At 43.4% G+C, this 143,105-nt stretch overlaps 4 protein-coding genes across 8 annotated transcripts in view; 2 read left to right on the top strand and 2 right to left on the bottom strand.

Moving 5' to 3' along the window:
- The window catches only part of ABCG1 (ATP binding cassette subfamily G member 1), a 54,992-nt gene extending 9,412 nt beyond the window's left edge, over nucleotides 1–45,580 (top strand). The window contains exons 3-16 of one of the 5 annotated variants that reach the window (XM_059817452.1): nucleotides 4,971–5,012; nucleotides 28,202–28,319; nucleotides 29,082–29,214; nucleotides 30,638–30,688; nucleotides 34,480–34,625; nucleotides 35,322–35,445; nucleotides 37,059–37,173; nucleotides 37,851–37,999; nucleotides 38,183–38,284; nucleotides 40,740–40,908; nucleotides 41,666–41,766; nucleotides 42,241–42,399; nucleotides 43,804–43,922; nucleotides 45,326–45,580. In XM_059817452.1, the coding sequence (XP_059673435.1) occupies nucleotides 4,971–5,012; nucleotides 28,202–28,319; nucleotides 29,082–29,214; nucleotides 30,638–30,688; nucleotides 34,480–34,625; nucleotides 35,322–35,445; nucleotides 37,059–37,173; nucleotides 37,851–37,999; nucleotides 38,183–38,284; nucleotides 40,740–40,908; nucleotides 41,666–41,766; nucleotides 42,241–42,399; nucleotides 43,804–43,922; nucleotides 45,326–45,554 (1,757 nt within the window). In that variant the 3' untranslated portion in view covers nucleotides 45,555–45,580. Of the gene's footprint in view, nucleotides 1–4,970; nucleotides 5,013–28,201; nucleotides 28,320–29,081; nucleotides 29,215–30,637; nucleotides 30,689–34,479; nucleotides 34,626–35,321; nucleotides 35,446–37,058; nucleotides 37,174–37,850; nucleotides 38,030–38,157; nucleotides 38,285–40,739; nucleotides 40,909–41,665; nucleotides 41,767–42,240; nucleotides 42,400–43,803; nucleotides 43,923–45,325 lie in introns of all 5 variants that reach the window. The other 4 variants (XM_059817460.1, XM_059817443.1, XM_059817477.1 and 1 more) reach the window with 4 other exon arrangements.
- A 13,935-nt stretch (nucleotides 45,581–59,515) lies between these two features.
- On the bottom strand, nucleotides 59,516–84,645 carry LOC104264575 (putative gastrointestinal growth factor xP4). Its single transcript, XM_059818080.1, is given in 8 exon segments — nucleotides 59,516–59,625; nucleotides 63,618–63,767; nucleotides 65,450–65,592; nucleotides 66,578–66,796; nucleotides 68,821–68,903; nucleotides 81,765–81,851; nucleotides 81,854–81,897; nucleotides 84,552–84,645. Coding segments are annotated over 8 exon segments (930 nt in total).
- Nucleotides 84,646–92,160: 7,515 nt separating this feature from the next.
- TMPRSS3 (transmembrane serine protease 3) lies at nucleotides 92,161–107,976 on the bottom strand. Its single transcript, XM_009821707.2, has 11 exons — nucleotides 107,886–107,976; nucleotides 106,877–106,993; nucleotides 104,906–105,029; nucleotides 103,744–103,869; nucleotides 102,968–103,011; nucleotides 102,035–102,200; nucleotides 100,329–100,498; nucleotides 98,584–98,679; nucleotides 97,314–97,456; nucleotides 95,170–95,322; nucleotides 92,161–92,181 (listed from the first exon to the last, which is right to left on the bottom strand). The coding sequence occupies exons 1-11, from the start codon at nucleotides 107,974–107,976 to the stop codon at nucleotides 92,161–92,163; spliced, it is 1,251 nt and encodes a 416-aa protein (XP_009820009.2).
- A 5,647-nt stretch (nucleotides 107,977–113,623) lies between these two features.
- On the top strand, nucleotides 113,624–135,385 carry UBASH3A (ubiquitin associated and SH3 domain containing A). Its single transcript, XM_059822436.1, has 14 exons — nucleotides 113,624–113,736; nucleotides 116,504–116,557; nucleotides 118,189–118,375; nucleotides 120,671–120,869; nucleotides 121,576–121,745; nucleotides 122,642–122,850; nucleotides 123,713–123,839; nucleotides 125,846–125,945; nucleotides 127,361–127,483; nucleotides 128,246–128,338; nucleotides 129,435–129,579; nucleotides 133,618–133,730; nucleotides 134,242–134,348; nucleotides 135,251–135,385. The coding sequence occupies exons 1-14, from the start codon at nucleotides 113,624–113,626 to the stop codon at nucleotides 135,383–135,385; spliced, it is 1,875 nt and encodes a 624-aa protein (XP_059678419.1).
- Nucleotides 135,386–143,105: the final 7,720 nt, after the last annotated feature.

Genomic DNA, 143,105 nt, shown 5'->3' with positions numbered 1-143,105 from the left:
GTACGTGCACTTGAACAGACCTGTTTCTTTTTATTTAGTTAGGCTTTTTTTTGCTGCATCCTTTTTGTGACTTTGTTTTAAAGATTTCACCCACCCCTGAGATGTCTGAAGACCCAAATGAAGAAGGGGAGGGGGGGCGAGGAGGGGAGGATTTGCCCTAAATTATTTGCTAATCCTCGCTGGAGGAGTCGGAAAAAGCCTGTCCTCATCCCCAGCAGGTGCACTGCGGTAGAGGTGCCGCATGCACGGTCTGGGTCTCGCCCGCCGCGGTTACTGGCGGGCAATGCACTGCAGTAACCCGGCGGCAATGCTCTCGCTGCCGCCTGGGCCCTGGTTGGCTGCTCCAGGCGCTGTTGCTAAGATGGGAGGAAAAGATGCAGAACGATAAAGAGCAAAACCCACTTTCCGAGAGAGGGTTTGGGTTTGGGGTTTTTTTTCGCCTTTCTCTGACAGATGGGTTGTATTGTTTTCGTCCATTTTTGCCTGTGTTGTCTGAGAGCGTGTCTTCATCTCAGAGAGCAGGATGTATGCAAATTAAGATCCATATGTTAGAAAGAATAACCAAGTTAAGCTGGTTGAGATAAACTGCGATTCTTTTTCAGTAACTTGAAATGTTAGCGAAATTAATGAAAATTAAACGTGATTTTTAGCAGAGGATTTCTAAATGTGTGTTTCAACCTTGATAAAATCCATTCAGTTTTTCTTTTAACACTTAAGCTGTCTCAAGATGGTAAAAATACACTGAGTAGTCACTGTTACCAGGATAGTTCACAGCGTTTTATTAAGTGATATATAACTCTTCCTAGCATCCTCTTGCGTGGGTTATATAAAATAGAGGTTATTGGTGACAAGTCTTGGTCAGCCCCTTTGTCTGATCCTTCTACTGTTTCCCTGCTGAGTATGACCTTACTTCAGCATTACTTATTTTCCTCCATGCGGAACCCATTGTTATTGTTGTGGATTTTTTTTTTGTACCTGGAGCTTTTTTTGGAAATGCGTCTGAGTTTGACTCAGTGAGTTTTGGTCACTGAGTCTTTGTGTGAATAGAAAGTATTTTTCTTCTTTCTCTTTGCCATATTGTTTATTAAAACTAAACATTACAATGGCCTGACTGTTTTTCATTCTGGCTAATGTTTTAATACAATAAATTTTATTAGTTGATGTTGTGAAAACTTGTGGCCGAGGAAGGAAGTTTGAGAGATACCAATTAAAACATTTCAGAATTTATATGCCAGGGAAGTGGTGATGGCAATGGTGATGATGAGTTGTTGGGAGTTTAAGCAATCGTCTCCGCTGTTTCCATCTCACAGTAAGCTTGTGTTGGGGCCTGGCTGTAACTCACCCTGACAGTCCTCCACTACAGCTTTCTGTACACTGAGTGGGATTTGATGAAATGCTTTGCTGTCCTCTGCCCATACACAGTCATGTCTTGCTCAAGGTGTTGAGGAGGTAGAGACAGCATGCACCATCATATAGGTGTACTTTTTTCACATTTCAAAGTAGAATTCAGTCCATAGTCTGAAGATACATCTGAAGGAAGATGAAGCAAGAGTCATTTTGCAATTGCAGGCTTCAGCCATCAGATGGTTGATCAGGGTTCTACATAACCTCAGGAAAAGGAAAGAGAAATCACAAAAGCAACCAAGAATAGAAGCTAGCTTAAGAGTAAAAATGCGGTTAGAGTCCTTTTTTACTTGTGTATTTACATGCCATTTTGGAATGGCTGGAAGCGCATGGGGTCTAAACTTAACCTGCTTACTAAGGCAGATCTCTTGTTCTCAGGGGATTTAATATCTCAGAGTCCAGCTCTGTATTCTCTAAGAAATTAATTGCTTCACACTTCCCTGTGGCATTATTCTTGAAGGTAAACTGGCTGGCTTTGGGAAGACAGAGTTCAGGGAACATGATACTACGCAAAATGTGGCAGACCCTGCAATATAATTCACAACTGTACCTGTTAAACTGATGGCTACCTTTGTCCTCTATTAGAAAACAGTGTTTGGTCTTACTATTAAAATTAACATCTCAAGACTTACTCCAAGCAACACGCAAGGAGAATCCCAGCAAAATTTACATGATAGTTTAGCACACGGGAATTAACTGATTTGGATTTAAAATTAAAGCACTGCAAACTGAAGGGTGGGTATTCAGTCTCAAGATGAGTGTCCCTGAGGCAAAACCTAAATGCATTAGGCAAAAAGGCCATGACTTATCCCCAGAACTGCTGTGACTTGCGTACTCTTGAGGTGCATAAGGATATATGTCTAACATAAGAAAGAGTTTTTGGCAAAAATAAGCTGGAAGTTTAGGTCAGCTTGCCATTATACAAAGTCAGAGAAGGTCGATCCGGCCCAGTGTCCCTTCTCTGACAGCAGGTAGAGCTGGATGCTTGGGGAAGAGTTCAAGTGCAGGCAAGTGTGTAGCAGTGTTTCCTTGGGTTCTCGCAGCTTGCAGCTCAGAGATTTCCTGAACCAGGTTTAGTATCTTTGTGTTTACTAGCTCTCAATGGATTTTTCTTTTGTAAAATCATTCACTTGCTCTCTGAAACTAAGCGGGCTTTTGGTGTTCATGCTGTCACCTTACTATTCGCCTCCTTTTTCAAACCATTCATGAGTAAGGTGAACAACAGCACATAGCCCGATAAAGATTCCCTGAGGCTCAGGGGTAAGACTTCTTCATTGATTGACCACTAACTCCTACTCTTTTGTTTCCTGTTGCTTTATCTGCTTTCTTACTTATTTGAGAACAGGCCATCTACCTTCTTGTCAGATTTAAGAACTTTAATGAAAGACCTTGTTGAAACATGACATCCATGTAAGATGATAAAATGGCCCTCTTTTTTTAGGTATTACTTCCAAAAGACATCATATGCAATTTACATTACCAAATTTTGTATCAGAGACTTCTGCACAAGATCTGTCTTTTTTCTCTATGAAAAGCATTGGGACAGTAACAAGCTGAGATGTTAGTGGTTCAGATTGCCTGCCCACTGTGCCGGCTTTGAACCTAGAAGCTAGCAATTTTTGTGTAACACCATTGGTACAGAGGACAGCAAAACCACCAGCCCTTACTTAGACTGTACCATGCGGAAAATTTAGTTCTCTAGTATGAAGGTCATTTACAAGCACAGCTTTAGCGCCTAGGACTGGCGGAGTCCTCTTCATCAAGCCCAGGACCAAGCTGTACCAAGCATCATCATCTTGATATGAAAGCCTATGTTAATTAGGAAATGGAAAGACTGAAGGTCCCCAAATCCGTCCAAATGTAGTCACTTTTACACCAACTTTCAAATACGTGAAAAGAAGTTACAGTATAGTAAAATATGTGTGGAAGAATTACTGCCCTTTTCAACCAATTCTTTAACTTGTTCATCCCCAAAACAACATGTTAAGAATGATGGAAAAGGGTCACAGCACATACATAGAAGGCCAAGCAATTTTGGTTGTTTTCAGTAACTACTTGAATCTGAATAGCTTCCTACAAGTGGATGTTCTTGTATATTTCATTTCTTCCTGAAATAATTATCAGGAAGCCTGCTGAAGTATCCCATTGGTGATGATTCGGATATTTGAAAATGGCTCCCTCGTGAATTACATGCTTTAGTGCAGACATTTGAGTTTAATTTGGCCTTTGGATACTTTGTCTCTTAGAAAATAAGATTTTAGAATGAATATTGGATACAGAATGAAGTGGTAGTATAAAATACAGACGGACTAGTGCTGTGTGAGTGTCTCTGGAATGAGGACAAAGTAAATCTGTCTAGGAAATGGTGTGGCTGGAGACGCATGCTGCAGTATGTCTTGATTCACGCTGCTGGAACAGCAAACTGTGTTTCTCAATTGGACTTTCTTGTCACTGTTCGGCTTGTATTCTCATTTACAGTTCATTTAGGCTTTGCTGATTTTGGGGGGAGAAACAGATGCACTCTTAAGACTTAATACTCTTCAGAGAGGATAGGGATGAAGCCATCCAAATTCTGATCAGAAAGGAGTACGTGGAATTACATAATAGTTGAACTGAGTTAACTACTTGTTTGTTTGTTCGTTTTTTGTTACATATCTATTCCAAAGAAAAATAAATGGCAGAGACCTGGCTTTACAAGATAATTTACCATCTGCCTCTCATCTAGTATCTACAGCCTACATCTTTTGTGTAAGAATCATATTTCTTCCTGCTTTGCATGTTTAGGGTATTAACAAATGTTGTTTATAATTGCAGTACATCTGCTACAGGAGAGAGGAGAAGATGGAATATGTAGTGGTCAGGTGCCTGGGTAAATGAGAATGAGACCTCTGCTCTGTCTCTTGCTGATCTTCAGAGGGTAGGCTTTTATGCCAGACAGGAGAAGAAAGGAATTCCAAATGAAGTGATGCACCTAGTTAATATGAAATTTGAAGAAAAAAAAAAGTCTGAAGGTTTTAATACTCTTGTTAACAATGGAGTTAAATTCTGCCCTGTTGCATCTGTTTTGTGCTTCTGGAAGCAGTCAAGTGATGAGGCTGCACTGACAGAGCATGGCTAGTATAATTTTTTTAGTCATGATCCAGTTATTACCTCAAGTGCTTTAGAAATTAAACACTCTAATAGCACCAGCATGACAGGGCTAGAATTGGTAAATGAGTACACAATTAAAAGGAAGGGAATTGAAGGTAAATATTTGCTGTTAGAGGAAGGGCAGTTATTTTTTCTGGGTTAAAAAGCCATGAACTTCAGCCAGCTTATTGAACATGAATATTGAGGTCCAATTGTCTAAAATAACTATTTGAGGCTCATAAAGCTGAAGCCAGTGGATGGCTGTCTGGGACTGAGTTCCTCTTCATTCTCTACTCGGAGAGGTGAAGGTCATATGCTGCCACCAGAGAAATGTGAGAGTCAGAAAGACAAGGAAGAACGTAGAGGGGTGTGTCTGTGCACAGATGGCCATGAAAAGTTACTCTCTTGGATATTGGTTTTGACCCTGAGTCTTGGAGAATTACTTGAAGGAGAATTTGCCCCACAGGAGCAAATTGACAGTAAATAAATATTAAGCGTGCAGATGCTGGATCAGAGACCTTTCTAAAAACCAGTTGGGTCAGATCTGTTTTGTAATCAGAACTGCGAGTTCTTCACAAGAAGTTTGCAAGAGTTTCTAATTGTGGTGTTTGTAAAACAAGACCGTTGGCAGTAGCTGAATCTCGTGGGGCTTCAGGACCTGAGGGGGTTCCTTCTGCCCCAGCCCAATTGGTACATGGCAGCCTCGGTTCTGTATTTACAGGTCCAGTTAGTAACGAGGCAGGGCATGTATTCCCAATAGGCACACGCACACATCCATATATGCAATACACTCAGCCAGCCATATGGACCAGTAGGACAGAAGTGCCTTTATGGCACTGGCCTAAACACAGGCGGCACGTGTGCAAACCTGACCACTACTGACAGCTCACTGCCGTTCCTACCCACTGGCTGCTTGTGGGTTGCACACACACACACACACGGCAGGTCTCTCCACCGGTGGGTTTTGGACACTCTGTCAGTCCAATCACTGGCCCAGACTCCGATCTCCTCCAGTTGTTGGTACCTGGACCTACAAGCCCTCAGGTTTGCAACCTCTCACTCTTTGGACCCACCATATGCACTCTTTGCTGACGCGCAAACTTCTGCTACTCACTGGTGAGCCCATCGTGATGTTTGCTAGCGTTCACACGCACGGGCTCACAGTAGAGAGTGCATTCACATGGTAGGTAGTTGAGGATAGTGTTTAGCAGGAGTACAGGTTGGACTGTGGTGATCAGGTGCAGGGCTTGGTCACACAGGTGTACTGACCAGCTCTCTGTTCACATGCATCTGGCCCCTTTAATCCCCTCCATACTCTATTTTCTCAGGCTTGTTCCTCCTCAGTCCTTGATCCATCCCTTTCCTTGCCTTTAGCAATTCCCCTAAACATCCTGTGATAAGTATTTCTCACTCTCCATAATTCCCATAGCCACCCCGTGGCTGGTTTTGCATAATCCCAAACTTATATTCCCCCTGCACGACATGGTAGGTCCTGTTCCCCAACAGGCTATTGCCCCCTCTCGCTTGCATGGTGTTCCAAGGAGAGAGTTTCCCTGTTGATACATCTTGGTGGGCTTTCCTCCAGGAACAGTGGTCCTGTCTTTTTCCTTTGAGCGTCTTCAGAAGGGCCAATTCAGGGGACTACATTTGCGCTGGGTAGGTTAGTAGGGTTGTTCTTCTAAACCTCAACTCGCCTCTGTGCTCAATGTGACTGGCCTCTTACCACGTAACTGAGCAAAGACCATTTTTAGACCTTCCTGGCTGATTTGGTTTTTCTAAGCTTTCTATTTAAAAATAAATGAAATAATGTGGGTGGCCAGTCACTTGTTTAAGCCCATGGAAAGCGAAACTCACACGGGCATGTTTTTACCCTCAGATGTGGAAGTTTCAGGAAAGTTGTAAGTAACTGCAAACAGGGAATCAAGTTGCTGCCACTTACGATTACAATAAATCAGGTTCTGCAGTCTTAAAGGCTGAGTTATGATTATGTGTGTGTGCTGCTGTATCTAAAACAGTCAGAGGAGCTTGACAGACAGTCCTGAAGAAGGTTGACTATTTGATTTCTTGTCCAGGAGAAAGACGATGTAAACCTCAAGGAGAAATACCTAACCTGAAAAAGTAGTCACAAGTCCATGAACCCTGGGATTACTGTAAGCCTAGATGTTCACAGAGAATGATTGTGTCTTGTCCAATAATAGTCTGACACCTGGGGACACCAAAAGGAAGATGAAACTTCAGAATATGCATAATAACGCTTAACATATTTGTTCTTTAGCCTCCAAACAGAAGTATTAGCATCAGTCGCCTGAATCCCATATACTCTAAATACGCCATGTACACATTATAAATAAATACACACCCAAATAAATAAAAATAAAGCAGGCCTTCCCATACAGGTCATGGCTGCGGCATTTTAACACTCAGCTTTTGACTTGTTATTGACAAGTAGTAAAAATAAACTCCCCAAGCAAAGTGAGTTGGGGCAAAAAGTGACACACATTCTGCAATAAATAAAACTAACTTCGAAGCCAACCTACAACTCATCTGAGACATTCATACTACACCGCTTTAAAAGTACATGGCCGAACGAACCTCTAAATCACTGTAATGGCATAATGGATAGCATTTACCCAGGGAACAGGTATCGACAGTCTTCCAGGAGTTTTGTCTTATGATAGAACATTTTGGACCAAATTAATCCCTGATACAAATCAACTGAAATGAATAAAACTTGCTGAAGGAAGAGTATGACTTAATACCTAAAAGACACCTTTTCACTCATTAGTATGGTTTACTGCTAAAACTGCATTCTAAAAAATACAGAAGCTAATGCAGTTCATGTGAAATGTCAGTGTTGAATGCCAACCAATATGCTGTTTGGGCCAAACTAGACTTTTGACTACCAGGGTAATAAAGCAAAAGACATCTTTTTCCGACTCCCTCTCATCACCCACAGCTTTAACCTAAGAAAACTTGTCCTGACTTGGATTCCAACTCCTGTCCAGATATTCAGCATTACAAATGAGAGGGTGCAAGGCATGTTTAGACGGTGGTGGAAATGTGTCAGCAGACATCATCCAATATAGGCATGTTTCAAAGCATCAGAGGCCCCCCCCTTTCAGAGTGCAAAGAGTAATGTATGGCTTCTTACCAAGATTTCTAAATTTTCTTTTTAGTAATCTATGAGTATATTGTTATGTGCGTTGTCTTTATATATAGAGAGATAAATACGTTCAATATAATGTGTATATATATGGATTCATCTAATATATTTATATAGATGTGTAAATAGATGTGTAAATATAAGTGTGTGAATATATATATGCATACATATTATCTGTTTTCATATATATATGTGTATATATGCACATACGCCCATACACTCAGGTATATTTAATTAGGTACGAAAACTGGCGGTGTATCACTATAACAAATATTTTGAAGATAACATTTTTATAGAGGTGTATATTCCTCCTCCTTTGTAGTGACAAGATGATACAATTATAGAAAAGCAGTTAACAACCTGGTTTTTTTTTTTTTGAAAAGCAAAAGAATATCGGTTGCTTAGAAGTGGTTCAAGTCTGTTGCTACTGGATTAACAGCATAACAAGCTAAAATAGCAGGGCAAATAACTGTAAAATGGAAGCTGTTTATCCACCTGAATGCCAGTGGTGTAAAGAATGGTATAAAGAAAAGACAGCATTTTGCTGATGCTTTTCAATAGGCACTTATTGCATTACATAAGTTGAGTAATTTTCTGCTCTCAGTCATTTCTCTCGTAATCAGATTGTTTGTGCTTTGTTCTTGTTTTCTTTAGAAGTTGTAAGAAAGAATGGGTTGCAGCTTTCGTGTGTATCAATGGTGGCTCCAATTCATATATGTTTGGGCAATTTTTCCTGTTTATAACTGCCAACATCATTGTCTGAATTTCCTTCTTTATTAGCTGAGCATTGTTGCAACTCACTTTCCTGGTGGGTGTAAAGGAGAGTATGATTACATGCCAGGTAAATGTGTGCTACTTCTGTTTGTTTGAATAGTGGTTTGCTGGTGACAGAAAACTGGAAGAAGTGTGTATCTTGGGGTGCAGAAGGAAAATACCAGGGTTTTATGGAAACTTATGGGAACATGTGCTTTGATTTACAAAAGCCACTGACAGAGTGGTGCAAAGAACAGGAATATGGTAGAGACGTTCTTCTGGCTGATTTTCTTTGGGGCTAGAAATGTCCCTTGACTGCACTGGGGAAGGCAAATAACAGCACCCAAGATCCGCAAATGGAGGGCACTTCCCAGAAGCAGCTTTGTGCACACGGTGGGTGTCCACGATCCCTTGTGGCTGCATTTGCCTTCCCTGAGCACCTCTGATGTAGGGAAGGGAAAGGGCTGGTAAGGATGTTGTCTGGTTGTGGTCAGCCTCGAGAGGATCCACACTGTGTAACTCTTACACCTGACATACCTCAGAGGTGTGAGCAGGAGTGCTCCGTGGTCTCTTCTTCACAGGGATGAGGGGAGTGGGATAGGGGTGGCAAGAGCTGCGTTGTTGTCATTGTCTTTTTTACTAGCCGCAATGGCACTAATACACCTCAGGATTTGCGTGAATTGCCCAGTGCATTTTAAAAGATTGTTTCTCCTGTCTCCTCTTCTCCAGCTCCCCTAATTATCCACACTTGTAGCCATTCTGTGCAAGCGCTGAGACTGAAACACGTAGGAAGAAGTGGCTCCAAATGCTTCCAGGATGTTTACAACTGTACACAACGAAAGGAGATTGAAGATATAGTCAAGATTAACCTCTCCTTTTGTATCGCAGTATCATTATCTAATTAGATCGGAAGCAAAGCCCTGCGGCTTAGTCAGTATTAGAGCGTAGGCACCCATTTCAGGAGGAGGCCTTTGAGAAGAGCAATCTTCAGCCGTCCACCTACACCATTTTCTTTGCAGCTTTGCAAGATGGAAAAAGTGACAGATGTAAACCTCCCCAAAGGCAGTTGCATGTTCTCCTTACACACATTGCCTTTAAAGAGACTTCTGCCCCCCTGTACCACTGACTCTTGGACCATCCCCGTGGGTCACCCTTATCTTTGCTGTCCCTGGGCTGCCGGGGCCAAGACAGAACAGCTCTGCTGGAATTCAGTGAGTCAGACCTTGAGGAGAGGGTTTGCTGGTTTTGAATCACCCATGCTATTTTATTGCAGTCACTGGTAGCCTTTATCAGGGAATTGGAGCTGTGATTCAGATAAGCTGGATGGAGAGGGAAGGAGAGGGAGCGGGGAATTCTTTCCAGTTGCCAGAAAAGGTCCTTTACCTGAACAAGGACTCTTGTCACCCAGTAGTTGCCCTGCCTTACTGCAGAAAATGGCCAAGATAGTTTAAATATATGGAGATACTGCAGCTGGGGCTGTTGCTACACAATTCATAGGTACCATTCTTGGGGTTTATATACATTGGGACTCATGTCTAATTCTCTGATTTTGGTTCTGCATCAGTTCCAAAATGACTTTATGGTTTGGGTTCAGCAAACATCCCTCTAGAAAAGCGAGTCTTGTGCAGTTTCCCCAAGCATTTTTCTAACATAACAGATGGTGGGATTTTTGTAGGCAAAGCCAAACTGTGGGTTTGATTAAGTTTTGAATTTACCACTCTATGTGAAACTCATCCTGGTGTGACCTTTGCTTTACTGACATGTAAGGGTCTTAGAGCAGTGCTTTGGGTTCCTGTAGGAAAATATACTGTAGTAAACCCTTTCATTGTATTTGGACAATTTATTATTAGCAAATAAATGGAGAGTGTGGGAGAGAAGAATAGAGTAGATCAGATTCTGTCCCTACTCCAAGATCTTGATCTTAATATTTGATGTCAGTTGACTAAGAACCATGAGTCTGACCGGGGCATGTGGAGGCTACTGTGCTAACAGTAATATCAACTGTAAAATACACAAGAACTCTTACAAATATTACAAATACAGAAGTGGAAACTCATCTGTTGGGGGCAGATATCAAAGCTTAAAAGCAGTTTGTTGGGTTTTACTCAGGTCTTCATTGGAAGTGGAGTGGTGACTCAGTTTTAACACGTACATACATAAATTTTAAAAAATAGTAATATTTTGAAAATGTTGTGATCTGATGACAGAGCAATGTTCTGTACTTGTGCCATTACCCAGATTGTTGCAGCCCCTGTCAGCATAATGTAATCTCACCTGTTGGCACAAAGACAAAAAAGACACAGGTGGTCCATTCACCACTTGCACATAATGATCAAAAGCATTTAGCTAGCACTGAGATGAAGACTAACAGTGTTAGAGATGTGCTTATTTTTCCCCTTGCACACAGGCTACAGCTGTCATTACTTTCCCTTGTTCTGTCACATACATTTAGAAAAAATTGCATGAAAACTTTCAACTTGTGCATCTCCCGTATGGCACTGAATGCACTGGCCGTAGAAGGACTCCCTGTAGCCTGGCAGACAGCAATTGCTTTATCGCTGTGTGTAATGAAGCTGCTCATCTCACAGTGAGATTTTAAATCATGCTTAGGTGTATCAGATATTTATAAAAACATGGATTGCATGAGCCATTATAGCTAATAGACAGTAGACCACATTTTTCCTTGGGCATCTCATAGCATTGAGAGACAGGCTTGACAGTCAGATTCATCTGAGTCCGTGTAGGTTTCTACTGTGTAAGAGGCTCTGTCCAAGTGAGACAACAACCTAGGCTCTCTGCATAGACAAAAGATTTCACTGATGGTTAATGGAGTGTAGGTAACTATTCATTTTGTCCAAAACAAGCCGAACAAGTGACTTTCCACATTTGCTGGGAGGAATAGCTGTGGTGGGGTGGCCCTGGCCAGCAGCTGAGCACCCACACAGCTGCTCCCTCAGTCCCGCCCCCCCAGAATAGGGGAGAGGGTCAGAAGAGCAAAAGCTGAAAACTCATAGGTCAAGATCAGGACGGTTTAATAAGTGAAGCAAAGCTGTGTGCACAAGCAAAGCAAAATAAGGAGTTTATTCACTGCTGCCCATCGGCAGGCAGATGTTTAGCCACTTTCTGAAAAGCAGGGCCTCAGCACATGGAAGGGTCACTTGGGAAGACAGATGCTGTAACCTCAAATGTTGCCCCTTCCTCCCCCCTTTCCCCCAGCTTTTATTGCTGAGCATAACGTCGTATGTTATGGGATATCCCTTTGGTCAGCTGTCCCGGCTGTGTCCCTTCCCAGCTTCTTGCGCACCCCAGCCTACTCTAAAAAAAGAAAGCCTTGACTTTGTGCAAGCACTGCCCAGCAGTAGCCAAAACACATGTGTGTTTGCAGCTGGTTAAAATAAACCCTATCTTGAGATTTTGAGTTCCTGATATATCAGTATTCCTACGTGGAAGGTTTCCACCCTCCAGCCTTTGACTCTTGCAATATTGCTGTGTGTCTGGATTGTCATGAATCCCTGCTTTTGAACCCTTAGCCTGTGTCAGCTACTGAACTAGCATAAACCTATGCTGCTATATTGATTTTAGCGGTGCCATGTTGTTTTACAGGAACTGAGTCCGGAGAGTCCTTGTGGTTTTTAGGATCAAAGCATGTGTTTTGAGATGACATGGATATTGTTCTAACTATGTCTCTTCATTATTTCATTTAAAGTGACAGTATTTGTGAGGAATACCATGTAAACAGCTTGGACTCTTACCTCCTTTTTCTTTCCTGTGTGTACTGGTGTGTTAATAGGTAGCATAGATAAATGACTTACAGAAGTATGTTAAGCACAGGTAGACCAGTCATATAAAAGTCATACAGTAAGAGAATAAAGAAACCTCAAGAGACAAGTCAAGTTTAATTTTCTGGTAATGTATCCAACTGGCATTTTTTTGAGATGTCATTGTTAGTTTAGTTGGTGGTAAGGAAAAAATGGAAACATGTTGTCTTGGCTTTGGAAAACAGGTGTTTTTTGGAATATTGTTTACAGGGACATCTAATTAGAAGGTTGTGAGAAGACCAACACTTTTTATGTGAGTCTCTCTTACTAGTGATATAGATGAGTCTTCGGGCTGTTAACATAGATAATTTCTTTTGATGGACTTCCAATTTGTGGAGGAAGAAACTGCTTTCAATACCAAATTTTTCCTGTCCCAATAGACCAGTTGGATCAGCCAGCGTCCAGCTTAAGTCTGTCCTTAGCTTACCCCTTGCCTTTTCATTGAACAGTTCAATAACCTAATTGTAAAGAAGGACAAAAAGTGTCAAAAGAAGTTACAAGTGTTACTGGAAAATGAACCAATGCAGAGATAAAGTGTAAGTGAAAGGATTGTTTACACAGAGGGTCTCCTGATGAGGCTATAATGAAAATCCCTCTGGAAATTTTCAATATCCTCTTTTTGTTGGAAAATGGTAGTGCATCAGAGTAGAAACATGTTGTTTCTCCACTATATTTTTCTGACTACATTTTCATGGAGATTTGTTAGGTCGAGGACTTTCTAGTAAGGAAGAGAGAAAAGCCAATTGAGCTGATGACGAGGACACTTGAAAGTGTAAGAAACCCAAGTTGGAGTTCTTGATCTGACTCAAGGACTTAAACTTGGTTCACTCTCATCTCAGTGTGTTCCACTGGCCTCTGGAATGACTTGTTACTGGTTTGTAGAAAACATAACCAAACAAAAAATCGACCACCAAAACTCAAAGTTGAGTTTTCTAGCTGCATCAGAATAAGAACAAAATGAAAGCTTGAGGTAGAAATCATGCTTTTGTGAAATGAGTTATTGCTTCCCAACTTGCTTTACTAATCATTTTATAGATAATTTAGAAAAGACAGGATTTCCAAAATGCTGAATGATTCTGATGCCTTTTTTTAGCATGTCCTGAAATTGTGAATTAAAGTTCATTAGCCTTTTTTTAACTTCAAATAATTTTAATGTGTACATTTGAATTTTTTTAGTATGTGAAATAAAAATTAATCAATTTGATGATACTTATACTGCAATCTAAGTGCATCTGTCAAATGATTATTTCTATTTTCTGTGTGAAATGTCGAAGAGTTTTCCTCTTGAAAAACTCTCATCTTTACATGGGACGTATTATTGATAAGACATTTAATTGCTTGGGATATATGGTTAGCAGCAAGAACAAAGCTTTGTTCATGCTACTCTGTAAGCTTCAGATAATCCATAATATAAAATGTAGGTCAGCTGGAGCTTTTTAAAACAGATGGAAATTTAGTAGTTTATGGTAGTTCAATGGGTGTATGTCCCCGCAAGGCTGCCAACTTTTCCAGTTCCAAATTGCGAAAAAAGCAGAAATCAGGCTGCTGAAAGGCGCTCATTCTAACTAATTTTCATTCCAGAAGTAGCAATGCCCTGTGCAGTGGGTTTTGTTTGTAACATATTCAGCACTGACATGCTACAGAAAATTATAATTAGTTCAGTGGTGTTTAGAGGATTTTATATTTAGTTTGCTGACAATGAAAAGTATTTTAATTTGGGCAACTTCATTAGTGTAAATATTCAAGAAGAAAGATAAAAACACAGTTGTTCTAAGTAAAATGCGAGAACTGAAGGTAATGCAGGGTTTATTTCTGCACACACTTCAGGTATTCCTTTATTTTTACATTTGGGATCATAGGTTATATCTGTTACTAGATTAGTGCTAGAATAAATTAAATATATTATCCTGTGTTTCTATTTCATTAAAGTCTTGAGAGAGTTGAGGAGAAATGGGCAGAATCAGCATGGCTATTTCTGAAAATAGAAGTCTCCCAGGACACATACTCCAGCCGTCCATATGGCTGGACACAGGGATGTCCCGCTGCCATAGGAGCTTATTCAGCTCAGCAGTTCTTCTGAACATGACTCCTGTTCTCATTTACTGAGCTCTTCCAGTTTTGGAGGACAATCGCTTAAGTTTCTACCTGTGTCTCTGCTCCTGGGTGTGTATAGTAGAATTAAAGACTCAATGCATGAGTTTAAAATTTAACTTTTTAAAACACCTCTGATGTTTGCCTCCGAATGCGTTTCAAAGGGTCCTCCTGGCTCCAAGCATTTCTCAGCCTTCTTGTGGGAGAGAATTCGATGGGAGCAGTGGGAATGTGAGGAGATGGAAGTGCTTCTTGCAGTTTACAGTGCAGAATTGGTTTGAGAGGGTGGGAAGAGGCAGGATAAGGAACGTGCAGGAGTTGTTCAGAAGGTCGCATGGCCGAGGTGCTCGGCAGTTGCCTGTTCTTCAGAGAATGTTCCTGCAACAAACTGTCATCACTATTGCAGTTGAGTAAGACTGCTGTGAAAAACTGCTTTTTGTTTGGAGTCAAATGTAATATTTTGAGTTATTGAAGCTGACTTGTGAACTGTGATTTTTTTTTTAAAAAGGTCAAACACTGTGGCAGCTTTTAAATTGCAGTGACCAGTCCTGAAAACAGTTTTGAAAATCCAAGAAATGTGGCTCCCCATGTCTGTAAGGGCTGGGGTCAAAATATCGTCTTGTGAGCATGTAAATCTTCGCAGAAATCTGTGTTTTAAATGATGACTCTTGTTTCTAGTAGTCTGGGAAAAGGTATGGTTTTTTCCTATGCAGTTTGCAGGAGACATTTAATCACATTTGAATTTAGCCTAAAGTTTGTGATAAAGATGTACGCAGAAGCATTAGGGAAAGCTTTCCTTTACACACCAAGCTCTTCAGACTAGATATTGCCATCAGGCCCAACTTGGAGGAAAGACGTGCTACGTAACTTCAGCTGCTTCTGCTGTAACTCTAGAAAACCCCATGGCCGCCTTCTCTAGCTCTCACACAGGTAGGTAGGAGAAGAGAGCCAAAGTTTTACCTCCGCTTTTTTCCCTTCCCACTTTCTTGCTCTGTGCGTGCATGTGAGTGGGGAGAAGCTGGGAGGAGGAAGGGAGGGAGGAACAGTAAAAAATGTGGTGACTCTGAACATCAACACAAGAGACCCATAGTAGTCGTCTTTGAGAGAGGAAGGGGTTTTGTTTTCCTTGTTGCGGAGTGACCCAGCTGGATCTGCGCTTTGACATCAAGGCAGATGGGGCAGTTCAGTTCATAACAGATGCTGGGCTATTGTGGAATATCTCCTATTTGAAGATTTTTTTTTGGAAGGGAAGGGGTGTTGGGAGGGGTTCTGGTTTTATCTGTTTGTAAGACGGTGAATAATGCTATTTGTACTTTAAGGTATAAAGGTACTGCAATTGTGAGAAATTGCTTTCTGCCTGACTGGCATATGTAAACAGCTTTCATCTTTAAATGTATGTATCAGGCTCGTGACTTCAGTTTGTCATTTGAGGGAATGTGTCAGCCTTTCATTTCAAATTGTGTTGGCTCTTCTTTTGTCAGGAAAGACCTTTCTTGCACGCTTAAGTAACAGAAACAAAGGCAATTAAAAAAAAGGCAGCAAAAAGCAATTATCAAACAAGGATTAGGCTATGGATATTGCTTTGAAAAGACATTTGCATTAGATTCAGAAGAAAGATGAAGCTGTGCGTCATTCATACATGGGTTTTTTTGTCCCTTTCATGTTTCCTAAGGGTTGAAGATAAATTAGGGTAGCTATTTTCTGTGCAGGCGAAGTACTAGCTATGCCCTGGATTTCCAAATGCTTCAACATGTAAATACTGCTTCCGAAGCCATCAGGTCTTGCTGCAAGTACAGATTTATTTGCATTCATGTTTGAAGGTTACTTTCGTTCATTGACCCATTTAATTGTCATTCGCTATCCTCAGTTGCAGGCATATGGCTTCATGTGCATGCGTATGGAAGATCAACAGCTTTAACTCTCTCAGGCAGAAACGTTCTACAGAGAAAGCAACAAGAACTGAATCTTGCCATGGATGTATCTGATTAAAATTAATAGGCAGGACCCATGTGTAATTGTAATCATCCTGTAAACCTCAGTAGAAGGCTGTAACCTTGCTGTAGGACTGGATAAAGGGAGCTATGCAGAAAAGGTGAATACAAGGAAAGGCTCAGAGCAGCTGTTCCAGGTGGGACTAGTATCAACCAATACGAGATATTTCTTTAACAAGAAGGGTGTCTGGTAGTTACCTGGGCCTGTTACTGGCTCAGGTTGCATCGACAGGTTGCATACCTACTTCAGCTCTGCCTGGTCATAGCCGTAAAGAGCGTAGGCTTAAAGGGGGCTGGCACAAAACCCATTCATCTCACAGCATGGTGGGGAGGTGTAATCAATAGTTGCAGGAGCCAGGAGGTGTGCCCATGATGCTACTGACTCCTGTTCTGCTCCTCCATACTGTTGGAGGAATGCGTGTTTCAAGAAAGTCTGTAAATTCTGTGTCCACCTGAAAGCACTTCAGTCTCCTGTTACTTGGTGGTATGGATTCCGTGTACGTAAAACCCATCTTGTTTATAGAGAAATATTGCCTGGCCAGGAGATGTGATACAGCCAGACAAGGTGAGTGAGGTTGTATAGTCTATTAAAACTTCAAACTCAAAATTGGCGGGTTGCAGAGCTTGCAGCCTAACAGACTGTCATATCTAATTAGTTATTCTGAAAAAAAGCAGTATTCAGATACTAAAAGAATGCGATGAGCAGCCTGCATGATAGAGAAAGAGCATGGTGCATACAACTCATATTTCGAAGTTTCAAAAGAGTGAGATCTTTACTTAGTCAGGGCTTTTTTTGTTTGACTGCACAATGCGTACTGTCAGATCCAATGTCTTGCGTAAGTTTAATATCTAGTCCAGGGATCTGAGAGAACAAAGAAATTAAAGGGACTTTTCAGATTCTTTATAATCTACAGTTGGGTTTAAGATTCTCCCTCTGCTAGAACTCAGTTTCTCATCTGGATTGCCATCTTCTCATCAATGCATTCTCTTTTTTTATACAACATGGCCTACAGTAACTAGGGATTTCATGTCATAAATCTTGGCTTGAGGCTCATAATCTCTCTTTAGGCTCGAATTTACTGTATGTTTTACTGGCTTGCCAGTGGAGGAAGTTAGCTGATACGTTTAGCACAAAGGAAGTGCACTGATAGAAGTCAAATCTTAGGCAGCCACAGAAACAAAATTGAAAAACAGCTTTAAAGTTTGTTCTCAGACATTTAGCTTTCGATTAACAACTAATCTTCCAAAGCACATTTGGATTTTTCAGGCTTTGAGATGTTCTGGTTAAGTCTGAACCAAGTGCCACCAATACAGTGCCGTGTTCTTGAGCTAATAGATAGCTTGAAGCAAAAATTCATGGAGTTTTGAACTGTCCCCAGTTATCAGAGTGCGGAGTAGCTGCTAAATACTGATGATAAAGTAAAAACACAACATGTGGTACATTTGTACATTCTGAACATGGGCTGGATGCTCTTCTTGATAGGTTCCTAGGAATCATCTAAACACGTGGAGTGCCAAGCCAACTTGAAGATTTTGAGTGTGTGATTTGTGTGCTTAATTACTGCAATCATGCAAGCCAATGAGGGACCACAATCAAATTGACATTTAAAAAACACAGAAAACGTCTTGATACCCATTTTATTTGTGACTGATACTGAAACCAGCCATGATTTTGTTGGCAAAGGATGAGATTTGTCACAGCATCTAGAGGTTTGGTGTCTAGTCTAAGCTAATTGTCCTGAACTCCCACTATAGTTAAGAGGAAGATGCACTTCCAGAGGGTTATTTATCCCTTCCTAGAATAGGAATGCAAAATAGGTAGAATTAATTACCTGTTAGGTGTGCCTGTTTCTCTCTGTTGGTCATTTATGGGTCCTAAACAATTAATTTAGGTTAAGCGTCAAACTTCTAGATGTATAAAATTAGGCAGCTTGAACACTACAAGGCTCGCTGTGAGCATGGCTAAGCTCTCCATCTGAGTTATGAATAACCCGTCCCATGATCACTAGGTGGGAAATTGGCTGTAGATCAAGAGCAATATGTTTAAGAAGGCCTGGTTGTGGGCTATATTAAGAAATGCAGTTTAGTCCACCACAAAGAAAGAGCTTTGCTGCCCAGAGGGATTTTTTTTTTGTAAAGTATGAAAGACATTATATTTTTAGGTTGAGAGGAATGGATTCCTCATTTCTGAGTTGGAAAGGACTTTGAGGCAAAGGAATAAGATTTGGTTACTTCAAGCACTCACTTAGCTTTTCTGCCCTCTCTGTCCTGATGTTTTGGTGCCTGGCATGCTGTTTTATAGACGTTTACATAATGAAGGTCGTTTCTCTGAGGCAAGGTACAAGAATGCATTACAATTGTAAATTCCCTTAATTGTCCTGAAGCAGGGCTCAGAGCTTAGACAATGGAAAATCCTATTGTTCTATGTCCCTGAGAGAGGTGTGACTAGAATAGAAATACATGGATGTGTGGATTCTAAAGCTTAAGTGGAAAAATGATTCATAAAAAGGTTTAGTCACTTGTGGTACACAAATGATGGTGGAAGCCATGAACCAATGACCTGTGAGTTTACATACGGGTTTTATTTGGCAGACAGTTCCCTTGAACATGTTTATTATTTCTAGTGTGACTTTGCCCCCCAGGCTTTATAGAGGTACAGTTCAGGCCAATATACAATTAGGAAAGTTCCTATTATTAAAGCAATATATTTTTTCATTCTGTTTGTCAGGAAGGCTGTTTCTGTCCCACACATTTTCTGGAAGTTAACAGATGCCTCTTTTTCTTCCCAAGTATTGGTACCTGTAATTCACTTTAACTTAAGCCTGTTTGAACTCAGTGGGGAGCTTGGAAAAGAAATGTGCATTTAAATAATCCCTATCAAGAGTTTTTTTAAATTGAAATTATTTAAATAGCTATCAACTGATACAGATAATCCCTCTCATCTGATAATTTACAAACTCTTACTTAAACATTAACAAACCCTGTCTGTAGCACTGAGAGGAAAGCATTCTGTACGCATGTAGTGAGTGGGAAACAGGGTTCCCTGGCTGTTAATAGCAGAATTAGAAATGTAGGGAAAACGTCTCCCTGACAATATGCCAATTTATGGAAGCACTCTGGCTTTGAACTAACTTTGATTTAGGTGAAAAGCCCCAAGTATCTTCATCTTATCGTTGGGAAGTGATTTAATTTTTGTTTTATACTGAAATAAAGCGAACAAGCAATCCAGTTTGGAATGAAATGGTTTGAACGGCCCAGCATGAATTGTGCATAAGGGCTAATTTCATTTAACTGTAAGTCCTATTTGTGTTTCAGAATGGAAAAGAAAAGGTATCTCAAGAGACGAATTCCTGGGTGGCACAAACTGCTGCAAGCAGGCCTGCTTGCAAACCGTGCCTTCTTGTCCTGGCAGTGACAGTCTCGCAGCCCATGCAGCTGGAAACAGACCCACTTTGTTCTTAATTTCCGAGGAACAGTTTCCAGGTGGATGGGCTTGCTGTCCTCACTGGTTGTGTATAGGTGCACTTGAAAGCCAGCTCAGGAAAGTCATGGGAAGGTGTCCTGGGAAGAAAGGGCAGAAGGACACTGCCCGCTTCAGTAACAACATCATCTTCTGTTGCCATAAGCTGCCTCTGAAAATACATGCTCCAAATAGCCCCAAACCCACAAACTGGGCCACCACCTTGCTATAGCTACTAGTCACTCCACACATCTCCTGGTATGTGTATGGTTATCATTACGTTTATGCATACAAACTGGGTGGCTGTGTGATCATCAGGAACTAATTTACATGCATAGTTACGTTATTTACCTGCAAAGAAGAGGAATCTACACCTCTTTTCATGTGCAAGTAGATTATGTGGTCATGACTGCGCTCCACAAAGTAGCACAATAAATGTAAGGTATTTACTGTCATTGCCCTCAATGCTTTCCACCACCAACCTGCTTGTCTTCTGTAAGTGTGTACTTGCTTCTAGGGTTTAGGAAGGTGCTCACTCAGTGCAGACAGAGGAAGTAAAACATGAGGAGACCGAGAGACACTGCATGGGACGGCGATATAGGGTAGCTTTCTCCAGCAACTTCAAGTAAATTTCTGTGCCGCCACTCCTTGCTTACCCCTGCCCCATGGGGATAAAACTCTGTTCGATGCAACAGGTCAGCATAGTCTCTACCAGTAAACATAGATGACAGTGACTTCTCAGGGGTAAGAACAAGGGTTGAGATGCAGGAAGTGAATAATAGTTAGAGAAGGATTGGGTGAGAGGCGTTCTTGTTGGTATATTCACATCTAGGTATATGGAAAAATCTTTTTTACTGGTGTAAAAATGATAAAGAAATATGTTTCCTAGCTAATGTTTTATTACATCTACAAATGTTTCTAGCGTAAATCTGGCTTTGGGCTGTTACCTGTGTCTGTGTGTGTTTCTCATCTTGTGCTTCTCTGTGGAGTTTCTGCCAGCATTATCCAGCTGTTCAGTTTTCTGATATAAATCTAAATCTACAATCTACAAATGACATGTCTGCCAGATAGCATGAGGATGTTTTCCACGTCTGGATGGACTTCTGCAATCTCCTTCTCTCATCCATAAGTTGATAATTTTCGATTTAGTATAATATGTGACGTGTTTAGTCTGTTTTTCCCCTACTTGCGTTGCTGCACAGTAGGTAACCCACAGAATGGTCTTTACCCATTGAGGTGTGGATATTGTAGATCTTGGGGGCAGCAGCAAAGTCATGGATTTGCTAGGAGCATTTTTCCATGAGGACTGTCTACTCCTGCCTCAAGGGGAAAGGTGTGGATGTGGCGTCTTGATTCTACTTCCCTTATCTGGATTTTGTGTTGGAGAATTCCCTGGACTTTGGCATAGTTTTTTTGATTGAAACAAGAGGAAATGAGATGAGGATTAAGCCTATAAATTTTAGAATAGGAAAATGCAATGGAGTTTCTTTAATGGAGTTTCTTTAAAGGAACAGAGTCAGTATACAGTACCGAGAAATGGCTGTGGTTTCTCCTTATGATTTAACAAACAATTTGACTGATGGTACTGTAAATGAACAGATTTGTGTATTTAAATTTAAACTGCTGTTTAAAAAGTATGTTGCTTTTTAGTGTTCTTAAAGTAAGGCAGGTTAGTAATATAGTACTTGCCAGAGGTGTCCTCTGTATTTCCAGCTGCATGTTTCAGAGCAGGAATACATCACATCCCATCTAAAAAAGCTCCACAAAAAGACATAGAAATACAGTCCTTTTTAACAAAGAAATGGTGCACTTCAACCTGGCTGCAGGTAGGGAGTGTGGCAAAAATATAATGCCTTTCATTTTGACATTTAAGTGCCAAACCCTGATTATTTTGAGGCTTGGTTTTCAGTTGTTTTTGTTACCTATTTGCTATAGTGAATTTTCTGAGAAACCTTTGAGCAGTTTCTGGCCAGCGGTACTTGCAGGGTACCAACAGCTATTTCATACCTTTAGAAGAGCTTGTGATGAAAGAGAAACAGTTCAGATATATTGGGAAGGGCAAATCCTGCTCTAATTGCAGCGAGCAGGGAAAGCCTGCCATGCTCACATGGGACTCGAGATGGGCTCTTGGTGCCTATTGATGGATGCAGAATTAGGCTACAATGCCTAGAAACTTCCAGGAGTCTGTGTGACATTTCTCTGAGTAACAAATGAGTGTATTACTGGCAATGAAATGCAAATCAATGAAGCATTTTAGTCAAAAATCTAGAGACGGTATTTACCTGAGGAAATTCACTGTAAGGGTAGGAGTTTTAGTTACGATTTTTTTGGTGCTGATTCAGACACATTCTGAAGCATGCGCTCCTACCCTAAGTATGGGGAGGGGGTGGCTTGCTTCTTTCCAGATTAATCATAATTTTTGTGAGAATGATAAAACCAAATCGTCCCAGAAATCCTTGTAGAATCCACGAGGAAACAGATAAAATCATCAACACATTTCTCCCTTGCTGAATCTATTAGCAAATATTTGGGTGACTTGAACAACAAGAGCTCCCCTAGTATCTTCCTTAATACAAGAGGTCACCCTCGATCAGCTCATTAAACAAGGGGCTGCTGTGGGCTTTGTGCTGCAGCGAGGCAGTGAGGGAAATCCACCTCTTGAATGGGGGTCTGTTCAGGCCAGTCATGTGTTTCTGGCTGCGAATCTGGTCTAATATCACAATGCCTGGAGTTTGCTTTCAATGGGAAATCCTACCACAGAAGAAGAAACACATTTCACTTCTTAGGAGAAGCAGTTGAACTCTGGAATGTGATGTGAGGTGAAATTAAAACCAAAAAATTTTGCATCACTTGAATTTTCTGTTTCAGTTTTGATTTCTTACTTTTTGTATTCTGTTTTTAGTGGGTTGGACTGAGAAAGCTGCTGAGTGCTTGTTCTGGTTGGTTGGTTGCCTCAGTCTTTAACAGCCACACCAGGTATCCTCAGGGTATCCGTCTCCCTGAGCTGGATGACAGGGATGGAGGGCAAAATAGGCTCCCCATGATCCAGGAGGAGGCAGTTAACGACCTGCTATGCCACCTGGACACTCATAAGTCTATGGGGCCTGATGGCATCCACCCAAGGGTGCTGAGGGAGCTGGCGGAGGAGCTTGCCAAGCCGCTCTCCATCATTTATCAACAGTCCTGGTCAACGGGGGAGGTCCCGGATGACTGGAGGCTTGCCAACGTGACGCCCATCCACAAGAAGGGTCGGAAGGAGGATCCGGGGAACTACAGGCCTGTCAGCCTGACCTCGGTGCCGGGGAAGGTTATGGAGAGGCTCATCTTGAGGGCGCTCACGGGACACGTGCAGGATACTCAAGGGATCAGGCCAAGCCAGCACGGGTTCATGAAAGGCAGGTCCTGCTTGACCAACCTGATCTCCTTCTATGACCAGGTGACCCGCCTAGTGGATGAGGGGAAGGCTGTTGATGTTGTCTACCTGGACTTCAGCAAAGCCTTTGACACTGTTCCCCACAGTATTCTCCTGGAGAAGCTGGCGGCCCGTGGTTTAGACAGGTACACTCTTCGCTGGGTAAAAAACTGGCTGGATGGCCGAGCCCAGAGAGTTGTGGTGAATGGGGTGAAATCCAGCTGGCGGCCGGTCACAAGCGGAGTCCCCCAGGGCTCAGTTTTGGGACTGGTCTTGTTTAATGTCTTCATTGATGATCTGGATGAGGGGATAGAGTGCTCCCTCGGCAAGTTTGCAGATGACACCAAGTTGGGAGGGAGTGTTGATCTGCTTGAGGGTAGGAAGGCCCTGCAGAGGGATCTGGACAGGCTGGATCGATGGGCTGAGGCCAACCGGATGAAGTTCAATAAGGCCAAGTGCCGGGTTCTACACTTCGGCCACAACAACCCCAGGCAACGCTACAGGCTTGGGGATGAGTGGCTGGAAAGTTCCCCCGCAGAAAAGGACCTGGGGGTGTTGATCGACAGCCGGCTGAATATGAGCCAGCAGTGTGCCCAGGTGGCCAAGAAGGCCAACGGCATCCTGGCTTGTATCAGAAATGGTGTGGCCAGCAGGAGCAGGGAGGTGATTGTGCCTCTGTACTCGGCTCTGGTGAGGCCGCACCTCGAATACTGTGTTCAGTTTTGGGCCCCTCACTACAAGAAGGACGTTGAGGTGCTGGAGCGTGTCCAGAGAAGGGCGACGAAGCTGGTGAGGGGTCTGGAGCACAAGTCTGATGAGGAGCGGCTGAGGGAGCTGGGGCTGTTTAGCCTGGAGAAGAGGAGGCTGAGGGGAGACCTTATCGCTCTCTACAACTACCTGAAAGGGGGTTGCAGAGAGGTGGGTGCTGGTCTCTTCTCCCAAGTGACTAGTGGGAAATGGCCTCAAGTTGCGCCAGGGGAGGTTCAGGCTGGATATTAGGAAAAAGTTCTTTACTGAGAGAGTAGTGAAACATTGGAATAGGCTGCCCAGGGAGGTGGTAGAGTCACCCTCCCTGGAGGTATTCAAGGAGCGTGTGGATGTGGCATTGTGGGATGTAGCTTGATGGACATGGTGCTGTGTGGTGTTGGGTGGGTTGTGGCTTGTTGTTGTTGTTGTGTGGCGTGGGTTTTGTGTTTTTTTTTTTTGGTTTGTTTTGTTTTGTTTTGTTTTTTTCAGGTTGGACTCAATGATCTTACAGGTCTTTTCCAACCGTACTGATTCTGTGATTCTGTGATTCTGTGATTCTGTGATGGTATATTACTGTCCTGTTGACAAATTCATATTTTAAGTAGTTCTTGAAAACGGGTATTTGTATTCCCATGGGCATTGGCCCCTGAATATATTTTTAGGGGTGAGTTTGCAGTAACTCCAGGAGGGGACATTGGAAAACTGAAAGGATCCAAGCTATTTTCCATTGGCAATTAAAACAGTTTTAAGAGAAATAACTGAAATTCATGATGCTAAACTTGGTCTTGATGTAAGTCCAGTCCAAAAGGAGACAGCCGCTGTGGTGCTTGAACGGAATGGCCCATAATACGCATCCATCTTGGGGTGAGTTCACTTTGAGGTTCAGCCTTTCATTAAACTCTGGGGTACCAAAACTCCTTGCTGCATGGATCATGAGCCTGTGGCCTAAGGAAAATGAGATGGGCCAGGTAAACCAGGATTGAAGTTGGTCAGAAATTCCTAATATATGGCAGATGGATATGAAACAGTCCCTGTACTGTGAGAATACAATCCCCTCCAAATGCATAATCTGTTTCTCGTGAAAGACATGTGGCCCAATATAGAAATTTTAGGTCAACTGATTCAGTTAAAGATTAGCCTCAATATTCTGAAAGAGAAGACTGTAGTTACTTATGGGCTTTAATTTCTTATAAAGGATTATACTGGGCACCATGCTGCTGCTACAGTGTCAAATCTTTATGTGGGTTTGCTAAATTAACCTTTGTAATAGAAAGGCTTCTTATGTGCTTCCAGTCAAAAGAAGAGATGTTTTTGAGTTTGTAGCAACTTAAAATGCCAATGATTGGGATCCTGATCTAAAATCCATAGTTTTTTCTATTTCTTCTTAAATCATATACCTCTACTGTTTTGCAAATGGGTTGCAGAGATGTGTCCCACTCTGCTTTAACATTGTGTGCAGGATACTTAAAATGGAAATCTCCATCAGAGGGGCAAACACAAGTGCAGGTAATGAGGGGGAAGATACTGCAATTAAAGGTAAACTGATTGTCATTTGTGAAATTATGTTTGGAAAAGTGACTTTAATGTATGTAATGTTCAATCTCACAGTCATATGTACTGAGAGGAAAGGCTTCAGGTTTAGGTAATGGTATGTATGTAGATACATGTTTTCTGATGATGAGTGTGTATTTTAAGTTGTACCTCCCTCAGTATTCATGGTAGTACACATTCTTTATAAGTTTGTGCAATATTTACTGTCCGGATCTTGAAAGTCATGATGAGCTGGCTATTATGAAACTCCAACAAGAACCCTTTACCCTGGAAATCTGGGTCAGAACAAGCCCATATGATAGAAATTGTTGTAATGGAGTTGCCATGTAACGTTCTGTCATGTTGAACTGCTTTGTGGGGCAGACAGGGAATAGAGACAGACACCAATGAGTACTTTACCCCATGCACTGCATGTGGGACCTGATGAAAGAAGTCCTATCCCAATGGAAGTTAATGACAGGCCAATATGGCCAGACTTTGACCAGCATGAGAAAGAGTTCCCAGCTGCATATAAATTGTGTGTGTGGTAGGTGTGTGCGTAATGCAAATAATTGGTGGTAAAGTCTAATGTTTGAGGCCCTTACAAATTTCATAGGCTTGGGACGTAACCGGTTCTCATTACACTTAAGGGATAGCATGAAGGACTTTGTCTTTACAGGTCCCCTTTAGTAAATATTGTCATGTTTGAAAGGTTTGATCTATTCCTTGCACTTTTCCTTCAAACGCTGATTTGGATGGTGATGTTGGCATGAGGGACAAGTTTGTTGACCTTGTTGGGATGCCATGGAATTCTTTCTCTGAAAATAGCCGTTCCTTTTGGTAGATTATCTTTGATTTGGTTCTTTGGACTTGTGCCATAAACAGGCAATGCAAATACACTGCTTTTTTTGTACCCACGATACCGCGTAGCTTCCAAACAAGTTGTTTCATTCAGGTCCAGAACAAGATTTTAGAGTGAAAAATTACTGGCCTATTTTAAAAAAGGCACTTGAGAAAACTGTTATTTTGATACATTTGGTCAGTTACATTTTCTAGGACATTTGCCATGAAAATGGTAGGATCAGATATTTCTAGAGAGAGTTTTTGTGGCTACTGCATTCCTTCTGGGCTGGGGAGTGCTCAGAGAAGAGTATTTGCTGTGGATTTGCAAGACCCCATGGCAGCATGACATTAATGGTTTTGGTGCAAAAATTTGCTCTCTGTGTCATTGAAAGAGTGTGAACTGAGACTAGAGAAAAGAAAAAAATTTAAAGAGAATAGTAAGCGGGGATGAAAGGAAAACAAGAAATCATGAAGTTAGGAAGAAAGAGAAATCAGGAGAAGATAATCCACCATTCATTTTCTAGGAGCGTGCAGACAACGTGATTTTTTTATAGCATTTCAATGTTCCAGCTACAGCCTATGCTAATGATAATCATAGGACTGGGATAGTTTATATGTGGAATATAAATGCTGTCTGTATATGCAGCAGTATGGCAAAATGGATTGCCAAATCCCAACACTGCATGTAAATGGATCTTCCACCCTTCTGTTTTTGTTTTAATTTAATTACAGAAACATTTTCAACATACGAGATTGGGTTTTGATACCTTACTTAACATTTTTTAATTATTAAAAGTTTTATCTAAACCCACTGGTAATTACAATAAAGTAAGCAAGCAAAAAAATAAAAGGAAAAGAGATCCTGAAAAGTTTAAATGCCGGTCAGAGCTCTCTCCACCCTTCCCACCCAGTCCTTATGCCTTAAAATGGGAATCATGCAGGACAACATGGATGCAGCTAAGTCTGAGCCTGGAATTCTCATTGGAGTCCAGTTTGCTTACACATAGAGTAACAGGGAGTTTGAGCTTTAAATTAAGATTTATTGAGAAAGGTAGTTTACTCAGGAATAAGGTGAGATATTTGAAGTTGGTGGTTATTCTAGAACAGCTTTGCCTGAGGACATAATTATTGTGGCATGATCTTCTGAAGTGGATTAGTCTAAATGAGAAGAAAAACTGCATGTTCTTAATTTGGAAGAAGTATTTCCCTAGGAATTATTTTTGCAGAGTTATTGTGGTCAGTCTCCCTGTCTAGACAAGCCTTTAGAGTTCTTATAAGAGAGTCCTTATGGTAAGAGAATGAAGCAGGTTTGTCTTTTACTGTATGTCTCCTTTTGCTGTGTTTCTTGTCATACCTCTTTTAGCGGGGAATGAACAAAAGCATAGGGCTTTTCCTTCCAGATCATAGCTATTACTCTCCAAGAAGTTGTTTTGGTGAGAGGGCAGAATTTTGGCATTGAAGGTGCAGTGATTGGAGGGCACTCTGTTCCAAGGCTGTGGAGTTACATTAGCTGTGGAGTGTTAGGTATTTTAACGGACATACCAGCATCCTAGTAAAATACTCTGAGAAGACACTTAGAAAATGGCATCAAGGCTTCTTAGCCCTGTTTGAAAATTTTCCTAGAGTAAATCAAGAGTGTGTGATCGTGTGATCCCACCATAGTACTTTTGTTGCGGGAGGAGGCTGCCCCTCCCACTCAGAATTTGGCTTTTTATAGTTATTGCAATGTGCTGATCTTAGCATCAACCTCTCAGTAGATACCTGCCAATGCCTATTTGTCATCTTTGTTTAGTGGAAATGAACTTTCATTACCCCCCAGATGTGATTGTGAAGGGTTCAGTGAACTTTTCTTTCTTTCAGGTTATAAGACCCTTTTGAAAGGAATTTCAGGGAAGTTCAGCAGTGGAGAACTTGTTGCAATTATGGGTCCTTCAGGAGCTGGGAAGTCAACGCTTATGAACATTCTGGCAGGATACAGGTCAGTAACAGTGAAAATCCCAAGTAATATAAGATCACCTAGTCTGGTGGCTCCTTGGAGACAACAGCAGAAGAAATCTTACCCCAGTGTTTGTAGAAAACAGGTATTTCACAGATTTTGAATTAGATTCTTATTGCTTATATTTTTTCTGTTTGTCCTATTCTGGTCACTTAGGATTTATCTGTTAACAAGTCCAATCCAAAAATAGGAAGCAATTTAAAGTCCAAAACACAAAAAAATTTCTCCTTTCTAGCTGTGTAACAAATCTGACTCAGTGTCTTATGTTTGTGATATTTTTTAAATCACATTTTATAAACACTTGGAAAAAATGACCCTTTTTAGTTGCCACTTTCATAATGTTGATGTCTTCTTGACCAAACTGTAATGTGTGAAGTGACAGTGGTTCATCTTCCTGAATCCCGTGTTGTATGGCCAAATACAAAGTGTCTCTGTGTTGTTGTCATTAGGGCATAAGGAACAGGACAGAGAAACCTAAAAAAAATTGCTTGAATGGCTTGATATTTTTTCAGACATTCATAGAAGACAGCACACATGTTGTACTAACTTTGAGTAAAATTTTCAGCAACACTGCGTGAAGCCTCTTGTGAAAGAGAGCATAATCATGAAATAAATTAATTTCTATCCACTGTATCAGTTTTATTCCATAATGGGCAATAATTACCTAAGAATTCCACATACTGAGGCCTGTGGCAGCACAAGTGAAGGCAAGAGTCACTTGGTTATTTTCTTGGTTTGTTTCAGAGAGACGGGAATGAAAGGAGAAATTCTCATCAATGGACAGCCTCGTGACCTGCGCTCCTTTCGCAAAGTCTCCTGCTACATCATGCAAGATGACATGCTCCTTCCTCATCTGACTGTCCAAGAAGCTATGATGGTGAGCTTTGTTTCTTGCTCTAATTTATTCGGGCAGGAGAAAATGGAAAAATCTCTGTGTATTGTGCATGTATTCTTACTCCTGGTAATGCCATGAGCTGTTACCTCTATTTGATCCCACTCAATGGAATTGCTTGGACTTTGATGATGCCTTGAATTCCATTTCAGGCTCAACCTTCTAGGGGTTGTCTGAGCTTCTTTAGAGCTATTGTTTTCAGTTTGTGACCAGCGTTATGATTTGGAAGAAGATCTAAGGCTCTACTCCTTAGACCTCGTAGAGAATGGAACTGAAATTCTGCACAGAATGAGCCTTTGTAGGGACCATCTGTTTTCTAGGGTGGTGGATGAGTAACCTGGTCTCTCTCTTTCTCCCCATCTTCCATGTTCTGACTGCAAAATGCTGTTTTGACTTGAACATGATCCCTCTGCTACTTCTACTCTTTTGTGCCTGTTCTTTAATAAAGGCATTGTATAAATCTCTTCCAGTTCTGCACAGGGAAACAACAGGAACAAAATAATCCCAAGACTTATAGGCAACGTAAATTCTTCTTACTGGGTTTCATAGCATCAAGAAATTTACTAATTGCCAGCTTGACCAATCAGTTTAGAAGTGCCTGTTGCTCAGTTTGAGAAACGAGCCATTTTTTCTCAGAGGATGTTACTGAAATAAGGCTAAGGTTGCTCATACTGTATCCCAGCATCAGTTCACAAATTTTAAGGCCAGAAGAAATCACTGTAGTTTTTATGTGGCTAATTTTCTGCAAAGGCTTTTCTCTGTGAGGAAGTTTTTCTTCTCTTTTGTTTACTTGAACATTGTAGTCAGAATCCCATAGGACCACTTTTGTAGAATTGGGCCCAGATGATACTTACTGTCTAAATTGATCAATCAAGGCTCTGACAAAAATAATTACTTAACAGTTTAATTGCTTCTAACAAGGGTTAATCATAATGTTTTGTGGAGCTGCCTCTTAGGACAGCAGAAGACATCTTTAACAAGATTATTTATTTCTGCACTCATTTGTTCACATCCTGGAGAATGGCAGAGTTTGGTTATCCTTACAATATGGATAAAGCACAAATAAACTGTGATTCTAGCATTGCCTGGGAAGTTAGTGGCTATGCAAAAAGCATGACTCTCCCATCTTCCTCCCAAGCTCTTTGATTTTCAGAATGACCTTTTTTTCAAATATGCTTTTATCAGATACTTGAGTGATTGCTTAGGTCAGATTTTACTCAGTTACCTACTGCACAGACATATGTGATGCTTGTGATTTGAACATTATAGTTTGACTTAAACTTTCCTGACTGGGTTGAAAGAAGTTGTTGAATTGGCACATTGGGATATTGTGCCTGAGACATCCACTGTAACTGGTTGTTGTGCTTCAGACCAGTTCAAAATCAAATTCCATTGTATTGCTTTCCAGGTATCTGCTCATCTGAAACTTCAAGAGAAAGATGAAGGCAGGAGAGAAATGGTATGTATACTGTCCATCAAACTGAGAAGTTTTTGGGATGCCAAAGAGGTCCATGAAGTGAGCTCTATAAAGCAGACATTTTTATCTAACATTGAATTGCATTGGACTTGTAATGATAGAATAAATCATAACCTCAAAGTTGACAGGTATCATTATGAGGGAATGTTTACTACAGTCTCTATGAAAGTTGCTTTTCCTATGAGACTGAGTAGATAATTGTAAAAGGTCTACTGAAATAAATTCTTAGGTTTTGTAGGATTCCTTTTAATGTACCTTAGCACCTTAGATTCTCTTACATGCATGTCTGAGGGCTCAGGCATCTCATGTGTGGCGAGGTAAATTAGTCACATCTGGCAATGGTGAGTGTAAGGCCTTAATTTTTCCAAGGACTAATGAAAAACTCAGCAGTTCTTGTAACTGCTGCAGAAATTTCTGTGCTCACATTCAAAAGCGTTGATCTTTATGGCTGTGCTGGTGGGTGTATTGTTGCACTGGACAAGTTAATGCAGTTGCAGTTAAGATACAGACTAATGTATTTTGAAGCTGTGTTGGGTGAAGGTTTGGACAAGTAGGAAACCAGGCTAAAACATGCACTTATTTTTTCTGAAACACTGGGAGTGAGTTGCACAATTTACTCTTGCACATTTGCTGTACTGTCCTGCTTCTGCCTGCAGCTGACATATGACTTTCCTGAATGGGAGAGAAGTCCTGATGTGGTTTTGCCTATGGAGACCTATAACCCAGATGGATCTGCACTAGGAATGGTGCTTCTCTCACCCATCTGATTGCCACAATTCCTCCCCGTCATTTGTTCTGACACAGGGCTGTCCTTTTAAATAAAATACCTTGGAGGTGTGTGACCTGACAAAGCGGCTTCTGACATGTTAGCTTGTGCATGAGGCGGCTTTGTCAGCTGAATTTGGTTACCTCAGTTACACGTTAAAGAGCTGGAAACGTGCCCTTTCTGCACATTTATTCTGCACTTAAAATGTCTGGGCCTGTGTATTCCTAAGGACACTCAGAGCTCAGGTGTCTGTCTCTGCTCAGGTGGAGTTACCAGAGCATGCCGAAGCCTAGGAGAGGAACACTTTGGTGTTTCAAAACCATATATGCCCAGGGAGGATAATGTCTGAAGCTAAATGTAAACAAAAAATCACAGCACTGGTGAAAGCAGAGGTGGTTCAGGTTGTTGAGAGTCGTGAAAAGTGAAACAGTAGCTCAGAAAGTGTTTGGAAGTGTTTTGGCTGGCCTTAAACTATGTTTCAATCCAGCATAAGACAGCACCAACAAGGAGACAGTTTGATCTCTCATACACTGCCTCCTCGAGGAGGAAGCCTCTGTTATGTAGGGGTTATGCTGAGGGCTAATGGGGCTTATGTTATAACGTGGCCCCATGGGTAACATTTGAGATCTACCTTCCAAGAAAGCTGGCTGCTCCTTCTACCTTTGTTAGGGACATGTATGTTACTCTGGACAAGTCTTGTAGTGGCTTAACGACTCAGTTGTCCCACCAATGAAAAGGGAGTTGCTATTAGTATAGGAAGCTCTCAATGTTTTTGCTATACTTACTCCTGTAAAATTCAAGTTCGGGGCACTCCATGATTTTTTGGTGTTCTTTTTAATAAAAAGAAAAAGGGGTGAGATTTTCATTTTCGTGCACTTTGTGTTCCCAAAGCTATGCACTGAGGACACCCTCTGTGGGCAGATTAGGAAATCATGCAGGTGACTGGAAGAAGTCACCTTGCAGGACTCAGCTGAAACCAAGCTGTGCAGGAGGAAGAAGATGAAGGGACACAGTAGTGGGAGTGGAGCTTGGCCATGAGAAAGTTGTGGTCTGCTGTCTCACCAACATGAGAGGCTTCCTGCTCTTCCCCAGATGCCGGTTTAATTCCTTCTTTTTTTATCTGATGGAGGCCTGAACTTGTCTTGTTGGACTTGATCATTTCAGAGGCATCTTTTATTCTAGTAAAAGATGCCTCTGACAGTAGCTGGCGTGTGATTCTTAAGCAGAGGTTTATAAAGAAGGTGAAACTGCTTCTGACCCACCTGATGAGAAGTATACCTCTTGCCTGAAATGTGAAAACTATGGCAACTTCAAAGGTAGAGCAGCCATTTTTGTGTCTGTCTTTTGTCTGTATTTATTTCCAAATTGGAACATTTGGCATTTCTTCAATCTCAGAGAATCCTTGAAAATCAGAAAGAGCTTCAGAGAGGGAAACTTACAGGAATCAACATGTTTGGTAGCGTAAAATTGCTTTGATTCTCTCAAATACTTTTTTTTTTTAATAAGCTAAACACAGATTTTTTTATTGGAAAAATACATTTGTTTATAAACAGCTGGTAATTTTATTTGTACTTTGAAAGTCTTAATTCATTTACACTTTAGTAAGTTAGGCCAAGCAAGTTAATTCACTTGTTCACACTGTCACTGTAATTACAAACAGCTCTTTGAGGAAAAACCTGTGCTGTATGCATTTATTCAACACGTGTTAGAAGGGCAGTCATTTTCTAGTTAGTGTTACTCACCTGTGCTGGACTAGATCATTCATTTTACTGTTGTAGATTGTAAGGTAAATGTTTATCATAGATAAATTTTATGAATTTATGCACTTGTGTTAGCAAGATTACAGATGCTTGTTTAAAACAGGGACAACTGAAAAATCCTCCAGTGAACCATAGTTTATGTTTCTAGCTGACCTAGCTTGTGCTGCCCATGTCCCATAGCATCCTTCCTAGAGATAAAGGGAAGGAGGTAGTTGGGCTTTTCTCTCTGAGAACAAGGGTTAGTGAGTTTTGTTCTTTCTTCACCCCCTCCCACTGAGAGAGCTAGCTCCTGGAAATCAAAATCAAGACAAGTGAAGGGTCAGGCACTGGTTGGTCTAAACAATTTTTACTATGTTAGCCACCCTTTCTGGAAAAATCCCTCCATCCAAGCAACTATTACTTTAAAAAATGATGGGCTCCTTCTCCTATACTTCAGTGAAGTATTAAACGTCTGGGCTTTTGTTCTACCTTTTAAGTGGTAGATTTTTTAATTGCATGAGCAATATAGCTTGGATTCACTCATTTTTATGTCCATGTTTTTACTGATGCCAAAGAGCTATTTTCCTTACATAGGGCTACCAGGCCAGATTTACAGTCACTGAAACAGAAGATTTCATAGCGGCTGGGATTGTTCTCCTTTGGCTCCAAAGACCCTGGGACAAGCTGTGCCCTTCCTGAGGCTGTGCCTTGAGGAAATCCCAAACATCTGAGAGTATGTGTGACAACTGAATTGGGTCTGAGGAGAATGAAAACACTTAAAATCAATGGCCACACTTTAAAGAGCAGACTGTGAAGAACAGATAAGAGCAGGTCATTGCTCTATGGAAACCACTGATTTTTTTATACAATTCTCCAGTTCCTTGTAAATACAGCCTAGAAATTCTACTGAAAGCAGCTTCTTGCTTTCACTGTGTAATAGCTCCTCACATGCTGCACAGCTCTTTTGAGAACGGTACCATATCCAAGGTGCTATAGAAGAACTGATTTCCACTCCGTTTTCACAGGCAAGGCTTCCTTACTGAGACAGGTCATGTGGGACAAGCAAGTAGAATTTGGGTCAAAGTAGTAAATGGTAGCCTGTTAAGCCCCACTGAATCTAGTAAATGCTACATTCGATGGAGAAGAGCTTCGGTGTATGGATGGTGAAACAAAGTCATGAGCTAGTTCACATTCTCCATGAAAATCAGTAAAGAGGCTTTTCTTTTGTGCTAACAAATTCAAATGACGCATTGTTGTGTTTCCTCTAGGTAAAGGAAATATTGACAGCTCTTGGTTTGCTGACATGTGCCAATACGAGGACTGGGAGTCTTTCTGGAGGCCAGAGAAAGCGTCTTGCCATTGCTTTGGAGCTGGTGAACAATCCTCCTGTCATGTTTTTTGATGAACCAACCAGGTACTTCAAGGCCAAAAATTAAAGATACACAAATATTGCTTTATATAGTAGAACAGTGCTGCAGAAAAGTTATTCACCGCAAAGTCCTTGGAAAAGGCTCATTTTGTGTTGCCTGTAAGTACTGAATAAGGCCACAAGAAATAATTTGATTTGGGTACTTAGTGCCTTGGGTCACTGCTGTAACTGCCAGACCATGGGACTATAAATAATTTTTAAGGGAGACACAAACTGAAACAGGAAGGAAGAGAGAGAGGAAAATATTTTCAGATTGTGGCATGAGTTTTCTTTTTCAACCAAAGATAACTTGAATATAAGCATTTTAAAGTGTGACTTTTAATAATGAATGTAACATATTTAGAATCAAATTCTGTGATCAGTCTAGGAGGAGGCTGGGAGAGCTATGAATATGTATCTATTCATTAAAGTTGGGAGCAGTTAAATCTGTAGTCCTAAAATGTAGAAGTCCTTTAAAGCAGCTTTGAGAATACTCTGTTTTTCATTCTCAGGCATGCTTCCAACTTAATTAAAAGACTGATGGAGAAATACAAGCATAAGGTTGGCATATGATAAAATTAAACTGCTACAGAGAAAATTTATAAAATGATAATAGTGAGACACCAAAGTAGCAAGTATGTGTGCTAGTTTTGAGTAGTGCCTATGGACCTGGGGATAACAAGCTTCTTTTTTTTTATTCAGCGGCTTGGATAGTGCATCATGTTTTCAGGTTGTCTCTCTGATGAAGGCTTTAGCCCAGGGTGGCAGGTCCATCATCTGCACGATTCACCAACCCAGTGCTAAACTGTTCGAGTTGTTTGATCAGGTATTACTCTCAAACTCTGTCTCTTTATGTGTGGTTTAGGTAGGTTATATGTTCAAGGCTACACTCTTTAAATAAAACCATGAATAATTCTAGTCTATGGTTCCAAATCAAATAAAGAAATAAATAAGAGCAAAATATACTTTTTGATTATGTTTTTTTCTTCTTCTTCTCCGCCTGTTTCCATTATTTACATGTAATGTTTTAAAGAATCTGCCTGGTACGTGTGTGAAATCATGATTATCTCACTTGTGATTTTCATGCCTTCACCCACCACTGCTCCTGGGCACAGGGCTGTCAGTAAAGTAAATTAGAGTAATTTAAGAGCAAGAGCGCTTTAGTGCCAACATCTGCAATGTTGTTAGTATACATTCTCATCCTAGCTACACAGGTGTAAATTCAGAAGAATTTATTCATGTGAAATAATAGTAATTGAAACGAAGTCAGTTGGAGATCTTTTCTCCAACCTAACAACAGGATGTGGACCATGCATGTTTAGGTTAGATTTAAATTCACTTTCACAGAATCACAGAATCATTAAGGTTGGAAAAGACCTGTAAGATCATCAAGTCCAACCGTCAACTAACCCCACCATGCCCATTAAACCATGTCCCACAATGCCTCGTCCATACGTTCCTTGAACACCTCCAGTGATGGTGACTCCACCACTTCCCTGGGCAGCTTATTCCACTGTCTCACCACTCTCTCAGTAAAGAAATTTTTCCTAATATCCAGCCTGAACCTCCCCTGGTGCAACTTGAGGGCATTTCCTCTTGTCCTGTCGCTAGTCACTTGGGAGAAGAGACCAACACCCACCTCTCTGCAACCCCCTTTCAGGTAATTGTAGAGAGTGATAAGGTCTCCCCTCAGCCTCCTCTTCTCCAGACTAAACAACCCCAGTTCCCTCAGCCGCTCCTCATAAGACTTGTGCTCCAGACCCCTCACCAGCTTCGTTACCTTCTCTGGACACACTCCAGCACCTCAATGTCCTTCTTGTAGTGAGGGGCCCAAAACTGAACACAGAATTCAAGGTGCGGCCTCACCAGTTGTTAGGAGATTTAAATTAGACCTGTGAGAACGAAGAGAAAACCTATTACACCATAGGTGAACAATCTCTTGCAGATTGCCAGTCTGGCAAGGAGGTTTATTTAAACTCAATAGTGTGGCTAAAAGCACGAATAATCAATCTGTTTCCCATTGCTGTGCTGCTCCACCTCTCCTTCCATTCCTGCATTCACCAGCGTCGTCTTCCAGCCCAAAATATCCGTAACGTGTGGAAATTAGATGGCTCGGCTCTACAGTTTCTTTTCTATTTTCAGCATGTGTCTAAGGCTGGAATTAGTCTGTGTCTGTGTTAATGTGCTTCAAGCCCTGGAGGGAGTGTTTGCAGAACTCAAACCTTAAGCATTTCATTTTCCATTAGTTGTAATTCCATGCAAAAGTAGTTCCAAGTGGTGACAAATCTTCCCAAGGTGTTCTTTCCACAGTGACAGGAAAAGGTCGTTAGGTTCATGGATTGCTGTCCTACAGAGAGCAGGTTCAAATATTTTGATATTATTTCACATTTTTCTTTTTTCTTTTTTTTTTTTTTTCCTTTTCTGTGCTTTGTTTTCCAGCTCTATGTTTTAAGTCAAGGTCAATGCATTTACCGTGGGAAGGTATTAAACCTAGTCCCTTACTTGAGAGATTTGGGTTTGAATTGCCCAACCTACCACAATCCAGCAGATTTTGGTAAGGACCATTTGAATAGTTTATTTAATTTATTTTGTATTTGATTAGCACCTTCAGGGTAATGGGGACCATGGTGTGTTTTATACTTTTGTACGTATATACCAAAATTCAAAATAAAATTATTCAGATTTTTTCTAAGTAATTTGAATGCCATCTAGTGGTAAAATTTAGTGAGTATTTCTCTCTGGTGGCAGTTGAGGTCCAGGAAATGAAAGATAAAACATACCCTTTAGTGTTTCATAGTAATTAACCTTAGTGGCTTTTCAAAGTGGCTCCAATATTCTGGTTTTTTATCTTGAACAATACCACTGTGGTATTGTACAGCTAATAGCATTGAGGATTTCTTCATTGTTATTTCTTAATTCCAAAGAAGCAGTAAGGACCGCAAAAATAGACTTTGTCATTTTTTATTACCGACACTATCCCATATGCACTGCCTTTCCTCTAAAATGGTTCATTTAACTTCCAGGATGAAGAGAACTCTCTGAAGATTTATAGAAAGATACATTTAAATTATTATGTGTGTAAACATATGAATTTGCATGTGGCATTTTAGAGCCTGTTCTAGACAAAGCTCCTGTTTCTTTCAATGCTACAGAATCAAGGGGGTGTAGTAATAATAAGGCTTGCAACTAGTCAGTAGTGTAAACCAGTAACTTACCTTCTGTTTTTTGTAGTTATGGAAGTAGCATCTGGTGAATATGGAGACCAGAACAGCCGGCTGGTAAGGGCAGTACGGGAGAGGTTATGTGACACAGACTACAAAAGAGATGTTGGTGGTGAGAATGAGTTGAATCCCTTCCTCTGGCACCGGCCTTCTGAAGAGGTATTTTGTATATCACAACTAATGGACATGGTTTGAGACTGGAGGGGGAGGAAGAGAATTTAAACCCTTGGTCAATGGAGGAGGTTTCTGGGCACATTCAGCTGATGAGAGTGGGGTTTTGTGAATGAAAACTAAGCAAGATACTGCAAAGAAAGAAGTTTATTCTTTTATGTGTTTCCGCAGGATTCCTCCTCCACAGAAGGCTGCCACAGCTTCTCTGCCAGCTGCCTAACCCAGTTCTGTATCCTCTTCAAAAGAACTTTTCTCACCATCATGAGGGATTCGGTAAGACCGTCTTTATAATAACTTTTGTAGCCAAAAGGTCTATTCATTTCGTTGTGAGGTAGTGTAATACGCCTTAAAGGTCCTGTCCAACAGCCAATGCATGAAGATCATCACAGAATTTCAAAGGAAAGAGACTGATCTTTCAGTCTTGCTATTAAGTGTACTGTCTTCATTGTGAACAACAGTTTTCTTCAGAGGAGCTCAGAAGCATCTGACCTAAAAGCCTAAAGCTTCAATCCCCTCTGTGCTGGCAGGTCCCTTATACAGTTATTTATCCTACTGAAAAGTGAGTGAGAAGTTGTACTGGTGTGTCACAAAATTAGTTTTTCCAGAAAATTCAGGGTGGCAGAGATAATAATTTCAGTGTGATGTAAGGTTAATACTTAAAGTCTTTATTTTTGAGACAGAAAATTGGCTAATAAAAATTTTGCTTCTCTGAAAAGGGAACATTTCTGTTTTCAGACATTTAATACCAAGATGAAGTAAGTATCATAACGAAACGCTTCATTCCCAAGGAAGAAAGCCATACTTTGATCTTTTTTCTTAAAAATAAACAACCCCCTTCAAAGTCCCAAGCCCTGCAGTTTTCATGTATGTTCATTAAATGTTTTGCATGCCTAGTTTGCATTAACAAAATGCAATGGGACTTTTTTTTTTTGCTCAAGAAATTTTTTCTTATCTCTTAGTAGCTGAGTTTTTTGTGAATTTAAGAGATAGGACTAGTTACATTGTCTGACTGATGCTTTGAAATGTTGTCTAGGTAGGACTGTCCCTTCATTAACACACGTGAGTTAAGGAGATGAGCTTCCTCAACTAGACCTTACATGCACACCTGTCCAAGGGATTCACCTGTGTACAGTATAATTGGTACTGGTTGGCCAAGTGCTTTTCTCTGTGGCAAATTTGCAATTTGATAAATCTGAAGAGGGTTTGTCTGCTGCTTTTTCTGCATATTGGGAGGTTTTCAGTGCTTTACATGAGGGGAGGAAAGACAATATATACATTAATATGTATTAATTTGGCATACCTGTTCTTAGAAAATGGGAAAACCAGACAATATGTCTATACTGGTGGGCACATGGTGGATTCAGATGAGGTAGTTTAGAAACCAAAAGTCGTTGAGCCATGTGGAGCTCAGCATGAGTAAGTTACCCTTGTGGCAGGGTAAGCTGAGCTTCACTGAGCTCCAGATGCTGCAGCTACAGTGCTTTTGCCCTGCACCCAGGCAGGTATACTCTTTAGGACACTACCGTTTGCAGTGTAGACATGTCCACACAGAACTACAGGCCTGGAAGAAACCTGCTGGACCATTGTGTCAAGGCCTCTGCTGTCAGATAACCACAGTGTTCCGTCCCTTTCAGAAATGGAAACGCTGTATTGAATGCCATAGCAAAAGCAATCAGCTATTTTCCCCACTGCTCTGGTTGGGAAGATATGGCAGAAGTATGCAATTCTAGTGGTTAGGAAGCATCTTCTTATTTCCAGACCATATATAGTATGCCCTTTTGTTGCTTTGCCAGCACATTTCTTTGCCATAACTTGTTCTTCTCCCTTGCTGTTTTACATTATAGTGCATTTGTCATTCAAGGATTACTTAAGTTGTTGAATTTTGCCTTCTTGCAATCTGGAATAGTTTGCACATCTGGTCTAGTACCAAATATTTGGTCAAAAATAAATTGACATGTTCATGCGGGAGAGCTCTTGTAATCCAAAGTGTACATACAACTTCACATTCTCCATGTTGCTCAACTAGCTGATCAGAATGTCTTTGGTACGCTTGGAGAGCATATCTCAGAGGTGTGCGAGCACTAATCATAGATCATATGGTCTTCTCCTTGCCTCCACCAAGGAGAAAATGTAACTTACTTTCTGATGCATAAATTGAAGAACAATGTTGTTTTTAAGATTTTTATTCCTGCTCAACTGTAAAGGCTTGCAGTTGTTGCAAATTTTATTACTTCTTCTGTTCTTCCATACCTCTTCTAGGAATACTGTATTGCAGAGAAAGCACAGGAGGCTAATTTATGCCTGATTAGGTTAGTTTGGTCTATACAAGCCTGAAATACCTTTTCTGCCTTTCTTCTGTTATGGGAAGTTTATCTTCTAGTCAGAGAGAAAGTCTCCTTCTCTGGCTGAATAAGGACCAACGCCTTCATGACATTGTCAGACAGTAAGATTTCAGGTTGCAGCATTTGCAGTTTCTACCTGTGTTTACAGGAAGAAATTTTCTATACTGTAATAGCTGTGTGTCTGATTGACACTGGGAAGCTCATTACAGTAAGTTTTTCTTAGCTGAAGCCCAGTTTGCCAGTAGGAAATGAACATTTCTATGTAAGTTCTTCTGGACATAAGCACTCTTTTTTTGCAATCTGTATATCTGATTTCAGTCATATTGCCATATTGTTTTTGAGCTCAGACTTTCTGATCAGAAATACTACTCTTTCCTTGCTTGTAGGTCCTGACACACTTGCGTATCACCTCACACATTGGCATTGGACTGCTCATCGGCTTGCTGTACTTAGGCATTGGCAATGAAGCTAAGAAAGTCCTCAGCAACTCCGGCTTCCTCTTTTTTTCCATGTTGTTTCTTATGTTTGCTGCGCTCATGCCAACTGTTCTTACATGTGAGTACCAGTCATACTGTTACATCAGTGGACAAGGAGATTGCAGTAAGCTGGGAGGGTATTCTAATATATCTGTTTCGTAGAAGGTAACGTTTGACTTGTGCTTCTACATCTGAGACAGGTATGGGGATAAATCTTGCACTCACTAAACTGTAGAGGCAAACAGAGATAGGTTGTCCAGGGGCACCTCTCTCGTCCCAGTTTTGCCAGTGTTTCTCAACCCGGACAGTTCACTGTTACAGTCCTGGCCTGGAATTTCCCCTTGTACCAGTGCATCTCAGCCGTGTCATGAGCTTGTCGTTGGTCTTAGGGATGATGTAATAGTTTCTCTAGGACTTCTAAGTCATGACTGCTACGTAAGATCAGCGTATTGATGTGTCAGAAGCAAACTCCTGCAGCATGGACTGTTTCATACTTCCTCTGGGAGCGCTGTTACTTTAGATTCCCTGTTGGACCAAAAGGAATAACCAGGTTCTCTAAGTTTTGACACCACTTTTAATTCAAAAAGCCTCTTTAAGGGAAGTTCAGATCATCTGAGTAGACTGGTACGTAGTCTAAACAGTGAGCAGCTCTCAGGGCTGACCTCTTACAGTTCATTACAAATCATTGAGATTATTGCTGGTCTGTCAAAGGCCTTGGAGTTCCAGTCCCACTATGGGACTGCAGCAGTGCAGGATTAGATGTGGATAAACCATGCTACTATGTGCAACAATATTGCACACTGACAACCTAACTTACTAATTTGTGTTCTCTTTAGTTCCTCTTGAGATGGGAGTATTTCTTAGAGAGCATCTGAACTACTGGTACAGCCTGAAAGCCTACTATCTCGCCAAAACCATGGCTGATGTTCCTTTTCAGGTATATGCTCTACTCTTCAATAAAACAAGAACCATTTAACTTCATGGCAAGTCCACTTGCCAAGAAGATTAGTACTGGTATTTTATCCATCTGGATAGTGGAGAAACTGTCCGTATGTGTGTGCTGAAGCTTCAGGTCCAAATCGGAAGCACCCTAAGAGTAAACAGCAGGACTTCACAAAAGCCAAGACCTGACCCAATATTTGTTTAATAAACAGATAACCATCTTCACGTTTTTTGCAGAAGGGGAGGTGAAAAGAGCTGTAAGTGAGTGGGATCTGTTTTCTAATGCCCAAGTAGCAAGATAAATACCACTGTCTGTGGCAGATGTGTTTATTCTCTTCGGCCATGCCTGTCATGTAATGGAAAGGCTGAGAGGTGTGGATTAACTAGAACTCCCCATGTTTTTATCTTATTCAGCGTAACAGTGAATGTTTGGCTTTAATGGACTAACTCCAAGTACATCTCCTTGCAGATCATGTTTCCTGTGGCTTACTGCAGCATCGTGTACTGGATGACTTCACAGCCCTCTGATGCACTCCGATTTGTCCTCTTCGCAGCCTTGGGAACCATGACATCCCTGGTGGCTCAGTCACTGGGTCTTCTCATAGGTGCAGCCTCTACATCCCTCCAGGTACTGATAGTGTTTTGTGATCTCACAGGAACCCTGCTGTCTCTGAACACTGGCTGCTTACTGTGACTGCTGCTGTGTCCCCAAGACATTTGTTGAGAAATGACAGGCAAAAAGTTGTCTTGGTCTGATATAGCTACTTGATGCTTCCCACTAGCATCAACTTAAACAACATATACACGCAGTGGATGTGAGGCTGTGAAGTTCCTTTCCCATCTGAATGGGGCTGTACCTGCCCCTGCTTGAGTGGGTTGTCACTTGGTATTCATCCCAGGCTGAGCAGGTCCTAGAAACTGCAGGACTGATGCATTTCTATGCATCTACAAAGTGGAGGTAGGCCGTGAGGATCAGTAGCTCATGAGAGGGTTCTTCCATACACATACAGAAAGGTTGCAGGAGTCAAGGTAGGAAAAGGCTTGCCCAGAAACTGAACTTCTGCAGAGGGAGGGAGAGAAGCAGCTGTTGGCATGACTGTCACACTGGAAGCTGGCCATATAACTCCATTCTGCTTCCTGGCAGATGTTCTGAGGTGACCATTCCATAGCAGAACTGTTTCCTGGTGCCTGAGACAACAGATGATATTGACATTAATATGCATTGATGCTATCAAGATTTCTGCAGTAAAAGACTTGATTCCCTCTCTGTGCCACCCTGTGGAGACCAGCATAGCCCTGTTATGTGATCCCTGTGCTTCTGCTCTCCCCAGAGATACCTATATGGCCCTTTGCCCTGGAGGGGATATAGAGAGGACAGGCTAGAGTTGGGTCAAGATCTGTCTTCCCCACCAAAGCCACCCAGTTGGAGATGTTTCTTACCCTCTTCACAAAGTTTTAAGACCAGCTGAAGCTACTGTTCATGAGGGGTTAATGAGGAGGGAGGTCTGTGTGTCCTCAGTGGGGAGTGAGTGTGGAAGGGTAATATTTAGAAAGAGGAGTCTCATACTCAGAGAATCAAGGGAATCACAGTGCCCATCTTGCTCTGTAAACTTCATGGTGGGTTCAAGTCCTTCAAAGGACAGATCCCAGCACAGCAGCATTGTCAACTAGTAGAAGCGTTTAGGAAGAGGAGAGCGATGCGTTTTCCTCCACTAACAGCATCTAACCTCGCCTTTACAAGAAATCTCATCCAAAAAAAATCAGTAATTTCCTAGTATTTGGAACTGTGATAATTTTGGGGAGTAGCATTATAAGAAGGACTTGAATGGTATCGCTCTCCACTGCCTAAAGACTAAGTTTGCACTGTCTATTTGTGTTTGGCACAGAACAGAGGATTTGCCATAAGGAAAGTCTGCTCTTTTGAAGGCTGTTTTCCTCACTGGACGTCAGGACATCAGATAAAAGAGCAAGTTCATTTTTATTTTTTTCCCTGGTTGTCTGACAAGAGACTGTCTATTCCTTCTCTTCACAGGTGGCCACTTTTGTGGGTCCAGTTACTGCCATCCCGGTGCTTCTGTTCTCCGGGTTTTTTGTCAGCTTTGATACCATCCCAACATACCTCCAGTGGATGTCCTACATTTCCTATGTCAGGTACTGCCTAGGGAGGCCATTAATCTCCTATCTGGAAATGCTGTTCATTTGCCTTTGCTTGTTTGGTTGGTTATTTTGGGTGCCAAAGAGACTATGTCACAGCACATTCTTTTAGAGTCTAAATGTATGATGTATACCACATTATCTTACTGCATTTTATATTGTATATGATGTGAAATAAATAGGAACATTCAGTACAGATTATCGGCCACAAGTCCACGTCAGTTGCCTTGAATTCAGTGGGATTGCACAGCATGCAGGTCTTCCTGGATTTTGCAGTTGGATTTCTGAAATAATAGGGGTAGTATACCCAACTGAGAAATTGATGCCAGTGCCCCATTTTGGAAGAAAATATTGTATAAATCACTGCTGTATCCTAGGTAGACTTGTTGGATAAAGACCTGTTTTTAAGTTTTGCAGTAGCATTGCCACAAGAAGCATGGGATTTGTGTCATCTCTAATCTAAACTAGTGTTTTAAGAACCATAGGCACCTTATATCCTATCTATGCCTGTCACTCTCGCTGTCTGAGACAGCTATCTTAAGATGGGATGATTGCCATCAGGAAACCTCTGGAGACTAGCACGGTGGGATAGTTTAGACTAGACACTTAAATGTTTATAGCTGAAATTAGGTGAGGTGAATTTTCCCATCCCCCTTTTCCCCACCCTGCCCAAACTGCACTACTATTACTGAGAAAACCTGAGCTAAAATATCCTCTCATTTGGCAAGTGAGGTGTTAACAGACACCTATCAAAGATTAAGAGACCACACCCCCTGAATTAGTAGCTAGAATTCAAGATGAGGCCTTAAGCCATTGTCTAGCCTGTGTGGGGTTTCCTGAAGCAGAGGCCGCTATTGTACGCATGGGATCCATGATGGTGTATCTACTCGCAAAGTCAAATCCTAAGTGTACCCAGTGCCAGGGGAGACTTGGGAACTGTGCATTGTCAGTGAAACTGTAGCACATGGAAGGAAGTAGAAGAGATGGTCTAGATTTATGCCAATTTTAATATATTTCTAACTTCAAATCGTAATTGTATCCCCATTGCTTAGTGTCAAAAAATGGAATTAATGATGTCACTTTTAAAAGGGGAATTTCTGAGTACGAAATTAGTCTGCTTTGTATTTTAACATTTTTCTTTGGAGAAATTGCACTATACATTAACTGGAAGCAGTTACAGGCAAAACTTCTGTCTTTGTTCAGTCTTATGTAAAATGCCAGTGACATGTCATTTGCTTGTTTGTAACAGGGATAGAACTTGCCCCGAGACACATGTATCAGAATGATATTGAACCCCTCAGTGTTTCCAGCCGAGCTCTCATAGGGATTGTATTGTTGGTGGAGTACTTCTAAACAGATCATCAGGACTTTTCCTTGTAATCCATCCTTCTTCTTTCCAGATACGGGTTCGAAGGAGTTATTCTCTCCATCTATGGACTGGATCGAGAGGATCTGCATTGTGACAAAGATGACACTTGCCATTTTCAAAAATCAGAGGCCATTCTGAGAGAACTGGATGTAGAAAATGCCAAACTTTACCTGGACTTCATTGTTCTTGGAATTTTCTTCTTCTCTCTGCGCCTAATTGCCTATTTTGTTCTCAGATACAAAATCCGAGCAGAGAGGTAAAGGAAAAACAGCTAAAACAATGCAGTAGGAAGATCTTTAGACATGCAATAGAGGGCACTTGACATTGTCTCACTGCGGCAGGCCAGTCTCCGGTGCCCAGCTAGATGCTGTTACGACTTAGCCCATAGAGAACCACAGTGGGATAGTGGACATATAGTGTTAAACCAATCAGTCCAGTTGGGTTGGGTCATGTTTTCATTACACTTTCTAGTTTTAACTAGGAAGAAGAAATAGAAGGGAATTTTACACCAGAGAATATCAATACTGAGGCAATGTAACTGTAATAAAAATACCTGGCTGCAGGAACTTTACTTATGAAAAACAATTTCGTGATAAGGTATTACTAGTCCTGCTGGCCAGAATAGTATAATGTCATCTATAGGTGACAAGGTAATGAGATGCAAAATGGGGAACGCAAAGAAAATAGGATTCTCTCATCTTTTTAAATTCAGAGTTTCATCTTTGCAGTTTTCTATGTGTTATTTTGCAACTCTTTTCCACAGAATTACCCTTTCTGGCCAAAAGTCTGTAAATGTATTAATTAATAACGTAAAGAGATCTTTTTAATATGGATACTTTTTTAAGACAAACCTACAGTGATTCAAGTCATTATTTTTGTTTCTGTCTAAATTTAGAATTCTGGTGCTTTACTTGTCGAGCTGGTCTCATACCTGAAAATTGTAATGATAGGAGGAAAAGGCAGATTCTGAATCTGCACTCAACCTGTGGTCCATATCTGGAAGCAACAACAGATAGCAGAGGCAGTTAGACATGTTCAAGCTGTTGCTGAATGATTGAAAAAAATGGTTTTTTGCAGTGTCTTTTAAATCCTCGATATTTGTGGTATTTAAAATACTAGCTCTGCTCATTATCTGTTTGATCTACCTCCTGCGAATGAAAAAGTCAAAGCACTCTGAGGCTCATTTTTTTTTTAAATTGTGACAGCAGAATCTATCCTTAAAACCTGAGCGATTGTTAAAGCCCGATGGAGTGCAAGAGCTATCCACAGCTCAAAGCTTGGGGTATTGTGTTAAAACACTTGCGACTGCCTCGTATGGCAATGATCATTGTATCTGCAACACACTACTTGTAGGACTCTGCTGAAAATATACAAATGACCTGTAATACTGCAGGTCTAATTATGCCAAGCAGTTTTGTTCTCATAGCGATGTCTACATGCGCGACATAGGAATTAATAGCTAATTGATCTAAACACCAATGAAACCGTTAAAAGAAGCATGCATTTGTTTTGCATATCTCATCTTTGTAAACTTGGCAGGGGGAATTCTGGTTCCAAGTTGATGTGAATTTTGTCACTGATATTCATGGGTTTGGATTTTCAACCCAAAATGAAATTATGGGGCTCATACTCATGTTGGACACCTTGGTGAACTTCTGTGCAAATTCCACTACCTTCTGCCAGTACTGTGCGTTTACCTTAGTGTCACAGACGTCCGAGTCAGACCTACAAATTCTGTAAATGCACTGCTCCTATCAGGATGCTGAAGTCTTGTAGATAGGATGTCAGCAAACCATTCAGGAGTTCAGCAGCTCATGACAGTATAGCAGATGAAGAGAGACCTTGTGCATCTGCTGGTCACCAGCAGTCACAATTCACAGACTGTTTTCAAGAACTCCATGGCTACGTCTATACTAGTAAACTAAATAGTGCCAGGGCCAGCTCTGTTAGTCCTCAGACAACTGGGGCTAATAGGAATGGTCCCTGTGCTGTACTAACTTCTAAACAGAGCCCAGACATTGTCTGGAAAAGCTCTGGCTGTGCTGGGCTGCAGCATTGCCATTTAGCACTGAAGACAATTGTTTCCCGTTTTTCCTGTCCCATGCCCAGGCTTTGTTTAATTTACCAATACAGACACAGCCCGCGTGTATCTGTTAAACTCAGGATGCTTGAATTAAGACTGTGTTCTGGAAGACTTTAAATCAAGTCATGTGTTTTAGGAAGGTTAGCTGAACTTTCCCTGAAAATAAGATTGACCTGTGAAAGCAAGGTCAATCTTTACTGTAGAATTAAAAAAAAAAAAAATCCTTACACAACCTCTTTGCATAGTTTTGTTGCTGTTTTTTCACAAAATGTCCTGGAGCCAGTAGAGCTTTTATATAGCTCTGCAGCTTCTCCAGGCGTAATCACAAGCATGTATGGACCTATATGGCTGTCAGATATGAGAAATTAAGAATTTTGGCTATTCTAAATAATACTCATACCTGTGAACAGTTTTTAAATAAGTCACAAGCTGAAATCCCTTGGCACAACATGCCTTGATTATTTCAAGTCTCTCAAAATATTTCTGAATATTACAGGCGGTTCAGATGCTGTTTCCAAGCAGGCAAAATACTACCTTTGCCAAATTACTCTTCTGTTGCACACTGCTGGTCCAGTGTAGGCTAGCTGAGTATGAAACAGTGGTGTGACATCCATGGCATTAAATACCTTCAGCGTTCATGTTTTGTGTTTACCAACACTATTTACCAAATACCACATTGAAAATCACTTGCAGTTTACCAAATGAAGCAACTTTGCTGACATTTCAACATTGTTAACTTACTCGATGACAATGCTGTCTTCTCCCATCTAGACCAATTTAGCAGTATGAATTCCTTGAATACTGTCTTATCTGTGCCTCTTCCTCTGTTTGTAGACTTTATTATTTTACCTCTTTAGTCTGCAACATGTCCTCCTGTACTGTAACTTTCTATTGTATTATGGTAGCCAAAAGTCTGGTCCTCCGCAGGTGTTCCTAAGAAAATGCATGCTCTGGAATATTTTCTGTCACTCCTTTTTTTGTTGGATATGTTTTTTCCCTGCCATCTGCTGGCAGCATTTAGCTGAAAGTTACTATTCTGAGGAACACTTTGAGACTGTAGTATCCCAGTAAAGAAATAAATTAATTCTGTTGAAACTCAGTGCTACACATAGATGAGATAATCATTCTTTCCCTCCTTAGCTCTAAAATTAACTAATGATACCTCTTTTGCCACTACTGTGCGACAGAAGTATTTAAAGTCCATCCCAATTATGTTTTCATATCCTGCAAAGATTTTTAACATAGTCTCAACTTGGCTTTTTTCTATTTATGTGGAAATAAATTCTAACAGGCTGTTATAAAACACATTTCCAGGTTAATGGACTGAGCATGCATGTGCTGTAGTGTTAAGCAAGCACATTGTGAAGCTCTGGAGGCTTCATGCAGAACAATAATGAGGCCAGCAAAATTTTAAAAACTTCAAATCCTCAATTTATATAGCCATATATAAATAGCCGTAAACTGGTTGAAATCAATGCCATTATTATCATTCAAACCAGTCACAATCTGGCTAAAAGCTGCGTAAGAGGCTAAAGGTTTTTTAAAGGTCCCTTGAAGACTGAGTGTATGATTTCTGTTGGGATTGCAGGAAGACTTTAGTGTTCTGTTGGCCGTCTTGTTTTATCTGGACTTGTTTTATGCATGTTACATCAGTTAGACTTCCTGTGCTTCAAATGTTTTTTTGTTGTTTTTCTTTGCGGAAACTTGCATATAATCTGAAAAACCGTGAAAATTTTTAAAAAGAACTTAAAACATTATTATTTACAATTAAATAAAAGATCTGGAAAGCAGGTTCTGCTCACATAGGAAATTGAGAAAACTCATCTTTGTGGATCAAAGGGAGTAACAGAAGAATATCTGGTGCTGAAACCCTGTCCCCTCCTTAATATTTGGAGCCCAAGATATCTTTCTTCCATTAAAGGAGAGGAATATATATACACATAATAGGGAGAGCTGGTTATGTAAGTGGGAGATAATGAACACTTGAGTCCAAGTACTGGATGTATCCGATGACTGGCATTTTGATCTACTCTTTTGTGTCAAAGTCTATGTTGTCAACAGAAATGAATGTTTCATTAAACATCTGTTTCTAGAAAGAGTGTGGTACATACTGACCTGTACCACCCTGGTGATCCTCAGACCAGAGGAGGTCCTATCTGTCCTATTTAGTCAACACTAGATGGATGTTTTCCACTCTAATGGGATCCTTTGAAGTCCTGTTTGAACTCAGTGCTTAAGTATCTTAATAACTTCTCACATCTGCATTGTCTCATGTGAATCAAAGGAGCAACTAATGTCTTTAAAATAAAGTCCAGGCTTAAGTGCTTTGCAGGGTGAGGGCTGTATCGCACAGGAAGACTGAGATGTTGGCTGTCTGAACAGACTCGGAGACTATACTGAAAAAAACATTTTTTTTTTTGGATTAGTGTTTAGGAGATTACAGCTTTACAGTGATAGTGAATTAATCTTTTTGCATCAGAAAATACTTCTTTTGAGGGGAAGAGGAGAATGAAAATCAAGCATGCAGATGAGTGTGTATTTTTCTGTGTATTTACTGTTGCTTTGCATAATTGCTTTTGTTATCTGCATAGTTTTGGTAAGGAAAAATGAACTTTCTATTTTCTTTCTTTCTGTACTAGAAATGCCAATCCAGGACTACTTTACATTTGAACAATGTCAGCATTTATTTTTAGTTTCCAAACTAAGCAGGAAGGGATCTTAATTAATTATTTTTCAGTGTTAACTTTTATTTGAATATGATTTTATTCTTTTGTCTTCTGCTTTGTGATGACCAGATTCAGGAACGATAGCAAAGAGCAGAGGGAGAAACTTGAGGTGCAATGATGATGTTTCCAAACAGACCTCCTCAGAAAAGGAGGTTGCAGATGTCACACGTACCTCTTTCTGCAGCCTGATGCACCTTCTTCCACGTTGCCTTTGCTCACTGAACTCCAGGTCCAGTCTCATTTGGTGGCTGTGTGGGAGAGAGGGTCATGTGTGTTTGTCCTGCATAATGCAGGAGAGCCCCCCCAGCACTGCGGGGCTGGTTATCAGCTCCTTCACTGGGGTCAAGTTAGTTCTGTGGGGAGTGTTTGATACCTGTGGGATCTGCTCTGATGCTCCTTGATCTTAGTGCAGCAGAAACTAGCTTGGAGTCTTCTTCGCGGGGGTTGAGCACAGCATTTTCTGTCCCAGTCTGGCACTGGCTCTACTGTAGTGTATCCTCATTCACAGAGGATTTTGAAGTGCATCAGCTGTCTTGGTTTGAGTGGGATGTAAGCACAAGCTGGAATGCTTTTGCAAACAGAACAGTTCTCTTGGCCTGTGTTTGTTTTGGTTCAAGCTGTGTGAGTTAGTGTGAACACAGTTGAATAGGACATCGGCTGCAGGAGTAGCAGCGAGGCAGAGCTTCCTTCTGAATGCATGGGTAGAGCTCGGGGTGCAGGTGGCCAGCCGCAGCATTGGCCTACTTGTTAGGATCCAGGTGTAGAGTAAGAGGAAATTACATACATGCTGCTTTTAGCTATGGATACTATGATTTGGCCAATGAAATTCAATTCTTTTTCATCAACTGGATAGTGTTTTTGGAGATGGTTTCTCTCGCAGAACCATAGCTGTCTAAAAACAAGAGGCCCAGCCTAAGTTAATCATCTGCTTTTCTCTGTAATGAAAGAAATGGCCATCTCCAAGACAAACGGACCCAAGGTACTTCCATAGTTCCCTGAGGTAGGTATTTTTCCTAGTGACTTGAATTCTGGCCCATACGGTGAGTTTTATTATAGCAGTTGCCACATTTGAAGTCATGCCTGTTCCCATGGGGATTCTGGGCAATGTCGGCTGGAGCAGGACTGGATCCTCATTTTGCCAGTGTGGTTCCAGTTTTTGTAACAGCCCTGAAGTGGGTAAATTGAAACGTTAGCAGTGTAATTCAGCTTCCAGGACTTACTGTAGTTTATGCATTTCTTCTAGTTTCCCAAGCTCCTTCTCTAGTTAGTGGAGACTAGATGGGCAGCTACAGAGGCAATTCTTCACACTGAACTTAACATCTCCTTTGTGGTCTTTCCTAGGCATGTGTTCTGGGTACTGGCAGAAGATTTGGAATGGGGTAATGTGACAAAAAGCAATGGTTTGCCCTCAGGGAGGTACATCTCTTGCACTGAGGATCGAGGGAGCTGAGGAAGGTACCTTAGATAGTCTGCCTACCTGCTCTGGACTCGTCAAGTTAGAGGAGATGAGCCCCTGTATGTTGAAACTTTAGAGCTTAAAGCTTTGGTGCTTAGACCTTTGGAGCTCAGACCTTTGGAGCTGGAAGTTCAAGCAATTCCTTGCTAAAATTGAAGCTTATTAAAACTGGTCTTGCATTGTGGGTAAGGACACTTATCAAGTAGATGTGGTGTTTTAAGTTACCTTGTTTCTGTAGCTCTACTGTAAGTTAGAAAAGGTCTGGACTTTGCCCTGAACTCTGAGTGATAGGATTGTCATTCCCTTTAACATTCACACAGGGCAGCAAAGATCCCTGCCAAAAGCAGGAGTATTAGAAATCATTGAGGTTGCTTTTGGCAGTAGCTAGCCTTGGGCTCCTCCAGAGCAGGTTGACTGTGGTAGATAATCAGTCTGTATTTCTGCAGAGGGGATCTCAGTGGTAGCTGCAGAGATACTTTCTCACGGGTTGTTCTTTTTCCTTTGAGAAAATGATCTTTTCATGTATACCCATTTTCCTACCAGAACAACGCGATAGGGTGCAATTGCTCAGGAATTTCTTTCCTTTAGTTCTGTATGGAAAGCCATTTATAAAGTATTATAATAGCAAAGGCATTTTGAAAAGCCATTGGGAGCTAGAAGTAGGCAGAAAATGACACCATGTCGTGTCCTCTGTAGCAGTTTGTGACAGGCTGATCATTGCTGTGCCTGTGACACGGGTCCTATTAATCCTGCTACACAGCACTATTGAGTGCATAAATTAAGTGCTGAGTGTCACTGAAGTTAATCATGTGCTCTGCTATTTGTGGACAGGAGCAGTAGCATTTTCAGGGATCAACTCCTACTGTCCTGTTGTTCTTAAATACCTGTTTTCATAATATATAAAGAGGTTGTTGTAATGTGTGCCACTGAGTGGTTTTCATAACCCCAGATATCATTCGGTATATTATATGTCCAAAAGTTGCAGGTTGAGCCTGCAGGCATAACAAGTTTCCCTTTAATTCTGTACGTATGTTAGCGTTATTTCTGTTTCGGTACACGCCACGTAGAGTTTGTGAAGGACTAATGCTACTGTAGAGCACAAAGTCTAGCTTCAATGTTTTTATTATTTTGAAATCTTACAATGAACCATAACTTTATGCAGTTGTCAACTGTAGAACCTTCCTTTAAGAGATTTAGCTTTCTGTCAAGACCCATTGCCAGCACTGTAAAACAAAGGGTGACCAGTCAAAATACGTATCCTTTGGCGCAAGAAATCCCCATGGCTCAGCCTGCATTCTCTGCATTGTTTATGCCATCAAGATACATCAAGATTTTGTCGACCCATTTTCTTTCTGGGGGCCTCCATGCGGCTCAGACGATGCTTACCAATTGCTTGTGTGCTTATTGCTAGATATTCGTGATTGCTGTCCACCTGGGGCGTAAAAATGAGCTGCTTGGGAACAGTGAGAGGTAGGTAGAGGTAGAGGGATGACTTTCACACTTCTTTGAGCTACCGAATACCTAGTGTGCTGGATCTATGGGTGAGCTTTACTCTTTCAAGAAGAAAATAATCTAAAATGTCTTTTTAAGCAGATTGCAAGGCAACATGGAAGTCTTTACTTTTAAGATTGATGGGGTTTTTTACTTCAGTGGCATCTGTGATGTCTTTTTTCTGACCTCATTGTAGATTATTTTAGTAGCCCATTTAGGGTAATCATTACTCAAACTCCTTTCTATTGCTTCCAAAACCCAGCTTTCCTGGCCTCGATAATTGTACCAACCTTTACAAATGTGAATTAGTTGTTGAGCAATTTAAAAAAATACAGAACAAAAGCTCTTAAATTATGATAAAAGTAAATTAAATTTAAGGAAAATATTACGTTGATACATCTGAAAAGAAGACAAGTCCTGCAGTGTAGCCAAGCCTTCACCTGTGTCAGTAAAGATTTGTGAAATACCTTATCTGAGTCAGTTGACCTTATTGTGAGATACTGCCCTTGAATCTGTTACTGAATTATTTAACATTTGTTCTTTTGTTTTTAAAGCAAGAGTCAATGCAAGGTATCATTTTAAATCAGCGTGCTAAAGTGTGCATATTCTGTATATCTAATACATCATTGTCTCTTGTTTCTGTAATGCATTTGCATTACTATGAATCAATTTTATTACGCTTCTCTAGAGACTATTGCTGCCTGCACGCTGTGATATATTTGCACTGTTGTAGATATATATACACATATATATAATTATATTATATAAACCATGTCTTTTTCAGGTTGCTTGTTACCTCTGTAGTTTACGCTTACTGGTACAGTGGACCTGAGTAAATATGTGGGATGTGGGGCATTCTGATGATATATTACAATAATAGAGAAATCTTTGTATATTTCTGTATACTTAATACTCGTAAGAAGAGATTTGTATGTGCATTATTTTCCAAACTAGGGCTTTGTTTTCTGAGAGTAGAGAACATTTATGATAATGTAACAAAATTCAAATAAAGTGTTATTATTTTCAGACAGATGCCTTTGTCCCTGTTCTCTCTCAAAGGGAAGTGGGAGGTGCGTTGGTAGTGACACATTTTCACTGCCTGCTCCTAGGTTCTGGCAGCCAGCAAGGACATCGAGTTGCCTGCTTCAGATGTACGTTCTGGTGGTTTCAGTTAACTCCCAATACAGGTAGGTTACAGAAATACCCAGTAAAAGTTCTTAAAAACATAAGTGCAGTCACATTGGCTCAGAGCAAAGGTCTGTATTGTCCAGTACCTGACAGGGAACAACAGCACCGCACAGGGAAGACTGCAAGAACAGAGCAAGCATCAGGGGGTGCTTCCCTGACAAACCCTACACAATTTGAGGACTTCCTGACCCAGTGGGATTATCTTTGTATTTTCTTGCCTTTGATGGATTTTTCTTCCACAGACTTACCTGCTCTTCATCTTGATCATGCTACGTGCAAGTGTCGGCAGATGTTCCCCATGCTCTTGCGTTACAGAAGGCAGTAAAGGATCATTCCCTCTTTACCTTCTGCTCAGCACTCTGGAATGTATAGATTTCCTCCTCCCCTTGTTCCCAGCTGAAGAGAAACCATGTTTTACTCTGACAGTCACAACTGTCCATTCCCCATTTTACAAAACACTGTTCTCCCTTGTTCAGCCACAGCACTCGTGCTGTGTTCCTCTGTGCCTCTGCAGCCATCTGTGCATTTCTGTCATCATGAAAGGTCTCAGCAGCTGGTTTAAAAAGCCAGTATTTCTCCTCTCGTGTTTGTCCTGAAGATCCATATTGTCCAAGAAATTACATGCTTAATGTTTCTGCCATTCTGAACAGTCTCCCAAAATATGGTCCATGAGGCATTGGGACTGCTGCTTCCTATTGCGCTGGCAGGGAAACTCTTGGGCAGAAAACTCGACCTGTTGAAGGCCATAAGACTGGCAGTGTCAGAAGAAGGGTTTCAATGTAGGTATCCCTTATTTTGCCATCTACTTTGGCTGGATGGCTTTTCATGCTACTAAGCTGTCTGTCCGTGTGTTGGATTTAAGGTCAAGCCTAGACAGCATCGCTGTCCTTGTGCCGCCCCTCCTGTCCACCACAGCAACAAAATTACCTGCATTGGTCACCACAGTTCAAGGAAAATGGCCAAAACTTTTACAAGTTAGTTAAGTGTCCGGTCCTAGATAACGTGAGCAGTGATGTTTAAAGGATAAATTACCCTAAGGATGCAGTAGGATTGCATTTTCAAAACTAGGGGCAAGACAATTTTGACAATTTTCTAATGATAACAGAGATCATACTCTATGTTATGTTTTATAGACCTGCAAATAATACTAGATTGAAGGAATTACGGTCCCAAAAACTAGATGCCTCCCCATGCCAACTGTCCATAGATCAGTAAGGGCAGAGCAGGAACAGGAGTCCTTCGTAGCCTGAGTGGCAATGTAAATTACTTTGAGTGTTTTATATTACTGTTAATGCTATGAAATAAGCTAACCATAAACTTCTCATTAGCAACGCTGCAAAAATTAATATACCTTACATATAATTACCATGCACTGTGTACTCTAAACGGATTCATAAAATAAAGAGCATTTGAAAACAAAGGACACTTTGAGTTGCATTTTGTAATAGCTATCCATTTAAAACCTGCTTCATAATGCAGGTTGAAAAGCATTGGAAGCCAGGGAAGCTGCTGTGGTAAGAATGATCACCTCTTTCAGCACGGGGGGTGTGCTGGTTTTGGCTGGGGTAGAGTTAATTTTCTTCACAGGAGCTAGTATGGGTCTATGTTTTGGATTTGTGCTGGAAACAGTGTTGATAAAGCAGGGATGTTTTAGCTACTGCTGAGCAGCGGTTACACAGAGTCAAGGCCTTTTCTGCTTCTCACACCGTCCCACCAGCGAGTATGCTGGGGGTGCACAAGAAGTTGGGAGGGGACAGAGCCGGGACAGCTGATCCCAACTGACCAAAGGGATATTCCATACCATACGATGTCATGCTCAGCATAAAAGCTGGGGGAAGAAGAAGGACGGGGGGGATGTTTGGAGTAATGGTGTTTGTCTTCCCAAGTAACCGTTACGTGTGATGGAGCCCTGCTTTCCTGGAGATGGCTGAACACCTGCCTGCCCATGGGAAGTGGTGAATGAATTCCTTGTTTTGCTTTGCTTGCCTGCGCGGCTTTTGCTTTACTTTTTAAACTGTCTGTATCTCAACCCACGAGTTTTCTCGCTTTTACCCTTCCGATTCTCTCCCCCATCCCACCTGGGGGGGGCGAGCGAGTGGCTGTGTGGTGCTTAGTTGCTGACTGGGGTTAAACCACGACAGGGGATACCAGGATCTGTGCAGTGCCCAGGTGAGCAATGAGCAGCCATTGAGCTGTCAGTTGCTAGCACTGACATTTTATCTTGGGAGAGCCTTAGTAAAGGGCTTGGCAGGGAAGTCTATGTTGCAAGCTCTATATACAGCAGAAAAGCTGTCAAGGACTGGATTAGTCAAATTGGCACTAATTGCATCAATTTCTTTTTTTTTCCTTCTAAATTTCTTAGCCTCATTTGGGTTCTTTTATTTTTTTCTGTGCCTTGAAGGTTTTTTCAAGATCTGTTAGTTTTTTATGCAATGTTAACTATGTGCAATGGCGTTGCTGGGTACCTGACATTTCAGTTTTGTGCGTGTGCCCACACACACATAATAAGGCTGAGACAAGAGTCAACACTTGGATCTCTTCCACAGATGGAAGATATCACCGAAACATGAAGCTGATCCATTGTCAGCCTCTGATTGCAAAAACACCCCTCAGAATTGACTATTTCCCCCTCTTCTTTCTAGCATAGGCATTCTCCTGTCCCACTGCCAGCTTGTCTGCTCTGCTGGGCAGGCTGAATAAAGCTCCACCTGTTCCTAGGACCTCCTTGCTCATTCCCACCTTCATCTGTAGAGTCAAATATTAAGCAGATTTCATGGCTTTATCAAGTCTTACAGGTGCTTTTCGTCCTTCTCCTGTGTGAAAATCAGAAAGTAGCCCCAAAGTAGAGAAGAAACAAAAGCTACATTTGCTCTTTCTGTGTGTTGAAACCTGTATCCCAAGTCCTGGTGAAGCATCCCTTGGATGGAGCATAATGCCAAGTCTGAAAAAGGGTAACAAGCAGGGGAAATCTTACCTCGTGGCCGGAAGGAGCATGTGTCCTGGCTGGGTTTTACCTCACAGAATCACAGAATTGTTAAGGTTGGAAAAGACGTGTAAGATCATCAAGTCCAACCATACCTACCAAATCTACCTTTCATGAAGCTTCCTGGAAACCCAACAGACCAAAATCATCAAACTGATGATACCTGCTTTCAAATAACTGTCAGTCCACTCCTGTGTTTAGTCAGACCCAACTAACTTTCATGGGCTTTGAACCCTGGGAATTTTGTAAAGTTTCTGCAACAAATTCAGCAACGAAGGTGTTTGGCTCAGCTCTAGTGAAATGTTTTGATTCAAGAATTCCAGAGTTTCTGAAATGAAATTGTGGTATTTCAGCACTAAATCCTTCAAAAGTTCTGTTTTCCAAAACAACCTTTTGTTATGCTCAGAGATGGGAGAGCATGTTGAAGGAAGCCTGGGAGACCTAACTCGGAGACAGATGGGAGCAAGACCCTGCAAGAGCCTGTCTTTGTCTAGCGTCTTCTCTGAGGGTAATTTCTGGGTACAACAATGGGTATACAAAGGGTGCTCACAAAGCACAAGAAGTTATTATAGCTAGATGAATAGATACACTAGTCTCCAGCAGAAAAGTACTTTGTTTTCTTCCCCTGCTCACCTCTGATAGGCACACAGAAATTTTGCCATTCACTAGCAGGGGGACTAGCACCAAATGACTGCAAACACTTGAACAAAACAAAACAGCATCCTCTTCGATAGCATCTGTGAGTGCCACTAGTTAGTTCTAGCACTTGAATGTATTATGCTTTGCAGCACACATGTTTTAAAGCAAGGTCTATCTGTTTGGCCGTTGTCTTCTAGCACTGAGGACACATTTGTAGCCTCATCCTCCCATTGTGTACCTGGTGGAGTATACTGGGACAAGGACCGTGCATGCTGTCCTAGGTAGTCAGGCAGCTCACGGTTTTGTATACTGACACTGGCAGCTTTCAAATGCTTTAGAAGAAGGCTCAGAGGGGGAAAAAGAAGTCTACAAAGTAATAATGGACTGTTCTGCCCAAAGAGGACTTCTGTTTCTGGCAGAGGGCTGCTTGGGAAACTCTCACCTGAGAGCTTCTGAAACTCTCACCTGAACTTTGCTCATAAGGAAGGTTTTGCAACCCGCATCTCAGAGCAGTGAGTCCCCCTTTTTGGACTCAGCCTGTCAGCGAGGGCAACCTCTTGGAAACTGAATCTAGGTCCTGAGATCATCATTCTGCCTGGTTTTAACACAGGGAATCAGATTTGGTTCTTGTGTTTTACCTTCTGCTTTCCAAACTGTTTAACGGCATCATGGTCAAGTTTTCAAGCTTTAGTAAAACCGATAGCTTGTTAGAGACTTGTGGTAGAACCGTGTGATTTAGCTGCTCTCAACAGAGGAAGATTTCCGTTTCTGTATTCTTTTACACTTTGGTTTAGCACCTTGTCTGAAACCTTCCTTTTGAACGGGAGCTTTGCCAGAGGAGGTGTGTGATACTAGCTGTAACAGGAAGCATACCCTTTCCAGAGACTTTTGAGAATGGGATCTGAAGTAAGTGGGCACATTAAAATACACATTTTTGGAGGTGTTTTCAGTTATATCCCTTTTTCGCATTGCTACAGGTTTGTTCTTTGTTGCCAGCACCCATCTGCTCTGAGCTCCTTGTCTGTCCTAATTTTCTCCCCTGTTAATTCTCCATGTCAGCCAAATACAGCTTTCCTCCATTGCTTCAAAATGAATGATTTCTGACACCTTTTCCTTGGCTACAATTGCTTTAAAAAACAGTAGAATATCCTCACTCACTGAACAACCATACAGGCAATCAATCTGCAATGTCAAACATTTTCTATTCAGCCTTTATTAGAAGCTGAAGCATTGGTTGCACACGGTTGTCATGATTACAGACAGTTCAGGACTACCAGGCCTTTGTGATGTGAAACGTCATTCAACATCTGCGTAATAGCCTCATCAGCATAAACGCTTTGTGTCACAGAGAATTGATTCCTGTTACGGTAGCACCTTTGCTGACGAAAATCGTGTAGCTGACCTACTTTTTTGTCCCCCAGAAAACTGTTCAGAACTTTGTTTACTTACTCAGCGCTTACTGTACAGCGATGTGGGTGTGCAAGCAGAGTTGCCGAGGTACAAAGGGTAAGTCTTCGTTTGGGCTTCCCATATCTGCTTGTTAAAACTGACCCACATTTGTGACAGTCCTGCATTTTGTCAGAAGAGAAGCTGCGTTATATGCTTATTCTGCACCTCTCCCTAGACAGCCCTTTTGGTCACTGACGGACAGAGTGCTAGATGAACGTCTGAAACGACCCAGTGTGGCCACCCATCGGTCTCGAGGCATTGGGGGTGCACTCGGATTTCTTTCCATTATACGGATTAATTGGGTAAAGTAACCGGCCTGGAACACTAAAAACAGTTTTAAAGTTTCTGTTTTAATTTCTCTTCCTAGTGCTGGATAGAGCTACATACAAGCAAAAAGAATGAAAAAAAAAGATGAAAAAGGGGCAGAAAAGGACAGACTTTACACAATCCAATAATGTCAAGCTATTTCAATCACGTTAGCTAGTGAAGCTTGTTGATATATTGACGCAAAATAAATGAACAAACTACGGGTATCTACTTGTGTCTATCTGCTGGCCAGACTGTGAGCTCCAAAAGGCAATCCATTGCCAGCAGCCAGGACACCTCTGTTCCCGTGCAGTGATTTGTCTTTCTTGGGCCTCTGCCACCAGGTCAGCTAGGAAAGCGAGCATCAAGTCAGAAATCTGTGCCAGGGCAGTGGCGTTCCCCATCTCTCTCCTGTCCCTTGAGCGGCTCTCTCCAGCACCAAAAGGCACTGATGGGAAAACCCAAGGAAGAAGAGCAGATACATACAGCTGCTTGTCTAGACATCCCTTGGAGCCGGGCAGGAAGGCGGCCTTTTTGGGCAGTTCAATTCGCCCTACTGGGGACATCTGAATTAGCCAGAGGATTTTCAGCCCAGGGGTGTCTTTTTCTCTCTGAGGGCTGTGAATGGGGCCCATGGTGACTGACTCAGGTGTGGGGAGCCCGCAGCATGACCCTGAAGGTGAGGAGAGGAAGGTCCCTCCTTCTGTAGCCACATCTCTGCAGGTCCTGCACACTCCTCTTCGGTGTGCATTCCTGTTTTGGGATCTTGCTTTGTTCTACCTTGTCTCTGCCTGCCATCTTCAAATCCTCAGTGGCTGTGGCTTTTATTCAGGTTTTGCCAGCTTGTTTTCTCACCAAAAATGTTAATTTTAAGAATTCTAGGCAGTTTTTTCAAGTGCATTTGGGTGGGTGTGGATAACAGTCTACATAGAGAGACCTCAAGCATTTACTTAATGTACATTCCCAGAATAGCTATCATCCCCTAGGACTTACTGATGATGACAGATCCTTAGGTCGTAATTCTTTGCGCTATGAGCAACTAACTCTGATTTATAACCTCAAATGTCCAGAGCAATCGCATGACCCAGTGCCTTGGCTTAGGGTGCTGTGGGGAATGGTTTGCTGGTCAGCACACAGCAGTTAATGGTTTTGGCGGGGGACACCATGATCAGGGACAGCAAGTGAGCAAGTTCAGCCCTTCGTGCTTCATCCCTTTGGGGTTAGACTGCTGTCAGCGTGGCTTACCTGCACTGTCACAGCTGTTTTTCTCCACGCCAACACGCAGACCATTTCAACAGAGGGGCTCAAGCAGTTTCCTGGAGTTTCAGCTGCTGTGCTTTGCCAGGCTGAGTTTCCAACCAGGTTTTGCAGCAGAGGATGCCAGTGTACCCACCACCCCCCTTACTAGGACATTGCTGTTCACAATTTTTCTTGCAAAGCCAAATACAGCCCCAGTACACTGTGGTGGGGGAGGATCAGCAGGACCACTGACCTGCGCCTGCCTCACTGGCACAACCCCAACGGAGAGATCGGGGAGGGTGAGACAAGAGTAGTAAGCGGTTATCCATCTGAGCCTGCCCCTGTGAAATACCGGCGTGCCACCTTACACTCTGTGTTGCACACGTCGGCACGTGCCTCTGCAGAAGGAAAAGCCTTTTGGTGAGTACGTGTGGCTCAGTGAGAGCTCTGCCCTGGAAGAACGCTGACTCTGGCAGCCTAATTTCAGTCCCTGCAGGTGATTTCTCACAGCACTAGTTAGGGTTATCCTGTTCAGTGTGGCTGCGTTTTCATTCTTTCTCCCAGCGAGACTCCTGTGAAGGCCCCGTTACCTGGTGAATGCACCTAGTCGTTGCACCAGGTTTTGCAGTGCAGTATTATCGTGATTACACTGTGCTTAGGCCCTCCAAATTCACCTGGGCCACAGAGCCAAACCTTCCTTAGCAAAGACCTTCAACGACCTTCAGTAAACTCGTCAGTTTGTTGCTCCTCTTACAACCAATACCCTACCATATTCAAATGGTATTATTGAGCCTACTGTAAGTGCGAGATAATGAAGTTTTATCAATGACTAATTTTTACCTGCTTGGATAAACTTACTCATCACAAAAGTGTACTTGGAGAAATCTCTGAGGAGGCATGTGTCTCTGCCATTTTCTCTCTCCTTGCAGCACATCCCTGCACGACTCTTCTTTCCTGCGAAGCCCTGAGCATGGCTTGCTGCCGTGGCAGTCTTGCATTACCCATTTTGTTCCCAATAGTGCTCTTAGAGGCTCTCCGCTGTGCTCTCGCTCAGCTGAGGAGGGGAAGCATTCCAGCGGTTGTGCCGAGCATTAAAGACAGCCAGGAGCAAGCAGTCACACTCGCCTGGGGACCAGGAGCTTCTCCTGCGTCTGGAGAGACACAGCAGGCTCTGTTTCAGGTATAGGTCAGGGCCAGGGGGACCTGTTTCTTGCTTTTAGCTTTGCAGAGACTTTTCCTGAGCATGACCCATGGGACCCACCTGTGGGGACGCTGGTTAACGGTGAGAGTGCCCGGTGATTCAGCTGCGTGTTGCATCAGCAGACGGGGGCCGTGTTGGGTTAGGCAGGGTGCCAGGTGGGTACCTGCCTTCCTGAGCTACTCCGTGCCCCGCTGGTCGCAGCACCGAGGGATTGGCAGCACCAGAGACATGGTGATGCAGAGAGCAGGAGGTGTCTGTGTCAGACCAGCTCGGTGGTCAGCTAACGAAGCTAGCCTTCCCTGTGTCTTGAGGGAAAAAAAAAAAAAGCCCAAACCTACAGCTGTAGCTATATAAAGGGAAAGATAAAGGGAAACATAAAGGGAAACACTGAATATTTTCAGTATTCAGAAGGGCGAGGGGCCTGAGTGAAGCCACGTGTCAGCTAACAAATGCAAGCAGTCACTTGCAAGTGTGAAGTGTAACAACACAAAAAGCTGAGTGCCATGTTCCTTTCGGAAGTGTTAGTGACTACTCTCTCATCAGCGGGTTGCTAAGATGCTGAATTTCCTGGGAAACAGAGAAATACACAGCTTTAAAATAGACAGCAGAGAACTCACAAATTGTGTCTTAGTTCTTTTATTACAGTGAAAACCTGCACGGTACTAGCCTACTGAAAGAATAAAAGCTGCAAGTAACTTTTCATCAGAAAGGAGTCAATCCGAGGTAAAAATGACCAAAAAATCATAACCATTGCAAACCATAAAGTCTGAGTTGGGACCTCCAGCTGTTGTTTCCCATTAGAGTAGGTCCAAAGATCGCAAGGTTCTTGATGGAAGTTTCGTCTTTAACAAGCTGGGGAGGTAATGAGAGGCAGATTAAGGGACATGTTTTCTCCATTAATTACACAAGATGCTAGGAAGTGTTTTGCTTAGATGTAGGACATCAAAAAGGCAATTTTTTAGCAATTGCTTCCCCCCGCCCCCCCGTACATATGTTTCCTAACTATGATTCAGACCAGTAAAACCAAATTATGGTGATTTGCTTCCAGTACAAGGGGTGGGTTGGAATTGACTGAGGCTATTTTTTATCTACGTTAGATACGCTGAAAGGTCAATCCTAATTAAAAAAATTGAAGTAGGGGATCAGAAATTTCAGTAAGTTTCATTTCACATTTCTAAAGCAAAGCCTTTTATCTCATGGTAAAGTAGATGTGAGTTTGGTAGCTGCACCTCCATCACATTAGCTGAGGGCTTGAGCTTACACCTGAGCCCAGACTACCTGTGCAGCCACATTGTCCGCATGTCCATGGATCAGATGTATTGGCAACACCCATCCAAAAAGCCAGTCTTTTAAGGGTTTAGCCACCTCTTTTCTGCTCATGCCCTGGGTGAGGAAGCTCTGCACCCACACCGGGAAGGGGAGGACGCCCCGTCCTGCTCTATCCCTTGAGCATGGCCTCCCTCCGCGCCAGGCTGGCACAGCACACCAAGCCCGGGCACAGCATGGACCCTGCCAGAAGCCGTGGTGCATCCGCGGGGACGATGTCTCGTGCAGGACTTTACCTTCCTCCACCACGCGGTGGTAGAAGCACCAGGGGACACCAGCGGGGTGTGCCCTGAAGCAGCACCCCTTCCTTTCGCACTCCTTAGCCGTGATGCCGGGGAAGCCGCAGTTTATCCTGGCCTGAGGATCGTTGGGACATAATTTCCTAACTGCGTAAAGCAAAAATGAAGGAAGGAAGGAGGCCGTGTTACTTTATGCTCCGTTTACCTGGCCGCATAATTCACAAACAAAAGGCAAGCCATGAAGGTGAGGTCAGTGAGCAGACATGACAGCCATGATGACCTTCTCCATACCAATTTCACAGAATCACAGAATCATTAAGGTTGGAAAAGACCTATAAGATCATCAAGTCCAACCATCAACCCAACGCCACCATGCCCACCGTTCACGCAAATCCTTACCATGCCTGCTAGGCAAAACTAAATACCAAGGGGTGAGGAATTGCTGCTGTGCCCCAGGCGCCAGAGAGGGAAAAATTTGTCCCTGGAAGTGTCTGGTAGGCAGTGACCAGCTTTACCTTTCCTAGATCCAGTAATGGAGTGAAAAGCTGTGTCTCCTGTAATGGTATCACAGACACTGGCCTTGGACCAGGGTATATTCATGAGCTGACCCAATGCTAACCCCAGAGCAGCCTGAGTAACACGGGGAGAGAAAAACCCAGCCTCTTCTGCATGCCAACTTGAGTTATGGAAAGGAGGTAGGTCATTTAGGAGGAAACCACAGCTCATCCAGGCAATTTAAAGTAAAATCACAAGTAAAGAGGTTATACCACCCAGCCTGAATAACTCAGTTTTCCTCTCCTGAAACAGTTTTGCTCAGAAAACCACTACTGTGAAAATGACACTGTAGGGTGCTGCCATTCTTTTTTCAAGACTTTCATTAAATCCAAACAGTGTTCAAAAGCAAAATTATTTTTTTCCTCCAACAATTCTGAGCTCTGTTGACCAATCTTGATTGATATCAAGTTCTTTTATTGGGTACTGTTGCCTTTGCAGCCTCACTTCCTTTCGTTTCACCTGTGCAACTGCTGAGATTGCCCTGAAGTTCCCCTGAAGTTTTCCTAAGAAGGAGTCGTGCAGTCAGCCCAGAAAATGTAGCTTACATTCAGCAGTCACGTAAAATATACACCCAGTCCTTGAAGGACTGGGAGAGCAGCTCTTACCCTCTCTGAGAAAACACAGGCAAAAAATGGAAGCAGGACTTCAGAAGCTTTAGAAGGAAAAATCTAATAGAGAAAAGGATTTCCCCTGGGATATTTTGGAGATTTCATTGAACAAAGGCTGGGAGCAAAAATGGGAGAGAAAAAAAGAACCACCAAGTGGAATTATGCTGGGAAACAGGCAGGAGAGGAAGTAGCAATTATCAAAACAGGCTGGAGAAAAAAGCAAAAAACCTAGAAGTTGCAGGATGCCTGTGGTCTTTTGTACAGGTATCAAACAACTGCAGAGGGACTTACCTACTCAGGACTTTGACATGCAGTGCTAAAGTCCTCCTCAGCCACACAGAAAACCCATTTAAATAAGTGCTGAGAATCCCTTGCTCTGCTGATGAACAAGACCACAAATGACAGTGAAATGTTTTTAAATAATCAGCATGGACTATTTGATAACTAGAAGCCTGAAGGAAGAGGAAATGTATTGTGTGAAGAGGATGAGACAAAAGACTGATGGGTAAGCAAAGTTTGACTTTGCATTTTACTACCAGTGGTCTTCTAATAGAGGTTTGTGCCCATTTTGTTGGCCTAAGAAGAAAAGCAGAGCTGCTCCCCGGTTGTACACATTTCTGCATAATCAAACACTAGGTAAATCCGTGTTTCTGGCAGAGATATTACCTTTCTTTGCTTTAGGAGCAAAGCACCATGGAAATCCGGGGAATGAAGCATTGAAGCAGCACCCAGCTTTCCTGCACTCCGCTGCTGAGATTCCCGGGTAGCCGCAGTTCCTCCGCTCCCCAGGGGCCACTTTACACTGGCATCTTGCTGTTCAGGACAGAAATAGCAAGTTACTGGGTGTCAGTTTGCACATTCGTTAGCGGAGGTGCATTTATCAGATGTACACTGGGAACAATGATCTTTCCCTAGACTCTGTCCATCTTTGCAAGTGTACCTTTTCTGCTGCTTGCTAAGACCAGAATTTGTGCAGTTTAAAAGCTGCTTTTAAACTCCCACCAATTTCAGTTAGGGTTGTACTCCACCCTTTGAGAATCTGTGGTATCACTTGCAGCCAAGCCAGCCCAGCACAGTGGGGTCTGTGGGCTTCAAACAGACCACATCAAATGGTAAAATCCCATAACTCCAAATGTCATGCTAGTAAATGTGTTGCTTTGACCATCTCATGTAAAGAAAGAGTTAAGGGTCCAGTGGATATTCGACCAGGTGTAAAGATAAATCATCTTTGCATTCTCGTCAGGTGACTATAAAAACATAGGATTACATGCAAATAGTTGCGGCTATACTTTTAACATTTTAAGTTTACTGCACAGTCATCCGCAACCAAGAAATTCTTGAGATGTCCCTAGGTGTCTGTCACTGAGTTACTTGCTTTCCACTTCTTAAGTTGCCTAAATGACTTGTCTTTTATTGAGGAGGCAGATAGACTCCTTTGAAATTGTATTCATGTGGCAAAATAGCATAAAATAAATGTCAGAAGACTATTTAGACAAAGCTGTCTCCTGTTCCAGTCCTAGTTCTGTTCTAGCAAGCTCCTGGGCATGTCGGTCCCTCTGCATTTGCAGCAGGTTTCTGGTTAGTCCACCGAAACAAGAATTCACCTGCAGTCTTCTTTATTTCGCCATAGATTTCTCTGAAAAAATTAAAAAGTAGGCTCCAACTTTGGTCACAGTACCAGAGCAAGACACTCGCTGTCTGATAAGTAAACTGGAGACACGCTCTTGCTGCAGTTACAGTCAATAGGATCAGGCCCACATACATAACTGTGAAGGCAACAGCAGATGAATGTACTTACTTGGTACTGTCTTTCCCTCTGCCAAGGTGCTGAGGGCTACGACGAGGATGACGGAGAGCACACAGGTCACTTTGAGATCCATTGCTCTCGGAAGGCGGGTGGAGGAGAGGTGCCGCTCTCCCTGGGAGCAGCTTGTTTTATATGCTCCTCGTGTTTGCCCGGCTAGGTCTGATAACATTGTTCCATCCGATGCTTCACCCAGAGGTTGGGTTTTCCTTTGTTTAATTAGGAAATGTTGCCATGCATATTTTGATATCCCTGAGATAAATTTCTAGGCTCTTGTGAGCTATTGATCACTTATCTATTACGTACCTATAGATACATATCTATTACGTGATCCCATAATCTATTAAATGGATGCTGCTGGGTGCCTCTGGCAGCCCCAGCTGATTTCATTGCCATTAGAGTATTTCAGAGCTCTGGGCAGCTTTAAAAGGTTGCCACTACTGAAAAATATGTACATATATTTCCTATCCATGTGTATCTTTTCTGCCTCAATTTTTCCGTGCCCTAAAGGTTTTGGTTATGCTTACTTTGAAATGGGTAAGCCAGGATGGCTGGACTTGTGACACTTCCAAGCTTCAGGATACCACAGGACAAATCGTGCACCTGAAGAAAATATGTAAATACAGAAAGTGGAAGGTGTGACTGTGAAATATCGAGCCTGGCTGAGGCCGCTGTTTGTTTCCACACATAAGGCAATTTGTGCCAGTTTGGAACAGGAAAAGAAGGTAAAATCAGGAAAAAAAAAAAAAAGAGAGGGACAACAGCATAAAGAGGCTCAAGAGAGGAAAGAAGAGTTTATATATGATCTCAGCCCAACGCACAGGTACTGTGCTCATCCAGGGGTCAGACCCAAGTGCCCCAGCCGATATTTTGGAGTTGCTGTCCTACACAAGGAGGAAGGTCAAGCTCCTAGAGCTTGTGGGTCCTATCCCAGGGGGGGCCATGGCAGGGGCTGCCCCCATCCCCTCTGCCCAGTCCCCAGAGCAGTGTATTGCTTCGCAACCGGTCCAAAACCACAGGCACGTGATTTGCCAAAGACAAAATTCTGAAGCACCACATTTGACCTATTAATTTCCCGATTGCTTTTCTTCTGGTTTCAAGGGTGGCCTCTAAGACATCCTTTGGGCTGTTTCAGGACAACAGACCCTGGGACTTAGACTGCCCAGTCAGGCTTTAATCTCCCTTTTGGACATTTTTCTACCATTTACTGTAACTTTTCGTAACTTCTAGCTACTTCCCAATGCTTGAACACAAGCAGAGCAGTGCCAGGGAGGGGGAGATGAGCAGCGGGATGGTGGGACCATCTCTGCATCCTCCCGAAAGGAAGCACCCGCAGAGTGGGCAGGGCCAGCCACAGCCCCCATGGTGCTCTGCAGCATCCCTTTTCCCATGGGAAAACCACAAGGGAATTTTTCCTGTTCTTCACCAAAAAAGGGATTCAATGCAATTTTTTTTGATCTTTGACAGAATTGTGTCTTCACACCCATTGTTATTATATATAAGTTTGTTTTGTGCCTCTTTCCTTGACAAAGTTCAAAGCGAGAACTTTTAACTTCTATAGTTAAAATTCTATGACTTCTATAGTTATGTTTTGAAGGTAATTTATTTTCTTAGAAGTATTTTGAACCCTGTGGGAGGGATTTTGGTCTGCAAGGGAAAAAATAATAGAGCTCATTTTCCTGCTGTTTAACTTATTTAATATTTTATGGACTTTATTTATGTCCATCCCTATTTAATATATTGATGGCATTTCTCATTGAAAGTCATGATTTGTAAACCAGGCATTTTGTGTATCCTTCGTTTCACAAGATACCAAGCTGCAGGCAGAAGAGGACTGTGTTCCAGCACTCAACAGTTCATATCATGCCTTTTACCTCCATCACTGGGAGAAAACATCAGACTTCTTACTTAAAACTTAAAAATCCAGTTTTCTCCTTACGGCAATGTCGACAGTGCTCCCAAAGGCCCATCGTGATGCCTGGTCCAGCGAAGTCATTAGTAATTTTTCCATCAGCTTTCTCCTCATGATGCAGGGGGAGAGGTTGGCTGAAACAGTGCCCATGCATGAGAGGAAAACAGTCATCCCAAGGTGGGGATCGCGCTGCTTTCAGACCTCCATGGAGTTCTCAATAGATTATCGGCCCATCACGTGAGTCAGGTGAAACTGCCGATAACATTTGTCCCTCCTGCTTCTTACTGGACATTAATTAAGTCCTTATCTGTGGGCTGTCACCTCTTGGGCCCGATCCCAACTGCGTGCACAAAGGCAAATCTACCACTTGAGTTTTTGCTGCGGAAAGAGCATTTGATTGGCATCTTAAAACAAACACACCAAAAGAAATAAGCTTCTTGCGTTCTGCCAGCGGATTACTTTAAGATCTTTAATATGTTTATACAGCAAAGCCTTGAAAGTTATCTGGGGTTTCCCTGTAAATGTGTTTCCTTCCCTGAGGCCAGCACCTACCTAGACCTTTTGGTAACTCAGCGTAGGGTGCCCAGGCTCTGCAAGTGCCCTTGGCCAGAGGGGCTTGAAGGGCTCCTTCGTCCTCTCCAGCCTCTGTGCCCTCCCTCACCACCTTCTCCGGTCCCACAGCGCTTTTAGCTGAACTGTGGTGCTCCCATTTCCTTCCCAGCAAGGAAATGGACCTTGCTGCGGGTCAGTAACAGGCTGCAACTTTTTATTCTGATATTGCAGAACTTTTAGAGGATGTGGGTGTTTTTTTCTTTTTCTTTTCACTTAAAAACAAAGAACCAGCAACCGACAGTACAACTTAGTTTTTCATCCTAAAGGGAGCTTTTTGTCCTAAAGGGAATTTCCTTTTGTGATAACTGCTGGTATGAGTGCTGACCTAAGAAGTCTGTCTTTGGGCCAATACCACTGCATGTGAGCCCACAAAATAAATCCCAAGTTTTGAGTGCTCCCTAAAATAAATCATCACAAAAGAGAAAAAAATCAGAGACAAAGGAGCAGGGAGTCTTCAGCAATTTTGCTCCTTCCAGCTGTGCAAGGGACGCTCAGTAGGAGGAGAGACTCAGGAGCAGGTATAATCTAACACCACCACTTAGGTGCACCTCACTACATGCCACTCTTTCACTGCAATACTGTTTTTTTAATGAGAGTGTTTATAGAAACCATAGCAATGAGTAGTACTCTCCTCCCTTATCATTAGGCTTACTGTTTGCCTTGCTTCACGACAGCCACTGGTGCCCTGCTATATCTCCCTTCCTCCATCCCTTTTGGAGGTACCCAAGGGGTGGTGTGGGGGAACAGGTAATGGAGACACCTGCTCTCCCCCATGGCAAGGTCTGTAGGACCACAGCGTTTAAAGGGTGTACTTTTCAGGGTGTACTTACCATGGAGACCATAGGACCATGTCGTAGGGCTGCTCTGCCATGACAAGTTATGCGGGTGGTTTGTGTACGGCACCAACACAAACCACCCGTGTGTGTGTACACATAGGGTACCCTCACAGCGGGCAGCTGCTGCGTCTGTGGGCAGGGTCTGGGCTCCCGACATGGGGATGTTCATCTCAGCGTGCATCTCTGGGCAAGATGCTGTGGCTGGAATGAGGGATGTGGGTCTCTTCTAGCTACTGTCCTGTGGACCCTTGTGTTTTCGACAGGCACATTCCCATGTGCTGCTTGTCCATGAAAGGCATGGTAAAACAACAAGCTTCCTTGCTGCTCCTGTTAAAACCTAGAGAAAATTAAATAAAGATAAATAAAGTAGGAGGCTGGATTTGGAGCTGCAGGTTTCTGTATGCAGCAGGGGTCCTGGGCTAATGGCAGAAATCATTCCAGTCCTCCCCAGTCCCTGGTGTAAATTAGAGTTACCTGGAGGCTGAAAAACTTGTAATAGAATGTTTCAGCCATGTTGCAGTCAATTCCTAATTTTCCTTCCTGTTCTGAGCCTGTAGTCATTTATTTCTGTGCCAAACACATCTGGGAATGGGAGTTTCAAGAGGCTAGCAAGGTTGTTGGGATTGTGCAGGAGTGTGCATTTGAACAGAAGCAAAAATACCAGGAAGAGTTTCCCAGTAAGATTCGCAGCTCAGCTCCCGTAACAAGCATCATGGTCTCAGATTTGTACTGGGCTTCCATAGCAGAGGTTATTCTCTAGCCCACATAGGAAATCCCCGTGTTTTTGAAGCTTAAAGGTCAATATTTTGAGTGTGTGTGGGAGGTGTCTAACCATGTTATTTTTAGATACAGGTTTGTTGTAGAACATGCTCACAAATTTGGTTTCCCACAGAGCAGGCAGGAGCTGTGCTGCAGCTCGGAGGTGTCCGCGCAGAGTGGTACCACCTGTACCTTGCCGTTCGTTTTGGTCACCCTTGCCGGGCACGGACTGGGGCTGGCTTTCCCTTTTTCTTTCAGGGTATCCCCCATTTCAGAAGCAATCAGCCAAGAAATGCTTCACAGGGAAGCTTAAAAATATCACATCTAGGAAAACACAGCCGGACCTAACTACAGTGTGTGAGACTCTAAAGATTGAAACCGTGCATGTTGTTAAACACAGGCTGAAATATAGGACAGGTGAGTTTTTTGGAAAAATTTAAACACATTTATATGTGTAAGCCCCTGGAGTCCAGCCAAAGGTTTTGCAGTGCTCCAGTTGCATGGTTGCTGCCTGGTTTACTTTTGCAAGCCACGCTATAGAGAAACTTGTTGCATAAAAACATCAGCCATCAGAACAGGGGCAGATATGTGTCACTAGGGAAAACAGGCAAGGCACTGAGTCAGGAGATATCGGTTATAGAGAGGAACTCTGTGACCCTCATGTACACCTACATTCGGATGTAGGTTACTGCAGCAGACAGTGTCCCACCACACTTCTTGTCTCCCCAAGCTGCTAAACTCACCCTCAGTTGGACCAAAATCTGAACAAGTCTGGAGAAGAAACTACAGAAAGAGAAAGAAACATTGAGTTGTAAATGAAAAAAAAAAAAAAAATAGGAAAAAGAAGAAAGTTGTAGGGATTAGAGGTACTGTATGATCTCTGACGACCTGTTGTGTAAGATGTGTTGATCCATGCTTGGGAGCAGTGAGCCAGCCCTGGCATTTCTAGTGTAAATAAGGGAGAGGGCTGTTAGCTTCCCACATATTTTAACTATATGAGTTAGCACACAAAAGTCCTCAAATCAGGATGTTATCTGCCTATCTACCAAATAACACTGTGGGTTCAAAAATTAAACAGAGAAAACCCTACACCTTAATTCTGGGAGTGGACAGTTCAAAGTAAGCATTGAGATCCACGGCTTCGATAAACATACCTACCTGAGATATACTAAAACGCAGGTGTCAAAACCAACTTTAACCTGGTGTGTACAGACTCCTTCAGGGGAATTCTGTAAAAGAATATGTCATTTCTACAAACAATAGACAGTGCTGGAGGAGGGCTTTTGTGACATTTCTGTGGCCAACATCCTTACACAAGGTAAAATGAAAAAAATAATTACCTGAAGTTAATCAAATATGTAACTCAGAGCTGAGTCAAACCTAAAAGCCTGAATTTCAACTTCCAATACATTGCAAAAAGTTTTGGTTGCAACTGCAAAGCTCAGCACCAGTTTAGAAATGTGGATCCAAGCCTATTATTTTTCCTAATGCTTCTGGGTTCTCCAAGCAGCTGGTGATATCTGCATTGCCAGTATTTGCCTTCTTTTTTTTTTTTGCGAACACAAAAGCAATACCAGAAAATGCTTATCGTTCCTGAGATGAGGTGGGGACCAGCCTGTGGAGAAAAGGACACACTGCCTGTAACCAGCAAGGCAGGGAAAGATGCATTTCGTAGCTTTTCTAGACCCTGTCAGTTTTGCAGTGACCCAGAGAGGGCAAGAAACTCTTGAATTGGGCATGAGAAATGTGGAGGATCTGTTTCAAGATGTGGCCCTTGAAAGGTCTCTTTATGACAGTGGTTGTGATGCATTCCAGTTTACCATGCCCCAAGCAATAAAAGAGCCCAAATCCTGATCTATTACCTTCTGAAAAGGGAAACATATAAACGAGGGAGACTTATTAAATGGAAGTTAAAGGAAGAGTAAAATGGGTGAAATGTTCACAAACAGCAGGGTGCTATTTAAAGACACAGAGTAAATATTTACCATCAGACAAAAAATATGAGAAGGTTGTCCTCAGGCACACATATAGATCCAGAATAATTAAATGGTAGAGCAAAGGAAGCTGCTAGAAGAAAAAAGACTTTTTTTCAAAGCCAAATAAAGAAAACAGAAAAAAAAAAAAGCCTGACCACAGGAAAGTAAAATCATAAAGAGGTAAACAAATAACTTCTTTTAAGATTGGAGACAAAGGTCAGCAATCACAAGGGAGAGGTGAGTATTTTTGTTGTTCAACATATTCATAGATGACCAGGAATGTTTGGTGAATAATGAGGTGATGAATATGCTGATGATTCAGAATTATTTTTCATGTTTCTCAAAAGTGCAGGTAACTGAACAATTGCAGAAATATCTTACAAGACTGACTGGGTGATAAATGGCAAATGAAAGGCAGAGTGGGTAAGTGCAAAGTAAAGTGTGTGGAGGAAGAGTATCCCAATTATATAAACACAAAGATGGGCTGCAAATTAGCTATTGTCACTCAGATAGCTTTGCATCACTGTGGCTATGCCAACTGAATATTCAAAGTGTCAAAAAGGCAAATTGAGTTTCAGTAGTTATTAGGAAAGGGACTGAGTACAAAGCGGCAAACATAATTTTGATACCACCACAATCCCTGCTGCTCCCATGCCTGCATCACTTTGTGATGTTCTGGTTGCCCCAAGTTAAAAAGGATGAAGTGTAATTAGAAGAGATGCTGAGAAAAGCCCTCTGGCTCATGGGAGCAATGAACTATGAAAAGAGATTTTGAAGAGTGTCAGGATCTTAGAAACTAAGCTGTCACAGGACAGACGGGGAAGTTTTCTTCTGGATAAATAACAGGGTAACAAGCAGAGGGCAGGAGCCAGTGAACGGTTTTCACTGCCGAGAGAGGTCACAAGGAGGCTCCTGCAGAGAGTTATGCTGGGACTTTTGCAGCTTTACAAACTCATAAATCATCTGGAAGAAGAGGCGAGAGGGTAAAATTTGTTGACAACACAATATTTCTTTGGTGGCATAGATACGAGCCAATTGCTCAGATGAATTGTGCAAAATCGAATGACTGCAGAATAAGATGGCAGGTGATGCTTAATGTCTGTAAATATGAAGTGATGCACACCTGGGAAAGGAGCAATCCTATCTTTTCAAATTAAATGATAGGCCCTGGGCTGATTATGATCACTCTGGTACGCGTGAGTGCGATGTAAGTATGACATGAGCATATGGAAGATAACAGTTTTATGAAAACACCAGCTCAGTGCTTAGCAACCATGAGAAAAGCAAACAGCAGGTTAACAATTATTAGGCAAGGGATAGAGAATCACAGAGATTCACACTGTTATGCCATCTTATAAATCCACAGTACGTGCACTTTTTCATGCCACGTTCTCAATGTCCAGCCTGTAAAAGGTCCCGTGATGGGGATGATGGTGTGGGACAGCATCTGCACCAGGAATGACCGTGTGCGGACTAGGTCTCTCCAGGCTGCAAGGTCCATACAGGTCACAGGAGGCAGAGATCATTGTCTCGTCTAATATAAAAGTCTGACCACCTGAGTGGCAGATTCAAAGCACGTGAAGGAAGAAGGTTCTTCACTGAGCACGTGGGTTCAATGCAGTTCAGCTGTGGAGCTCCCTTCTGCAGGATGTTGTGGATGCTAAAACTTCACATGGGTCTGCAAAGCAATTGGATGAACTCAGAATAAAACTCGTTTGGGGCTATTAAATCCCCAAACTTTATGTCTATCTCAGGAAATGTCTAAGCTGCAAATCACTGGAGGTTGGAAGGGTATTCTGGGAAAGTATCACTGCCCCTATGACCACTCTTGCTGCTCTTGAGGACAGGACGCTGGCTGGCTAGACTTTAACTAATGTTACTCATCATTGCTCAGAATACAATAACCAGAAGTCATTCAATGAAATGATGAGGCAGGGGTTGTAAATGAGAAGAATACGGTGTATGACTGTATTCTGTGTACTCCTTCTTGAAGTTTTCCTGTTAGCACCTGTAACTGGCCATGCATGGCACGGGGAACTGGGCTAGGGATGTATTTAGCTTAGTCTGGCCGATCCTATAATTTTATCATTGCATCTTTCAACTTTCATCATTTTTAGGAGCATCTTTTCAAACTCTCCTGAATTGATGAGTTTAATCATCTGATGAAAATTTTGAGCTCAAAACCAAGATAATCTGGTTTGGTTTTAATATTGAATCTGGTAAATATGTCCCAGTTTGGAGAATGGAAAATGCTGTGATGGGTGAAGTCTCAGAGATGCTTCTGAAACTCACCAAAACCCAAAGCAAACCCACCCCGCAGACTGGTTGTGATTACCAGAAGAAAGACCCAAATCTAGCACCGCTTGTGAAGTGGGGAGGGTTTCTGGGTCAGTTCCCTCTCATGGTGACCGGTGGGAGGGAAGGATGCTCCCAGGTGCAGTGAAATTGCATTGCCCACAGTGCAGCCAGCAAGGGGTACGAGCAGGCCAATGCCTCTCACCTGCACCCGGGACAGGGGACAGGGAAGCACTGAGACCCATCAGCAGCTCCAAACACTGACGTGCTTAGGGCAATAGCATGGAGCAGCTGATAAATATTGCCTGTACTGTATCATTTTAGCATAATTCAGTCATTAATGTCAGAGCACTTGGTAATATAAATAGGGGCACACAGGGGTTGTAGTCAACCTATCTGGCTATAAAATTCCTGCAAAACCTTCCTTTTAAGGATTTTAAAGAGAGTGAGCTTATGAAGCAAACAGTAATGTTTTGGCAAGAATCAGAAAAGGCAAAAAAATCTTTTCCTCCTCTCAAAATTATAAATTCTTAATAAGAACATTTTTCTTTACTGTGTGTTTTATAATATGTTACTGCAGCTGAGAGCATTGCAGAAGCCACAAAGGTCTTTAGCTCTGGCCTAGACGAACATGTTGGCTGTCTCCATCTGGGATGAAGGATGCCACAGCAGATGAAATGGCACCTGAGGCTGCCCTTTCTGCATCCTCCTTACCCAGTGTAACCCAACAAACCCTGATGCAACACACTGGACTATAGCTGAGGTGCAAGAACTAGGTCAAATGCACCCAGCAGGATTAAAACATTGCTTGTTAGAGTTGGCTGGGATTTTTTTCAACATAAAGTTTTGTCAGGATGAGTAGATGGAAATGGAAACTTGTTGCCTACAAGGATTGCATTTGCAAAACACTGCTGTGACAATTCTTCCCAATCTGAAGGTATTTTGGGATGGGACAGACAGCAAGAGAGCTCTCTGTCCACTCAATAAAAAGCCATTTACAACATTTCCTGGAAGGGAAAATCCAACTGGGCTTTTAAAAAAACAAAAATAGCAAAGTTGGTTCATGAATTCCCTGAGTCAGGAATACCCAGCAGCTGGGAGAATACTAGAAATGAATGCTTGCCCTCTTGTTGTGACCATGGAGGCTGGTGTCTAGGGCCAAAGGGGGCCCAGCTTTGCTCTTTCACACTTGTTGAGGAGGTGGCACCAGCTCAATCTTTTTCCCTTTCATGTAAGGCTTTATCTCAGATCTGCAAGGCAAAGTGAGAGCTAAAGCCAGAAAAAACCTCTGATACTGAGAACATACAGCTTTTCAGGTGCAAATAGGAAAGTAATCAAATTTTGATGATAAAAGATATTGTTCACATTTTCTGTATTTGTCACACAGACAATACAGTAGCCCAGGAGGGCTCTCACATTGGCTCACTGGATTAAATCTCTCATTTGTAGCACAATAAAGTAAATTGTCAAACACATTTCTGTCCACAGTAGCAAAACAGCAATTGATTCATGCCCATAAATACAGGGAGAAAAATGTTAATATTGCAGTAAATCAAGCAGTTTCCTTCTCTATCATATTTTGCTTTTCAGAATTGAGACCTGAATTCCCAATGTCCCTCTGCTAATGGAAAAATTCTAAAACCCAATTAAAAAGTCTCTATTCAATGGGCTGTGGAGAATTCACATCAGTGAAACTGTCTGTGTTAGACAAATATGCTATTGACAGTCCTGTGGGAACCAGTGATGAAGGGACTACAAATAAGAATAGAGAGAGAAAAAGGAAATAGGCAGATAGGCAGTACACTGGGCGCTGTTTCAGACAGCTGGATGCTGGTGTGTGGGGAGGGCGAGGAAGGGAGAGGGCTGGGGATATGCTGGTGTCAGCGGTAACAAATGCTGCTCCAGGGGAGGTTTTGGTGGGAGAATCAGAGACGTCCTGTGGGCTTTTACCTTTTCTCAAGGAAGGGGGCTGCATCTGTGGTTTTGCTTAGCCAAAAGGGCAGCAAACCATCCCACCAGGCATCACTGTCCAGTAACATCACAGATCCCTCCCAAAGGGTGAAGGCAAATACTGAAACACAGCACCAGACCATCCTGGACACTCTGTTACCTCTGGTGACATTTGGCCACCCCGGCAATCACCCAACAGGTAGCTGCTTTCCGACAGCCCATGCCACAGCCTGGCTCAGCTCTAGCTCTGTAGGAGGCTTTTCGGGAGTTCAGGGGCTGCTGCTTCCCTGGGGCTACCCCGTGCGATAGGGATGCTGGGGGTGACCTGCACCCCGGGCTGAAGGAGGACATCGTTATAGGTGGTGTGGCCAATGCTGCTGGGATCAGCTGTGCACACAGCCCCAGCCGTCCCCCACGGCCACAGCACTTTGCAGCCAAGGGCGTTGCAATGGCAGCACCCATTGCTGATGGGAGGGCCAGAAAGGTTTAATTGCATATAAACTGGAACGTGAATTTCTGGTTGCTGGAACCCACTGTTACTCTGTTCTACGAACGCTGTTTCTGGGTTTTAGGCTGGACTTAGTTTGGAAAGGTTCAAAACATCATTATTCATCTCCTTGATAACAAAGGAAACCTTTAGAAACGTGGAGAACATGAGGCCCCTATAAGAAAGGGTCTGATTTCTGAACAACAAGCCAGGCGCCTTTACCTTCTTGCCAAATGTCCTTCTCATTAGGCAATAGGATCAGCCACTTTCACCTAATGCTCATTTAATTGTTTGCATTAAGGAGGGCCACCTGCAAGGGGAGAAACTGAGAAGGGAACTATGCGAGTCAGAACGAAGCCTCAGAAGTTGGGCCCCCAGCCAAGTGCCCACACCTGAAGGTTTTGGGGTTGGGGTTTTTTCCCTCATTGTCTACTCTAGCCTGGACTGGGAGAAAAACCCTGGCTCAGTCCCTCTGCCACTTTAAAATACTTTTACTTAGTGAAATTATGTTAGCAGTAAGAAAAAGCTCTGCCAATAATTTAATTCAAATTATTTGTTGCCACCTATACAGCCCCTGATGTTTGTGTTGGGATCTATTCAGAATACCTATTATTTAGTAAATGCTTTGTTTGCCATTCCTAAGTGTAGCTTTATACAAACTTAGATTAGATCATTCCCTGCCCAGTTATGGGAACCAACACACTGGTCAGAAATTTTCAGTCAGAGGTTTTTTTCCCATGCTGTAACTAAACTTGGCCATTGTAGCTGTGTGATGTAACAAAATCATTGCTAGTTTAAGGGCTAATTTGGTGAATTTTTTGGTATCACCTTAGTCTCAGAGATTTTCTATGTCGAAACCAAATGATCCCTATTGTTGGCCCTTGGGAAATACAGAACTGGAGATGGTGCGAAGCTGTGACCCTGATGAGATACCCTCAGCTAAAATGCTCCTGAAAAAATAGCTTCCAAGTAGACTTCAAGAGGGAGATGCCATCAGGACAGCTGGGAGGTCCTGCAGAAGGTAACCTTGGCAAAGAGGCTTGCTCCCTTTCTGAAAGAGCCTGTCTGGCCACAGAGGGATCCGGAAAGGTGAGCTTCACTGGCTTTAACTAGACCCAGGGTCAGGGCTTCAGCTCGGCATGAATGTTTGGTTCCCATTCACGTTAGGTAGGCCATCCTAGCGCCAACAGGACTTTCTGCTACTGGGCTGACCTCATTCACTTCACCTTTTAACAGAAAGAAAGAAAACAAGTTTACGTGTGTTCTTGAAGAGACCAATTCCTGTGCTGTGGTCATAGCAAAATGGGTGGATGAGGACAGGATGAGGACAAACGTCTTTATATGCTCTATCTGTCATCTTTATGTTTCTCTATGATATAGAAATGTGAGTCATCTATCTGTAGGACTGATGGGGAGAAAATAACCCTTAAATATAGTTTATTTCTTGCTCTCTTTCCTTTGATTTCTTTCTTTCTCTTCTTAGTTGGTTAAATCGAAGTGGCTTTGGCATCTAGACCTCTACAAAGCAGATGTGCTTTAAATCCTGTGCTTTGTTTCACTAACATTTGGGCCATTCCTGTCTTGAACTCATTACTCTCCCATGACACAGCTGCAAGGAGGATGAGATTTAGAAGAAGGAAATAACTTTCTCTTACTATCCTTTTACCTTTATAGACATTTTAAAATAAAAAATATACATGCCATAGTGAATACTTACTTTAATGGCTTCAGGTTCCCAATTGCAGTACAGGTTACCCCTCCGACTCCCTCTCACCTGAAGCTCAGTGTGGGCCAGCAATGGCTTCATAGGGCTTAATGTCACTGCACCTTGCCACCGGGAAAAACAGCCCAGCCCAGGCTTATGCTGTGTTGCCGGCTTGTTCCTGCTTGGGCTGGTGGCTTTTAATCTGATGCACCCTGGACTAGTGTCCAGGGAAATGTGACAGCAGCCCCAGACTTAGATGGTCCGTCTCCTTTTCTCCTGCTTTCCCAAACCAGGAGGCAGCAGGGGTGTCCTGAACCCCTCTGTTCACCCTGGGTTGGTGCTCGCTCCTGAAGAAACAAGGTCACACATGCTGGATCAGCCCTCTGCCCCAAGCTTCGGGTGCCAGCCTTTCCCTGTGGGGTCTTGCCTAGCCCAGTTTGCTCAGAGGACATAGGCAGCACACACCCCCTCTGCAAGAAAGGAGTGCAAGAAAAGCAGATTTCAGCAGGTCCTTTACCCCACCCTCTTCCATGCAGTTAAACTTAGAAGATATCTTTCCTCTCTGGTCCGCCATACAAAGCCTCCTGGGCTTAAAAGTTAGCAAAACTGTTTTATAATGCTCTTCCACAAGCTCTAGGGTAGGGTTAATTATCTAGAGTTGAAATCATAGGAGCAAACCCCCTCTGAAATGCAAGATTCTTGCAGCAGATGGAAAGAGACAGGATCGCAGTGTTTGTATTCGGCAGGTTTAACCCTGCGGCCAGCACACAGCTCTGCTGCCCCAGCCTTTGCCTGTCCCCACACCTTGCTGCCTGCAAGAGAGCACAGCCAGGAGCACAGGCTCCCGGCCTCCGGGGCTGTCAACAGATCCATTTGCTCCTTGTGCCGTCTGAGCCTTTTTTCCCCAATTCCCATGAAAACACAAGTGCTGCAGCGCCGGAGAGCCGCTCCCGCCCTGCCAGCCCTTGGGGTTGCACAGGAAGGGCTGATAATTGCAAACCCCATATTTTCCTCCTGCCTTTTCTTCTTCAGCAATATTGGAACAGGAAATATGATGGGATTAACTACCAGAGACAGGGGTCTTTATTCTTTTCTTTTTAAATTTAGCGCATTTTAACCTAGGAAGCTCTGATCTTCCAAAGCCCTGTGCCCTGCTTTGTGAGTGGGCTTTGCACTCCCTCTTCTGGCATACGGACCGGGTGTGCAGCAGGAGGAAGAGGAGGGACAGTGGTGGTGGTGCCCTGCTAGCTGCTTGCAGGTGCTGGCAATGGGGGACCCTGCCTACCCTGAGCCCCTCTTGGCCCCGCTGCTGCCACCCCAGCTCTCCCCGGCCATCCTCACCCAACCAGAGGGTCTTCGGCTCCCTTCTGCAAGAGAAACCACTTGCCCCTCTCTTGACAAGAGCCTTCTGCCCCAGCTGCCTAAGTGCAGACCCTGGTGGGAGGGTCTCCTTAAGCAGAAACCCCATTCTGTGGGTTGTGCTGGGGAAATGACCCTGATGGTGCTTGCTTGTGGGTTTGGGCATGCCAGAGCCCCTAAGAGCTTTGCAGCAGGGCTTTCTTTGGTTGCCTGCACCTGTAGCACTGGCTGCACTACCCCAGGGCGTCTGCGACACTCCTGGGTACTGGTTGGTATCACACAGGACCTGGGGGGCTTGCTATAGGGCACCCAACACCCAGGTGTGAGCGACCCAATCCAGCCCTCAGCATCTCTTTCCCTGGCATGGTTCCTGCACACGGGTGAACCAATGATGCTTGTTTAAACGGTTCCTGTAATCTGGGTACCAGGGGTCCCAAAGGGTCATCCTGCTGTTTCCCCCTTCCCTTCCCTCCCTCCACCACCAGCTGAGCACACCCCTGCCTGAGCCAACCCACAGCGCTCTAGCTTGCTGCAAGAGAAAGAAATCGATTGTTTCTAGTCAGTTCGTGTACTTAATAGCCTCAAGATAGAATTGTTTCCCTTTGGCTCAGGCCAGTACATGGATAACCTCCTAGCACTTCTTCTTGCTCCCCAGTTGTTCTCGCTTAGCGGAGGAGATCTCTGCTATTGGCACACAGTGGCATTTGCCTCCCTGGTATTCCCAAGTGCCTCCTCCCATGCCGCATCCCTGGTAAATCAGGCACGGAGGTTGCACCACACCACAGGCTGTCTCCTCGCTGGGACCTGAAGGTTGCATGTCACAGGGCCCCGGGGTCAGCAGAGGGGAGGGGAGCCAGCAGCTTCTCCTTCACCCCCGTTCATGTCAGGGCCGTACCTGCCCTTGCCACTGTGCTCATTGGCAGGTAGCCAGCCATATATCTATATTATAGGATCATAGAATCATTTGGGTTGGAAAAGACCCTTAAGATCATCAAGTCCAACTGTAAACCTAACACTGCCAAGTCCACCACTAAACCATGTCCCTATACCATGTACTGCTTTCCTTCAATCTGTGGCAATGTGCTATCAACCAGAGAGCAACTGAGCTGCAGGTGGTGTGATGTTTAGTTGACCCTAGGATCCATTCTGCAAAGTCCAGCATGGATCTTAAAGTGTAGATGCACCAGTGCTGAGCCTTCAGCATAGCACAGGTCTGGGAGAAAGCCACGGACACAAGGGCCTGTCATTAAAAACTGAGGAGAACTGGCAGTGCTTCTGGTGGATACTGACTGCCTGGAGACAGGGCCGAAGCACCAGGGCACATCTGGGATGGTTGGGTCAAAGCAACACATCTGTTGTAAACATTGTGATGACCTGTGACGCCTAGAAACCCATGGTTTTCCCTTGCTTTTGGGCACACTTCACATTAGTTACAGTCTATCTAAAGCAAAGGACGAGGAAAACAACATGTATGCATATCTACCTATATGCGACACAAACATATGCATACACATACATACATACATTTACATAAAAATATATAAAAGCACAGAAATCGATAAATATTTTTTCCTAACTAATCAATGCAGCCCCTCCAGGGTTGCATTTGATATTTGATCTGCCAGCCAAATATCAAAAATAGCTGTGAACTCAGGGGTGTATTGCCTTCCACTATAAATAGGCCCAACACAGGTCAATCCTCTAAGCCAAAGGCTACTTAGTGAAGTAGGTTATGGTCTTGGCCTGCTGTCAGAAGGGGAATATGCTAATCTTCCCAGTTTAATGGTTTCTCTCTCTTCACGTTAGTCACAGAATCACAGAATGACTAAGGTTGGAAAAGACCTGTAAGATCATCAAGTCCCTAGCACCTATCTGTGCGTACGGCCATAACGTTGCTGTGCAGACTGGTATGTCTCTACACATCGCCCCAAAGAGCCTCCGAGGGGGTGACACTGCGCTGCTCTGGTTCCCTGTGGAAACAGACTGCTGACAGTGGTGGCAAGGTGTAAACATCAGGTATTAAAAGCTGGTTTGGTGTAAACATGAAGCAGGGTATGGCTTAGCTGTAATAAGAGAGCGATGCCACTGAAACTGCTGGCAACGTTATCAGGGATGGTCCATCCGAAAAGCAAAGGGGGCTCATGCAAAAAGTATCAGCTCCAGTGCGGCGGCAATGACGGGCTTGGTCAGTGGGGTGCCTGCCTTCGGCCCCCTCCGAGGCAGAGCCAGGCCTTTTCCCCTCCATCCACTGGAAATGCTCTGCTACAGCCACCTCACTGAGGAAGCCCCCAGAGGTCAGGCCAGAAGGTCTGAGTCACGACAGCTTGTCCCACCCTGCCTGGGCACTGACACCCCCAGCAGGAATCCTTTCTTCGTATTTTGTTGAGTACTTCCTATAGACATCATACTGCAAACACCTGAGAGATTCTCTGACTGACCCTGTGGCTCTTATACCCCTTTGCCAGGGGAGCTGAGGGCACCTGCATAGGAACATTTCTGAGTTTTGTATGGCAAGAATTATACAGGATGATGCCTTAGAAACTTATTTAAATAAATCTTATTTGCATTATTAACAGTAGATTAACTAAACATTTAGAAAATCTCCTTTACTTCTGAATATTGGCTTATTTTTTTAGTTCATTTAAGTTGGAGGATGAAAATTAATTCTATCTTTTGTAATGTAATCCTTTAGGGATGTTCTCAGCACTGCTTTATTTTTCCTGATGTCACATACACAACAGAGTGAGAGGCACCCGTACACAATTTGAAAGCAGCTACATAGCTTCACTCCCTGATTCTCTGGGAGTAGAATGGGGCTGCCTCCTTTGAGCTGCTGAATGCTTTAAATCCAAAATTAAATCTACTTTTCATCACCTGAAGTAATGAAAAAAAAAAAAAGCTGCAGTAATTCCTGATCAGATTGGGAAAAATGTTAGTTTTGAGCTGCTCAAAAGCCAGAGCTGCTGGGAAAGCAGATCTGCGTGTGACTGTGCTACCATGGCTAAGAGAAACACAAATCATTGGCGCCCCAATCTCTCCCCTCCCTCATTCTGACGGGAAAGACACTGAAAGTGTCTTAATTTGCTGTGTTCGTCATGTCATTCATGATCCCGTACTGAATTATGTTTTAGCTCTGCACATAGCTTTACACCTATGAGCATGATATTCACTTAACGTTTAGTATTTCTTGATAATGAAGCAAGCTCCCTATGAAAAATGTTATCTAGCAGCACAGGCTAATTCCAGATGGCTTGATTTTACAGCCGGTACAACCGCTGGATGCTGATATACGAACTACTGTGCTTACTCTCTGGGGTGCTGCTGAGCCCCACAGCCAGCGAGGTGGTGAGGAGCCAGAACGACGTCTTCTGCACACCTGTCCTCCGCCTGCAGACTTCAGGCAGGATGTGTGTCCACAGAAAAAAGTCACTTTTGAGGCTTTTATTTTATATCAGTTGTGTTTGTCCAAATACTCCGATTTACATTTGCCTGAGGAGGAGCTTTTTGGCTGTTGGGTTTTTTGTTTTTTTTTTTGTCACTTGATTAACATGTTGTTAGCATTGTTGGTGTCCCATAAACAGACAGGTGGCTGATCCTGGGCAAAGACTGGCAAAGATACCCGGTTCAGTGTCAGGTCTGCGTGGTAGGGAGGTTTGACCATCAAATTGGTCATTCTCACCAGCGCTAGCCCAGCTCTCGTTTATCACCGGGTGTGTGTTCTGCCAGTTGCTAGATAAGTTATCTTCAGCATGGTGAATCACCAAGTCAATGCTTTTATGTGTGTGTACAGCAATATTTTTTATTTACTTCTTAAATTATGCAGGTGATGGGGAGCCTTCAAATACTGCTCAATCCAGGGGCAAAATGAACAGGGGCTGCAAATGCTGGGGAAAAAAAAACAAGAAATGGGGTTTCTCCTTTAGTGAGGCACATAAGCACAAAGCCAAATGCAAACGGATTTGCAGAAGGACTTGTTACTATCCCTCCTTTCTTTTAACAGTGTCTGGTAGATATGTACTCCCGGGTAAGTGGCGGAGGAGCAGTCATGCAGCCCCTCCACTCCCAGTTCTTACCCCCTTGCTGGATAGCATACACAGGTTGTCTGTAGCACTGGGGAAAATTGGGACTATGGGTCAGGTGGAGCTGCACTTCTCTCCCCCGTGACATGGAGGTCTCCGTAAGGAGAGGTCTCACAGTGATGTCCCTGGTGTCTCACTAAGGGATGCTGGCAGCGCTCAGAGGGCTACCGGGAACGGCAGTCGCCGTTCTCCCCTCCAGCTCACCCATGTCTCAGGCAGGGATGAGGAGCTTCAAGTCCCACAGGAGTCAGCGGTCAGCACTTGCTCACTGTCCTATATTGCAAAGTGAAGGGGAATTAATTCATCATCTGGAACATCATTTCTGAGTCTCCAGTCTCAGTCTGTTAGTGACCAGAGGGTGATCTGCAAACAGCTGCCAAAAAAAAAGAAAAACATCTTTCTAAATATGAACATGTGCCCATGCGTACCGGTGGGTGAACAGAAAAAGGAAACCAGCATAAATAAAGAAGCATCTCTACTTGTGAATAAAAAATAATTTTGACTGCATGGTGCAGGATGGTCCCCAGCTTTGTTTAAAATAACTCTGTGGCCCTCAGATTCAGAAAGGTGGGAAATGCTGACCCCAGTGTAGCACACATGCAGTATATCTAGCATTACACAGCAGGCAGGACTGCCAGCGAAAAAGATCCTGCATTTGGCAACGTGTAAACAGGGATGCTCCCAGTTTGCTCTGCCCGCTGCTGGCAGGGAGGGCGATGGCTCTGAGTCCCTCTGACGGAGGCAGGGGCTCCACCATCCGAGGCAGTGAGATGTGCTCTGCCTCTGTAGCCACTGACCTGGGCTTGATTTTCTCTGTGGAGTCCGATCTCCACCAAACACAGCCTTTGGGGGTGCTCCTGGGCTGAGGGTGGCTGTGAAACGGGGGAATCAGCAAGGTCCTGGAGGGATGCTGGAAATGAACCACAACCATAAAGCTCTTTACCTTTTCCAAGGCTCTTTTTTGTTTTGCTGGTTTGCTGGCTTATGTTTATTTTCAAGCCTATCTGCTTTTTTGAGGCTTCATTCTTTTCTCCGCTTCACCCAAGAAGACAAACACACTGGAGGCTCAGTTCCCCACGGCTGAAGGAGGAGGTGGTCAGTGGGGCTGCAGTTGCCCTAGGAAGGAGGGGTGCTTGGTGCCCAGGCATCACGGCCACCGCGGGGAGCTGCATGTGGCCCCCTCCCTGGAGCAGGGGACAGGGCTCTGCTGTGAGCGGCACCCATGTGGGGACGGCAGGAAAAGCACAAGGATGCTCAAGGACAGACCAGGGCTCTCACGGGGGTGCAGGGGCAGCGTGACCACAGGCTTCGCCCCAGTGGTGAAGGAGTTGAGAAGGAGGAGATGCTGCTACCTTTGGAAGGGAATGAAGGCTGGAAGCTGTCCTGTGCCTTGGGCATACCTGTGGGGTTTTGCCTGGTTTTTGCAAGCAGGCAGCACATCCGCCCTCCTCCTGCCTGGCTTCCCAGTCCCCTAATGGCTCCTGAGCCTGTTGGGCATCTTAAAGACTTTGAGAAAAGAACTGGAGGAAAGACTATTGAAACAGTCACACCAACTTCTGACAAGTTTTGTGCAAATTTGCAGCTGGGAGGAAGAAAGAGACCTGAATCTTCAGTTCAGATCTTCAGTTCCCACTGAAGAAAAAGCAGGGAGGTTTCAGGCTTTGGTTTGGCATCAGCAGATCGGTCGCTGGGCTGCTGGCTGGCTGGTGCTTGTCCTGCCTCCGGCCCTGCCAAATGCCATGGGCAGGGGATGTGAGGGGCACCAGAGGAGGGAAGATGGGTACTAAGAGATACAGAGGGGTGGAGAAAGCAAGGGGCTGGTGAGGCAAAGAAAGAGGTCTTGAGAGGTGGAGAGGATCTAGCGGTATTGCAGAGGAGGCACTATAAAAAGCAGAGATTATCGTGGTGTGGGTGGACGTGGGGACGCAGAGCCTGACCTCAGCCTTCTGCTGACACAGCCGTGTCTTACTCCTGCCTCAGGGAGAAGCAGGAGGAGGATGTGAAGGAAACCTTAAATACATGACCATCTTTCCCTTCACTCTCGCTGCAGCCACGGTGCAATGAAGTAATTTGTTTCAGGAGAAGCTTAGCTTCCATTTTTCTACCGGCTTTAAGGGTTTCTTAAAATTAAGCTATCGTCTAATGGGTATCTGCACATGGCTGTAAGTGTCTAGCACTGGGTACCTGTACAGAAATATTTGTATGTGATAGTTACATTTTTGCCCTGAGGTCTGTAAGTTGTGATACCATCCCCGTCCTAGTAAAAGTGTTAGTAAAAAGGAAGGTTGCTAAATCTCTAAATAAACTTTTTTCTTTAAGCCATTGCTGAGTGACACAAAATAATTTTTAGGGAAAATGTTCTTTTTTACTGTTACTGTCCAATTATAGCTTCCGTCTCAGATGGGAATAGTCTAGTCAGGTAGTAGGAGGTGTGGATAGTACACTGCTCAACACATCTCTCTGGATCAAAAACAGCTCTGTAGTGACATCTTACTGCTATTCTGCTGTAATCCTTTAAAGTATTAAACATATCAAATATATCACTTTTAAATATATCAAAGCATGAGAAAGCCTGAGGCTGTGATTTCCAGGGCATCCCATACCATGAGGAGCCAGCAGCACTAACATACAGCACAGCTACGCAGTTTGGGGAGCCGGGGCCAGCACCCAGCAGAGACCTGGGCAGGAGTGCAGATGCTCTGAACACACTCCCAGGAGCCTGGGAGTCCCCTCCTCTGCTGGGGGAGCTGCATCTCCCCAGTAACCTCTCCTCAAATAGCCAAGAGTGCGATGGGGTCCATAACTGTGTTCGCATTACCCACTTCTGGCGGTTGAGGCATGAACTTTTGGTAGTTTGGGGTTTTTTTGAACAGAGGATGTAGGCAAAATTTTGATGTATGCTGCCATCTGCTGTGGGCTTAATATTATCATAAGCATTTCAAATTTGTTTCTGATAGAGGTTATGCTGCTGAGGGTAAGAGTGCCCAAATAAATGATACATGGCAGTCACACTAGTTGTAAAAAAAGGATCTAAAACTCCCTTCCATTTGACCCTCTCTGCAAAACATACTTCAAAAAGTGGGAAATGTGTAGAAAGAAATTATGGTCTACCAGTGATTTTATTTTTAAGTGCAAATGATTTCCCCCTCAAGTGCTTTATGCTGTGGTGCTTCAAGACAGTCTTATTCCTTACGCTTCCCTTCTCGTTTTTCACTCCCTCACTGCCCACCCTCTCTCAGGCAGACCATATTTATTTTAAGATCACATGTCAGAGAAGAAGGCCTCTTTCCCACTACTGCCCTTGGGAGCCTCTTTAATTTAATTCAGCAAGAATTAAGCAACTCCTTTCTTGGGAAAGCCACCAGAGCCCCACCAGCCTGCCCTGCACCAGGCTCAGCAGGGAACAGTCCTTGAAAAAAGGGTGCAGAGTAGCATCCCACTTGCTGCAGCTAATTTCTACATATTAGTCCTCTACTAAAGGATTAAAGCAGTTGCTTTGGCCGTATCTTCTAAGGCTGCATTTTGCCAAGCATGTTTTCACCATGCAGCCGTACCCAGCCCTGGCTATGGGGACACATAGATGCGTGTTGGCAACCTCAGAGCAGAGGTCTAACGTGAGTGCCCGAGGCGAGGCTGGGCTCCTCGCCCAGCTGTCAGTCGTGTGCCTGCATTTACCTTGCATAAATGCACTCCAGCATTCGGAGATGGGGGATCATTAATTTTTTTCCTCTTGCCCATTGCGCTTTGCACATTCGTATTGCTCAGACTGGCAGCTACCAAGGTGCTCTTCAGGAAAACAAATCAGTTATGGAGTCGATTCTCTTTTAATCAGGAAAAACTGGGCTGACCATTTTGTGCCATCCACAAAGCTGCATTTTTACCTCTCCCCTGCCAAATTTTGAAGCAAACTGTTCAAAATCCTACCCGTCCAACCAGTGTCGATGCTGGGGACACAACCTGCTGTCTCCTACTGCAGCGGGACCTCCACCAGCAAGAAAACATGTAACAAAACCAACAAAACAAATTCAGAAGTCTCTGCTCATGTAAAATACACAAAACCAGAGATTAAAGGCAATTATTGAGTGTGCTCTTTCAGTTCAGATAAGAAATACTTCCTTGCACCTTCCCTAAAGTTAAACAGCTGAAGTAAGCTCATTTCTTACTGTGCTTTATGTAATCTCAGGCTCCTGCTGCCCACAAGTGTGATACTGCTTCTCACAAGGCTATTTGTTGAAGAAAATAAATTTGATCTACACATCTTAAAATGGTATTACACTCGCAAAGATACTGGAGAATGTGTACATTTCAGGGATCAGACTAGGTTTCTCACCACAATAGCAAGATTTACAGTGTGGCTTTTTAGAACATAAGATTTCAACCTGCTTTGTTTGGATGTTGAAGACTCAAAAAAATGGATGAACCAGATCTATTTTTTTTTAAGTTTAGTGTGCAGTTCTTGTATTCACATTTACAGACTTACATGAATCTTGGCAGTGAGACAGCCCCTACCAGCAGAGGTGTGCAGCATTTCTGCCTCTGTGCAGTGATTGCTTCCTGGTGCAGGATGTGTTAGCATGTTAAAAGCATGTCACCTCTCAGAAAACACTTTGGCTTTCTCAGGCACCAAACTTAGGCATTTGTTTTTATGCTTATCTCTGTATCTTTACAGAAATTGTCTTTTTTATTTGCACATCTCAAGTATCAAAAATTAATTTTGGATTGGCCAAAGGAGAGTTTATCCATGTGACGTTTTCTGAGTGTCTGGGAAAACTGCATAGGAATAAAAGTCACATCTGGTTCATCCAAACTTACCAGCTTTGTCGCAGTTTCCAGACTTAACTATCACGATGACAGGAACAGGTGATGAACGGCAAAAGAATTTTTCTTCACATGCTGGATATTTCTTGTGAAGTTATACATTGGATTCGTTTTCTGAGAGTCATGTTGATGCAAGTCTTCTCCACAGGCTGTGCATACAAGCAGGTTGGGTTTCTAAGGGATACTATGGTTGTAACATAATCCTATGTTAAAGCAATTATTTTAACCAATGATCTCAGTTCACAAGCTAGAAGCTGTTTCATCAGCCTCTTTAATAATGTAGCAGATATACACTCCTCTAGTATAAAGATCTTAAATACTTCCAAAGTGTTTACCATGAAACTCCTATCAGGATAGTTAAACTAGAGCTGCCTTCAGCCCCACCTGGTTTGGCAGGCCTCTGTACACGCGTCTGCGGGGTAGCCAATTATTTTCATTGACTAGAGAGAAGAAAATCCAAGGAAAAGGAAAAGCTTGGTAATCTGTCATATAACCTCTTTGAAAAGTTACTTTACTCTTTACTAGTTCATTCCAGCTGTAATACTGACTACCAGTGGAGACCAGCTCATCAATCCCACCTCTCTTTGAATAAAACACGATGCTCATCTCTGTACAAAACCCTTCCCACAGCAAATGTCCTAAACCCCTATGTATCTTCACCCAGGTTAACACAAAGAAATATGCTAATATTGTGATAATATTTATTTTAAAAGCTCTGGCATGCATGTTAATGGCATAAGTTGGGGGAGGAAAATCCAACTTTACAGAGTGACTCTTTTGTATTCTGCCCATACCTAAGACACCACAGCAAGGGGCATAACAGAAATCGGAAGAAAGATTTTCAGGCTCACTAGGCTGGGTCTACCCATAAGTGACTGTCATCGATCTGGGGGTCAGTGTGGCCTCTTGTTGGGAAGAGTTCGCTAGCTTTCTACATTTTACATTGTATTTCTCTTTAATATAAAGGCAGACCACAATGGATACTTATTGTACAGTCTTTTTATGGAAATAGAAGGAGTTCAAAAGGAATTTTCAGTGGTCCTTTCAGAAATATGAAATAACAGCTCTGTGACCTCAGAGAGCAGTGCTGCTCCAGACTGCTGATAATACTAAAACATGAGCCATGTTGGGGCTGTGAAAATGTTACGATAACAAACAGCAAACATTAAAACTCTTCTGAAAATGTCTTGGTTGCACAAGGGTTCAACATACTTTGTTTTAATTCTGTCGTGGTTCCGTCAAGTTGAAATTTCCCATTTCATTCCAGATTTTGTGCCAGCTTTGCAAGAATGTTTCCTTCTTCTTTTTAACAACATGCCAGTTTTGGAAGTGGTGTTTCCATTGCATTGCAGTTTCTTTAGCCAGGTGAAAGGTATTGATGCAGCGTCCTCTGAGATCGAAGTTTGTATCCACAGAACAACGTGGAGGCTGACAGTTCACGCGGATTTGCTGTTCTTTCTCGATTTTGACCTGATGTGTTGCGGTGAGAATGCAGTTCCAGTTCCGCTGGCAGTGGTGGGTGACAGCGGTGATGCAGATACTGATTTAAAAGCATACAGACTGCATCCAAAACCGCATTTCAAGCAGATCAGCAGCACTTGATCACATGATAATATCTGGCTGATATTGAAAAGCTTTGACAATAATATCCATTATTCAGCCAACCTAGTCCCTGGCAATCAGTTCTAAAATTGACAACTTTCATCACAGGATTTTTACAAAGGGCAAGTGCAAAATGATCAGGCATTTTCCAACCTAACAACATGAGGCTGTTATATTAAAATGGCTTGTAAGACAGGAAACCACAGCAGCACTTCAGATATTTTGTCCCTTGCCTGGCTGGCATCAGTTCACCCGCACCGCTACATTCGCTGGTAGGTACAAAGAGTGCAGGATCTATATTGTCCTATCTGCAGAGAAATGGAGGAAAAACAGGGAAGGCAGCTGAGTGTGAGTGCCTTGGTGAACTGTACTACACAGTGTGAGCTTAGGAGTATTCAACGGCTATTGTACTGCATGGTGCATCATAGGTAAATCTATGATTTTGGCTCTCTAGCCTGTCGAAAGGCAGTAAAGAGGCTCCTCTTCCCTTTAAGACTGTTCAGTAATCTCAGAATTTTTCAGTAGAGTTACAACCTGTGTTGCTCGTTTCAGAGCTATTAACCACAAGAAAACACCTAAGAATTAAATTTTTAGGGACTTCATTCACAGCCAAATAAAATATTTGAATCCAGAGATTTTTTCTAACAAGAGTTGGACACACTTGCCAAATGCTTGCCAAAATTGCCAGCTGCTTGCTTCCTGCTTGCTTTATGGCTTCAAAGAAAGCTGCTGCTGCCGCCTGTGCAACAGAGCATGGACCTTATGTATGACTACTTTTAGGAAAAAAGTCTTTTGTAGTCTGGTTGTTGGAAGGAAAGTACTAAAATAATAGCTAGCAACCTGATCTGAAGTTGCTCTAGTCTTTTACTCATGGTGCCTGCAAAACTTTGTTGTGATAGCATCCTGGGTTATCACTCTTAGCGCTTTTTCTACATGTGAAATTTGTAGGTGACAGTAAACGCGCATGCTCATCATCCAGCATCCCACTGCCTCTTCCATCCAAAAGAGGCTGTATGTGCAACAGTTTTCATTAAGTACAGTTACCAGTACCAAAAAGAAATGGTAAAAAGTAGTCCATGAAGGTACAAAGCTCAGAGCAGGTGTCCAGAAGAGTGTTGTGGGTCCTTCTGTGGGGCTGGAGGGTGCTGTGGGTTTTCAGAAGTCCAGCACACCGCCACTCTCCTCAGGTCTGCAGTTCTTCTCTCTGGGAAGCAAAACCAGTTATGCATCTGTTCAAATGCTCAAGTTGCTGCCTACTGAACTCTGAAAGGGAATGACTTTTTTTCCCCCCACTGTACTAGGGTCACCAAAGAAACTGCGGGGCTGCTGGAGCCAGTTCGGCCAACTGAAGTTCTTCAGAAAAACACACCACCTTGACAAAAGAGGTGTGGTCCAATTCCCATTGTGTGCACTGCGAACCTGAGGTAACGCCATCAGCTTCTCTCACCGCCTTAGTTTGCTGGTTCTCAACTTTGCATGAGCTAAGACAGGAACCCAAGACTCAGAAAGGAATATAGTTACAGGGGATGGAGGAATATGTTAGTAATAGTGGTAGACGCTGCGTGCATGGGACACATGCATACAGGGAGCTAAGTAGGCTTTGAAGGGGTTTGTTTTGTTTCCTCTTAGTTGTTCCACTGACGGTTTCTTTTTTTTCTTTTTTGCTGGGATGGGGACCTTTCATGTCTATTCAGATTTAATAGTTGAAGCATAATATTTCTCAGACAGTAATATATATAGGTCACTGGTACTCTCCTTAGTGCCATAAACTTTTTGCTTCCTCCCTAGTGGGAGAGCTGTTCAAAATGGAGGCAGCAGAAATTCTGTTCACAATGTTGGAGAAACACCTTGCTATATGACATCAACTACTTTTCACCACTTAGTGGAAAGCATTAAAAAACTTTTCTTTGCACTCACAGGACAGAGGCTTTAGCAAAATATTTGTAAACTCCTGAAAATCTGAGAGACAGAAGTGCTTTATTCAGATTTCAAACCTGGAAAGGGAAAACCAGGAAACACAAATGCCTCCTTTTTGATCAGACCTTGGATTAGATGATTGGCTGTGATGGGTGAGCTGTTACAAAGCTAATTTCCAGAAAAAAAGCCTTTAAGGACATGCTGATGGCCAGATTCCTTGTATTGCAAATTTGCATCTCTTAGATCAAAATGGATCTCTTTCCTAACTCCTTTGCTAAGCCTCAGCTATGAGAGTTAATTTAGTTTGAATAAAGCACAGAAATTTCTGGAGAGACCCAATGAATCCCAGTTCACAGTGAGCAATAGCAGGTGAGAGCAGATCAGGACCATTATGCCGCAATACAGATCTGCCATGTGCAAGCCATCATTCAAGGGTACGCTAGTTCTACTTTCTTTTGGTCTGTTTCAGAGAGCATGTTTCAGAGCCCATGTCAGTTAAAAAGTGTCCATGTTTCTATGCTGTGGTTGAAAATCTTTTCTAAGAGGATAAATTGATGAAATAATGTTTACATCTGAAGGATGTCCCTGTGAAAAATTATAACATGTTAGCATCTACCTAAACAAAGGTTTAGCTGTACTTTTTTCCCCTTGATCACTTCTTTAAAATGGAGATCTGTGCTTTTATTGGATATGAATTCTTTATCTGAAACGTCTGGATTTCTGTATCTGCAAAATACCAGCCGTTTCTGGAACCTATGCTTAGATATGGGGGAATCACAATGACAAAGCTATTTGGGGGGGAAGAGAAAAAGGAAGAGTATCAGAGGTCTTAAAGCTTTAGACATGTTCTCCTGTCTTCTTTAGCTTTGCTGAGTGGCAGAAAAGCATGTGATAGCATAAATCTTTGGGTGTAATATAGGTTGTGGGAACAGCGCGTATCATACAGTATACAGATGGTGGGCTGAACTGAAATTGCACACATAACCTTATTTCAGGCATTTCCTGACTGTGAATGCCTGATATTGGCACTTTGGTTTGAGGAGGAAGTCTCACGTATTTCACAATTGAGAAGGGGGCAGGAGTGATTTCATAACGTGCCATCACGGTGGCACAGGCAGCTGACGGGGCTGGGGGCCATATTGCTAGTGCTGGAACAGTACCACTGCTATTTATTTATTTATTCATTCATTCATTCCAGCAAACTGGGTGCTGGAATAGCAGCACTGGTGCCTCTGTTTGTGAGGACCAGGCTTGAACGAGAAGGGATGATACTTTGGTGCTTAGGGTGGCTTTGTCTTGATGCTAAGAAAATTACAATTAAGAGCTTGTGCATAGGTGTCTAGCTGCTAGCTATGTGTCTAATTTCCTACCAAGGCAGTGAAAGATGGTTCAATTGCCTTGCACACGCACTACCTAATGCTACTTGAGGTGTCCTAGGGCACTTTGCCTGACCTCTAGCAGTTGGTCCTGAAGGCCTCAGATGTCCGGTAGATCCTCTATTATACCTGCCTGAGCTGTCACAGGGTATCTGAGACATCCCCGTGGGGATGGTGGTTACAGCCCAGGGTTAACCGCAGATCCTTGCCCTTCTGCAGGGTCACCCATGAGCCAGGCAGGACATCCAGGGGTCTCTAAAATGGCTCTGGATGCCTCTGCTTAGGCAACAGACCCCTGCCTGGGGGTCCACCTAAAGCACAATGACTCTCCCCACTCAGCCGACTGAACCCAGCATCTCTCCGGCAGCGCTGAACGGGTGCTGACAGCAGAGGACCCTACCTACAGAGAGTGGGCCACCCTCGGAGCAGGTGCAGGTGGCTGCAGCATCCCCCCACTTCTTTGCCTCTTCTCTCCTCTCCTTCCAGCCAACACTGTCTCCTCCCCTCCCCAATTTATTTGTCCCCACTCAGCTTCCACTCCCCAGGCTTTTTTGTAGCAGCCTCATGGCTCCAGCTGAAGTCCCCGAGCATCTCTTCCCTTGCCCCCCATCTCCTTACTCAGCCCTTTCACACCTCCCTGCTCTGTGCCTCCAATCCCCCTCCCCAGTCACTCCCACGCTCCTCTCCCCTCTCTATCCCTGTGCCAGTGCATCTCGCTAAGACCCTCACGCCCTGCTCTGCCCGCTCTTCGTATGGACCTGCCCTGATCCCCAAACATGCCCTCGGGTTACACATGTCTGTACGACACAGCTGAGCTGTGACAAATATGAGCTAAATCCTGTGTGGCACAGATGCAGCAAAGCAACAACCAGAGGAGGAGAGACAGGGCAAAACCAGACCTCCATCTGTTCGTGTATCCAGTCCAGGAAGGAGGTGGTTCGGCTGTAGACACCCGGCTTGTTCTTTTCTGCGCAGCCCACGCCGAAGCTGGTGGTCCCCACTAACTTCCAGACACTCATATCTTCACATGCTAAAGGTCCCCCACTATCTCCCTGGAGGACAAAGGATTAAAACAAACATCAGTGCTCCAGAAAAGGAGGGGAATGTCTGTTTGGGGGGGGGTAACGGGAATGGGAGCAGCATAGTCCAGTAATTCAGTGTCTCCTATTTCTGCTCTGTTCTGGGTTCTGGGAAAAGCATATGTTACAGCAGAAGTTGGAGACATCTTAGAGACATCTATTAGATAATTTTTTTTTTTTCCCGTGAGGAGAACAGTACAACAGAAGCAACATTGAAGCTTGCTGACAAACAACATTTAGGAGCTGGGGAGCATGCCTGTCCTGCAGGTAGGGCATCACTAATCTGTGCTCTCCATGCCATGGTCTTGGTCTCTCACATCTGCTTCTCTCAAAAAGCTCCTGGCTATTGAGCTGAGCTGAGCCCAGGATTGCAATAGCAAGGTTGTACCCCACCTCCCTCCCTGCCTGCTCCTGCATGCAGTCTTGCACACTGCTATTCTGGCCCTTCCCAGACACTTTGCTAAGCAGATTTCAGAATCACAGGATTACTAAGGTTGGAAAAGACCTGTAAGATCATCAAGTCCAACCATCAACCCAACACCACCATGCCCACTAAACCATGTCCCACAATGCCACATCCACGCGTTCCTTGAACACCTCCAGTGATGGTGACTCCACCACCTCCCTGGGCAGCCTGTTCCAGTGTCTCACCACTCTCTCAGTAAAGAAATTTTTCCTAATATCCAGCCTGAACCTCCCCTGGTGCAACTTGAGGCCATTTCCTCTTGTCCTGTTGCTAGTTGCTTGGGAGAAGAGACCAACACCCACCTCTCTGCAACCCCCTTTCAGGTAATTGTAGAGAGCGATGAGGTCTCCCCTCAGCCTCCTCTTCTGCAGACTGAACAACCCCAGTTCCGTCAGCCGCTCCTCATAAGACTTGTGCTCCAGACCCCTCACCAGCTTTGTCGCCCTTCTCTGGACATGCTAACTCAATGGACTCACATCTAAGTACTGAAAAATCTCAAATTATTTTGCTGAGGCGGTTTCCTGCCCTGTGAGCATCAGAGCCGGCACAACAACAGAAAAAAAGGGAATTTGAAACAAGCCTCTCCCTTTGCCGTGTGGGGCTCATTTTGTCACTTGAAGCCATATGCTGAGCGTGCTGCCTTTGGGCAACAGCTCTCCCAGGCACAGTGACGTGTTGGTGCCAGCTACCTTGCTCTGTGTGTGTGTGTGTGTGTGTGTATGCAAACAGGCACTTAAATGAAGATCTATGCACCTAATGCCTTTTCTTTGTCTTGTCCCATGTGTAGTTGGGACTGAACAAATCTGGAAGGTTGAAGTTCCTCCCCAGCCCTTGCTCTTCATCCATGACTAGCTAGGTGAGTCCACATTAGTGTGTATGGGGATGAGACCTGGCACAAGGTGGGCACCATCATGACTCTGACAGTGATTTTGAATCATCACCACCCTGTGTTGTGAAGGATCCTCTGATCCATAGCTGCTGTGAACCCCTCTCCCCCAGAGTCATTACCAGTCCTCTGAGTTACTCAAACACCTGTCCCTTTTTTCCTTCCGCTGCCTCACTCTGCTCTTTCCAAAATCACTTTCTTCTGCTTCTCTATTGATATATGCTTTGGCTGCTTTTTACCACGGGGTTTCTACACCTTGCAGGTCTCTGAAGCTGCTCACAGTGCAGTGCAGTGCAATTCAGTGCAGTGCAGAGGCCACAGCCAGGGCAAAGAAAGGATGGCACCATGCTGTAGCACATGCAAGAAATTAAAAAATATCTTAAGTAAATTTGGCTTCAGAAGTAGCAGATACGGTCCACAGAAGAAATACAAGGGAGTTGTAGTGTACGAATGTGTGCAGTCAGTGATGGATATTCATGGTAAACAGAGTAAACAGCACAAAACCAAATGTTTGCCCAAGAAAAGCCTGGGAGTGCCTTCTGATAACTTATCACTCATGTTTTTCCATTGCTGCTGTTAATGAGCACAGCTGCAGTTTGGAAACTTCCATACCTGGCAGGTGTCTACCCCTCCCTTTAGGAAACCAGCACAAAGCATTGAAGGAGTTATGATCCCACCGTAGACATCCCTGTGATTGCAAATTGCATTAGAAATCAGAGGAACACCTGCATAATTCATGGTGTCAGATGTATCACCTGTTAAAAAAACAAAAAAGCAAAGACAAAAACTCTCTGTCCTTGAAAGTAATCTCTAATTATAAACAGAAAATAGTTTAATATACGAAGAATTGGCAAGCAAGGGTGAAAGAAATATGGTTAAAATGACAACATACAAGTAAGGCAACTAGGTACAGAATCCAGTAACTAGTGACTCCATAGAGCTGTGGATTATCACAGTATATAATATAAAGCTGTAAACTACATGTTTCTACTTCAACCTAGACAATCAATGACAGTAATGAACTTAAAAGCTAGTTGGACACTGTCTTCAATACTAGTGCCAAAATTTGTTTTTAATTTGTTGCCTGTTCTGTTAGTCAACAAATCATCTGCAAACATCTGATCTATTTTATAAATACTTATTTTATTTTATTCAGAGTCTGAATGGATCATTTCTACAAATGGGAGTATTTGCACACTGTCTATTGTAAATTTTTAGCTGACTTTTTATGTGGTAAACCTTGCTTTCATTTTTTTTCCCACCTTTCACTATTATCTGTAGGTCAGGTAACATACTGGTTTTGTTCTCTGAACAACGGGAACACATTAAATGAGATGAATGAAGAATGATAAAAAACAATGACCTGAGAACTCAAGCATTTTCACATGAAAGTGATTCAGTATCTATTATTGATTAACATGACCTGTAAGTCATGGTAAAAAAAAATAAAAATTCCCTTTTCTTTGTGTCATTATTCACAGATCCAATTTCTACATCATCCAACCTGCCTGAAAATGCATACCTGCTTTCTCTGAAAAAAGTGGATGGTCGATTCTTGCATTCATGCTGTGCTTTCTATGCTTGAAGTTATAAAGGACGCAGCCTGTTTGACTTGAGGCTGAGCACAACATTGGGGACAGTGTTGCTGTCTACATGTAATTTTCAACTTTTTTCACAGAGTGTACCCATCCATTCCTTGTGATAAGGGTTTGTATAGGACTTTTGGAGTTCAGGGTAAGCATAAAATTTAGGAATATGCCTTCTTTTCTCCCCCATATGTTCCAGAAAATTTAATGTTCAACAATGCTCCAACCAAATCCTGTATTTACTGTATGTGAGATGTTTTCATGTAGTGTAATCAGCAGCAGACCGTTTAAAATACCTCCTTCCACAGTTGCTCCCCATCCTGATACCCAACACATTTTCCCTTCTGGGAACTGTTCACCAAAATTAGGCAGACAAATTGGCTCTATGTGACCTATTTAAAAAAAAAGAGAGAGAAGAGAGAATTGCTTTTAAAATTTAGCAAAAAGTTGTATGCCTCAGTAAGACTTGAGGGTTTGGCTTGCAGTGAACTTGTTATGAACACCACCCACTCCCCACATAAGTAGCCTGGCAGTTCTGCAGGTCTTCTGTCTTACAGCCAGTACCATAGGTTTGAAACAATACCTACACGAGGCCTAATTAGTTCCAAGCATGAAACAACAGAAGGAGGTGTTGGCAGGTCACTAAATTGAAGAATGAGCAAACAAGAAACACACCACTACGCAGCTGACGGGCAGATCAGAAACCCCACGGCACACCGCTCGGGCAGAGAAACAGCCTTGGCTAACCACGGCACGACTGCATGGCACCTCCTAACTGGTTTTGTGCAGCAGCATGTACAAAGAGCCATGCGTGTACATCTCTGTGCTCTTCTGAAAGGGCAACAAGACGTCTGGGGTGCTTTTTGCTTCCCACCCACTGGCTCATAGAGTTTCAGTGCCTCTGCGCTCTGGGGCACTGAATGCTGTGCAATATAGTCAGTGGTTGATGCTTGCAGGGACAAACCGTGATGTTTCAAGATGAGCTGGCACTGAGCAAAGGGAGGGAAGATACAAGGTATTACTGGGCAATTCCTGGTGGTTCAGTTCTCCACAGTGCAATGATCCCAGCTCAAAGCATCAAGCCCCCAGCGTGGATCCTCCAAGCCCCCCAGGCTGCCCCCAGCCCCCCAGGGCATAGCAGGTATCTCGCTCAGGTGTGGAGCCCTTACTGTTCTTGACAGCCTCCCAAACTTATTCCCAAGCAAAAGGAAGCAGCACTAGCTGAGGTATAAAACAGAACAAAATCAAGCTTAATTTTCATTCAAAATGGAAGTTTAAAGTATTTCAAGACAATTGATTTAGGAATTGACAATCTAGATGTGTCAGAGAGAGCCAGCTGCCCTTTGCAGAGAGTTCACAGTGATTAGGAGATATTGGCAGGTGATCATTTAAATTCATCCAGTATAATTATACATTATTTCAATTCGCTGTGTCACCGGTAGGTAGCATCCTGCTGAGAAAATAACAGCAGTTTTAATTTAAAAGCATCATTATATTTGAATTGTTTTTTCTTCTCTTTGACATTTAAGCTTGATTTTCACCTTTGGACACTGCTGGATGTCCCTATAGTCACAGAAAGGACATGATAAAACTCTCTGTGACCTCCAAGTAAAATGAGGTGGGGCGTTTATTTTAGATAGGAAAAATATTTAGAAAGAATAAAGTTAATGTTTGCCTATTATTAAATGCCTTCAGTAAGCCAATACCAGAATGGACTGGGAACACTTTGCAGAGCCCTGTGACCACGTTATTCCTCTCTGTGCTTGCATATTAAGTACAGAGGAGTTCCTGATACCGAGGCCAGGGGGTTTCTGCCAGTGTAGCCTCAACAGGGATCGCTGCCTTGCCATCACAGCAGCAGGCTGGCTACATCTACGCTGCACATCTCTCATTGCTTTTAGAGGCTGTGGGGATCCACTCGACTGTCCTGGGCCAGGCGTAAGGCACCAACAGAAATTTCTCTGTCTGTACTAGGGAAGACCCTTCTTGCTTTTAGCTAGAAAGGTGAGAAAGTCAAGTGAAAGCTAACAGAAAGAATTACCATTGAGAGCAAGCGGTGCTGCCAGTTTCATCAGTGCTATATCATTTCCCATTGTTTTGGGTTTATAATTTCGATGGTATATAATTTTTTCCACTGAATAGGGGTGAACTTGGGTGTCTTGCTGAGTCACAAAACCAACCTGCACACTCCATGAGCTCGGCAAGTAAAGGCTGAAACAAAGAGGTAGGAGAGAGTGAAAAACCTTCAAGAAAACCCTGAAGTTTTCTAATTGTCTCCTGAGCTTTTGAAACACATAAATCTCTACAAGCAAATAGCTACAGGCTGCTGTACTTGCTTACCTATCTATTAATATCAGCTGGTTTGCATCTAATTTAAAAAAATATAGAAAGAGTGACTAATCTTAGTAACACACTGAGTCACTGGTAAATTACCTGTGCAGCTTTCTACAAATACTTGAGAGACTTGCATTGGCCTACCTGTCTGCCCTCCTATGTGACCCCACAGCAGTCGATGCTGCTGCCTGGCACACCAGCGCTCAGCCATCCGGCTAGCTCAGCGGCACTTGTGGCAAGGCATTTTCAAGGGAGAGGCTTTCCTTCTGGAAGGTGCTTCTGCCCCCAGTTCGTGAGCAGCCACACCTTTCCGTCTCCAGCACAGGAGCAGTTCCTCTCCTCTTGGCTTCACCCCGCCGGGCTAGCAGTGGGTTAGCGGCAGTGCTGGGAAAAGGCTCCAGGGATGTGCGTTGTGTCGCCAGCTCCCATCCCCGTCAGCCTTTGAACGCACCACATCCAACTGGGTTGTGGGGGGACAGAGCTAACGACAAAAGTCCTAAAATGCTTAATTCCTAAGTAATTATTTTTATGGGAACACAGGGCTCTAAATAGGCTCTAGGAGTGGAATTTGTCTGTCCCATCTCTTCTCTCTACTGGGTATAAAAGCATCCTACAAGACTTGCTCAGAAGCAGGCATCCGTGTGTGGGTGCCTAAAAGTGGTCAGACAAATCCCCCTTTAGCTGTCTAAATGTCTTTGTTGAAAGTGGCCCGGAGTTTGTAAGAGTGAGAAGAGCTCCTCTGCATTATTAGCAACAGGCAAGACTGAAAAACCAGACAACTCATTACAAATAAGAGAGAGGGCTATGTTTATAATTACATGAAGAAGAGGAGTCTAAATAACTGCTTAGCACCTGTTTACAACTCAAAGACTACTTGAACAGCATAAAAAGGAGCAATGAGTGTGTGGTAAAGGGCACTAAGCAACTAAGGGCACTAAGCAACTTACTAACTACCATTGATCAATCCTGTCAACTTGAAAAGGATTGCATAATTTATTTTGGAGCTCCAGAGTACCAGAGCAGCCAAGTACAAATTCCTCCTGAGCTGTTAACTCACATGCAATGTACAGAAATTACAGATCAGGATATGTAAAATGTAGCACTTAAATGTTCTTTTAAGCTGATTTCCCAGGAAGCTGGGAGTGCCCAGAATATCTGAAAACTGGGGCCCCTGATTTGGACCACTTCACAGGGAGACTTTTTCAATAAAGACTTGCACTTGTGCAAGAAGAGAGAGAGATGGTTTGAATGTTAAGGAGCAAGCCCATGAAATAAGGATAACCCAATCTCTCCTACAGTTTATTTTTAAGAGAAAGCACAGTGTATTAGCCCTCCTCTGCAGTGGCCCCACACGCAGACCCGCTGCAAGTGGGATCAGTGGGACACCCCAAGCAAGACAATTCATTGACTTACTCATAGACGCAGTGGGCAGCTGTGACGATCCAGCGTGGGGTGATGACAGACCCTCCACAGAGGTGTTGCCCGTGGAACTGCAGGCTGACCTGCCAGGGCCACTGCCGGGGGGAGGATGCGGTGCCCCCCACGATCCGTGGCCCATAGCTGGCCCGTGTCCCGCATGCTGCCAGAAAGCAAAGGTTATGGTCCGCAGAAGAAACTCAGGCATGTTTTTGGTCACCTTCAGCCCCTCTAGTCCCAGCCTTGCTGAGGCTGGGAGGTCTCTGCAGCAGAACTGTCCCCATCCCCTTGGCCCACATCTCAGGCTGTGGCTATCTCCAGAGGTTTCTCCTCCTCCCTCCCATCACGGCAGTATTGTGCCTGGCAGCCAGTATGGGAGCCGTGGGGCTCACATCTCCTCCCCTGCAGACGCAGTGCTCAGCTGAGCTGTAAAACCCACTGTTCTGCCCTCCTTAAATGCACGGGGTCCCAGGGGTCCACATAGGCAGGCTGAAGCATCTCCTCTCCCCTGGTGATTATTTTGCTGCTGTTTTTTGACTTTTCATACCCTGATCTGAAACCTAGCTGACATGGAGAGGTGTGGGATGAAAGTTCAAATATTAAGACAGAATTTCCCTTTCCCCACCAAGATGGCCAGGAGTTGGAATTACAGTATCAGTCCCTCGACTCAACCCGCAATGCTTAAATGTCTACATCCTACTGTGATTCTCACTGAAATGCTCCTGCTACCTGATGCTCCCAATCTGCCCTCCCAGCCTATTCTCACTTTCTGAAGTACTTTTAAATTTTATATAAGAAATATAATTTTTCTTCGGTGTGATAAACTGATAGTATAGTATGCCCTGAGTATACAATTCCTCCCAACTTTCGCCATGCAGTGGATGAAGAAGGACAGTTTCTGATTTTATTTTTACTTTTCCTGATTCTTACCCAAACATTTTAAGATGATCACATTGCCAGAAGTGCATTCCTCTCTAAGATGAAGAGACAGTGCAGTATTAGTTCCAATTGACAAATACTGGGGGTTTTTTCAATATTGTGTCATCTTCCTGTACAGCTATGTGCACATAAATATAAGTATCTCATATATTGAAAGAGGTACAAAGGCCTGTACTCATCCAATCTACTTTGGGCATTTAGCTGAAATACTGAAGTTAGGAGCTTAGACACCATCGGGAGCCTGCAGACCATATGCTGCCCTGCTGAAGAGTGGTTTACTCTTCTGGGAGGGGAGGCTCATCAGCAATTTTCAACATGTGATCTGTAGTTTCCTTGGATCCATAGCTTGCTTCTCAGTGAAAGGTAACTAAGAAAAACAAGCAATTGTCAGGAGGAAGAAATGGACCATGAAGGTTCATAAGCCCACTGGGAAATATCTAGGGATCTGTAAACTGAAACAAACTGCTTCACAATGGAAAAAGATAAGTGCCTGGTGTCTATCCATTTGCAAAAAAGGGATCATGGGACAAATAGGCTTTTCAAATAGCTCATTTTAAAGCCTTTGTTGATTTTAACAGGCGTTGGATCAGGCTCTTAATTCGTATTCCAGCAAGACTGCTACTGAACCTTGGTCTATGATGCGTAACAACACCAACCACTTATGAAGTACTGCAAGCCTGAAAAAATAGGCAACAGTCTCAAATTATTAGCAATTCTCCTTCTATTGATTGCTCTCTTTCTGTCAGGATGAACAAGCTGAGGCATACCTGATATTTGTTGCATTGTGCAGGGATGTCACTTGATCAGCTGATAACCAGTGGCTGAGGGATACGAAATGTCTTTGAAACTGTTTTTCGACTGCAGCCACGGGCAGGTAACCTGAACTCACGTAACTGCAAATAAACCATAAACACAGCTTCCTCAGACAGCATTTCAGTAATCTGTTTAAATAATTCAGTGGTTCTGCTAATGAAAACCTGGTGTAGCAACCCTAATAATCAGATTCTGACACTTGATAAAGTAATCCTATCCTCCCCAAGAAACGCTTCTTATAACGTGCGCGTAGTTTTGCCATAATCATGTGTGGAAGTCACACATGCTGAGAGGCATTTAACTGGCAGAGAAAGCAAATTTTAATTCTAATATTGCAATAAAGCTTTTGTTGTAACTGGTTGGCACATTTAATGAAGCATTAATGATCTCGTCTCCTTTTTCTAGAGTTATGTTTTGCAGCACGGAGGATGAATAACTAGTATTTTTTTCTTGTCTTTTTTGTTGAACAGTTGAGATGTATTTTATCCTAAAGACGACAAGAATTTCTTCAAAGAAGCTTTATACTGCGCACTATAATGTGCAGAAATCAGAATGACGCCACTGTAAGAAAAAGCATCATTCAAGTCACAATTCAAAATCTTTCTCAATTGTGTGAAAGTTTGTGAAAGAAATGGTGCTTTTTCAGGAATGGGGTCAATCCAGTAAGAATCGCCTCACCAGGTTCTTCTCGAATTGTGAGGTGGACTTTAATTCCTAACAGATAACATGACACGAATTGTATATACAATTTGCCTTCAGAGGAAGTAAAAGAAATGGAAAATGCTTATGTTTTTAGTGCCTCTCTGACAGGCTGTAAGCTACTAGAGAGACAAGCAGGATTCAGGCACCTGCACTCCATAGGGAAGATTTAACCAAACCATTGTATTTAGCCATCGTGCAAGACTTACAGCAGTAATACATAGTATTTGCAGTGCACAAGTATTCAGGACTATTTCCCCCACCATCCCAAATCTCCTCAACCATATCATTCACAAAGGTGGATTGCTAAGTCGTTTTTTCTTTTAAAGCACAGACTAATCCAAGGTTTCATTAGAAAGATTGAAAACCTCAGAGTTTGTTCAAAATGCCAAAGTTTCTTCCATTTTGTGTTCATACCTTGAGAAACCCAGGTGTTTGCAGGTAGTATTTCCATACTCTGCTTTCCAGTCATCAGAGCAGACCGTTCGCCAGGATCCAGAAGCGAACACTTGCAGCACTGCTTTCTTGCCACTCAACCTGACTTTGAGATTCAGGAGAAGAAAAGCCTGAGTGAGTCGAGAAGAAAAACCACCGGGTACACAACAGCTACACAACAGTGTCAATGCACCACTGTGGCATCCACATTTCTTGGCTCACTGAGTTTTTACTACTTGTCTTTTTCACCACTTGGATCCTTTGACAGAATTTTTCTGTGCTTTTATTTCCCCCCCTTAAGGAAGGGAACCAAGCTACGCTGAGCTAGAACAGCTAGGAGAAAAAAGCCTGTGCTCATGGTAATGGATAGGGGATGCTAGCCCTAACACAGATGGAGAAGGCTGCCTTGCCCTTCCGTGAGCCTAAGCCAGTCTTGCTGATGGCAGTGAGTTGGAGCTGCAGATGCTTGGCACCAAGGAAACCTACGATCAAGGTAAGTGATGAAAGGTGGTTGGCACCTCCTGCGCTGCACAGCACTGTCAGAGAGGTGGATGCACTTGCACCCAGCCGCCCCTGGGCTCCCGTGGAGTTTCCTACCTGCTTCCCTCTGCTGAAATGGGGCTGGCGTGTCTGGGCTGATGAGCGTGTAAAGCCTGGGGAGAGGACAGATGTGCAGATTGGGATCTTGGCTCCCAAGGACTCCCTCCCGGTGCCAGCCTGGCTCTGCTCAGCACAGCCCTTCCCCACGGGCGGCTCTTCACGCCAGCCTGGCCGCAGGGCTGAGCCGCCCCATGGAGCTGGCACTGCCGCAAGCTGTGCTGCCGCTGGCCGAGAGAACAACGGGGAAATGCGGCAGGAGGCCCAGGTACAGAGCCAACACCCACGGTCCCTTCGTCCTGCATGTCACCATGTCCTCCTCACCCCTGCACCCCGCACCACAGCCACTGCCGGGGCACGGAGCCCCGGCTGAGCAGGAGGCACCTGGACCTGGAAAAGGGCACGTCTACGTGGTCTCCCCAGGGAGAAGGGAGGCCACGCACGTGGTCGCTGCTGGACAGGGGTTTCCCGCAGGCGTCCATGGGCCAGTGTTATGGCATTGCAAAGGCAGACAAGAAAAGCAGACTTATTGCCCACAGGCTCCACAGAGGCCTGAAGCCTCCCTGGGGAAATCATGCCAAAGTTTGAAAGTATTGTGCGGGGTTAGCTGGGGCCAAAAGCTCGTGGTTCTTGCCATTCCTCATATTGCACAGACGGAAACTGTGCTGCCTCCTCACCTGTAGGCACGGGAGTCAGAATTACAAGTGCACTTATCTAAAAATCAGTTATTCTGTTTACTAGTAATTAGAGTCCTTTCCCTCCAGTGGCTGCAAACACCACAGTCATCTTCCATAGCACAGGACAGGGAGGGACCATTTAAAATGGCCCTGTGATGCCCAAAACCATTACAGAGAGAAACTCAGACATGGGGTCATACATTTCACACACAAAGCAGCAAACTCTGCAGTACTCAAAAGGCAGTGCTGGTCTCGCCCATTCCCAGGTCCCTTAAGATAATAATGGGCTTTTGCAGTCTTTAAAACTGACACAGTGCAACTGCGTGCCAGTGAATACAGAGACTGCTGTGTATACACACCATAATGCAGTGATGGTATACCTTGCAGGCAGAGGAAATGCTAGCAGTCAGAAAGCATCTAGACTTCTAATGGAGAAACATGCCCGATATGGCAGTAGCAATATTCAGCAATCACAACATTTACCTTAAAAGCAGTTTGATTTCTCATAAACTGTAAATCAACACCTCAGAGAGATTGTTCCTCTGAAGCAGTGATATAGATAATCCATCAGTCTCTATCTTTCTTGTCTCACCCAAACTCTATACAACATGCATTTCTTGATAATGTGCCAGATGCTACAGGAGGAGGTAGGAGGGATTTATAATCAAATATAAATTACCACATCCGTACTCATCCTCCCCTTCTTTACAGTTGAAGACACCATTGCACCTGGCTGATTTCTGGATACACTTAAAGGATGATCGGCAGCGAAACTTCCCAATGCAGTTGTATTGGACTAACAAGAATGAAAGAAAACAGGGTGATGAAAACACACTTGGATATTAAGTTAACACTTCTGACTTCCATTACCTGGCCAGAGTTCTGTCTTGCTAAGGAAAAGACAACTCCCACACTCTAGGAACTTTTGAAGTACAGCCTGGAGGTTGCTACATGGTGCTGCTAAACTCATCCATTATAATGACGTGTAGGATGAGTTAGCCTTGCTGTCTGTGCTGACTCCTTCCCAGCTCTCTCTACCCAGTTTGTTTCACTCCAGGGCGAGTTTCTGCCTGGTGTATCAGCCCCTCAGCAGCAAAGCAAGGATACCCTTGCAAAATACGGCCAGTGCACTCTCTTCCTGAGGGGATGCCTCAACCTCCCGCAAGCTTATCCCTGTTGCAGGTGTGAAGGCACTGCTCTAGCATCAACATATTTGGCACCTAGACCTGGGCAGGTCATACTTTCCTGTCGCAACTAAACTCATTCTGCATTTTCTTTTCCTTTGTAGAAGTTGTTTGTGATAGAGGAAAGTTCTTTAATTCTTTGAAAACAAACTTAGGGAAGTGAATTACAGGACAAAAATATGGTGTGTGCTCCCTGAAGCCTCCCCCAGTTTCTAAACTCATAGCTCATCACTTGAGAGGAATCAGTGAAGTTTCAGTAGGGAAAGATTTCCTGGAGCTAAGTGTTCCCCAGTGTTGTAAATATTACACCAATCCTCTCATGAGTGCCAGATCTATTTTATCCCTACATGTAAATAAAATTTAAAGCCATCGCATCAACAAGATTTTTTACTTCAGCAAACAAGCCGCAGTAGCAGTTTAATTCCATTCTAAGTAAAAGGCTCATGAAAAATTAAGCATTTGAATGGTTAATCGAGAACTTAATGAATAACTAATTGTACTCACCACCCAGGCCAATGGCAACTGCTAGGATTACCGCAAGGAATAAACCACAGATATATGGAAAGTATCTTAGGGAGATAAAAACATGGCACATCGAAGGTGGTTCGATATCTCCTAGAAACCAAACAGAGAGAACAGCTTCTGTGAAGTTAAACCAGCTTGAGTTTGCAATGAAAAAGATTTATCTAACGTTAAACTAGATGGCAGTAGTAACCCCTGCATACACTTTGTGAGCTCACCTGAGCCAGAGGGGTTCAGATCCCCCCAGCTCAGGGGCTGAGAAGGCTCCAAGTGTTTTGGGGCTGCCTGGTGCTCTCAGACACCCCTTCAGCATTTGCCTCATGAGGGGTCTGATTCATGCCCTTGCAGAGCACCTGGTTTGTCCTCAATGCAATCGAGAATATGAGCTCTAATTTTTTTATTTTTGTGGGCTACATCACACTGTGATCTTTAGAAGTATACGATCACCTCTCCTGAAAACATGAGTCCCAGAATAAAAATGAAATTCAGACCTATTTTGTTTGTGTAATCAAACCTGTGTGCAGGGTACAGGTATATTCTCTGAAGACTTCAGAAAGCTCAGGTGGACGAATCTTTCCGTGGACGTAGCAAAGAATGAACGAGTTTGAGTCTCCTCCTTAATACCGTTCCTGTCTGTGATGCCTCCTGACTCTTGCTGGTATCAAGCCCATGGTCCCAGTGCTCCCTCCCAGCCGTAGCCCCAGCTAACGCTGCTCTGAGCATGGTGTCTGGGATAACAGGAATCTTGGGACAGGGCTGGAGGCCACATAGCTCCACCTCGTGTACCAGGGAGCTAAAAGACCCATGCGTGATGCGTTCCTCCAGAGTTGGGGTAACAGAGGCATGGAAACAAGTAAAAGGAGCCTAAAGATTCAAACAGGAGCAGGTATATTGGAAAAAGACAGGACTAGCTAGTAAATAGGTGTTCAAGACAAGAAGGAGGAAAGTCACTGGTCCTTTTGGACTTGGAAGCAAAGTTAACTGGAAATGATAGAAAGCTAAATGTGCAAAAAACAGGACCCCTAAACTAGTCTTGAAAAATGTGGGAAAAGATGATCTGTTCAAAGTTTTGCTATAAAGACAAGGAGAGAACTGAGCAATGGCTCAAAGCTGAGTTTTGAGTTTTTGAGGAAAAAAGATGCATCTAAAGATAAAATATAGATCCGTAGTAATTGCTGAATACATTTCATGAGCTGGACCAGTCCTGCTCACCAACCACCTCCACAGCTGACCTCAACTTAGTGGTATTGTCAGTCTGGAAGACAACAGAATCCACTGAAAATCATGACCGGTTCACTTTTTTCAAATGTATTCTGATATACAATGGGCAAACTATGGGAAAATAGCATACACAGCTAGGTCATGGTTACGCACAGGAACTGGCAGAACCTTGTCTTCAATTTTAATTCATGCAGCTCTTCACCCCCTTATTCTTCAAACTTTGAATTTGAGACTGGCAGACACAATCAGTCAAGGATGAGAAGTGTCTCCCAGCACTTATAGACTCACAAGTAAACCCCAGCCTACACAGACTCTCTCAGCAGCAGCCGAGTATCTGGTTTTGGCAATGGAGTTGGTGTCTGGTATGCCAAGAATCTTAGACACCTGTAGTAGCTAATGGACTAGAAAATTAAATTGCTCTATCTTCATCGTTGATGCTCAGCTTGCTTCTGTTGAAGTTAATGGATATTTTTGCCATGAAACCTATGGGAAGTAGTAAACCTGCATGCTATTCCTCCAAGGCTGCTGTACCGTATATTCAGTTTTTTAATGGACCAACTTCCAGGTTGGTAAAATTTCAAATAAGCCATTCAAAAGTGTGTCTGAAAAGCATGGGCAAATATTTGCTATGTGGCTGAAGTGTGTGAAAAATCTGACTGTGAAAAATGGTTGCGTATGCAAGCCGACACAAGATGTCATCACCTCATAATAAGCTGGCAAACCTCACAGCTGGGGGAGTGAGGCTGTGTTTCTTCTTCCTCTAAGTGATTGCTTTCTCTGACTGAGCGGGCAAGCATAGCTTTGCAAGGCTAAAGGCCTACATTAGCCATTTAGATTACAAAGGTCAAAAAGCTGTGCAGTATCCCTACCAGATCCATCTGCACTGGGGTCCACTTTTGCTTGTGGTATGAAGAAAAATCTTTTGAAGGAAAACTGAATTTCTGGTACTGGTGGTTCATCTTCTGTAACAGAGATGATTTCAAGACTTCCAGTAGTGGGATTTGTCTCTTGTACCTGACTCAACAGGAGAAAAAAGAAAAAAAAAAAAAAAGATAATCACCTTGTAAAATGTTACAGAATCATAGAATCATAGAATGGTTTGGGTTGGAAGGGACAATTAAAGGTCATCTAGTCCAACCCCCCTGCAGTGAGCAGGGACATCTTCAACTAGATCAGGTTGCTCAGAGCCCCGTCCAATCTGACCTTGCATGTTTCCAGGAATGGGGCATCTACCACCACTCTGGGCAACCTGTGCCAGTGTTTCACCAGCCCCATCATAAAAAATGTCTTCCTTATATCTAGTCTAAATCTACCCTCTTTTGGTTTCAAACCATTACCCCTTGTCTTACTGCAACAGGCCCTGCTAAAAAATTTGTACCCATCTTTCTTGTAAGTACTGAAAGGCTGCAATAAGGTCTCCCCGGAGCCTTCTCTTCTCCAGGCTGAACAACCCAACTCTCTCAGCCTTTCTTCACAGGAGAGGTGTTCCATCCCTCTGATCATTTTTGTGGCCCTCCTCTGGACCCGCTCCAATAGGTCCATGTCTTTCCTGTGCTGAGGACTCCAGAGCTGGATGCAGTACATTAAGCTATGCACTTAATGTTCATGAGAGGAGCTCTTATAATTAATTTACCAGCAAACTACCGAAGTCAATTTTTGTTCAAATTTGTCTAAGCACTATAGCTACTTTTAATAACTCACACTGGGGGTGTGAATCCATCCCCTGCTCTTGAATTGCAATAGGAAACAAGAGAAAGACTAAAAAGCGTATGACACCTGCACAGCACCTGACAGGATCCTCATGCAGGGACCCACTGAATTTTACTCCAGAAAACCTTTCATCATTTTCTACACCGTGAAAAACAATTAAAACCGTCTACACTAGAATTCAGGGTAAATAGATTTGAAATGCTAATTTCTGACTCTGGTTCTGTACACTGTCACTGGCAAAAGGAATCAGATTTTTGAACACACAGTGGTGTGAAATAGGTCCAGGTTTGTTAAAGACAGTGAAGCTGGTAACCTGTAAAAGCAGCGTGTTTGCAGAGTCAGTCCCAGAATATGCTTACAATGACACATTTTAGGCAAAGAATACATGTTTTGTCTGTGACATTATATCTTTAAGTCACCTGGAATATCTTTTCACCTTTCAGCAAACAACTGCAAAAAGGTTTCTACTCCTTCATTTGATAGACTTTCATGTACATTTCAATGAACATAAATTAAATTTTGTATAGAATCTGCTAGCTTTAAGGCAGAGAAAAAGACAGCTTGCTGTGCATGGTTTTTAAATATTAAAAAAAAAAGCCTAACTGGTGAGTTAGTTGTCCATCAGGAAACAAAACAGCATTGTGAAGTATACTACATGAAAGCTAAACACTGATGTGTCGTTTATTTAGAGGGTATCACATACTCCCAAAGCTTCACTCACCTCTTCCTGAGAAGTCATAGTTAAAAGCAAAACTGTTTTCTTTCTTCATTATCAAAAGAAACCAAAAGGAAATTCTGAGGTTGCTAAGCCAGTCTGCTCTGGAAATGTTTTCACCGAGCCACCCGCGGCTGCCCGTTCAGTCATCTGTTGCATACAGCATTATGGCAGCAGCCTGTGTAATTCAACCTGGTGAGGGGTATCGGGTAGCCCCAGATGGCATGGCTATGGAAAGGGGCAGATAAAAATTCAGCACGCTTTTTAATTAGTCTAAGAGTGTCAGGTAATATTGTAGTATTTGCAAACCTTCCTGTAACCCCTCAGCAAAGGAGCACCACAAACTGCACAGGCTCGTGGTTGCTCATCTTCTATCAAAATTCGTGCAGCTGAGAAGAGGAGTCTGCCAACAGCTGTGGGTGGCAGAAGGCAGAAGCCCCAGGTGCTTCATCTCGTCAGCACACAAGGCCCATAGGCTCACCTTACTCTTCCTTCACTTGGTTTAGCCTTTCCTGTGTGCTTGTAGCAAAGAGCACGCTTAGAGAGTTTTTGAAAAAGACCCATGCTTTTGTTACAGATAACTTTTATAATTAAATATTGCACAATAATTTGGAAGTACTTTGCAAGCAGTATCTCATGTTTCTGAAGTATCAACTCATTTGTACTCTGGGATTTAGAAAATGAAAATGTAGGCTCAGCTTCATAAAATGCTCAAGAGTAGTAATAATTTGGCTTGTTTTTTTTCACTAAGAAGGGAGATTGATGACAGAGGGGAGGGTGGAGGGAAGAAGGAGGAGGAGAGATGAAGCAAAAAGCTGTGGCAGTCTAAGTGAAACAAGGCTCCTGAGAAGCCAGGGAAGAAATGAAGATTTTCCATGACAAAACCCATGTTGGAAGCTGTTCAGTCCATTTGCTGTGCACAAGGGAAACTGGCACTTCCAAAGGAGAGGATGTTATGTCACGATCCTGTTAACTGTTCACATCTAGGCCATGACATCAAGAGTTCTTCATCATCTCTTATGCCACTCTTTCAGCAGCCTTCCCTGGAACTGAGAAACACAGGGGGACATAAGAAAAAAAAAAAAAGCTGCACTTCTTGAGTTGCTCACAGTGCTCTGATGCTCTCCCCACTGGGCTTCAGAGACAAACAGTTGGAGAAGCAGCCCAAACTGGCCAGGTGCCCCAAGGGAAGCTTCAGCCAAGGGGGAGAAAGTGAGGGCACATTTCAGGAGACCAGCAGCTCAGGTGACCCTTTCAGTCCACAGAGTGAGATGTCCTGTCCTCCTCAGAGAGTGGTGGTACCTTCAATGAGGAAAGGCCCAGGCCAGAGAAAATTCTCTCCAACCATTTCACCTGCTCTGGCCACGCTGGAAACCCTGGGGACCAGCCAGAACAGCTCTGCAAAGGCTCCTGTGGTGGGACTGGCACCACCAGAAAGGACAGGCTTCTTCCCTGCTCCAAGCCCAGCCTCAGGGCATGACGTCTAGATGGGGCATTGGGTTTGACCTTGCACAGCTGGCCAGCTCATTGCCTTTGGCTGAGAAGACCAAAGCAGGAGCCATGTACGATAGGGAGGGGAGGACATGAAAATCGAGCCCCAAAGGAAAGAATTTGGCCTACAGACTAACTTCTTACATGCTGCAGGACATCCCCGCTCGCCTCCTCCACGCTGCAGTAGCAGCTCAGGTGGATTTCTTGGCTTTCAGAAGACAATTTAAAATGAAAGGCTAAAAGATCCCATCTCAGACCCTTCAGCAAGTCCCTCCTGGCTGTAGTGTTTACCTTTGGACTACTAGTCTTGTTCTGCTGAAGCGGATGGGAAAAACCTGCAAATAGCTTTTGCTTTTTTAGCGGCCCTGAAACAAAAATTTGGAGATGCAGATGCTATGAAAACAGGATGTCAGCTTTTGTCAGAAAAGATCACAAGAGGTTTGAGCTTTTTTTTTATTTTAGCTGCCTCTTTCTCTTTCTCTCTCTCTCATTTTCTTACTCCCTCCCTCCCTCCCTCGCACCCTCCTCCCACCTCCCAGTTTCTGTCAGCGCTCAGCACACGGTCAGGGGAAGAGCGGAGGAGATGGCGGTAGCTGAGACACAGCTGTACGCAAAGGTGTCCAACAAGCACAGGAGCAAAAGCACCTCTGTACTCCTCGAGTCTCTCCTCGCCAAAGGATTCACGGCTCATATCGCGTGAGTAGTGTGTTCAGCTGCCTTTGCACAGTAAAAAGTATTTAAGATGTAAGAGGTATTTCTCACAAGATCCTGCCAACAGGCAGCTTGCTTTTTTCATCAAGAGAGCATGCTGCTTCCTGGGGGTGATGCCTCTATACAGGGATCAGACCTGTCTTGCTTTGAATTTCTTATAGAGCAGTGTGTATTGCTTATATTGCAAAAACAACCTGCTCTGTATCCATTTTTATAAATACGGTGTATATCTGAAGACACACACCCTTCCATGTCTTCAGGTTGAGAGGCTTCACAATGAGTTAAGAAGTTGATGTCCGTAGTTTGCTCTTGGGAGATATTCTCTTTCATTTTTTCTGCTTATCACCGTCATTGTAAGCCATGTTAAATGCGGATGTGACTTCTATCCAAAGTTTTTTTCAGGCCTGGCAAAGATCTCCTGCTGGATTTTGTCGCTAGAAACTGTTTTAAAAGAAACTGTTTTAAAAGAGTAAGCTTTCCTTAACAAGATGCCACATAAATCTGTCAATTTTTCTTCCTGTCTTGAATCAGGATCTTTATTTTTTAATTTATTTGCTTTTATTGACTTCAAGACCATCAAAAGTTTGACCGCGCTTTTATAAAACCTTTTAGCTGTCTCTGTAGTTCCTGGATTGAACCGTAAATGAAAGTACTGAAAAGTTGTTCTTTTGAGATGTCCTGGCCTGAGAAAAATGAGGCTGGGTGGAAATATTACAAAATCTTTCACAATGTAGAACCAGCATGCCAAACCAACATTTCCCCAAAGAACGTGAACCAAATATGTGAGGATCAAGCCTAGCATCAGATCAACAAAATGGGCCTCCCTTGGTGTTTACAGCGAACTGAACTGTGTCAGCAGTTTCTGCTTTAGGGAAGAGCCAGTTTGTTCTTGCTGTAAAGACACTATTTTTAATACAGATTTTCAATGGTTTATTCCTGCTCTCTATCTGAGAGAAATTGGTATATACAGAATTTATTCTGTGCACTATCTTGCAATTTTGGCTGCTCATCTTGGAAGCATAGGCTGTCTAGTCACATCCTAATGCCCCCCTGATGCTAAGGGCTTGACAAACGCTGCTGGAAAACATCCTACAGCCAACGTATATGATGAGACAAAAGGTGGGAACAGGCACAGAGAGGAGCACAAGAGAGCAAGGAGATAGTACTGAGCAGCACAACAGTCCATGGTCTCAGGTCTCGCTTGTCTTACTACATTTACGATTTTGCAGGCTCTATGGTAAAGAAAAGCTGAAGTGAAGATCCATTTGGCTTCAGGGCTGTTTGCACAGAGCTTGTCTCTGAGTAGGAGGAGCAGCATGGCATGAAGCAGTAAAACACTTTGAGGTGTAACGAGTGGTTGACAAAGTCTGGTATCATTGGCCAAGCAGCAGCAGGAGCTGACATTTCAACAGGATACAGCAGGAAGGGCTGCACGGGGAGAACGACAAAAACACAGGTTGTTTGTGTTTGATGTGAAGGAGAAGGGAAAGCCAGCATAGGCGTGGAAAGAAAATGTACAGAATTCAGTCACAGAGGACACAGGCTAGTTTTAGGCCAGCTAGCTCATGGTTTTGCATTGATTTGGCCATGGTAGTTGATTTACTTTATCGAGAAGAAAGGTAGAAGGTAAAGCTTGAGTGGAAAGACTCATGTTAGCCCTCATGCATGTTGAGCCCCCACTAAAGAGCCAGGCATGGTTGCACATACACATAAGTACATTTAAATGTTTTTAACAAGCCCACAGGTAGTTTTTGCACTAGAGAGAAGATAGAAGGCTAGGAGAAAGCATCAAGGATGAACCTCAGTCCTGCTGCTTAATGCATTTGTTGTAGTGCTGGTGCATGCTCAGGTGTCATAGGGATGGATGGAGGATAAAAATGTGAGGAGACAAAATGAATCAATGCCCTCAAGACCCAGGGCAGTGGCAAGAAAGGGTGGCCTCAAGAGAGAAGGAAAGAGATGAGCACATGACAAGTAATTTAGCAAGTTTTCCTCCATGTCCTCTGTCTCTACTTCCCCTTCATGTCTCTTCCGAGAAGTTTGTAGGTGGGTTACAGGGCTGGAAATGGGGTTCATGGGTGCAGGTGCTACTTAAACACTGGAATACTTCACCCGTCACCTAGCATTTAGTCACAAAGACTTGTTCGTGTGAAGCACATGGTTGGCATTTGAAAGCCCTAGAGAGAAAAGGAAATGCAGATAAATCCGATCCCAGAGAATGACAGTTGCATGAATAGAGAGAAACGTGAGATATTGTCCCTTATCTTGGACTGAACTGGTGACTTAGATCTGACTCTGCTGGCCTGTGGGAGATCCTCAATCCAGATTTTCAAACCCTAATATAAGTGTGTTTTGCTTTGTTTTTATGTATGAGCTTGGGCCTGGCATCTTGAACCAGAACATTCTCCTATGACCCGAGCAAACCCTGCTCTTGCAGTGCATGGATGGATGGTTTACCCAACCCTAAGGAAATCCATATACTCAGTAGGGCTGCTAAGGAATCACCTCCAGAACACGAAGGAGGACATCCTGTGGGGAGGACAGGTTACCAATCTTCAAGGAATTAAACACTTGCAGTGGAAAAAACTATCTGGAGCACTTCAAGAATGTTAATATTTGCCAGGAATAACCTAACTGTTAAAGGTCCTGTCTGTGCTGGAAAACAGACTTGGTGACAACAGCATGTCCATTTTTTACTTTCTAAGAGTTCTCTTTCTGTTATTCTGATGAATCCATTTTGGTTTTTTTCTAGGCAAAAAGCCTTGGCTGCTACTGGACAAAAGACAATAGAAGATGCTGCAAAATGGTAAGTACCTGTGATTTCTAAGAAGTGCTTTCGCATTAAACCTGGCTAAAAATCCTCATTCATGTGCTGATTCTGTCACTGAATTTGAAGTTAGCTGCCATAAAAAACTCTGCATCTGAGTTCTTTTTTTTTATTTATTTTAGAGAAAGGAATAATTGCATTTGTACTTATTCTGAGAAGTGAGGTAATTTGCAGAAGATCCGGGCTAAATCAAAAAAGCTGGGGAGGAAGGGACAGTCTTGAGCAGAAGCAGCTACTTCTACCACAGTGACGTTAGTCAATTCATGGGGCCAGCTGCTGTGGGCAGGCACTTTTCCTCAGTTTTAAGCCTCCTGCTTATTTATGGCTGGGGCCACCGAGGTCTGCTCACTGCCTCTGCAAGGGGTTCCCAGGCTCCGAGCCAGGATTGCGGGCACGCACCGGGGCACGTCCAGGAAGGCGCTCGGAGGCACCTTCAGGGTAAATGTCCTGCCTGCCTCGGCACAGCGCTCGCACCTCGTGGTATGCACCCATCGGCAACGGGCATGGGGCCCGAGGGGGGAACCTGGACTCTCCGTCCCGAAAGAAGGGAGGAAGGAAACAGGGATAATATCTGTGAACCCATGGTTGCAGTTACAAACATGTGCAGTAACAATGTGGGGTTAAACGGCAGTGGTTGAAGGGAAACAGCCCATCTTCTTCCCTTGAGAAAGGCTCATTATAAAATAAGCTGAAAGGCTGGTGGTCAGAGGGAGGTACCATTAGAGTCAAAATCACTTGCTAGTCTGGATCCTTACAAAGTTTTTTCCTCTGTACCAAGACTCTCACAGAGTATTCATGTGTTCTTCATATGCTGATAATTGATTTTTTTGCTTTAATCCACCTTCAAATTAAATCCAGTCTTTCCTTTCACTTTCTTCTGGGTTTTGTTGTGCTTTTCTTTTTCCCTTGGTTTGATACCTTTTTTTTATTTTTTTTTTTTTTTTTTTTGTGAAAAGCCAGAGGAGGCATTTGAGAATGTCATGTTCTCCACAAATAATTTTTTGTCAGGGATGCTACCACTCTTTCCAACAATCACTCCCAATCCAACAGCTGCGAAGCCAAACATAAAGCATGTGAAGAACAAGGTGAAGGATATCATCACATGGGATACAAGTTTCTGATCTTTGCTTGTGCATTTTCTGCTTTGTCTTGTTTGCTTTTATTAGGGCTGAATAAAAAGGCTAGCTCTTTTTGAGTATTTTTTTAATCTTCAGTTAGTTTTCATTTTGTCACTTTTCAATATTTTCTAAACATTGCTTCTTTTTCTTCCTCTAGTCCTCTGTTTTCAGTCATGAAAAAAGTTGAAAAATAACCAAAGAACCCTAAAAAAATCTTTTTTGTTGCCTTTCATTTTCAGACATTGAAAAAAGTGAAGGCACATAATAAAATGTAAAGCACACAAAAAATAGGCAGAAAAAAACCCCATTCTCCATTAGTTAGCACTTCAGAGAGAAAATTTGTAAGGAGCTTTTATTTTAGCTTTTCATTTGTGAGAAAATAACAACCTTGTATTTCCTTTTTTCTAGTCTCTACTATGGATGCTTTCAACCACAGGAAACAAGAGTAAGCGATGCACACACTTACTCTCTGTGATATGCTCTCAATTTCAGGTTGCACTCCCACTGCAATGATCCCTCTTTGGATGACCCAATCCCTCAGGAGTATGCTCTTTACTTATGTCCCACCGGTCGTTTGCATAACCACCTGCAAGAGTTTTGGAAGGAGAGCAAGCGCCAGTGCGGGAAAAACAGAGCCCATGAGATTTTTCCACACATCACTCTCTGCGATTTCTTCACAGTAAGGCACAAAAGACATGAAAGGGACAAATATCAAGTACTGGTGAAACTGGGCCACCTGCAATTGTCTTACACCAGAACTTCTCCTTGGTGATCAAACTGACATGACCCAGGTCCAGGCTTGCTTGCTTAATACTTGAGTGTTCAGACCCTGCGTAGGCACCAGTGGCTTTCTTCCCAACACCCACTTTAGCTACCCACCTTAGGCATTGGCATACCTAAAAATTGGATGCTGGGGCCAGTGGGATGCTTCGGGGTAGCTGAGTGACGCATGTCTAGCATCTGTCTCGAGCAATCCTGTGGAGTCCAGGCTGCACATGGACCTGCCAGCAGGAAGCACTGCTCCCCACATGCAGCTATCAGCAGGCTTCAGAGACCGTGCCCATTGCTGCATCCATCTAGGATGTTAAACCTTCCTGGCCAGGGCAGCAGTGGCTGCCTTCAGCCAGCTGGGCAGCAGTGACAGCGTTATCATAGGATGTACACAACTTTGGTATTATACCTATGGGAATCTCAGGGAAACTCCTGCCTTCCCCAGAAAGCCCCAGCCAGAATGTCATTGCTATGGTGGCGTGTCCCAGCCCTTACCCTTTCTATTGAAGCTTGGATGTTGTGAAAAAGAGAGAAGCAGAATGCACAGGGATGGAAGGAGCAAGGGGAGCCAGACTGGAGTCCGGCCATGCAATTGAGTCACTTCGCCAATAATTTACCATGGAAGTTAGGCTCCTGAGCTGGACTGCTGGTGGGCTGTTTTCTGATTCTAGAGATGCTACTGTCCTCCTAGGTGGCCTTCTGAATGCTGGGTAACCCTCTAGAGAACTTCCCAGCAGAGCTGCTTCTCCTGCGTAGGTGAATGTGTCAGTACCAGCAAAGACCAGCAAAGAGTCGCTGGCCTGGAAAAACACTGGAGCCACCTGGAATCCAGTTTTCCCATGTTGACGGTGCGGCACATGAACACCAGCTGCTGCTGAGATATGCTGAAACAGACATGAGCTACAGCAGCTGGCCAAAAATTATTCTGTTAATCATACTTTTATGCTAAACCATGCCACTGAGTATAGACAGTGAAAATAAGAGTATTTTGTTACAAAATATTGAATGGCGCCCTGTGGCCATTAATCGCAACTATACAGAACAAAAATCATTAATTAATTAATAACCAGTGCCATGGCCTTGAAAGGTGTCGAGTTTGAAGGCTGCCCCTGGAAGAGACAACTGAACTGCAACCCTCACCTCGCGCATCTCAGCCCCATTTCAGGTAGCACACTTCTAGGGATAAATGCACCCTCCGGTGCTGTTCTCTGCTCCTTGGCTGTCAGCAAGAGCTGACCTGGGCACCTCACAGGCAGAAACTGAGACTCACTGGTCTGGCTCCCACCTCCTCCTGACACAGCCCTCTCCACGTCTTTCGCAGCTCCCAGACTTGTCGGCCCCAGAGGAGCCCACTGCATGGCACTTGCCCTGGTGCAGGATCCCACCCGCCCCTGTCCCCCCACAGCCCAGTCTGCCCCATGCCCCCTTGGTGCACCCTTCCTCCCTGTGGCCTGAGAAATGCTCGAGAGAGAAAGACGGTCTAAGCAGGAGGTGCTCCTTCCTTCTCTTCTGCTCTTCCCCTTCAGCAGCTCGACCCCATGTAAAGGCTAAATGGAGCAAACAGCTCTGCAGAGGAGAATAAAGCAGCGCAGAAATGGAGCATTGTTAATATTCCCGTCTTTGGCTGGATGGCACAAATTTCATCTTTGTCTCTTCACTTCTTAAATTGCTTAACTGCCCCTTTTTTGTGGAAGCATGGCTCTGTACAACCCTTTAATTTGCTGTGATTAAAGCATTAAGGATGATAATGACAAAGATGCCTTATGAATTTTGTTAGGTGTATTGCTCAGCATCTGAGATCTTGAAGCTTTAGCAGGAGCGATTTCAGCTAAGGACTGTAGGATAACAATAACACAAATTCTTACTTAGAACTGAAGAGGGAAATCATGATCCCTCCCTCATTTCAGACAGGTTACTGCACACCTATCAGACGGTGAAATCTTTTGGCTCTTTCCTACCTGGGCTCGATACACCTCCTGGTAGAAGGCTCCATCTCCTATTACAGCACCAGGATACTGTGCTGATCAAACTGCCCAATATTACTGATTTTAATACCAGGAATTTCAAGCAAGTTTGTAGGTGTGTTGTCTTTCTCAGGAAGTCTAATGCCCGCACTGTTTTCTGGTACTACTGTATAACACAGGCTATGATAGTGGCTGTTGAGGCAGTGGGTAAAGCCTGCTCCTCCTCTGTTTTATTTCAGTGTGAAGACCAGAAAGTGGAATTATTGTACGACACCTTAAAGCGAGTGGGTGACAGCTTTTCACAGTGCTTTCCGCCATCCATTTCCCTATCACTACATTCATCCACCAGCTACCTTGGCTTCTTCATTGGTGACAGCCATGCAAATATCCTCAAAGAGTTTGCTCTGGCGTTCTCATCAGAGGCTTCAGCCCTGGCAGGTAGGACCAATATCAGAGGGAAAATGGGTGGGTCATAGCACAAATGCTTAGGCATGCTACTGAAAACATCTCCTGTGCCTCTGGGGGAGCTTAGCTGATGTTTTACTGCCAGCAAGAACCCTTTCCTCCTGCAGATTTGAAAACAACGTGGCTAGGGGAGCATGTTTTAGGCTTTGAAGACACAGTGCTTTTGTCTGGAAGCTGAAATGGTTGGCTGTGTAACTTGATAGGCCATCGATCAGGATATCCAAGATGGGCAGGCATATAATACTCCCTATTCTCAGACCTCCACCCCCATGGTGCTATGGCCCAGCCTGATGGCCCGACTGCATCCCTGAGAAATAGATCCAGTGACATCCAGGGGAAACTGCATCGCCAGTGGAGACTGAAGGGACACAGCCCCAGCATAGCTTTGTCTGGGAGAAACGAGTTCAATACATCTGCGACTGGGAGAGGAATTAAAGCCCTGTTCACTTTTTTCTCCCAGCTGAAGCAAGGGAGCAAATCCAGTCCAGATTTGTGAATTATTTTGGCATGATTAAAACCATGGCACTCTGCAAAAACATTATTCAGCAAAACTACGATCTACTCTACTACTAATTACCACAATATTTCCTGCATCATGCAAAGCACGTAGGATAAAACAAGAAGAAGAGCTTTAAATTACCTTCACTTCTATGTTGTGACGTGATTGTTTTATTCCTAGATTGCCATGTGAAGCCCTGCCTAAAGCAGCTCCACCTTACCTTGGCTCACAAGTTTTATCCTCACCATCAAAAGACTTTGGAACAATTGGCCAAATGCATTAACCCAGGGGAGACTTGCCAGTGGGTAGCTGCTCTCTACTCGCGGGACATGCGTTTTGTGCATTACCAGGTACTGCCATCAGATTTATTTAATTTCCTGAGCCCACGGTCAGACTCTGCTACAGTTGTCTTGCTTTATTTTTTCATGAAGAAAATCAGTGCATACACAGTATAGTGTTTCAAAAAGCATGGTTGTTTCAACTATCTCTTTATGTTGAAAAACTGTACTCATGAATCAGAGGAAGATTCCTTTATGGTAGGCTGCTTGACCTGCATGTCAGCAAGGTCTAATTCTAAACTCCAGCAGAAAAAGCTAATCTTACCATGACATGAGAAAATAAAAGAGACAGGAAATTATGATCTTTGAATATTTGCTAGGACTTGTCAGATCATAGCTTTGCAGTAAAATTCCATTCAGCAAAATTAGTTTTCTTGATTATTCCAGCCATGATGAAAACTGTACAGATTAAACATCAGTGAGCAGGGCACAGTTCTTGCTGATGATTTTCTGCTTAACAGACTCTTAAAAAGTTAAAACCAGTCAACATTTTTACAGTTCCCATTTCCAAATTTAAATTATGGAATGATCAACATTTTTTAGTCAAATCAGTATATCGCTTCGTCACAAGTCTTGTATTGGATTTTGGTCACACTCAGGAGAGTTGCAACTAATCACAAAAATAGCTGATAATGCTTTTGCTATGTTTGCTTTCAAATAAGTCTGTACTAGTTACAGGAAAAAAGTATTTTTATGAAAACTAAATGCCTATTTTTAGACATACTGCAAATGCAGTAGTGTCTTCATTTTTCTCTGCTGAAGTGCTATTAAAAAGCATGTTGCAGAGTGGAAAATAGTACCGGTCGCTGTGTCCAGTAGAGAGTTGAACAAGCATCCCCTGAACTGCTGCAGCACGTGCAGCAACAGTCTCCGGGCAGCAGCCTGACCCTGCTGCGTGTTCCCCGCAGACGCTGAGGGCCCTCTTCCAGTACAAGCCCCAGAACATCGATGAACTCATGATCAACACCGGGGACTTCATCTACGTTGACCCAACGCAGCAGTCTGATGTGAGCGAAGGCTGGGTGATTGGGACCTCGCATCGGACCGGCTGCAGGGGTTTTATACCCGAAAACTACACTGAGAGGGCCAATGAGTCAGACACATGGGTTAAGCACAGGTAAGTTGGGGTTTCATGGGTCTTGCTTTATGTCAGCCGCTTTTCCTGCTGGGGAGCCGTGACAGCATTCCTGCTCGCTGTGAGCTGTGGGTGGCCAGGTGGGAGCTGGAGGTGGCGTGGGCAGAAGAGAGGGGTCCTGGGTGTCTGGGTGGGATGCTGAGACTTCTGGAAGACAAGACATAGGACACACACTCACAGACACTCAGAGTTCATTAGTTCAGCTTCTCAAGGGATGACCCCTGTTTGCTCTTGAACAACCTGAACATCTTAATGAATTTTAAAAGACCACGTTCTGCCGGGCAGGCTGAGCCTTCAGCCTGGCTCACTGCTTTCTTGATTCTTCTTTTTTTTCATTTCAAGAGCTTGCAAAGTTAACTTGAAATGAAACCACGCAAAGGTTACTCCACCACCTTGAGCCCACCCTCGTCTTGTTGATTTACCCTGTATCAGGAGGCATCTGTCTTGTCTTCCTGCACTTTGCTCTGCAGCTGACAGCGCGGCTGATGCTACTTGTAGATTAGAGCTGATTTTTCTAAGCAGGGAGGTGTAGGTGCACTTCTTGCTGAGTCCTCAGAGATAGAGAGGAGGCAACCAGGTAGTATTTCCTGTTTGAAGATCACACTTTAGCGGGGTTACACCCAATATATGCCATCGGTTCATATTATTTTAGCCTCATTTTTAGTGGACAGATTCTAAATCAAGAACAAAGTGATGAAGTGGATTGCAAGCATGCAAAAAATATTGAATGGCATATGAATCCTGACTTACACGTGTCTGTAGACAAAATCATGACTTAAAAATTCTATTTGTGTGTGCGCCCATATGTTTGTGTGTGAGTGTGTTGCTTCTGCTTTTTCTGCAGGGAATATGTTTTTGTAACAGCTTCAAGATTCTTCACCCAAACTGAAAATGAACCTAATGTAAAGCTGAATGGAGAAGTCCATAATCCTAGCATGTCAAGGAGTCTAACTAAGGTACTTTCTCTTCAGGTAATTGGTTTTCCATTCTTATCTTTGCCATGTGCTTGTGCAGATATACCATTAATTAAAAGCATTTAGTAAATGTAATAGTATCTTCCTGTTTCTCCCTCACATTTTCATGTTATGTTGTAATGCACATATATACACACACACTCATATGCTCATACTGTAGGGTATTATATCTCATAAATATTTTGTAATGTATAGGATGTATATTACTCTTGCCTTCTTTCATAAAACTCTTTTCATTCCTGTCATAATAGCACAACATATGAATTCTCTGCTCAGGTTTCTCTGTGCACAGCCTTACTGGGCAAGCTATGCAGAGATATGGCAACAAGTCTGACAAGTGAGACTCAGGCATAACTTCCCCTGACTTTCATATGGGTTCACAGCAGAGTAACTAGAGCAGAATTAGGCTCATTGTTCATTGTTACTTTTATGTCCAGATTCTATGGATGTCACCTTGGTGGTTTACGTGGTCCCAGATCTTAGCACATTTAAATGTTTCATCTTCTTTTGTGTTTTTACATAGATAGCTAATGCAAATAACTGCATAGAACTGCAGCAAGAGAACAGCTAGCTGGAAAGGTTAGCAGCGCTGATGGGATTACATTTTTGTCCCAGTTTCAAAATCAACATGTATCAACTTTTTCCCAGGTTTTCCACTGGTCTTCTGGTAGGAAGAGCAAAACAAATAAAGACTCTGGTTTTTTACCTATAGTGCATTTGCACCTGCACTGCCTTATTAGTCTGACTGTCAGGGATGCCAAGACGGTCCTTTCTGGCACACTGGCATGCTGCAGAAACCCCTTTGGGCTTGCTGGCCTCACAGCCTCTCTTCTTGCTGTGCTGGTGGATAACTAAGGGTTCATTTGTGTTAACATCAGAGAAACTTGAGGGCACCTTGAGGGAACTTCTATCCTGGGGCCTCCTAGGACGCTGTGTGTACGACTGTAAGACAGAAACTTCTGCACAAGTCACATGTCCTTCCACCATCTCTTGATTGCTCTTGGCCTCTCTTATCTAGCTCAGATCTGTGGCAGAGCCATTGCTTGGCCTGAGGAACACATTGTGCAGATACGCACGTCTCCAGTCTAGGAGTTTCCCCAGCCTCTGGGTTCCTCCTGAGCAGAAGAGCAAGACCACAAAACCTTAGTTTTAAACTCTGATCTTGTGGTGGTTAATTCACGTTTCATGGCAGAAATGCAATAGTGTTTAGCAGAATACATGAATATATATCTCATACCACTTCTTAAGAGTTCCCTTCTCTGCTGCTGGAGATACACATCGCTAACCTCAGCACTGCAGCAGTAATGCTGCAATGGGTTACTGTTGAAAAGGTTTTAGAGCCTTTGACCTGTTCCTCCTTATCTTCTCATCTGTATTTAATGTGCACTGTATACTAACCCCAAACTATGTAGAATTTATTTGTAATTCCATGCAGTCTGAGTAAAAAAGTGGCCTCAGAGGAGATCTGGATTCACTGTTGACTTGGCTGCACAGTTATGAAAAATGTAAAAGTAGTGTTTTCATTAGGAGAAGAAGGACGAGCTTGGTGTTAGTCCTGGTGTAGAAAAAAGCATTACCACTTAAGTCTTAGCTAGTTTCCAGAATTTGTTTATACCAACCATATGATATATATTAAAATTATAATTCCTTCCCACACTGGAATTAAAAGATCTGTTATCCACACTACCTTTCACTAGTGTAAACACAGAGTTAAAACCTAATCTGTAGCCCATGAAGGTCAGGTATCTCTTTCATTTGCCTTCAGTGGAGACCCAGTCAGGCTTACTATTGTCCTAAAGATAGGCATCTATTATAGCAGCTCCTCTCTCTCCCCCTCTGGACTTGTTACAAACCTCCCAGGACAGGTCTGCTGTTCCTGCCTCCATCAGGCAGCATCCAGGAATCCAGACTTCTCATGTAGGTTATATATAGTACTGTATATAGTATATATTTTTTATATATATATTAAAAAAATACTGTGCCTTTTTACACAGGTGTCTCAGAATGCCACCCTGCGAAGAGGCGTGCTGGTGATGCGCCATGGGGAAAGAGTTGATCAGGTCTTTGGCAAATCTTGGCTTCAACAGTGCTTAACTGCAGATGGTGAGTAAGATAATGGAAGGATCTTAGCAAATCAGAACCAAAACCAATTAACCCCGGTAACGGGTACAAGAGATTCAGTCTCCTACGTGTAAATGTAAACACTGACACAAAAGAGCAAGTAACATTCAAGTCAGATACAACACTGCTTTGACCTGCACATAACCAGCGTTTCATAATGTCCTAAAGTCCTTCATGTTTATGTTGGATAAACTCTGCAGAACAAGCAAAGTTCTTGTGATATAGATGGATGTCTGTCTCACTGATGGATGTACAAAACACAAGATCTCTACCACTCGATACACAAGGTGGTGGTTGTCAGACCCCTCCACCTTTCCGCACTTGAGTCTGAATCATGGTGCGTTGATCAGAGTCACAGTACATCACTAGGCAAACCTGGGGAAGAAGAGCAAGAGCAAACCATGGTGGAAGTGAGATGTCAGCACTGACTTAAATTAAAAGCTGAGTTTCTTGGCCCTCTCTCTCAAAAATTATGTTTTGAGGTGAAGAAAACTGACCTAGAACAGGTAAATACGTGTCTGGAGGAAGGAGGGGAACAAGAAGGTGGGAGTTCAGAAGGGGAGCTTTATGCCGAAGGTTCCCTTGGTTATGCTGGAGATCTCCTGTATGAAGTGTGTGAAATTCCCACTAGATACTGAGGGTGATACCTTCTGGCTGCATAATGAATTCATTGGTTTCATTTTTCTTCAGTGGGAATGTTGTTTTTTGTCATTTTGGTAACGGTAAAAGAATATCGATATGGAGTGGATTTTTGTTTCATTTGAGCCCCACAAAGCTGAATTCTCACGATTTCCAGTCCTCTCTCTCCTCCCCCCCATTTGCTCCTTCAGAGCTTGCAGAAGAGGTGCTATTTTGTTAGGACAGGCGATTTCCCAGTCCAGTGTTGTGAGCTTAAAACATGATCTCTTTACGGTAATAGCAGTGACCAGGTTTCTTTCATCAGTGAGACACTGCCTATGTCTGTAGTACTAAAATAATCCTGTAGGCATCTGAGTTCAGGCACCGCCCCATGATCCCCCAAACTGCTTAGTTATTAGCTGTCTCCTTGGTGTGGTCTCGGCTGATGGCAGCTGCCCATTGCCCACATGGTTTCCAGGCAAGGTTTGGGGAGAGCAGAGACCACAGTCCATCCCCAGGGGACAGACAGGTGGGTGTTTGAGGTTGGGGGAAGAGAGACTAGGTCCTTGGGCAGATGCCCTGCTTCATCGCTTACCCTCGTGGCCAGAGAATGGGCCTCAACCTGTTTCATTTGGCAGTCGAGATGTCACTCTGGGCTGAGTTTTCAGAACCAGCCATCCAACCATTCAGAAGAAATGAAGCCATTATAACAAAACGCCACCTGTGCATTCAGCTGCTGCCTCCCTTGTGCAGCAGCAAAATGTCCCACCTCATTTCAGGAAAATACTACAGAGCAGATCTGAACTTCCCTTCCACCCTGCCGAAGCGGAAAGACAGCGTGAAGGATTTTGAATACGATCCTCCTTTATCTTGCTGTGGTATTTTCCAGTCAAGGCTTATAGGTAAGCTGGATAATATCCTACTGCAAATGTAAGGGTTTGGGAAGCAGGCTTTCATCATCTGCAAAAGCTCATACTGGCTTTGCGATAGAAACAATACCTAGCAGCACTCATTGTGGTAACACTTCTCTATGGGCAACCACTGCAAGATATTGTTAAATAGTAAAATAGAGAGCAAGGCTGGTTGCTCATCTTTGAGACCCCTTCTGCCAGTTCCTGGCAAAGAAAGTTAAAAGAAAGAAGCTGCAACACTACCTGTGCCCTACTGCTTGTCTGCGAGGGACTAATGTCTTATGCAGTTGTCACTGAATGGGCAGTGAGGAGTGAAGGGGCTGGCCAGAGAAAGCAGCTTCATGGTCAGCAGAACGTGGTCACCTCATCACAGGTACCTGACGGCTGGGTGGTATGGGTTAGTCTGATGCAATTCACTCACCAGGTGAACTTGGTTCTGCTCCCTGAGCAAGCGCGCCTGGCTGTGACAGTGCAAGTCTGGTGCAAATGCTTGTCTCTGATGAGTCAGATGTGGAGACAGCCAAATGCCTAACTGCTGTTTGCAGATTTGGAGTCTGTAAGCCACCAGAATGAACTTTTTGGTGAGCTCAGTCAGCCGATAGTGTGAAAAAATGAATAGAAAGGGACTGTCAATGTATCCCATGTCAATGAAACTGAAAAGCTCCAAGCTGTTTTTTGCAGAAAGTATTTTGTAGTAGTTTCTCACCTGTCGTAATTCGTAAAAGAGCAACTGACTTTGCTGTTCCCATCCAGGGGAAGCTCTGCTGGACCAGGAGGTGACAGTCAGCTATGTGTACTCGTCACCCGCGCTCCGCTGCATACAAACAGCTCAACACCTGCTGCAGGGTAAGGTAGCAAAACCAGCCGAGTGCTTTTGCCACAGTGCAAATGTCTTTGTCAAACTTCTGTGAAGTCTCTGAGATGAGTAATCAAGATGATGTACGACTTTGTGGTTATTTGTTGTTGTATTTAAGCAGGGAAGACAAGGTGGGTTTGTCTAGCTGGTAATATAGGCAGTAATAAACCTGCTGCCATGTGTATGGTCTGGAGAGCACTATCCCATTAACTCTAGTCCTCGCTAGTTAAAACGGAATCTAATGTTATATGAAACAGAGGCATTTCACATCAGGTTGAATTCAACATTAGTAGCTGCTCATCAAATCACTACAGCCACCTCTTCCAGAAAATATTCTGAGCTGAAAAGCAAATGTTTCCAGTGCGCTGCAGGATATGTATGTGAATCAGGGAAGACAGCTTTCTCCTGAAAGCATGTGCCTTTGCAAGCCAAACTATTTTAATTCCTTCATATTGCAGAACCTCTTTTCTTCTCCTTCTCCCCCTCCCTCTCCCTCTCTTCTTTTTTCCTCTCCTGTGTGCTCCGACAGGTCTGTCAGAGGTTCACAGATCATTACCATGTTTATATCATAGTTACAATGGCAGTGCGTTTCTTCTGGGAACTAGTGCCACTCAGTACCTCTCTTGAGAATAATCAACAAAATAATGTGTCTTTTGACAAGAGAATTCCATTTCTAACACTCTAGGACAATTTATTGCCCCACCGAGGACCACTGGGCAAAATGCTATATAAAAACGGTTTAAAAAAAAAAGTTTATGCAGGCTGCAGCATTACTGAAGTCTTTTCTTCTATTCTCTCCTGTACCTTGCAGATCATCACAAGTGAGCTACAGAAATAATAATAATAATAATAACAACAACAATAATAATAATAATAATAATGATGATGTAAGAATTTGTAGTGCCTTAACATTAGTTAGACAAGTATATAATGTTGGCTTCATTTAATCAACATAATCCTCTTTTGTTCAACAATAAGTAATTCTTTTTCATTAAAGAAAACATTACAGTGAACAAGGTAGAATATACAGCATGAATGTAACACTTCAAGCGTACCTTTCTCAATAAATATTTCTTGTTCTTGCAGGGCTTAAATTAGATCAAAAAGTCAAAATCAGGGTGGAACCAGGACTCCTTGAATGGACCAAGTGGGAAGCAAGCAAACTAATTCCTAACTTCATGACTGTGACTGAACTGGCAGAGGCCTCTTACAAAATAGACACAAGTTACAGGTAATTGCTCCGTATCTAGCTGTTAAAGCCATAGGTTTTTTTCCCTGGGGTATCTCTTAATCTTCTTATTTGTCTTAAACCATTACCATTATGAACACTGCAAAAAATGTGTTATTCTGATCAAATTCAAGTCTGCATGATCTGTTCCCAAAATACGATGTGCTGTCAGCCGTCTTGTGCCAAGAGTCAACTGTGTTTGCTGCTCTGACACAGAGACACACACACACGCTTGGGAACGTGTGCGCACGTAGCACACGGGTGCACCTGCACATGCACAAACATCTAATACTTGTATATGGGACCAGCCCTGCTTTGGTGCTGCCTTCAGATCCGCCGGCTCAGGCCCATGGTTTGTCAAGCACAAGGATAGCTGCTTTATAGGCATTAGTGTCAGGTACCAGGAGTTTTGGTTTTACTTTTGGCTCATGTGAAGGACACTTTAAAAATGTGAAGAATAACCCTTCAGGTAAATAACATGCTGGTTTTCAGTGATGAAGAACCGTGACTTTAGAAAAGGTTAGTAAGCCCTTTTTTTAGGCTGGGAGGTGGCAGGGAGCACAGCTCCACGCTCGAAACGTCGCTGGTTAGTGTCACTGAAGCAACAGCTACAAGAGGAAGGGAAAGCAGAGCCCCCCCCCCCCATGCACCCCAGGGCAGAGCTACGCAGGGTCTGGGGAGAGAGACGTGAGCCATACACGAGCCAGTTGTCCTTCTGGTTTTGGGGGCAGGCAGCACAACAGCGTTTCACTATAATTGATGTTTGTGCCAAATGTGGTTGGGGAGAGGGGTTGTTTTGTTTTGAGTTGCTCAAAGATTAGTACTGTGCTCAGCAAGGACTTTTTGGGGCCCTCACTTGGGGGTGGGGGGGTGATTGCCTTTTCTGAGTGCTTGCAAACCACATCAGGGCAGGAAATGATAAGCCTGCAATTCAATCTAGCTCCTCATCTTGCTCGCAAACCAGGCTGCTCTGCGTTCGCAGCACACAGACAGATCCAGGAAATTACTCAGCTAATAAAAGTGAGTGTCTCTGGGGTTTCCCACATATACAAGAAAGGGGGAAAGGAAACTTCTCATGTCTTAATGCATTTCTTACAGCCAAGAAACTGTCTTCATTTGAAACTGCATGAAGGAATAAAATCCTTCCTTTTCTTGGATCATAGTGCTTTCTTGTGTGTTTTACCACCAACAGACTATTTTCCTTAGTTTTTTCAACAAAAAATCACATGCATCCACATATAAACATCCACATATAAAAGGGTGCAAATGCAGAGCAGTGGGAAGTTCATAGGGGAAGTTCTGAAGCAGCGCTAACTACAGGGTTCGAACCCCTCACAGGTCACTCAGGTCCAGGCAAGAATAGGATGGATGAGCTATAAACTTGCACATATGATGCCAGTTTCTTCCCATCACATGCAGGGTTCAAAATTCTCAGGTGCAGGGGCTGGTTTTACCACATTCGCCCACTGCAAATAACAACCTTCAACTAGATTAGAGTCCCTCATCATTCCCTGTCAGCAGTGGACGTAACCCAAATTCCCCTGTTTCCAGTGCCACTAAGAGGCAACAGGAGTCATGCTGAAACATTTGCAGCCCATGTGTTGTGTGCTGAGACGAAATCACCTTGAGGTTCACTGCACCCAGTTATAGACATCTAAGACTAGGGTGCCTGGGCTGTGATGGTTAGCTAGCAGCCTTCTTAAGTCATAAAAGTCATTTGCCCCTGTACTCGGCACTGGTGAGGCCGCACCTCGAATACTGTGGTCAGTTTTGGGCCCCTCACTACAAGAAGGACATTGAGGTGCTGGAACGTGTCCAGAGAAGGGCAACAAAGCTGGTGAGGGGTCTGGAGCACAAGTCTGATGAGGAGCGGCTGTGGGAACTGGGGTTGTTCAGCCTGGAGAAGAGGAGGCTGAGGGGAGACCTTATCGCTCTCTACAATTACCTGAAAGGGGGTTGCAGAGAGGTGGGTGTTCGTCTCTTCTCCCAAGTGACTAGCGACAGGACTAGAGGAAATGGACTCAAGTTGCGCCAGGGGAGGTTTAGACTGGATATTAGGAAAAATTTCTTTACTGAGAGAGTGGTGAGACACTGGAATAAGCTGCCCAGGGAGGTGATGGAGTCACCATCACTGGAGGTGTTCAAGGAATGTGTGGACGAGGCATTGTGGGACATGGTTTAGTGGGCATGGTGGTATTGGGTTGATGGTTGGACTTGATGATCTTACAGGTCTTTTCCAACCTTAGTGATCCTGTGATTCTGTGAGTAGGGTGCCTAGGCTGTGATGGTTAGCTAGCAGCCTTCTTGTTGGTGGAAAGAAGGGGACTCCCAAGACAGTGATTTTCCATCTTAGATAGCCTATGTCAGACACTTAAGATAGCATGAATTGCCCTCTGAAGGGGCTTACTTGTCTCCGTTGACCTAGCCAGACACTTGAGTTGTAAGCAGCTAAGGTTGGGTGAGATTAACTCTGCCTCTCTCTCCTCTCATGCTCTCACAGAAGCAGAGGGGTGGTAGATGCTCCCTGTCCCAAAGCAAAATAAACTCTGCTTTTGCCGTTCTTCCTGTTAAAGACTGTCAGTCACAGTTTAAGCCACTTATTTCTTTCCTCTTCACCCTTTGCATGGAGGACAGACCCTTCCTTTCCTCTTCATGACAGCTTTTTGCAGACTGTTATCACATCCTTCTTCAGCCTTTTCCTCCGAGATTAATTCTTCCCATCCTCCCTCGTAGGCTGTGCTTTCTGGACTCCTGTTCACTGCTCCCCTCTGGGTTTTCTCTTGTTGGTCCTCATCTCACTTGCACTGTAGCACGCACAGCTGGACACAGCACTCCCACCGAGACCTTAGCCTGGGCTGAGCTCTCCTGTTGCTATTTAGCCTGGAAACTGCTTGGGCCAGCGCTGAGGATGCTCAGTTCTGCTGCAGGGCAACTAGTTAATAACAGGGTTAATACTGAAGGGACTGAGGTGCCAACAGGACACATTAAAAAAAATCGCAGCTCTGCCAAAAGGCAGACTAGTTTTGAGTACCCCAATCTAGACTTCTCCAACCTAGCCAGGATTAATATTAGCTGTGATTAACAAAACAGCATGAGCTTTTCACATGATTTTACCACCTATTTTCTACTTCTGCAGTTTGTGCTGACATAATGTACCAAGGACTTACCTGTGAAAGTACACTGTGATACCATACCTTACTACAATATATTAATCTAATCTTACTCCTGCCTATGCACTGAATAAGGACACAGTCAAATTGGGGTGAGGGAGGCAGTTGTTTGCAGAAAAAAAATTAACACCCTGTATTGTATCACAACACATGGCTAACAATATTTGCCAGCCATAGCAGTGAAGGCCTCCCCTTCCCAGAGAAGACAGATTAAGAGGATGACATGAAAAATAAACAAAAAATAGAAGAAGTGCTCAGATACTTAGGAATGATGCATTGTGATTAATGTCCTTGGAAACATTTTATTTTTTTTTAATTCTAGGAGTGAAAGTTTTTACTATCCATTTGTCCACCTAATGCAGATATGCCTTGTTTGCTGTTGATTTTGTTTTGATTTATTTATTAAGGAGGCTATCAGTGAGGTGCCAAATCTTGAAAGCGTTCACATTATCAGTGTCTCACCTTGGTTTGAACTCAGTCAGGGTTGCTAGAGCTGGGCTGCTCTGCAGGTCTGCAGTCCATACCTGGGCAGTGGTCCTTGCTGATAGAATTGCTCAAAGCACAAGCTTTTCTTAGGCATGAATCCTTCTTTAAATAATCTCCACTGTGAACTACGAGTTTTATTAAAGCATGGTTTTCCCTGCATCTGGTGCTTTATGAGCTACGAGACTTAGCCACAAGATTTAACAGAATTTACTGTGAGGGAAGCTAATGCTCCATGCAAGCTGAGGTAGTAGTGTGTCATCCAAGTCAGTAGATAAACCTATAACCTTTCAACCAAGTGCCTTTTTCTCTGCTGTAGTCATTCGATAGTGCTAACAGTGTCCCCATATTCATCTAAATTAACATATATTTGTGATTTTATTGTCAGGGGTAACTTCCCACTCTCTTCTCTGGTGCCATCGGAAAGTTATGAAGAATATGTAAGCAGAAGCTCCGCAGTTGTAAAACAGATCATCACTGCCTGCCCCAGCAAAGGTAAAGGTTTCAGATCTTTGTATATTCTGTCAGACACTTTCAGTAACAGGAACAGGCAGAGATTTGCCTACAGAAGCACATTTAACATGAGTTGTTGGTACTGCACAGAGCTTAAGGGAGACTCTGAGTCCTTGTCCTTGGCTACACCAAATCAAAATACATACAATTTATGGGATAGAAATGAAAAAGCAAAATTAAACAGAAGACAGTAGAGTACTAAATTGCAAGAGTATACTCTTCGCTTGGTCTTTCTACTTTGGGATGTAGCTCAGCGTAAGATAATACACTTTTCTGGAAAGCTTTTTTTTTTCTTTTCCTAGCAAATGCTTTCTTTCACTAGCTGGCATGCCTACAACACACCTGACTTTTTCTGACCACACAATACACCCTGCCAGATTATCAAAGAGGTCTGCAAAGACAAACGGCCCCGGAAGAGCCTCATAGCCATCTGCTGATGGGTAACCTGACAGTGCTGCAGCTCCCTTACTACTTTTCTTTGCTTTCTCTGGCATATCAGGTGTCATCCTCATTGTGGGCCATGGCTCTTCCTTGGCATCTTTCACCCGACCTCTGATAGGGCTCCCTGCCAGAGACAGCAGTGACTTTGCCCAGGTGGTACGAAAGGTAAGAAGATATTTTTTTAGCAGGAAGCTTTCTTTTTGTTTTATTATACTTTTAATAAGGAGCCTGCTTACGCAGTGAGACATGCATGTAACTGCATGCCAATACCAATGACATTAGGTTTTTCATTACAAAGGGAATCTCATGCAGGTTTAGCAAAGCACTGGAGGTCAACAGAAGGATTTTCTCCTCATGAAAAGTATGTGACTAGCAGCTAAGTCTTTGGAGATTTTCATCCAACTCCCCTGGAAAGTCAATGCCAGGTAACACCTATAGACAAGAGGCACATTTGGAAACCTCTTCATCTGGAGCTAGCCTCCTTCCTTTAGAAACAGGGCTGAGAGTCTTCCCTCTCCTCCCCATGGTGTTGTGAGTGTAACGTGCAGCTACATTCAGTGAATCACTCTTTAAGAAGCTGTGTGGTTTTTGAGTCACTGTAAGTTCACAACTTCGGTGCTCAGCTACAGAATGGAGAAGGGTTTTCTTGTCAGCTTCACAAGTGGGGCCTCCGCTTGAGACTTGGTCGCCAAGGATTTTTATTTTATTTGTGTATTATCACCAATGGCGGAATTCTTCACCCCAGTTTTCCTTACCATCTGCCTTGGTATGACCAAGCAGAGAATTCGGTCTTTAGATATATTTTTACCACCACTGTCGATACATAAGAAGGAGTGAAAACATTTCGATCATCAGATCCAAGTATGACTGTTTGATGATGACTGTTTGATGATGACACAAGCTCAGCTATCACCCCACAGGCCTCCAGTCTGTTTTTAGTTCATTTCAGAAGTTGCAAAATGTCCCAGTCTGTCTTCCCAGAACAGTCTCAGGGTCTGCTCTCTTCTGCCTCCTTCACGTCAAAGCAATGACCCTGCTAGTAACTCTGTTGGTAAACTCTTTCCTAGATCCCTTCGCTGGGCATGTGTTTCTGCGAAGAAATTAAAGAGAACAAATGGCAGATGGTCGACCCACCAGTGAAGACATTAACTCATGGAGCAAATGCAGCGTTTAACTGGAGAAATGGTATCGTGGAAGATTAGAAGGCTGGCTCTGCCTTTGCAGTTGTCAAAAATGAGCCAAAGACAAGTTATGGTTCATCACAGTCCAGTGATTCATCCAGAGGACTCACAGAGGGTGGGAATTACCCTCTCTGAGTTGTCAAAGCACAGAAAAACGCTTCCAAGTTTGGTGCCTGAATTTTGTTTTTATTTCAGTGGCTGAGAAGTAACCTAGGAACTGGCATGCAAGTGAGCAGTAACTCTTCTGGTGGTGAAGGAAGTACCTTTTAACCTTTTCTGAGAGTACCAACGTTTAATAAATACAGAACTACCTTATTATAAATTCCACTGCTAAAGGCACTAAAGTAAACAATGTTGCATTTTCCAAGACCAAAATACATCCAGTAAGAATTGCTTTTTTTCATGCACTTGGATATTTTCAGACAAGCAGAGAAACTGGGACTGAAAAAAAGTCATCTCCTACCTGAAGAGGAGACCAGCTCTGCCTAAAGCCACTGAGTTTCCTGTTCACTCCGCCAGTTCCACGAGACCAAATACCACACTGACTATTTATTTACCTCTTCTACAAAGGGTGTCCATCTTCTATCGCAACAGCTCCCCATTCAGCAATTCCCAAGTGATCCATATTGCAATAGGGACTAAATTCTTCCTTTTTGAAGAAAACTGAACTGATTGCTTTACTGTTGCTCGGATGAAGAAAGATGCCCTGCGTTACTGTGCTGGTGACAAAACTGTGATGTGAGCAACTCTAACTGCTGAAGATTTCCTGAGATGGCACTCGCAGGACAACAGCTTTGCTTTGTGCTGTTCCGTGCCAAATTGTATAAATGGGGACACACCTGCCAGAAAGGTCACCCAAAAGGTCTCTGTAGCTCTTTTCTGGGTTATTTGTTTGGTTAAGGAAATGTAGCCCCAAAAATTTACACACAAGCAAGAACATGCCTTTCCACAGAGTCAGGTTTCCTTTCCCATTTTCCTTCCTCCTTATCCTCTCAGATAACTACCTCTGAGAAAGGACAAGTGTTTCTTTCAATGGGAGGAAAAAATGGAGGCTTCTCTTTCTTTCTTAGCATGATCTTAGCATCTTAGTGATCGTGCCCCTGTACTTGGCACTGGTGAGGCGGCACCTCGAATACTGTGGTCAGTTTTGGGCCCCTCACTACAAGAAGGACATTGAGGTGCTGGAACGTGTCCAGAGAAGGGCAACAAAGCTGGTGAGGTGTCTGGAGAACAAGTCTTATGAGGAGGGGTTGAGGGAACTGGGATTGTTCAGTCTGCAGAAGAGGAGGCTGAGGGGAGACCTCATCGCTCTCTACAATTACCTGAAAGGGGGTTGCAGAGAGGTGGGTGTTCGTCTCTTCTCCCAAGTGACTAGCGACAGGACAAGAGGAAATGGCCTCAAGTTGCGCCAGGGGAGGTTCAGGCTGGATATTAGGAAAAATTTCTTTACTGAGAGAGTGGTGAAGCATTGGAACAGGCTGCCCAGGGAGGTGGTGGAGTCACCGTCACTGGAGGTGTTCAAGGAACGTGTAGACGTGGCACTGCCAGACATGGTTTAGTGGGCATGGTGGTGTTGGGTTGATGATTGGACTTGGTCTTACAGGTCTTTTCCAACCTTTATGATTCTGTGATTCTATGACTGAAAACGTTTTCATTTTCACTCTTCATTTCCATGCTCCTTCTTGACGTATCTCTGCTTGCATACCTTTAACCTCAGGGTTAGAGCCCATTAAACATTCAGCCTTTGAGGCTGAGAGGCATCTGACAAGCACCCTTACCTGTGGGTGTGGAGATTTCTTATCTCAGTCTTGCACCTGAAATATTTCATTTTGACTTTCCAGCTCTGATGAAGTTGCTTGAGCTCTTGCTTTTCTAACAGCACTGTAATTTTAAAGTGAAGATCTAATGCCTCAGAGCCAAGACAGGAGCTCTTTAGCTGGCAAGCAATGCACAGAAGGGTATAGGACTGCATCGCTGTTTGCAGACCAAGTGCATGAGATGGACGACTATAGACACAGCCCCAGAAAAAGGTAAAAACCCCAAGTGCCATCACAGCTTCTTCTTGCTCCGAGGGAGCAGGATGCCACTGCAGTGCTGAGAAGACTGTGGCTTGGTTACTTCTCTGCATCTCACCCCGTCACGCACTTGATGTCAGCTGAAAGGGGCAGGTGTGGTGAGGAATGATTTTGCACCGAGCCCTGAAGGGTGTGGCGAAACTCTTCTGTGGTCTTCAGGGAGGGCTGTGAGTCAGAGGTCTAGCTGAGAAAGGGCTGTATGATAATCAGCATGTAGGGGAAAAGCAGGGTCATGAGGGAGGGAGCAACATCTCCGCCTTGCGCTCTGCCATGCTAACAGCAACCAGCAAGGGTCTCCCACCACACCGCCTGCTCCCTCGGGCTGAGCTCAGCCCTGGCCACGGGGGCAAGCCCGACCCTCTGTTGCTGAAAAGCAGTGCCTTTGGGCACCCTCTTTCCTCACCAAGGAACCTGTCCAAGGGGGAAGGGAGGGGGAAATGGGGACAGTGGGGCAATGGGGGGTGGCATGGGGCAAGGACCTGGCCCTGGGCATGGCATATCTCCAGTCGCTCCAGGGAGGTTCAAGCTCAATGCCCGCAGAGGAGTCAGCTCCCACCTCACCGTGCTCCCATGGGGCTTTCCTCTCTATGAAAGCTGTTGCTTTCATAGACGCAGCCCTATACACTTCCATGCATTTGCTCTGATTTCATCAAGCAATTTCAAGCCATAGGCCAGGTGTCATCTGAGAAGCTGTCGCCCCAGACTGAAACCCCCCGCATGAGAGATGGTCCCACCTCTGACCAGGGCTTGGGGGTGTGCGGTACCAGGGTTGTGCAGGCATCGGTGTGCGTCTCTGGGTCGAGCTTTTGCTAGGGATACAGCCTCTGGATAGGGACCTGGCTCTGTTTTGACACATGGTAGCAGCTATACTTGTTATGGTCCATGCTACCATTGTCCCTCACTTCTGGAAAGTTGCCTTATGAGACAGCTTTTACAGTCTGTGTCCCAGGTTTCAGCGTATCTGCTTTCGGCCTTTTGAGTTGCTCCAGCCTTGGGACTGACCCCTCCTCTCTACGTGAGAAGAAACACAGGCAAGTCGCAGGGAATGCCTTTCTTCTCCAGTGGGGCATATGTCAATGCAACTGTATTGCATAAGGGGAGGTCTTTAGCTTGGTGGCCCAGCCACAGAGGCTGGTTGGGGTGAAGCAAAAGCCCAGGTGAGGATAAGGATAGGTGGGAGCGATGGTGGTGCTCCAGGTTCACGCAGGAAGGGAAAATGCCTGCTGCTCAAATGACACCCCATGAGAGCGGGGTATGATGGCACACTGCCCATCTGGGGACGGAGCCAGGAACAGATAAGGAGAGGCAGGGGAGACCTGCACCAGGTGCACGTGCAGATGTGGGGTGTGGACTTGGCACTAACTGACAAGAAAGACAAGAAGTAAACTTCCTTCAGGAACAGGAGTCTTTAAAGCCATTTAAAAGAGTGGTCATTTTTAAAGCATTATTGACATAAAATTTCAAGTGCTTTCATGAGAAACTTTCCCCTGTCTTTTTAGAAATGAGGGGTTTTTTCCATAATACTCTTATATATTCATCCTAGGTTGTGCTTCAAATACCAGTTCGAATTAAGAATCTGGATCTTCTTTTAAAACACCAAAATAAAACACCAAATGACATCTCTCCCTTCACTTAATGGCATCAGAAGTATTGTCAGGGTTGTGAAAAGTAACCTGTAAGAACAGCATCTCCTTTCTTTGAACAGCTTTCCTGCGCTGCTGCCGCTGTGTGCAACACAGCAATGAAATACCTCTCTTTGCTTTTCGCTCCTTTTGGTCTGCTGAAATAATGTTACTAAAAGCCAGTTTACGGCAGTCTAATCCTGTTATTTAAGTTCCCATCCAAAACACGTACATGCAGGCTGCCCTAGAGGCAGGGGTTGAGAGGGGAGATGGACACAGCTGGGGGACGTGCCTCTGGGTCTGGTAGGACCTTTCTTACAGGTTGAGGGGACATGGGGGAAGGATTCAACCAGCTTACCCAATCTTGGCATGTAATCAAAAGGCCCACGGAGCATGAACAACACTATTTTCAAACTAAATATGCTTAATAGGCAGATTGCTAAGACACCTGAATCAAAATACCACTGGGTTTTTTTCAGCACAGATGCACTCCAACGAATTTAACTTCAGTGAAAGCAATTAATTTATCTTTGGTGAAAACAATGAATTAAAGCTCAGAGCATGTGGGAAAGAGGGTTTGGGGACTTAAATATTCCTGTTGCAGTGGTTTCTAATTAAGACTGTGCTGAGCAGGTGAGCACAAATGCTTAGGTGCAAAATACTTTCTCTAACTTATAAATACTTTTCTATTTCTACCATCCAAATCAGTTGAACAGAAAGAACAGGCAGCAGAAATCGCAAGCCATTGAAACTGTTCTTAGTCTTGATAATGAAAGGGCAAGGACAAGCTCTTTTACTCACAAGGACCCCACTTTTTGTTTTTCTGGGACCCCATGTGAGCACAGGTTCACCTCTAAAGAACACTTTTTAGGATCGGAGCTGAAATTATATCTTTAATGTACAAGGGTTCTTAGTTGTAAAATCTAATGCTTAGGAGAGAAAGGGAATTCCTGATGTGGTGCGTTCATAATATGAAAGTAATCACTGAACACAAGCTTTGAAGTTGTTTTTCTAATAAGCAAAAGAAATAGGAAATTCTTTTCCAGTTTATTGATTTTTTATGCAACTTCAAAAAACAGATGTTGCTTTACTCCATTGCAATTTTCTTTAATTGGATCTATTTCATTACAAAGTTATGTATTTTAATAGATGCTTTTAGTACTACCTAGAGAATCTGAATGTTTTGTTTATATCTTAAAAACTGAAAATATATTCTTTTGATAAAGACCTACAGCGAAGTTAATCTATGGTGACACCTTGTGGGAAAACACAACCTCAGATTTACATGACTAAAATCTTCTGGTGTGATTGAGGGATGGGGAGGAGGAGTAGCATTTTTTCAGTTTTGAACAACAATGCTCCTTCCACACACTTTGAAAGGATAGTAACATAGTAATTTATAATAATGTTTGGGACTACTTTTAGGCAAAACTGCTTGGAGAGACACTTGAAACAAGTTCTTCTGAAAAGCAAGATAAAAAAATGCTATGAAGCCTTTTCCTTGTGCCAGCATTGATACTGGTGCAAGGCAAATGTGCAATACTGCTGACTCAGAACAGTAGTTATTTCTCTTCACTTTGCACAATGTTAAAACATCAGGTGGGGAGTAAAGCAGTTGAGTAGATTTTTTTAGTGTCTCCTGAGAGCTTTGTTATTGAAATGCTCTGAAACAAAAGGAAATTTTTTGAAAAGTCTGTATGCAGCTGTTTATTGTGAGTTCAGAAGGATGTATGGGTCATATATGCAGAAAACACCTTTTAGTGCTTTCTTTAATGGGTGATTAAAAATTAAAATGTTCATGACTCTTTGAACTTGAGACCAGTACGAAAGCTTTGAACAAATGAAAGATTGTACTATGGGAAATAGGAAGGAGTTAGTGAATCATTTAATTTTACAGTCCAGTTTTTTGATGAGATCACAAAGGGTCTGGAGAGCACTTCAGGCCTCTTGATTCTAACACCTAGTTAGAAGAAAAACTTGGAGAAAAACTGTGCAAAACCTCCAAATGCGATCTTCCTGAGCTTCCTGCGTTCTTGGTGAGGATACCCAGGAGGCAGCATCTCCTACCTCTATGGGTGCAAGGAATAAAACCAAAACCATATTGTTAAAAGCATTTAACCTGATCCACCTGAAAGTGCCTCCTTAATGTAACTATTTGTATAATCAAGTGTTTGGAAAACCAGGGCGTAAATCTGTAGCATTTTGGTGTTCAGATACTGCTGGGTTGGATGGGGAAGCAAATAGACATGCTACTAACACACATATGCTTTCTAATTCAGAGCAGGAATTCCTGTTGCAAATCTGTTTATGAAAATTCATTAATCCAATTTTGACAGAACACATTTAAAATGCAATGACCTTATTTCTGTCTTTTAAAGCTCAGTTGTCTCTAAATTTCTTTGATATTAAGATATCATTTCCCAGGTGTTCTGCCAGGTTTCTCTTGCCACCTGTGGGCTAGAAAGCTGAATAAGTAATACACAGAATGGAAAGTATATGCAATATAACCTATTATCCAGTACCAGTATTATCCAGTATTCAAAAGAACCTTGCCAAAGCATCAGTCTTTATGAAAAATAGCAAGCAAGATGTACTTAAGAAATGGGGGGTTGTGGTCCCACAGAACTTATGTCAGGAAGTTGTTAATTTGCGACACACTGTGGTGTTCAGTTTAAAATCATGTGGTACATCACCGTACTTGAGGATGGTTCAGAAACTGCTCCAGCACATGAGAGTAACTGTGCTATTTAAAAAAACCTCTACACAGTCCTTTGTGGAAATACCTCTGCCAAAGAAAACCTCTGTGATTGTGTGGGTTGCCAAACGAATCACAAACAATTGCTCGCCTTCACAAGCGGAGCCAAGCTGTGTATTCCAGGCAGAAGAATAAGGAACACACGTGTAAATCTCTTTTACGGCTTTGTTTCTCACTTCACGTACACAATAAAACTTCAGACTGTGAGGTCTTCTGTGCTCTTCTGCAGGGCTGAAATGTACAGACACCTGCATCTGCACTGTAGTTTCTCCCTTCACTTGCCCACACAGCGCAGCAGCGCTTTGTGCAGAGATCTTTGTGTCCGTGTCACACCTGGAGAGATGCTCTCAGCACAGAGAAGCAGATTACAGATAACCTCTTTGCTGGGACTACAGGCTGAACAGTGCAGGTTACCTAAGACCCTTTCAAGGGATGTCATCTTTTGGGATATTGTAGTGCTTTTGGCTGGGATGGAGTTAATTTTCTTCCCAGTATCTTGAATGGTGCTGTGTTTTGGATTTGTGACCAAAACAGTGTTGATAACACAGCCATGTTTTAGTTATTGCTGAACAATGATTATACAGCATAAAGGCCTTTTCTGCTTCTCATGTTGCCCTGCCAGCGAGTAGGCTGGGGGTGCATGAGAAGTTGGGAGGGGACACAGCCGGGACAGCTGACCACAACTGACCAAAGGGATATCCCAGACCATACGATCTTGTGCTCAGCAATAAAAGATGGGGGAATAAGGAGGAATGGGGGGGTGGGGGTGGGGGTGTGGCATTTGGAGTTATGGCATTTGTCTTTCCAAGTAACCATTGGGTGTGATGGAGCCCTGCTTCCCTGGGCATGGCTGAACACCTGCCTGCCCATGGGAGGTAGTGAATGAATTCTTTATTTTGCTTTGCTTGCACCCACAGCTTTTGCTTTACCTATTAAGCTGTCTTTATCTCAACCCACGAATTTTCTCACTTTAACACCTTACAGTTCTCTCACCCATCCCTTTGTGGGGGAGTGACCAAGCGGCTGTGTGGGGCTGGGCCGCCTACTAGGGTTAAACCACGACAAGTACGTATGTGGGGAAGTCGTTGAATCAAGTGTAAAAGAAATTCCATGTCTCCTTAACCTGTTTTCTTTTCCTAACATTTGATTTCTGGCATTATTTCTAATGTGGTAAAAGGCCCCAGGCTGAACACATTTAAAAAGTACATGGCCAGTTTAAAAAAACCTACCTTACACTGTATAACAAATGTATTTGCCTTTGAAAGGGGGTGGGGGGGAAGACAGCCTGC

This window comes from Gavia stellata, chromosome 1, assembly GCF_030936135.1.
Source record: "Gavia stellata isolate bGavSte3 chromosome 1, bGavSte3.hap2, whole genome shotgun sequence".
Classification (NCBI taxonomy): domain Eukaryota; kingdom Metazoa; phylum Chordata; class Aves; order Gaviiformes; family Gaviidae; genus Gavia; species Gavia stellata.
The sequence above is the reverse complement of the archived record's forward strand: the minus strand, read 5'-3'. Positions and strand labels throughout refer to the sequence as shown.

Excerpts from the sequence above, each read along its gene's own strand:
- TMPRSS3 (XM_009821707.2), bottom strand. The coding sequence starts at position 107,976 with ATGTGCCATGTTTTTATCTCCCTAAGATACTTTCCATATATCTGTGGT. Across the intron at positions 106,994-107,885 it reads AGTTGCCATTGGCCTGGGTG|TCCAATACAACTGCATTGGG; the intron begins GTGAGTACAATT and ends CATTCTTGTTAG. Across the intron at positions 100,499-102,034 it reads GCTGCCCACTGCGTCTATGA|CCTTTACTTGCCGAGCTCAT; the intron begins GTAAGTCAATGA and ends TCTTTGTTTCAG.
- UBASH3A (XM_059822436.1), top strand. The coding sequence starts at position 113,624 with ATGGCGGTAGCTGAGACACAGCTGTACGCAAAGGTGTCCAACAAGCAC. Across the intron at positions 121,746-122,641 it reads TGCGTTTTGTGCATTACCAG|ACGCTGAGGGCCCTCTTCCA; the intron begins GTACTGCCATCA and ends TGTTCCCCGCAG. Across the intron at positions 125,946-127,360 it reads ACAGTGCTTAACTGCAGATG|GAAAATACTACAGAGCAGAT; the intron begins GTGAGTAAGATA and ends ACCTCATTTCAG.